The 139,427-nt window shown below is 48.4% G+C and overlaps 4 protein-coding genes across 5 annotated transcripts; 2 read left to right on the top strand and 2 right to left on the bottom strand.

Moving 5' to 3' along the window:
* Window positions 1-18,208: 18,208 nt before the first annotated feature.
* Window positions 18,209-25,255, bottom strand: CCNG2 (cyclin G2). The gene is made up of 7 exons (XM_040554739.1): window positions 24,835-25,255; window positions 23,803-23,940; window positions 22,451-22,701; window positions 22,210-22,288; window positions 22,032-22,130; window positions 20,840-21,045; window positions 18,209-20,360 (listed from the first exon to the last, which is right to left on the bottom strand). The coding sequence occupies exons 1-7, from the start codon at window positions 24,943-24,945 to the stop codon at window positions 20,222-20,224; spliced, it is 1,023 nt and encodes a 340-aa protein (XP_040410673.1). The 5' UTR covers window positions 24,946-25,255; the 3' UTR covers window positions 18,209-20,221.
* Window positions 25,256-40,608: 15,353 nt separating this feature from the next.
* CCNI (cyclin I) lies at window positions 40,609-66,986 on the top strand. 2 transcript variants are annotated; one of them, XM_040554732.1, is made up of 7 exons: window positions 40,611-40,978; window positions 51,258-51,414; window positions 59,563-59,697; window positions 63,446-63,520; window positions 63,700-63,840; window positions 64,690-64,920; window positions 65,299-66,986. In XM_040554732.1, the coding sequence occupies exons 2-7, from the start codon at window positions 51,301-51,303 to the stop codon at window positions 65,755-65,757; spliced, it is 1,155 nt and encodes a 384-aa protein (XP_040410666.1). In that variant the 5' UTR covers window positions 40,611-40,978; window positions 51,258-51,300; the 3' UTR covers window positions 65,758-66,986. The 2 variants fall into 2 exon arrangements, with proteins under 2 accessions (XP_040410667.1, XP_040410666.1); XM_040554733.1 differs by lacking the exon at window positions 59,563-59,697 and having other exon boundaries at window positions 40,609-40,978.
* Window positions 66,987-71,263: 4,277 nt separating this feature from the next.
* Window positions 71,264-129,533, bottom strand: SEPTIN11 (septin 11). Its single transcript, XM_040554731.1, is given in 11 exon segments — window positions 71,264-72,573; window positions 84,831-84,963; window positions 84,966-85,017; window positions 86,048-86,180; window positions 90,701-90,869; window positions 92,598-92,694; window positions 94,444-94,605; window positions 96,781-96,967; window positions 99,364-99,559; window positions 103,149-103,263; window positions 129,415-129,533. Coding segments are annotated over 11 exon segments (1,287 nt in total). The 5' UTR covers window positions 129,442-129,533; the 3' UTR covers window positions 71,264-72,557.
* Window positions 129,534-130,978: 1,445 nt separating this feature from the next.
* Window positions 130,979-136,981, top strand: SOWAHB (sosondowah ankyrin repeat domain family member B). The gene is made up of 2 exons (XM_040554737.1): window positions 130,979-135,360; window positions 135,632-136,981. The coding sequence occupies exons 1-2, from the start codon at window positions 134,654-134,656 to the stop codon at window positions 136,845-136,847; spliced, it is 1,923 nt and encodes a 640-aa protein (XP_040410671.1). The 5' UTR covers window positions 130,979-134,653; the 3' UTR covers window positions 136,848-136,981.
* Window positions 136,982-139,427: the final 2,446 nt, after the last annotated feature.

The raw sequence follows: 139,427 nt of genomic DNA, 5'->3' as shown, positions 1-139,427 counted from the left end.
AGAGGGCAGCAGAAAGATGATGTGGTTGGGTGATAACGCTGTAATTTGGAGCTTTCAAATCACGTCTGTGTTTTATATAGTAATATGACAGTAAACTAAAAAAAACAACAAACCACCTGAGTCTTCTACTTAGAGTATAAGCCACTCTTCTTTCTCTTAGAGGCTTGTTTTTCCCTGAGACAGGTGCAAAAATCTTGCAAAGATCTCGTTCAGAAGACCGAAGCCAAAAATGAGGAGTTGAACTCAGAGCCCAGGGACAATTTCCAGGATCTGTTCACAAAGTCCTGCAGAGGGAACGACATCACCCTGCTGCAATGCCAGTGGAAAAGGAGATGGCTTTAAAACTGTTTTTTGTTCAATATTTCCAAAGTTTTCAAGTTCCTATGACAGCTTCAAGGCATTTTGCTGGATCGTGGCAGGAATCTCTTGAAAGAGAAGTCCACAAAATGGTGGGGAAGGCATCAAGTTAGCCAGGAGAGAATCATCCACCTATGCGAAGTACTATGGAGACTCCAAAGCTTCAAAACCTTTCTGAAGTTTATGACTTTGACACGGTCCTGCTGGGGAAGACTGAGAGAAGTGAAGGCAACCTTCCCTGGAACAGCATGGCAGAGAGGAGTAGGAAAAATGAGGAGCTGGGACAAAACGAGGAGCTCACCCCCAGGCTGCGGGGAAGCCGCAGTTGTAACCTTGTCCCTTGGCTGGGCAGTGCTGGCCAAGGGCATCCCTGGCCCTGCTCCTGGAAACTTTACTATGGGGAGAAAAACAGCCAGAGCCTGCATGGCACAACCTGTCCAGAATGGTTCAGTAGCAGGCAAAGGTGCACTGGGCATCCAGCGAGCACAGTGGACACACCACTTATTATGGTTTTCTCTCTGTGTCGTTGGCGCACCTTTTCCTGTAACAGCCTTCCCCGTTTTTCAGAAACTTCTCCCGGGGTGTCTTTTCCAGTTACAGGACCTGCAGACAAGACAGATTAACTGCTCAGCGTGTGATCACTTGTGCCAAGTAGCATCAGGGGCATCTCCTCTGCGGAGGCAGACTCAAGTGCCAGCTTGACCCTGCATGCCAAAACCAAGCCCCACGGTGATTTCAGGCCCTGGAGTCGTGTGGCAGTCACTGCCCGTGGGGCTGTGAAGATAAACCGAGCACAGCCAGCAGCTCCTGCTCAGACACGTCCTCTTGATTCATACCTAGATGCGGATTTTCATAGCAAAGCCCAGCTCTTGCTCAGTCGCCGCTGGGTTTCCCCCGGCAGGCCGGGCAGTTTGGTGAATCCCCGCACACATTTGCCTAGCTGCCGGTCCCCAAGCTGCTGGAAGTTTCTGCTTTGGGTAGGAAAAGTGAAATAGATGTGGACGTGGCAAGAAAGGAGAATTTGACAGAGATACTGTAATCCCAGGGTGTTTAAACTGTCTTGGTAGTAGTCATGGTGGTTTTAATGCATGACTAACATGTACATTGACAAACATTGTGGAAGAAAAGCTTGCAGTCATTGCTGATCGCTAATATTTGTGCATGCTGAGTGGTAATTCTGAAAAGGCAGAAGGAGGGTGAGGATCTAGCCCACAACTGTACTTAAACCAACCACATCCTGGCTGCCAGTAATTCAGAAAAGCGACCCTGGCACCTCGAGCAGTGCGTTTATCTGTGCCATCACCAACTGAAACACGTCAGAAATATCCTAGCAGCTTCTGCATTTTCTGCAGCAGCTGCACCTTTGATTCAAATCAAAGCCTCGCCTGCATTTTTGGGTTTTGTTATTTATTACTTTTTTTTTTTTTAATCCACTGGATCCTCTAGAAATCCTTCCTATGGCACCTACACAGACGTGGTGCAAACACCTCGCTAAGGACATGAGTGTGGCAGAAGAGCAGCGCTCTGCTCGGTGGCTTTGCTGTGCTTCTGCAGCCATCAAACAGCTTAACACACACAATTTAGTGGCAGAGACAGAGACGGCCTCAGGCTGGTTCTCCAAGGTCAAAGATTTCCTTGAAGGCACTGAAAAATAGATGGTGTGAAATGAGAGGGGAGGCAGGTGAGGCATTTATGGCAAGGAGAAGAAAGCTCTCTTTTTGGCAGAGGGAGGCTGGAGACTTTACGTGCTGTAAAAGACGAGGGAGGAGAACCTGTCACAGCACTTCCACATGCATGATCCAGGGGCAGAGCAAGGATTTGGTCTGTAGTAACGGGGTAACTTTGGAGATGACGAGAAAGCGACCTGAACTAAGAAAACCAGGAGGAATATTAAAAAAAAAAAGAAAAAATTGCCATGTGCAACAGAAACCCAACCCTGATGTAAATGAAGTGGGGACACCGGCCATCCTGCCCCTCGGAGAGGATCCGTGCACTGCACTAGAGAGCAGGTAAGGGTCCCTAAGAGGCTGTGTTGAAGACGTCTGCGGTGAGCGAAGCAACACCGGGGCTGGAGCCTCTCGGCCGCACTGAAACCCGCTGCACTCATGGGGAGTGAAAGTGCACTTCCAGCACACCCCTTCCATCCCAGCACCCCTCGCGCGAGACAGCAAAACTATTTCAAAGAAGAAAAGAAAGTACCCCTAAGAAAACCCCAACGGCAGTGAATTGCCACCACTGCGGTTTGTGGTCTGTCACCTGCTTCAGAGATAGATGTAAAGATACGTGAGGGAGAGTCGCGCACACACCTGTTTCGGTGCCACTCGTGCCTTTCAATTCCCATTTATCGTGTTTAGAAAACTCACGGGCATTTCCACCCTAACTGGGAGCAAAGCCTAAAGCAGAAAAATCAGGAGCTCGAATCTACCCAAAATAACACTGACCAAACGGCACAGCCCAGGGGAAGGGAACAACTGACCTCCTCCAAAGAACTGGGTGAATCTGACCCTCTGCAAGCCAGCCCCAAAGGCTGGCAGAGCTTTATTTATACCCAGATGCAAAACAGTCGGCGCTTACCGAGGCAAGCTCCAGGTACAGAAATTAAATTTCAACATGAGAGCACCAGAATTAGAGAAATTCTAACAAAATCAGCCCAAAGCTAGGTCATTCAACCACATACCAAGCTGACGCTTGCTGTCCTAGAATGAAGGTACATGGATGTGCTAATGATGTGCCGTGGGAACAAGATCTCGTTTTCTGCTCTGTTCTCCTGAAAGCCAGAGGTGTAATCACACCTGCCAGCAGGTGAAAAACCTATTTAAAATTACAGGTATCTTTCAAAGCAGGGCTTAACTATTTGGTCTGCTTGAGGACTAAAGGAAAGGGGCGCAGACAGAAGAGGGAGGTTTAAAAGGGAAAAGAGAAGGAGGAAAGTTCGGAACGAGAACAAAAACTCAACTGGGATGAGAGAAATTGAGAAAAACCTTTAAGGAATGGGGCACTCAGGGCAGACAAACACCATGAGTCACCTTCCAGCCTTTCTCCTTTATAATCAGAGTTGTGAGGCCCTCCTGCTCAGGAGAGCCGGCCATGGTGCTGACATTCGTGCATCCCACATCAGTCCCTGGCCAGAGGAGCTGCGTGGAGCAGTGACCTTGCTTTTTGGTCCTTTTTGCCGAAGGGAAAGCACAGGACGGGTTCAGCAGTGCACCAGAGCACGCCACCCAGCCAGAGTGCAGGGGCAGTCTCTCTGGGACTGTCCGTCCACCCCGGGGATGCAAATAGCACCGGGCAAGCGCAGGAGAAAACCCCCAGACTGCGTGCTAATTTACACTTGTAGTCAGAAAAGGATGCAGGAGAAATACGCAGCACCCCCGCGCTTCAGTGCCCAAAGCCCTATGCCTGTCTGTTTCAAACATGAATTAACCTGAAATTAACCCAACGTTGAGCAGAGGAGAAGTGCCATTCCTCAAAGGCACCCTGGGAAAGCACGGCAGGCTGCGTTGCACGAAGTGGGAGCAGACCCCGAGGGCTCTACCAGCGAGCCCCGGTGGCTGCAGCCATGCCGAGGGGCTGAGCACCCTCCGTGCACATTTGCATGCGGCGGGCGCGGAGGAACCGGTCTAGACGCCGCAGGTGCAGGGCGCACCGTTAGTGGTTTGCATGGGGGCGCCGGGCTGACCCCGACACCGGAGCGAGTCAATGATGAGTTGAAACGAAGTCAGAGAGCGACAGGGAGGGAGCCAATGAAGTGCCAGCCCGCGTGTTATAAGCGAGGCTTGCCTGTTGGCACACTGCTTGTGTCACGGAGCTGGTAGCTTCCCTGGGATGGAAAAAGGTGCTGAACGCGGGTGAGGATGCTCCAACACCCGAGGAGGCTGACATGGTGCACCAGGGAAGCAGCTGAAAACTCAGAGCGGCAGGGTTACGTTGCTCGCTTGTCCTGTTTCAGGGGGACTTTTGGGGACTGCTGAGTTGTGGAGGGAGAAAAGGAAGCCTGACAAATGCCGTGAAGGCCACAAATACAACAAAGCTGGTGGCATGCAGAGCCCTGAAGGACTGAGGACTCCATACCTGAGGGAGCAGCCTCCTGAAGGCACATTTTAATTGTCCAAGGTGCATTGCACCTCATTTCTGTAACTTATTTAGGCAAGTGGTAAAAGTTTTACCACCGTCCTCCCAAGGAGGGCTGCAGCATGGTCTCCTCCCCTCCTTCTTACAGTCTGATGTCTTGATTAACGCAGCTAGAGGCTGGCAGGTTTGGGTCAAGGGATTCCCCCCCAAATATTCACGGTTTCCATTTTAGTCGAGTCAGTAGTTAAGCCATCTCCATATCATTTGGCTTGCAGAATAACTCATGACTTATTTCTCGAATAGCTGACATTTTCTAGAGGTTAGCTTCAAGACGTATGGAGGAGCACTAAGAGGCACCTCTCACAAAGAGGAGCACCACTTGCTTTCTAGCCTGATAAAAGCCTCTTCGGCGACAACAAAATGCCTGCCCCCGGCATCTAGTGGCACATCTCCGCTTCACATTTGTGTCTGTGACTCATTTCCCCACAAATGTCAGCCGTTTCTTTCCAGACTATCCGGGGCTGATTGCCACAGCACATATGACATTTGTTTCTTCTGTTTTCCACCTGTTCAAAGCAGCGTTTACACATCTTGTGCTTGCAGTAGCTTGACATTTCCAGTCCGACCAAGCAACGTTGCTTTTATCCATCCTGCCTGTAAAGTTCACAAAGCACACAGCTGGTTTAGCCCACACCTCACATCAGGGCTCACCCGATGAGTTCCAGTCTGATCGAGTCACCCAAAGGTGAAAAAAACTAACTGAAAGCTTTGCCAGTCCCTTTTGCCCCAGGAACCACTTCTCCAAGAGGGATTTGCTTTGACAGCCCAGGATGAAAAACCTAAAGGACGGGAAACCAGCAAGGCAGGACAAAGGACAAAAGGACATGAGGGGCTGTGGGGGGTGGGAGGCTACCCAGTTTTGGGAAGGAGGAGGAAATGCTGCAGAGGTGGGGTTGTGCACGGCGAGCAGGGACAGCTCAGTTGCATCCAGGTACAGGGACGACCAAGTGCCCACCCTGTCCTGGCAGCAGCATCCACCCTCCCCTCCTGGGGGCCAGGCAGGCTTCCCACATTGCACCATACCCAGCTACACAGAGGGGATGTTTTTGGCTGGGGTCTCATCCCCAGGGGAACTCAAACACACCTGAGCATGCCGCATTTCACACCGGGACCAGAAACAAATTGAACCACCAGGCTCGAGATTATACCCAGAGCCATTATTTTCACTAAGGTCCACTTAGTGTCTCAGGATCTTTCCTTACCTTCTCTTTGCCAGGTGTCTTCCTACCTCTTCTCTCAGGGGAAGATCTTTCCCCACCTTTCACCTGCAAACCCCCACTGAAGTACTTTAAAAAAAAACAAACTAGCCAGTGAGAGCGACTGTTCTCTGGCAGCGAGTACAAATGGCAAGGAGGGGAAATCCAAGTCTCCACAGAGAAGGAACCACACTGCTGCTATACAAATGTCTTTTGGGGAGACAAGCAGCCCCCCCAGCCCTGGAAAGCCCCTTCTCAACACTTTCTTGCTGGACCCAGCACCCCTGAATCAGCACTTCAGGCACCGTGAGCCGACACGGCCACCTCGAGCTGCTCTCAGCAGAGAAGGAGAAATTTGAGGCCAACTTCTGCAAGGGACTTAAAGCCTCCCCAGCTGAGAGAAACGATACCGAAAGGGTCATCTCACAGCTAAAATAACCCAACGTCGCTTCGGGTTGGTGGGGTGAAGGCTGCCCGAGGTCCCAAGCAGTGCCTCCCGAGGCAGGAAGGTCAGCGAGTCGTCGCCTGCTGCCCAGCTGGCTGCAGGGCAGGAATGGGGAGGCAGATGAGAGGGCAGCGCTCACGCAGAGAGGAAAGGCTTAGGGAGATACTGGAAAGTGAAAACAAGAAGCATGAAACCATGAAAACGGCTTTGATCTTTCCTCAGCTTTTATCTCAGTCATTGCGTGCTAAACACACCCTGAAAACTGATGCGGCCTGAAAAGTCTCATCTGTGGCAGGGCACGGCCTTGGGCTGGATCCAGGACATCCCTGAAGCTATCTGCACGTCTCCTCTTCCTCTCATATCCCACCTGCTTGTGGCTCGGGTGGCTGCCTGTCACGGGCAAGGCACAGAGCATCTCCTGGCTCGAGGTTTTGCCGCACCAGAAAGGTTTTCCAGCCTGAGCCCACAGCTGTCTGGCCCCGTTAGCCAAGCAAGTGGAAAACAGATGAAAAGCGGTTTTTATCCAACCAGACTGCTTTTTTCATGCATGTGTAGCAAGGAGGCAAGCTCCCTGCTTGATCTCAGCCTTCAGAAGAGAGGGATTTCAGTTTTTCTCTTGTTATTTTTGGACACGCAAACTTAAATCACAGCCACAGTGAACTCCTTACTTTGTCTCCAGCATCACCCAAAAAGTCCAGCTCTGACAAGTGCTAAATTTAATGTTGCCAGGTTCTTGGCATAGCTTTTTATTCCTGACTTAGTCTGGTCCGGTCCTGTGATCTGACCTGGCCCAGACTTGGTGAGCTTCATGGTTTATTTTCACTGGAAGGCAACTGAGCTCATGCTCTTGAGGGAAGCAGGAATGCTGAGGATATTTGGTCAAAAAAAACACATTTGTTGATCCAAACTGAAACACTAGTGTCCCTGGGGTGTGGTAGAAGGCACTGGGGTCATTACTAAGCTAGGCAATAGCTGTATCGTTGGTGTACCTATGCTATGCTGTTTGCCACCGGCTTGCCGTAGCGCTCAGCTATCTCTCTGTACAATTGCCACATTAATCCCACATTTGCATGTGGTTGTATTTTTAGAACAGGAAGGAAGGTACATTGCTATTAGAGAGCACAAGAAGCCCACAAAGGACAGGATTAGCTTCCCAGGAGAGGCACAAGGACCTGTTGTGAAATGCCTGGTAGCAAAACCAAGCCCACTCTGGCTGCTTGGAGGAAAATTACCCAGCCTGTGCTAAGGGGCCCACACCGCCAGCTGTGTCAGTGCAGATAGGCAGCTGTATGGGCTGCTTGAAGAGGAGCAGTACACGAGGCATGCTCTGGGCTTTTTGAGGTTCATTCCCACCTTAGAAACATTTGCAAGTAAAAAGGAACCCAGTATCTTGTCATGTGGTTTTGCCTTGAACCTCTGCAAGACATAATCCATGGTAGAAATGTTTGAGTCAGTACAGGCACCTGTGTGATAGATATTGTGCCTTGCTCAGTGCTGGGCAGCCTTAGGCCATGAAAGGCCAGGGACACTGGTAATGAGTGCTGTTATATCATAGAGTCACGCGTAAATGCAGATGGTATCCCAAAACCAAGATGCTGATGGAGCTGGTACAAAGTGAAAAGCTTATCTGGAGGCTGAGCGATAGAAAGGAGAAAGAGGTGCAGTGTCTGCTGAGTACTGGAGACGAGACTTGGAGTTCTTTACATCATTATAGACCTGCTGCCTGCTTGAAGATTTAACAGGGCACTGAGATGTGTCATGTTTCTCCAATCTGATAAACTTAACCCTACAAAATTGTCACCAAAGGCGCGCTCATAAAGATCTGGAGCCAAAGGCAAGTGCTGAAAGCGAAGTCATTTGGAAACTCTTCTGCCTACAGTGGTACTTGCCCGGGTGATTTCCCAGGGCCCCAAAGGGAGAAAGACATCTCCAAATACCTTCATTAAAGGTGTGACCCTGCTGTTTAGTCACTTGAACCAATCCTTTTTTTGTCCAAAGCAAAAAAAGTCAAGCACTTCAGAGGCTGAGCTGGGTGCAGGGAGGGAGCAGAGATGCGAGTAGCAAGCGAGCGTGCACACCCTGACACCTCCTGGTGCCTTCGGGCATAATGAGATACTCAGCATGAGCATTGCAGAGAGCTTCCCAACTGGGAAATATCCTTTCTTGAAGCAGAAATACTAAATAACTACAATTACCGTGATAAAATATTAATAACTAAACATTAAAACTCACTCGTTTCCTAACTGAGGCAACATCGGTGTTTCCGACAGTCTGACATAATTGATATCTGAGGGAAACTTACTTTCATCTGTCTCAATAAATATTTTACCACCTTCTCCTGTTAAACACACTCTACAGGACATCCACAAGATAAACTCCTGCCCTTGCCTGCACCTGGATTTGTCAGAAAACAACCTTTTCTTTCCTTTTATGTGCTAAAGAAAGATGGAGATGCACACATGGCTTGGAAGAAAAATAGAAATAATATCCTACAGAAAACCTGGATTCTTTGACAATTCAACTATTTTGATGTAAACCCTAAAAAAAAAAAAAGTTATTTTCCTTGTTCAAACAACAATATAAAGAGAAAACTTCCGAGGGTCTGTAACATCTGTGCTTCAAATGAAGTAAGTTTCACAGATGAGGGGTACCGTGGCGTGACCCAAGCTGAGCTGAAAGAACAAATCTTTCTGATTATTTCTCTAACACAAGAGGACACAAGTCTGAAAATCTGCATATATTAAGGTATCACAGAGCATAGAAAATATGTGAAAATATCTACCAGCATTTGGCACAATGCAAATATTCTACCCCAAGAGAGAGAAACAGTGTAATCTTTTGAGCTACACAGATTGTTATTCATGCAAATTGTGATGTTACAACAGCAACTCTTGTTTTAGTTGGAAAAACCCAAAGGTGGTGAGCAGGGGACATGGTGGCTTGTGAGAAAGCATGCTTAGGTACTTAGCCATCTAATTTAGCTGGATAAGGAAAAATGTAATGTTTTCCTGTTGTTAAACATTGCCACCTGTATCGCTGGCACACAAATTATTCGTACTGGAGCAAACAATTTGTGAATAGCATATGCCAACACTAATGTGCCTGTACCAGCAGCCCTGTTAGATTGCAGCGATGATTCACTGAAACCAAGTTTGAAGAGAACTGCAGTCATATCCACACCACTTGACACAGCCAGGTAGAAGACTCCTAGAGATACTAATGAAATTCCAACATGGAATGAAACCCCTACAGCACCACATTCTTTGAAAACTTTTTTCAGCTGCGCAGCTCTGCCCGGCCTCACAGGGCAGACAGAGCGGGGGCCTGCGGGGCGGCAGGCCCGGGCGCAGCAGCAGGCGGAACATGGCAGCTCCCGGTGTGCACGGCCGGGCGCCCAAACCGGAGAAACGCAGCAGCCGGCAGCGGGGAGGGCGGGCAGGTGCCCGGAGCTGACAGCGGGGCAGGCAGCGGCGCTGGCGGCAATCATACGGCACCAACAATTGACCAGTCATCACATTTTCTAACAGTGACTGAGTAAATGGTGCGTGTAACCCATATGTAGTCAGTCTTTCTTAATTCTTTAATTAGGTCCCAGTGGAAGGCATTATATTCATTTGGACTGTTGGGTCGCACCTGCACTGGGAAAGCCATTCCTACCAGGTCCCCGTCCTTCAGCGCTTCCCAGTGCACCAGCTCCCATCGTTCCCGTGGGTCGAAAGCTCGGGCCCGCAGGGAGGCGTTATTGGGGGTAGGCAAGGCGGGAGCCGAGGGGGTCAGCGGGGAGGGGCTCTGTGGCAGCGGTCCGCGGCCCTCTTCCTTGTCGTCCCTCAGGTCTATCAAATTACACCGCTCTGGTGACCTTGCAGGCTCTGATCTCGGTTCGGCTGCTGTTATTGCCTGGCCAGCAGCGTTCTGTACTTCCTTTTCTGCCTGCCATGATCTTAAAGTCTCAGTCACCAGCTGCCACGTAGTCATCACCTCAGCAGCGTTAGTATCCCCACTGGACGCTGCTTCCCATATTTTTTCCCCCGCTTGGTCCCAAGTTTTTACATCAAATACTGTGGAAGCCATTGAGGGGAACCCTTGTTTTCACAAAAATTTCAATAATAGCTTTATCTTAAACGGATCATTTTTTACTCCCCTGTCTATTAGGAGTTGCATTAGTAGTTTCACTATAGCCTCTTCCTCTGCCGAAAGGCTAGCTCCCATGATCAATGCCCAGCCGCTCACCTGTCCTTCAGGTGATATCCCAGGGTTGAAGCTGCAGTCCAACTGCGAGCTTGATTCATTCGGCTGGGTTCCCAGATCAGGTTCATAGACTCTATCATAGAATCATAGAATATATCATAGAATCTATTATAGAATGATAGTATCTGTCATAGAATCTATCATAGAATCATATTATTTATCATAGAATCATAGAATTTATAACAGAACCTATCATAGAATCCATGAATCAATCACAGATTCATAGAATTTATCAGAGAATTAATCACAGAATCATAGAAACTATCATAGAATCCATCACATAATGAGAGAATCTATTATACAATCATAGAATCGATCATATAATCTATCATAGAACCATAGAAAACATCACAAAACATATCACAGAATCTATCATAGAACCTATCACATATTCTATCATAGAATCTATCATAGATCCTATGATTCTATGATAGATTCTATCATATATTCTATCATAGAATCTGTCATAGACACTATCATGGAATCTATCATAGAATCATGGAAACTATAATAGAATGATAGAATCTATCATTGTACCTATTATGAAATCATATTATTTATCATAGAGTCATAGAATTTATCATATAGTCTATCATAGAATCCATCATAGAATCATAGAATTTATCATAGAATCTAGCATAGAATCATAGAACCTATCATAGAATAAATCATAGAATGAATCATACAATCAAAGAATCTATCATAGAATCAATGAACCTATCATAGTATCTATCATAGAAATTATCATAGAATCTGTCAAAGACTCTGTCAAAGAATCTATCCTAGAATCTATTATAGAATGATAATATCTGTCATAGAATCTATCATAGAATCATATTATTTAACATAGAATCATAGAATTTGTAACAGAATCTATCATAGAATCTATCATAGAATCATAGAATCCATCACAGAGTAATAGAATCTATAACAGAATATATCATGGAACCATAGAATACGTCAGAGAATCCATCATAGAATCTATCATAGAACCTATTATACAATGATAGTATCTGTCATAGAATCTATCATAGAATCATATTATTTAACATAGAATCATAGAATTTATAATAGAATCTATCATAGAATCATAGAATCCATCATAGAATAATAGAATCTATCATAGAATCTACCACAGATTCATAGAACACATCAGAGAATCCATCATAGAATCTATCACAGAACCATAGAATCTACCATAGAATCTATCATAGATTCATAGAATACATCAGAGAATCCATCATAGGATCTATCATAGAACCATAGAACTTATCATAGAATCTATCACAGATTCTATCAGAGATTCTATCAGAGATCCTATGATTCTATGATAGATTCTATCATATATTCTATCACAGAATCTGTAATGGAATCCATCATAGAATCTATCATAGAATACATCATAGAATGAATCATACAATCAATCTTAGAATCTATCATTGAATCAATGAATCTATCATAGAATCTATTATAGAATGATAGTATCTGTCATAGAATCTACCACAGAATCATAATACTTACCATAGAATCATAGAATCTATCACAGAATCTATCATAGATTCTACCCTAGAATCATAGAATCTATAACAGAATTATAGAATGATAGTATCTGTCATAGAATCTATCATAGAATCATAATACTTATCATAGAATCATAGAGTTTATAATAGAATCTATCAAAGAATCTATCACAGAATCATAGAATCTATCACAGAATCCACCAGAGAATCATAGAATATGTCAGAGACTCTATCAGAGAATCCATCATAGAATACATCATAGGATCTGTCATAAAATCTAACACAGAATCTATCACGGAATCTATTATAGAATCATAGAATACATCATAGAATCCATCATAGAATCTGTCATAAAATCTAACATAGAATCTATCATAGAATCTGTCATAGAATCTATTATAGAATTATAGAATCTGTCATACAAGCTATCATAGAATCAGAGTATCATGGTATCATAGAATCCATCACAAAATCCATCACAGAATCCATCACAGAATGATAGTATCTGTCATAGAATCTATCATAGAATCATATTATTTAACATAGAATCATAGAATGTATAATAGAATCTACCATGGAATCATAGAATCTATCATAGAAAAATAGAATCTATCATAGAATCTGCCACAGAATGATAGAACACATCAGAGAATCCATCACAGAATCTATCATAGAACCGTAGAATCTATCATGGAATCTATCATAGAATCCATCAAAGAATCATAGAATCCATCACAGAATTTAGCACAGAATCCATCACAGAATCATAGAATCTATCAAAGAATACATCATAGAATGAATCATACAATCAATCTTAGAATCTATCATCGTATCTATCATAGAATCTATCACAGAACCTATCATCAAATCATAGTCCAGCATAGAATCCGTCACAGAATCAAAGTATTTATCATAGTATCATAGAATTTATAACAGAATCTATCATAGAATCATAGAATATATCATAGAATCTATCGTAGAATACATCATAGAATCCATCATAGAATCTGTCATAAAATCTAACAGAATCTATCATAGAATTTATCATAGAATCTATTATAGAATGATAGAATCTGTCATAGAAGCTATCACAGAATCAAAGTGTTTATCATAGTATCATAGAATTTAAAACAGAATCTATCATAGTATCTATCACAGAATCATATTATTTATGTTACAGTCATAGAACTTACCATAGAATCTATCATAGAATCACAGAATTTATCATATAACCTATCATAAAATCAATCAGAGAATGGTAGAATGCACCATAGACCTTATTATAGAAACTATCATGGAATTATCATGGAATCTATCACGGAATCTATCATGGAATCATATAATCTATCACAGAATCTATCATGAAATCTAACATAGAATGTATCATAGAATCTATCATTGAGTCATATTATTTAACATAGAATGATAGTATCTGTCATCAAATCTATCATAGAATCATATTTATCATAGAATGATAGTATCTGTCATAGAATCTATCATAGAATCATATTATTTAACATAGAATCATAGAATGTATAATAGAATCTATCATGGAATCATAGAATCCATCATAGAAGAATAGAATCTATCATAAAATCTGCCATAGAATCATAGAACACATCAGAGAATCCATCATAGAATCTATCATAGAACCATAGAATCTATCATAGAACCTATTATAGATTCTATGACAGATACTATCATTCTATCATAGAATCATATTTATCATTGAATCATAGAATCCATCAGAGAATCATAGAATCTATCATAGAATCTATCAGAGAATAAATCATAGAATGAATCATAGAATCAATCTTAGAATCTATCATTGAATCAATGAATCTATGATAGTATCTATCATAGAATCTATCACAGAATATGTCAAAGAATCTGTCAAAAAATCTATCATAGGATCAGAGTTGTCCTGGTTTCAGTTAGGACAGAGTTAATTTTCCTCCTAGTAGCTGGCAGGGTGCTATGTTTTGGATTAGAATGAGAAGAGCGCTGATAACATGCTGATGTTTTAATTGTTGTAGAGCAGTGCTTACACCAAGCCAAGGACTTTTCAGCCTCTCTCTGTCCTGCTAGCGAGCAGGCTAGGGATGCAGCAGAAGCTGGGAGGGGACAGACCCAGGACAGCTGACCCAAACTGGCCAAAGGGGTATTCCATACCATCTGACGTCATGCTGAACAATATATAGGGGTGGCTAGCCAGGGTGGAGTGGTGGCCGGCTGCTCGGGGATAGGCTGGGCATCGGTCAACGGGTGGTGAGCAATTGCATTGTGCATCACTTATTTCGTACACATTATTACTATTAATACTATTATTATTATTATTATTGTTGTTATTCTTTTCCCTGTCTTAATAAACTGTCTTTATCTCAACTCACAGACTTCACTTTCCCGTTTCTCTCCTCCATCCCGGAGAGGGAGGGGGGAGGGTGAGCGAACGGCTGTGTGGTGTTTGACTGCCAGCCGGGCTAAACCACAACAAGAGTCTATCATAGAATCCATCATAGAATCCATCATACAATCATAGAATCTGTCATAAAATCTATCAGAGAATCAAAGAATTTATCACAGAATCTATTATAGAATGATAGAAACTGTCATAGAAGCTATCATAGAATCATACTATTTATCATAGTATCATAGAATTTATAATATAATCTATCTCAGAATCCATCATCACAGAATCCATCATCACAGAATCCATCATAGAACCATAGAACATATCATAGAATCTATCATAGAAACTATGATTCTATCTATGGTTCTACCATATATTAGAAACTATGGTTCTATCATATATTCTATCATAGAATCTGTCATGGACTCTATCATAGAATTACAGAATCTATCATGGAATCTACCATAGAATCATAGAATCTATAATAGAAAGATAGAATTTATCACAGTATCTATCATAAAATCGTATTATTTATCACAGACTCATAGAAGTTATCATAGAATCTATCAAAGAATCATAGAATTTGTCATAGAATCTATCATAAAGTCCATCATAGAATCATAAAATCCACGATAGAATCTATCACAGAATATGTCACAGAATCTATCATAGAATCATATTATTTATCATAGAATCATATTATTTATCATAGAATCTATCACAGAATCATAGAATCCATCATAGAACCCATCATAGAATCATAGCATCTATCACAGAACCTATTACAGAATGATAGTATCTGTCATAGAATCTATCATAGAATTATATTATTTATCATAGAATCATACAATTTATAATAGAATCTATCAAAGAATCACAGAATGTCATAGAATCATAGAATCTATCATAAAACCTAACATAGAATGTATCATAGATTCTATCATAAATCATAGAGTCATAAGAATCATAGAGTCTATCACAGAATCATAGAGTCTATGAATCATAGAGTCTATCATGGAATCTATCATAGAATCATAGAATCTATCATAGAATCATAGACTCTATCATAGAATCTGTCATAGAATCTATCATAGAATCATTGAATCTATAAAAATCATAAAATCTATCATAGAATCATAGGCTCTATCATAGAATCTGTCATAGAATCATTGAATCTATAAAAATCATAAAATCTATCATAGAATCATAGACTCTATCACTGAATCTATCATAGAATCACAGAATCTATCATAGAATCATAGAATCTATCATAGTATCTATCATAGAACCACAGAATCTATCATAGGATCTCTCATAGGATCTGTCATGGAATCATAGAATCTGTCATAGGATCTGAGAGGTTCATAGGATCTGTCAAATGATCTGTCATAGAATCTCTCAAGGAATCATAGAATTTATCATAGAATCATAGAATCTGTCATAGTATCTATCACAGAATCATACTATTTATCATAGAATCAAAGAATTTATCACAGAATCCATCACAGAATCAATCTAAGACTCTATCATAGAATCACAGAATTTATCATAGTATCTATCATAGAACATATCACAGAATCTGTCAAAGAATCATAGAGTCTATCACAGAATCTATCATGGAATCATAGAATCTATCACAGAATCTATCACGGAATCATAGAATCCATCATCGAACCCATCATAGAACCCAACACAGAATCCATCATACAATCCATCATAGAATCTATCATAGAATCATAGAACTTATCATACAATCTATGATAGAATTATTGAACCTACCAGGGAACCTACCAGGGAACCTATCCTAGAATCATAAAATCTATCATAGAATCCATCGTAGAATCATAAAATCTATCTTAGAATCATGGAATCCATCATAGAATCTATCACAGAACCACGGAATCCATCATAGAATCCGTCAGAGAATCCATCATAGAATCTATCATAGAATCACAGAATGCATCACAGAATGATAAAATTTATCATAGTATCTATCATAGAATCGTAGAACCTACCGTAGAACTATAGAATCTATTGTTAAAACATAGAATCCATCGTAGAATCATAGAATCCGTCATACAATCCGTCATAGAATCCTAGAATCTATCAGAGAATCATAGAGTCTATCATAGAGTCTCTCATGGAATCTATCACGGAATCTATCATGGAATCATAGAATCTATCACAGAATCATAGAATCTATCAAAGAATCATAGACTATCATCGAATCTATCATAATCACAGAATCTATCACAGATTCATATTATCTATCACAGAATCTATTACAGAACCACAGAATCTATTACAGAACCACAATCTATCACAGAATCTATCGTAGAATCATAGAATCTATCATAGAATCACAGAATCTATCATAGGATCTCTCATAGGATCTGTCATGGAATCATAGAATCTGTCATAGGATCTCTCATAGGATCTGTCAAATGATCTGTCATAGAATCTGTCATAGAATCCTAGAATCTATCGTAGTGTTTATCATAGAATCACAGAATCTATCATAGAATCTATCATGGAATCACGGAATCTGTCATAGGATCTGTCATGAATCATAGGAACTGTCATGGAATCTGTCATAGAATCAGAGAATCTATCATAGATTCTATGACAAATTCTATGATTCTATCATAGAATCATACAATCTGTCATACAATCATAGAATCTACCACAGAATCTACCAAAGAATCATGGAATCTATCATGGAGTCTCATAGTCTATCTTGGGATCTATCACAGAATCATGGACTCTATCACAGCATCATGGAATCTATCCCAGGATCTGTCAGGGATATCCCGGGATCTATCCCAGCATCATGGAATCAATCTATCCCAGGATCCATCCCGGCATCTATCAGGGATATCTCTGCATCCATCCCAGAATCTAGAGGATCAAAGAGAATCTTCTCTCTGATCTTGCCCAGTACAGAGATGAGTCTGACTGGCCTGTAGTTCTAGCTTTTTTTCCTTTTTTGAAAGGGGGGTTATATTTCCCCATTTCCAGTCACTGGGAACTTCACTGGAGCTCATCTTCTCAGATATGATACATAGTGGCTTAACAATTTTATCTGCCAGTTCCCTCAGTACTTTCAGATACATTTCATCAGGTCCCATGGACTTGTCCACCTTTAGGTTCCTTAGATGGTCTTGCACCTGATCCTCTCCTACACTTGGCAGTTCTTAATTCTCCCAGTCCCCCTTTGCCTTTGTGACTTGGTCAGTGAATCTTCTCTCACTTTTCCTTGTTCATCCTGAGTGACTTTCAATGTCTTTCTTCCCATGCTATGAAAGCCCATTGAGGGCCTACAGTGAAGAGCCAGACTGACATTTAGGGCCTCTTATCCATTATTTTGAAACAGAGAGACCAGAAATATTTCCTAAGATGGGCATGTTGACAGGAAGAGGAAACTGATTCAAGTTTGTTTTTTTTTTAAATGACTTATTGTAGATCTTTCTGATTGCAATGATAGATACATCCAGAGACCAAGTTTCACCCAGAAGACTGCAAACAGCAGCAAGCGCAGACCCAGCAAAACCCATGACACTTGGTGCGTGACCATCCCTAACTTTACCACTAGTGGGAGCTCTCCTTTGCCAGATGTGCAAACACCATCAGCAAAACTCATCCCAGCACACAGCAGACAGAGCCCAGCTGCACCTGGGTGATAAGCAGAGGATGGCTCTCACCAGTTTTCGAAACCGAGAGCAGCAAAGCTGAGAAGAGATTCACATCCAGCACCAAGCCACACACAAAAGGCTTTTTTTGCCAGCAGCTTACCAAAACTTCCGGAGGACCCAGGAAGCAGCTGGGATACCACACAAGCTAGATAGCAGAAGAAAGCAAGCCAAATGCTTCAAGTACAACCAACCGTGACTCACACCAGTTAGCAAATACAGCAATTGGTTTATTTTTGTTCTCAACTGAAACAGGATGCAGTAGGTTCATTACTTGCAACCAAGGTACTCTATTTCCAAAGTGAGCTTCCAGGTGCTGACTTGCAGTAAGAAGTCTTCTAGTGTACAGGGTTCGTATCATACAGAGTACACAATAAATTAATATCTACATGCAACATACCTACAAAAGTTACAAGGTAAAAAAATACAGTATTTTCTGCTCATTTTTTTGTTTTAAATTTTTTTCTGTACATTTTTAATTTACATTTTTATTTACATTTTTTGTAAACTTTTTGTATTTTTATAAAACTGCAATCATGTAACAGTTATGAACTTACAGCACTGCTCATATTCTAAAACGACTCTTCCACCTACAAAACGGTCTCTAGCTTCTTTGCTCCTTCATTCCTACTTTGGCACCACCACGCTTCACACCGTTAATCTGAGTTAATTCTGCTTGCTACCTGCCATACTCTCAGTACAGGGGAGTACAAGCATACTTCAGTTCATGTGCTTCGTTACAAAGTTCAGGAAAAACCATTACATTAACTACTTCATCAACATCACATTTACCTGATATTACTGCATAATATCGTTTCCTGCACTAACTGCTTTACATAAGCATGCAAACAAGTCTGATTATGACTCAATCAATAACATGAATATACTGAAATCAACTACAAGGGTTAAATATTCAAAGGAATGTAGACTTCAAGATTTACCGTGTCAATAAGCCTAGGCTAACAATATGGACTTACATGTTAACACTAAGATTTTAAACACACTGAAGCATACATCATGAGCTTCAGTGTAAGCTCATCTGTATTAAAGAAAAATATGAAAGTAAGCCCTGTCACACTTTATGCTACCACTTTTAGTAAAAGCTCGTATTGACTAGAAATCTCTTACCATGCATACTCCTAATTTGAAACAGGGATTCCTCAAGTGTATGAAAATGAAAAACTAAGCTTCAAATAAAAACTGCTTGAAAAACTGCCGAAAAGGAGCCCAGCACATGAAGTGTTAAAGCAGTTTCAGTATTAAGAAGGCCCATTTCACAGTAAATCATCACTTCAGCATGGTACTGTGTGCATATCATGCCACTTAACCCACTCAGCCAATTTGATCTCATCACAAAACGCTGCAGAGCAGAGGGGCTCTCACAGGAGGACTCTGTGCCAAGCCCTGCCCAGAGCAGCACCAACACTGAAAGAAGCTGCTCAGGGTTTTGTCACACTGAAGCCTGAGAACCTCTTAGGACAAAGATCGTGCAGCCCCTCTTAGTCCATTCCCATGCTCGACTGTCCCCCATGGAGCCCAAGTCTTCCATTACGTTAATGGAAAACCTCCCATTTCAACTTATGTGACATGGCTCATTCTTACTCCATGAATTTCAGTCAAGGCCATGAAATAATCATCTCAGCAACCTTCTCTCACATACTGAAAGGCTGCTGTTCAACCCTACTCCCCCTCAAAGCCCTCTGTGCCAAGCTGAGTAACCCCATTTCCCCCAGCCTTTCCTCACAGGCCCCGTACCCCAGACCCCCTGACCATCTTGGCAGCTACGTGTCAGACTTGAACAAGCTGGCCCAAAACTGGGCATTGTTCCAGGCAAGAACAAATGTCAAGTAAAGGGAAGAAAACCAAACCTATTTCCCTCAACCCTCAGCCTGTTCAGGCAGCCCAGTATGCTGTCAGCCTGCCGTGCTGTAAGGGAACACCGCTGCTTATGTTTAGCTGCTAAGCATCAGGGCCACCAGGTACAGGACTGCATTTATCTGCATCGACACCAAAACCATACATCAACTTTTGGCTGAACTGGGACCTGAATGGGAGTTGTTTTTTTTCCTTAAAAGTTAGAAAAGCAAAAACAAGGCAGGCATTCAAAGCATTGTTGTACCACAGCAACTCTTGCCTTAACACAGACGGCTTACAGAATACCACCTCCTCTTATTATTGCCGAGACTATGGTGCATTAAAAAATCTTAACCTACTACAATCAAGACTTAACGCGAAGACTGAGAGTTAAGAGTTTGCCATTTTGTTTTAGTTTTGAGTTTGAAGAAGAAGGTGCCTTCCAGATCACTGGGAGGAGAACTGCTAAGGCTTTCTTCTCCGCTGCTCATATCTTCACAGGAGTCTTCACTGGAAGGAAGAGTAGGAAAAATTTTAAACATAGCACAACCCTGTGAAAGAGGTAAAGTATTCCTCAATCCTGTGTTTTCATGCAAACTGCTCTGCTCCTAGCTAACATTTCAGAACTGAACACTCCTCATCACTAGGGCTTAAGTCATAACAAGGTACAGCTTCCTTTTTCCTAATGCCAAAAAAGTCCTACCAATCAAGACACCAGTGCTCCACATTTCTAGTGTAAATGATTTTGTAAGCCTCCTTTACCATCTACAAGGAACACATCCCACCCCCCAAAGCATGCCTTGTGCTTCTTGAACATCACAAGGACGGTTCCAGTTTTTCTTCTGCTAAGACGTATTTTTTAAGTCCACTAATCTTTTCAAAGGTAACATTTTCTCAAAGGTTACTGAATACGCCTCATTATTCAGTGTTACCATTAATATTTCCAGAAAATGAGGACCTCCCCCAAGGTAGCTGCCATTTTTACCAACCTTTCGCTTTCATTGAAACAGCCACCCTCTGGTATTGTTGGCAACTCAGGAACGCTATAGTAACTGTTCTGTAAATTCTGGGCTGTCCGTCTTGAAACGATCCAAACTAGCTTTTTATGATCAGGCTTGCAACATTCAGGAGAAGAATAATCTGCCAGGCATTTCGAGACCAGTTCCCTCCAGTAAAGGAGCTCACTATCACTTATCTGGAAAGTGAAAGAACAACTTTATTATATTAGCAGGCAGAAAAGATAACTCCTCCCTCCACTTTACCTTAAGGGAAGTGACTTAATGAAACAGTCAAGAGAAATGATATTCCTAACTGTCACACCTTCGTCAAAGTTCTGCTGCTTTTGAAGGTGAACACCTATACACCCCCTAGAGACACCCGTCTGAGTTTGAGGAACAGTTGCCTGTCAGTGGCTGTTAACATTTTCATTGTTTCCACAGGAAAAATGAGACAGAGCATTTTTGAGAGCTTTACTTGTGTGAACACAGCACAGCAAGACTGACAGAAGACAGTGTACGAGGGTCCTACTTTGAGACGTCCTGCTGCCCTTGTGATAATACTATCTTTTAAAGATAATGTCATACTTCAAGAACTACTTCCACTCCTCAAGAAACTGGATTAGTTCAGGTTGACTACAACAGTGCTAAGTCTGTTTTAGACTATCGCTTGCTACAACACGCAGCTAGAAGCTATAAATTTTATGAGAGCTATTTAGACAAAAAGAATAACTTGCCCTGCAGACAGTTTAGTCATACTAACAGACAGTAGAAGTCTCTAAAGCATGCAGCTAGAACTGTACAAGTTACATCAGCTGCTTGTTAAAACATGTATCTTGTAGGTATTAGATCAGCAATTCTCCTCATTTTATACATTTAACCCACTTTTTAAGCTATAATCCTTTTGTATGTCGGGTAGGTGCCAAGACGTGCCACTGAGAAGTGACTACTCGACCTCATTCTGTACTAAGGAGTGGTTATTTATATTTGGCATTCTATCAGTGGAGCAGTATAAGAAGAATTTCAGACATGCTTAAAGGCCTGTTTCATGGCTCGTCTCAGCTGACGCCAAGCACTACCTGTGCAGACTGTCTGCTGACAGCAGGTGTCCCTTACATGTAACGCTGCACATCATTAGCTGCACCAGCCCCAGCAACTGCAAAAATAACCTACCAAAAATACGTACCTTTGAATGCTTTTGAACACGCAGAAGTATCTCAAACAGCTCAACAGATTTCAAAGTCTGAACTTCAAGAGTGAGAAGGCACAAGGCCAAGACAGATGGCTAGAAGGACAAAAAACACTGCTCAGCATACACGAATCAAAGCCTACTCAGAAGTCAACGAAAAGCTACTTCGACTTACTTTTGCTTTAGAGAAGACTAGACGACAGTTGCAAGCTTTTAGTTGTGCTTCCAATTTGTCGAGATTCAATACTTCTTTCCTGTAAGACACCCAAGAGAAGCAGCATTCATGTCAACAAGCATTAACACGTCAGGAAGTAAGACAAAAGAAGCAGCCTCCTCTCTAGCCAACCCCATAATCATTTTAAGGTGCAGCTGAAGAAAAAAGAGGCCTATGCAAACAGCATCAACATGCAACTCACCTTTCTGAGGTATGACAGAGTACAATAGTATGGTACAAGTGCAAGAAAGTTAAGGCAGTAGTAGCTTTAAATTCAAAGTGCAACTTTTCTGAAATTATCTTTTCCATCCGTTTCAGGTCGGACACAGTGCATTTACATTGGCTGATCCGGATAATCTCATGAGCAGATGGGATATTGCATTCTTCTTCAACTACTCGGGCAGCCAGTTGGAAACAACAAACTCCAATGCAGGATAAATGCTTCGGTTTCACCTAAAAGAGGAAACACCATGAATACTTCCCGCCTGTATACGCAGTGCTTACCAAACAGGGAAAAAACAGCTCACCCAGCCTGAGTGACCAGTTTTGAAATATTTACAGTTCAACAGAAAGACTGAACTTATCTCAATTAGACCTGACATCAGTCCACTCATACACCTGACATCAGTCCACTCATACACCTGATGCAATCATGACTAGTTTCATCACTTAAGTTTCACCAAAACGCAGAGCCAATACAGCAGTATCAACCTGTCACTGCCAAGTTGAAGGACACCAAAGTTCAACGGCCGAGCACCCTCTATTGAAGCTGTTCCACACCACTACGCTATGAAAACATGACAAAGCAAGAGCTGCACTACCTCCCTTCTCCAAGTGGCAGTGCTCACTTACTCTTTTAAAGCCCAACCAAATCCGGCCCAAGCTTGTTCTAGGCAGTCCTACCCCTCAACAAGTTGTCCCTATCTCTGCTGTTCTCTGCCATATACCAGGAAAATGTTTTGTGCAACCCTGAGTCAGGCTGGAGAACTGATCCAACTCTAGACGTTAATATTTCTGCCAGCTCAACAATGTGGAACTGATTTAGGTTCCAACTGTCTGCCACAAAGCAGCACAAACACAAAAGAAAAACACCCAGAAAATGATCTTTTGGCATTAGTTCCAGCTCAAAACTAAGCTTCTATCACAGTACTTGCATTTAAGTACTACCACAGTACCTAGAAGTAGTTTTCAAACTTTTTTTTTTATTTAGTTATTTATTAAATCATACTTGGTCTTTTGCATCTGCCTGGTAAAGGCTACAGACTTACTGTAAATAAAATAAACCATGCTGCTACTTGCCTTTAAAGGTAAGAAGAGGCCATAAAGTAGTAAATGTATCACCACAATATAAGCTAATATTTCATGCAAGAACTGTACTCTACTTCCAAGCTTGCCTATGAGCACTTTAGCAACATCGCTAACCTAAGAACAGTAAATAGCCCATTATCTCCTAGATCACAACCTTCCCCCCCATTTGTCTGGAAAGAAAGTTCACAGGAAACCTGTATATTCCCAGCTGACACTACAGCAGGTCCCCTTTCCCCCCAAATATACCTTCATAAGAGCCAGGAATCTGTCCAAAATGTTAACAGTCAAAACAAATGTTTCAGTTGAAAAACCAAAAAAGTTGGTCAGACTCCAGAGATCTTCCACCTTGGCATTCCTTTGTCTCGGGCACAGAGTATTTTCATTCTGTGGCAAGAAAAGCAGAGTCAGAATAACAGTAGACTGTCAACACTCCCAAGGCAATCTTACTTAGACTAAAGGGAAACAATTCTTTGTTTTCCTCTCCTTAAATACTTCCCATTGCTGTCTTTTAACCTAGGAAGTTTTCAGTCACACACTTGAGACTCAAAAGACACTCACCAGTGCAATACCCAGATTTTTAAGTGCACACTTACCATATGACAATTCTCACCAAGTGTACACACACAGAGACTCCTAACCTTAGGGAAACAGATGACAAAACCCAGCTTATCCTCTGTTCTGCCTGACTACAAATAACTACGCAAGTACAAGTTCTGCTTTCAAAACAAGCAAGTGGACTAATTTCAGAGATTTTTCCCATCAAATATTAAGGCAACAACAAAACTCACAAGAATCTAACAGAACATAAGCTTTCCCCGAACTCTGTCAGAAACTCGGGTCATTAACATGGAAGTTTTCATGCTCAGGTTTGTTTTTTTTTTTTTGCTGATAAATACTCCGTGTCTTGTGGTTCATTTTTCCTAGGCTTCGCTAACGAGAAAGTACCCGTTAGCCCTTTGTTAAGTTGCCTACTTACATCCCAGCCTTCCTGAGGTGGGAAGGAGAGCCACAGGCTCTCTAGGTGCTGCGTGACCCAAGGTGTGAGCAGTAACTATCACACCCCCATACACCGCGTTCGCCCTGCTCGTCTCCCTTTGACAGCACAACGCCTTCAAACAGCGGCAGCTTGAGGACGGCGTCAGAACAAAAGCCCGGAGTCCCTCGGGGAGAAAAGACTCAACTCTCCCCAGCCGAATCCTCCCAGCTCCGAGGTTCCCCCCTGCCCTGCGGGGACAGCCTCCCTCCCCCCCGGACGCCTCCCCCCGAGCCTCTCCTCACCTCGGCCGCGCTCTCGATGAGGCTGAGCCCCTTCTCGCGGGGCTGGAAGCGCCCCTCCTGCTCCAGCTGCAGGTTCAGCTGCTTGAACAGCCGCAGCGCCTCGCTGCTCATCTTCGCTCCCCACCCCCGGAGCCGGGGGGCGCCTCAGGGAGGGAAGGAGGCAGGGGAGGAGCCGGCCGCTGCCAGCTCTCACCTCAGGCGCTGCCGAGGGGGCGCCGGGCCCCCCCCCCCCGCTCGCTTCCCCCGGCGGCGGGCAGCCCGGTTCCCCTCAGCGCTCGGACGCGGGGCGGCTCCCCCGCGGGCCCCGCATCCAGGCAGGGCCGCCCGAGCCCCGCAGCGAGTCACTGCGATGCCCGCGGCACCGCCGCCATCCTGAACCGACCCCCACCGGCTCCGCCGCCGCCCCCACAGTAAAATGGAAGCGGCGCGGCCCCGCCCCCCCCCCGGTTTTGTTCCGAACGCGGAGTGATCCCTGCTAGGTCCGGCCGGCGGGCGTAAAGTAGTCCGCGCGCAGCCGCGCACCCTAGCGGAGCGCTGACAGGCTTCGGCGCTCAGGACCCACCGCAGCCATGGGGATAAGACCCCGCCTAGCGGGCAGCGGGACAGAACCGCGCTCCTTCTAACGAGCTGCTAAGCTCCGGCGGAGGGACACACTGAAGTCGCATCACTCCTTTAAAGGGCCCCGGGACCTTTGTGGCGCCTCGCCCGTTTCAAAAAGTCCGCCCAAAGCCTCCCGCGCCCTGATTGGCCCGCGCTCCCCGGCCGCTGATTGGCCGGCAGCGCTGCTCCCCCCTCCCCTCGCCCCGCCCCGCTCGTTGTGTTGTTTACCGGCCGCGATTGGCCGCCGGGCAAGGGCGGGTCTCTGCCGATTGGCCGGACGAGTTCTGCCTCTGCCCCGCCCACAGCCGCGGGCCTTAGCAACGGCCACAAGGGGGAGGGTGCGCGCGCGGGCGGCGGGGGCGCGCGCGGCCGTGGTAGCCAACGGTCGTGGTCGCCAACGGGCGTTCCCGGTCAGCGGGCCCACGGAGCACGCCGAGCCGCCGTAAAACCTATACCCCGGTGTCATAAAGCATAGGGCTCGAGTACCTCAGCTCCTCCGAGACCCACGTCGCCCTCACACTGTGTCTCACAGGTTCCGGGCCCCTGTCAGGCTTCAAAACGCCCCTGCGGTGCTTTGTGTCAAGGGCCGGGTCTCTTTACCAGCTTTATTTATCGTTGTGTGGCTCAGATTTAAGATGCACTCTTCCAAGCCTCTCATAATCGTGGTGCGTTTACATTTAGGGAGAGGACAGCCAATGCATCAACGGTTGGCAATGGCTGGTGGCTACCTATACCCAGCAGTCACAGGGTGCATCAAAGGGCATCCCTGCAGCTTACCAGGGTCGTAACAACAAAATGAAACAGGATTTCACAAAATAAATCATTGCCTGGGGGATTTGTGGAACAGTTTCAGCGCATTCCATGCTCTGACAGTCTATTTTTCTGTGGACAAACGCACAGGAACAAATGTCGTCGGACAAAACCAACGAAACCACGATGACTCGCGATGTGTACACACTGGAGACAGAAATCTGTGGTGGCAACTTGAGCAGATTAGCATTCAGTTTGATCCAGGGAGGTTCCACAGTTTCAACAAACAGAAAATGTTTATTAAATGTCGCTGTCTGGAAAAATAAGCCGCCTTCTCTACAAAACAGTCAGTAATGTTGCTATGCCAATCTCTATTTCTAGGCACAGTTACTGTCTGCTATGCCAGTGATGACGGCCAACAATTTCTTCAAGTATATTTTGATGATGAGCACTCTTGGACTCCCACAAACATGCACAATGTCTCCTTGAGATATTCCTGATGGGACGGCGCTCCTGTGGTACCATTGAGAGAGGGAGTTAGGAGAATCTTATCAAGCAGAGATAGAGCGCTGACAGCATTAAACTAGGATGCTACTTGGTGTCTTTGCTAACTGTTGTGCATTGTGCAAATTAACTAAAGCAAGAAGCCTTGGGCCCCTTACCAAGGTCAGTCTCTTAATAAGAGAGTGAGCCTATCTTCAGAAACTGGCAGAAACTGGTCCTGCGGATGGGCAAGAGCCAAGGAGCAACTGAGTCTGCGCAAAGACAAGAGGTCAACTAGCGGTGACGAGGAAGAGTCATCAACCTTCATCCCCACGACCCCCGACGACCACCACCAAGAGACACTGCGCAAGCGCAGATGGGAGGAGCTTATGGAAATGACTTCTTGGAACTATTTTTAATATGAAGTGGGGATAGGTCACGCATATGTATAGGCGCATTGTGAGACTTCATGCATGTGTAACTCTTTGCTGTATATAACCACGGCAAGTTGCTGCATCAGGTGCGCACGACTTTGGTGGCACTACCCCCTGTGCTGCCCAGCGCTGAATAAACATACCTACTTTACAGTCTTACTGATTGTGGAGTCCGTTTTCCGCAAGTCACCATCAGATATCTCTGAGCAGCCCGAGATATAGCACCCCTCCGAGGGTGCTATAGAATGAATTGGCACGGCAGCTAACGACTTCTGACTGAAGCCAAGGGATAAAAGTAGTTTTAGGATCTGCAATAGCTGCAGTTCTGCTCCAGTTTGAACAACAATGCTTACTGTTAGCAGAGCTGGCTTCAAACTGCCTGCTTGCAGCGACGCCATGTATGTGGTGTGTGCAGGCTGAGGCTCTGAGCTGCAGCCTGACACCAAATCCCCTTGGCAGTTGTCTCTTCTTTCCCCCACATTCTGCAGTGTGTCTTGCCCCCGCTGAGATGCAGCATGGATGTTCTCCCTCTGACCGCTGAACTACACCGCACAGCAGAACGTATGTTCCAGTTTACCTAAATGCCAAAAAAGGTTCGTTTGCTAAACACATGGCATGACAACTAAAAATACTAATTTGGCCATCTACTTGCATTCTCTTTACTAATTTAAACTTAATAGAGCACTCTGCAAAATGATCATTCGTATCTCCTGTAATTGGAGGGGGGGAAATCTGTAATATGCTCAGCTGTGCTTTTGTGCAGCTTGGCATCAGATGGGTGCATTTTCTGTACTAGGAGATGAGGATACTTGCCTCTCTTTCTTTCTCCAAAATCAACTGAGCTGTTGCAAAAAGCTGAGCTGGCCTGAAAAACAACAACAACAACAACAAAACGCAAAGAAAACAGAAGGATCCTTAGTTTAAGCAATGTATTCATCAGCATCTTATTTGGGATTATTAACAGGGAAACTTAGTCTGCTCCCTGTGCTGTCTGGACCTAGCACTACAGTCAAGTGTTGCAGGCAAAGGAGGAGTCACGGTAAGGTCTAGAAATATAATCTGTATTTTTTTTTTCCTGTGCAAGGAACAACTAATTTTCTTTCAATGCGCCATTTAATTGTGATTAAGGGAAGGGGGGGGCGGGTAGATAAATGTTTCCAGTATCATGAGAAAACACAATTTATCCATTCTGTGACATGCTGTGCTTTACAGAATAGCAGTTCCTTCCTGACATTCTTCGGGAACCTAAAGATACAGTAAACGAAAAGTTTCAAACTCTTCAGCTACAGACGCTATAGCACTCATTAGGTAGAAACAGTGATGCTAGCCTTGGATGGAGGATTCTTGATTTAGGCTGCACTGGAAGGCTGGTGTGAAATCAACAGAAAAAGGAATTAAACCTGGAGTAAAAACCATCCGAAATCTTTAGGGATCCTAATAAAAGTGAGGATTTATACCAAAGCCTTAACCTAAAAGTTTTGCATTCCGTAAGACAAATTTTAAATTAAACAAGGAAATGTTTATTGTTTGTTTGTTGTGATGTGAGACTTTTCAATGCCATCAAATGGCATTAGTAATACCTTACAAAGGTAATATTTTATCTAGTCTTGCTAAACCATCTTCCAGTACAGCTTGGCAAAATGTGCCCTGGCAGGTCTGCACAGCAATTCATCGAGAATAGTTATGGATGGCTAACAGCTGTGTGAGGGCTAGCAGATGATATCAGAGATGTTAATTGGGCCTTGTGGCATGAGCACTTCCAAACTGAAATAGGATTACAAACCTTCATGATTAAGGGACAGGCGGTAATTAACACTCTAGACACATGCGCTCAGAGCTCAGCAATTGGTCACCCAGGTAAGAACAATAAGGGTCACTTGGAACAATAGTTTTATTTGAACCACTTAAACAAAGAGCTTCACATGCTTTACAGCCACTAATTAATCTAACTGCCCTATTGCAAGCCCATTATACTGGTATGGAGGTTAGTGGCAACAGGAAAGCAGCAGAAGTGCTAAAAACTGGGAGGCAGAAGGCACTGGAGTCACGACTACTTCTCTCTCTAAGACCAAACTGCTGCTATATGATCATTAGGGATTTAGCCTAATTCAAGGGAAAAAAAAACATGTGTCCACTTTGGCCAACACCCATTTTTTTCTGCAATGATGCAGGAGACAACAGCTCATGCTGAACTAGCATTTTATTCAAGGATGATTCAAGCTCTTTTAAGAATATGGGTAAAGTATCAAACATCAGGAGAGCCTGCATCAAATGAGATTAGCCCTAGAATCTTCCCCCCCTTAAGAGGCATCATATATATATAAAAAAAAAAACAACTCCATTTTAATTAAATGGGGTGATTTGACATTTGTGTGACTCTTGTTTAACTGAGGGGAGGAAAAGTAGGTGGTGTTTTAAGCAAATAAAATACCCTCGGTGTGTACATTTTTATACGTAAAGGCTTTGTGTGTGTGCGCATGTGCCCAAAATATTTTTCCGACTCTTGTTTGTAGAAACACTGGGACCAGTCCCTGGTGATAAAAGCTTTCAAAACTGAACCCTTTTCATAGGCTTCTCCTCACTAGGCCTGTTGTAAAGGAACAAGTCTGGGAGATAAAATGATGCATAAGTCTCCTGGAATTTAAAATTTGCCCACCTGACAGCCCCTACGGGAGAGTGCCACTCGATCCTCCAGTAGCCATAGGAGTCAATGTCCCCACCGGTACAGCTCCTGCCTTCCGTACAGAGGTGTGTAATTTCACACGTCACCTTCTGCTAATGGAAGTCGGTCAGGTTCAGAATTCACAAATAAATGAATTTATTCGGATTTATTATGTGCTTCCTAAATGAAAGAAGGGGAGCAAGGCTTGACGACCAAGGATGAATGCAAATATGAGGTTGGTGCTGAGGAAAAGGTTCTCTGGCAACATGAACTCATCTGGAGACGAGCAATGACAGTGCATGTATGCCTGAGTGACCCCACCCTGAGTTCAAAATAGCTGTTGAAATTAGGAAGGGAGGGTGCAGAAAAAAGAAACCCAGCTTGTTTGCTCACGAGAAGGGAGCTATACTTAGCAGAAAATATTTTGAGCAGACAAGAACCAAACACAAACCAATGGAGACATAATAAGTTTAGGACAGACTGTTAAGTTTTTAGAGTTTGGGATTTTGTTTTGCTGCTACAACATATGGCAGGACAGTGCAGAAATAACATCTAACAATATTAATGGCTGGATGAGAAGAATTTCCACAAGAGGAGGAAGCTTACCACCAAGGGAAACGCAAGTTAGTCTACACAAGAACATTTATAATAGCATAGCTATGTTGTTTACGTGCAATCGCTTTGTTTTCCAAAGGTCAGGTTTACCTATTTTTTTGATGTGTGTCCTGAAACGCTTTTCCTGCACATCCAGAGCGTAAACCTGGAGGCGCCGCTTGTTTGTTTGGACCTTTCCTAAGCTGCAAGGCCTGCCACGCGTGACTGACTGCAGGGCACCTTCAGCAAAGCAGCTTGCATTTCTGGTACAGGCCAAAGGCAAAGAACCCTGGTTGTGCGCAGGACTGGTTGTATGTACCCTAGGACTCCAACTTTCTGTATGTAGACAGAAAGCATTTATCATTTGTTTATATATTACAGACATTCGCGCACACGTAAAATTATGGATGCATTTAAGGTGGTATACAGCTGCCATGTGCTGATACTGCATACTTTGTTTTCTGAAAAAAAGCTACCGTACTTACACCATATATAAGTACTCCCATACCAGCACAGCTGCACTGAAGTTCTGGGACAAGAGGAAGTGCTCCAGTGTAACTTAAATCACAAAACCTCCCAATACAAACAATGCCTGAGTAATATGCAGTGCTACAGCTCACAACCAAGGCACTACAGCTCACAAGCAAGGCGGCGGTGGCAGACCTTTAGAGATAATGAAATGTTAATGTGAAACACTGAAGGTGACTACTTTGGACCTCCATTTTCACTCCATTTTTTCCCTGACTTCCAAGACAGGGTTACTGGAAGAGAGAGATTGAAAAGCCCATGAGAAAACAGGTCTTTGCTAGAAAATGTTTGTATTCCCTGTACGGTAGCTGGCATAACCCTTGCAAAACACAGCGAAAACCTGAATTGCTTGTAACTGGTGCCTAGTGCTAAAATCTTGATTCGTGAAGAAAACCCAAGCCCTCATTGATGATTTTCACTGATGCAAAAGGATTTTGTTTCAGCAACAACATCACGGATAGATAGGCCCTTATGTATTCTTTCATGGCTCTGAGCATGCCAGTGTGTGGTATGCTGGTAACCACAGAAATCTATCATCCCCAATGCTGACAGAGCGCTAGGAAATGGCTGGAGAGACAGCGAAGCTAGTCATCGAGCCTGATTCTCTCTGCCTGTGCTTTCGTGAAGACATCTCTCTATGCAGGGTTGAAAAGCTCTGTAATGGTGTTAAGGAGCTAACTGCCAACCTCACAAGCACAGTGTCCAACGCAACCTACTTCTGCAATGTTATCAAAACTCATTTCCTGGGCCTTGAAAACAGCTCTGACACAAGAAGGGAAGGTGGAACTGCACCCACACACGAGTACAAACCCTCACGTAAAGGTGCAAAGAGGAAGGCACTCGTCGATGACTTCACCCACTGTCATGAAGGCAGTATTTGCAGTTTTGCTGCTCCCAGGTTGTTGTTGCCCCACCTTGTTCAAATTCTACTCTCTGTGCAGCAACAGAAAGGAAGGAACCAGGAGAGACTCCAAAACTGTGATGTATTTCATCGCTTACCCAGTTAGTAAAATTATTATTCATGATTCCTGTGCTGGGGGGGTTAGGCAAGCTTTTCATTAGGCCCCTTGCAATTCCTTTGTGAGTTGGCTCAGTCTCAGTGATTTCCATTACTGCCATTGTCAGAAATCTATATTGCATCTACAGGTCTATTAAAATATTGCTTCCTGTCTTTTTTAGATAATAATATCAAAAGCATACATCAATTTCCTGCAGGAAAACATTGCAGGGAGCATTTGTAACGGCAACTGAAGATGCAGACCTGAATCTGATCCCGCTGACATTGCTGTGCAGCGAGGGTAATCTTTTAGGAGCAAACAATTACACCAAATGCCTGAGCAACGTGCTTCAGTGCTTTTATGGCAATAATTTGCCTTCAGTGCTAGTTAAATTGGCTGAAAGGAAGCTGTATGTTTCAATAACCTTGTGCTTGTCTAAGCATGACCAGGTAACTAGCAGTTTGCTTAAAGGTCTCTTTTAATAACAATTTGTAACTGGAAGGTGCGTTTCATTCACTGTATATTTTTGTCACTTATTTCAAGTGGGTTCTTTTATTTAATCGACAAGATAATTCTAGGCAATGTTGTACTTACGGCTTTTTAAAGTTTTTTTTTTTTTTCTTTTAGAAAGGTAGTTGTGCATAATTTCAGAAGGCATTTTCAAAATCATATGGATTCTGCTTAAAAGGAATTTAAATGAGTCATTAAAAGTTAAGCCAAGAAAAAAAAAAAAGAGCAGTCACCTTGCCGACTGTACAACTGGGCAGCTGTTGAGTAAAATGACTTGCTAGGAGGCATTCAGTTTGAGGACTAGGAACGGATGTTTTAAATTTATTTACATATTTAGCATGTTGCAAATCCATTTTTTATAATTTGGATTAAAGATGAGATGAAAGACCCTTTGCACAAAGCGTCCACAAAGCACTAGGAAGGTATTTCCATCTTGATGTCTATTTTTTAATGATGCAATGCAGGTATCATGAGAGAAAATAGGTAAAACAGCGAAGTGTACACGTTCTGTACCACGGAGCTCACACAAGGCTACTGGGAGATGACACGGTGAGTCACGTATTGCAACTGACACCTCATCGGCTCTTTGCAGGAGCCCTGGCTCAGTAACAGTGACAAATTTCTGGCTACTGGATATCTCGTCTGGTTTCTCATCGTCCCACACTCTGCTGTGTTTCTGAAGGCATTCCCCATTTCTCACACACTTGCTTTTCAAAGATCATCCGGTCTGAGTTCTTGAATACAATAGGCCATTAGAATTCACTTAAGCACATCTTCTAATGACCCAGGCTTAATTTGAAGGCCTAAAGAGATGAAAAAATCCCTCAATTAACTAATGTGCTCTAAACAAAATACTTCTCATAGTCTTTCCAGAGGGTTTCTTAAATATACCTTATTGTATGTCTTTGGCTAGAACTGAATTCTTCGGGGCGATGTCTTTTATGCTTTGCATAGGGACAAACATTAACCGTGAACAACACATCATGTCAACCTGGATATTCTCCCCTGCATCAGACTATGCAAACACAGACTGTCAGAGATTATCAAAGTTGGAAGCTTTTTTCAAGGCTAAACGTAAAAAATGTCACGCCTCAAGGCTAGTGGATTGGTTATTCTTACTCAGGTAACTAGCACCTGGAGTTCTGGAGGTGTCACAGAGTCTGCTGATCTTGCTCTCTACTGCCTGTGCCAGCAATGAAACACTGGATTTTTTTGCCCCTCTATTTCCAAACCACTACTGCCTTTATTCATTTCATGTTCATTGGTACAGAATGTCCTTCTCGTATCTCCCAACAATAATTTATACTTTGTTCCACAAGATCAATTGCTCTGTGCCAGTGTGAACAGAGATGTACAAATGCACAGTACCACAGATGTTTTCCAAGTAACAGCTGCAGGAACATTTCCAGCATAGCTCCGTCTTAAGCTACTATATCCAGGCACATTTCACTAACATACTCTTGATACTTGCCAGAAGAAATAAGTCAGATGTACAGTCAGGACATAACTCAGAAATACAGTCGGAAATAATTCAGAATGTACTTTCTCAGACGTACAGTCAGTAGGTAGCTTTGCCGGCCTGGAAATATCTGGGTTTAGCTCAAGAGTTCAAACTGCATAAGCTTGTATTTAGGATCACATACCACATGGTTCCCTAAATACCTACAGGGTGTGCAGAAAATCCTCCAACACCTTGCCTAATCTGTGTCTGCACTCCTGCTGTCACTGCAGTCTGTGGCAAAGCTCCCATCTCCTTCAATGGAAGAAAAGACAGGGCCCAGCAGCAAGGATTCGGGAGCTAGGACAGGAAATGCAGACTGCTGTTTCTAGCAGAGTCGCCAGGTGATTATGTCACTGTTGTAAAATCTGTAAAACCTTCTATCCAAACAAGCATCAGTGAATATACACGATCCTGACCCAATCAGAGGAGCGCAAGTCACTGTGTTACTGGGGAGCAAATTGTCCATTTAAAAAAGTATGTATGCAAGTGTCACAGAAATACTAAAGATCTTGCAAGATGGTTGACAATATAAACTCCTGCAATGCTGACGTGAACTCTCCAGGACATAAAATATCCAATTATAGATGATGATGTCTACAGTGAAGTATAACCACAGCCATGGTAAATAACATGAACAGAGTTTAAGTAGTCACACGGAAAAGGAAGGAAAATTGTATGTTCTGGAAGGGAAAATGTAAGAAAACCCGTATTACATGAGCCAGAGAGAATGATTTGTTAGGGTATTGTTACTCACATTTCTCCATTTCCAAAGACCATGATGAAGTTGCTTTAACCAACAGTTTGGAGTGAGTATGCTCAAGAGTACACAGCTGTTGTCGCAGCATCTGGAAGGTGTAACAATGCCCTGACACACGTAATGTTCTCTGCTTTATAAGAAAGTTTTGGTTTTCTTTGCCTTTGCATGAACCTGAGAATTTCTTTGAATGTAGCAGGGAGACAGCCCAAGACTTACAAGGCACATGAAACCAGGTCCAATTACGGAAAAATTAATAGATTCAGCTGTTGCTCTTAGGAATGAGTTTTTTTTTAATAGGAATCAGGAAAATGGGGGGTAAAAAAAAAAATACGGAGAACCACGATGGTAAAGGTTTCTGCCACAGTCATCTTTCAGAATGAAAAATATCAGGGAAATATGACAGGACTGCTTTTTGAGAGGATATTAGAAAACCGTTCTGTCTTCATTAATGGCAGTTATGTTATGAACTTCAGCAGCCATATTATGTATGAGAAAGCATTTTAGCCATTTTCAACTTCAGTCCAGCCTGACTGCAACAGTAGCTGGAGACTGAGTGCTTCTCTAACAGGTATGCTGTCAAATTTAAATTATGGCTAAGATTGCCCAGTGATGAGTTGATTTACACTGAGGTCTGTTCCCGTGCATTTAAACATTATCTGCATTACACACAATTTGGAAAACTATTCAACCTGATTTAACTTTGAAATTAGTCCTGCTCTGAGCAGGAGTTTGGCCTAGAAAACCTCGAGAGATCCCTCCCACCCTCAGCTATTCTTTGATTTTCTGACTATTTATTGCAGTTAACACCTTTGTGTTTATAATGCCCCTTTACTTATTGATCTTTGACTGTGAAAGTAGACTTTTTCTGCTTCTCCTGTATTGCCTCCAGCACTGTTACAAAAGGCTGTAAGAAGTTATATTGTAGTTTGGAAAGGAATTCAAGAAAATACATCTCTTCAAATCAAATGATGTAAGAATTAATCTTAACATCAGATGACGTTTATTTGAAAAGGCTTTTTCCAAAATTGGGCAATGTTTTATCATGTAGAAGCGTAGGTCAAAAAGGTTTGGATGCAGACAGTTAAGCTGAGAATTATTTTTTTCCATACAGTAATTTGGATTCAGGCATGTTGATCATATACACAAAACAAAATTAAGCAGAAATGTACATGAAATATTACTATCAGCTGGCTGTTCCACTATACCATTCATGCTGCCAATACTAAAAGAGTAAAATTGGAAGTACTGTAAAGAAAGACACATTCCTGTCTGCCATTGGCATTCTCACATGTTGCAACAAGCATTTCTGACTCGTCATCTATTTTCTAGGAAGAATGATTGATTTACAGGTGCAGTCCCTAGGGTGACAGACACAGTCTGAAGGCTGTACGATTGCAGACTGAGGTAAATGGAATAGTTGAGAACATTTTCCAAATAGCAAAACAAACCGCAGAAAATAATCTGTTCTGAGTGAGAAAATTGCCTAATATGGGGCTGTGTATTTAGTAAAACTAGCTCTGGTAAGAAGGTTAATTTAGTTCTTGCATTGCTCCCCTCCAAGTACATCACTGAATGAAAGAAGTACTTAATTTGCTAAACGTAAGCACTTATTTCACTGATCTGAATGAAAGCAAAAGTGTCCCTTGGTGTTTCAGAAGTTCTGTGGTGGAAACAGATAGCAAGAGATCCAATCCTTTTCAGCTCAAATCACAGGGTTTGTTTTTGTAGTAAAAAAATGTATATTCCTGCTGTTAGGAAGAAGTTATGTGAGACTGCAGGAAAACAGTGTGGTAACAGCTACGCAGTCCTGAGAGGCCAAAGAGATGTTACACTTCAGTCATCACTCCTGTGATTCAGCTTATAATGATTTCTACTGTCAACAGACTTTTAAGCAAGCGAGCCTCGGTCCTCCAGACTTGCAATCAAAACCAAGTGGCTACATACCTGAGAGTCTGCCTCTCCCTGCATGATAAGGGTGATAGCTTCTGATAAGGGAAAGCACTAAAACTGACAATTGGTCTAAAAGAGGCAAAACAGATTGCACAACTGCAGTTTGTTGACTGCATGTGCTACACATAGCCGTGGCTCTTCTTTCTGGAATCTTTGTTTAAAAATGTCTTAGGTACCTGAGACACTTACTGCACAAGACATTTTTTCTTAAACTTTTTTTTTTCCCTAAAGCTGGAAAGGCTTTGGACAAAACTCGTGGTGCTTTTTTTCTCATCTCTTTTAGAAAAAGTAAGCAGACTGCATTAGAAAGGGGGCTTGCTTGCTGCTAGTGTCTCTTAGTGGCCAGATGCTTCTCCCTGTTCCATGCCAGGTCAACAATTTAGCTTCAGTTTCGTGCGTGGAACAGCTTAATTCTTCTTGTGAAACTGGAGCCAGGGTTTGTCCAGCTGCAGTGGAAATCTACATTTTAAGCTGAAAGAAATGGATGAGCCCACATCTAGTGTCATTTTTCCCTTGCCACATATTTCAGGAATATAACATTTTAATTTTTTTTTTTCAAAGGGCAATTCATTATTGCCTGTAAGAACAAGCATAGCTGGTGTAGTAATAAGACAGAGCATAAGAATTGTGCATGCTGCATACTAGAATTTGTATGTACTGACTTCCATACTACTTACTTGGAAAATTAGCATTCCATTGATTGACTTAATGCAGAGAAAGGATCACATTTACAAAAATAACTATTTTTTTTGGATAGTTCAGTTTTCACAGAGGTCAAAATCAGTTCAGTCAGTGTTTGAACCCATTTTATTCCTCTTTGAGAACTCCTATGTGCTCATTATTTTTGTTTGATGACCACTTACTCCCAGGGAGCTGGGCAAAGTCTATCAGCTAATTTCACCATAAATCTTTTTTTAGGTTTCCCCTCATTTCCTTGTATTGCTTTTCCCATTGTTCCACAATATGTTTTGAAAACTGGGCCTCCAGACAAAGAAAACAGTGTAACTGTCTTTGCAGCTTTTGAAAATCGCTTCCTGGGAGAATGTTCTGTTCCAGGCATTGAAAAGAGGAGTTTCCCCCAAGAAGAGAAGTCTTTCCGAGCCCCAAGTAAGCCTCGATGTGATATTTCTACAGCGCTATCAGCATACATATCTCCTGATTGCTTTGATGAGCACTCAAATGCCTCTGCATGGGTTTCCTCCACCAAACAGCCCAAGCTCAGCCTGCCTGCTCCAGGCTCTTCCTCTTTCGTGAGGAACGTGACGTTAGATGACAGCTCTACTGCTCACCAAATTTTATGGCTGAGATCGGTTTGGAAAAGAACAATACAACTTAGTGCATTTTTCTTTAAGCGTTTGTGGGCTTTGTTCTTCAAAACAACATCAATACTGCCTTCTCTAGGCTGATAAAAACTTTTCTTTTTCAAAGACCTCGAGTTTGTGATAAATACAGAAAAGCTGTAGTTATTTAACAGCTGGAGTCAAAGCACAAACAGAGGAATTACGAGACTCATTATGCCACGTTACACTGAACTCATCCAGTTAAATCAAAAGAGTAATTATTGTTAAAAGTTTGCATTTCTCTAGCCCCTCGGGATATTCAAATGCTTCACAAATACTTTAATTTTACCTTACAACCAACCCAGCATGAAGGTAAATTTTCTGAAATTGTTGTCTGCAAACATATTTGAGCTCATCAAACTTGCTTGCCCATGTTGGACTTTGTGTGCACATAGGTTGGGTGGATATGAAAATTAGTATTAACCTTTGCATCTGTGGATTTAACTGACTGGTCAAAAGTCACACGGTAAATAGCAGTTGGGTCTCCAAAGCAGTGCGCAGAGCCAAACCACAAGACCATCTGTTTTGCCTTCTGAGGGGTGTTTATAGAGCGCAGATAGAAGTGTCTGCTGCAAAGATGTATGGCCTTCCCCTTTCCACACAGTGGGATTTGTGAATCTAGCAGTGCCCTCCTCTTCCTCTCCATTCAGTGGTGGAAAAACAGGTATTTCATACGCAAACAGGTGCTACAGGAGATGCCTTATGCGTGTGATATTCTTGTTCCGCTAGCGTGGATCTCCCACTGGTCTCGTATTTACTGGTTTGTCACCTCCCTAGAGTCCAGTCTGTGCTCCAGCAGCAGCCACCTGCGCAACAATTCATGCATGCGGCCACGCTGCCTTGGCGCCAGGCCGTGAGCCAGAGTGCTGTGAGCCCCCTGCATACCCAGACAGCGAGTCCAGTCCATGGTACGTGCTGCCTGTGCCAATGCCGTAGTCCCATCAATCTCCTTAAAACAGACACGTCTCATCTCCCCCAGAGGGATAAAAATGCCTTCTCCCCACCACCAAACTGCACTCCTTTGGCTGACATGGTGTTTGGGGTCTTTATGCTGTTCCAAGGCAACCAGATTTCTGCACTACACATCAAGTCCCTGCATGCTGAACACCTGCTTGTAAAGGCCTTCTTCCAGGTGTGCCTCGTTGCATTCACCAGGTTACCTTTTTTCTAAGCTTAATATTGCTTCTTCTACTTTCTTTCTGGGCCACAGGCCCAAACACATAAAGTTCTTGCTGGTTGTCTCCGTCTCTTTCTCAGCGCTCTCTCTCTAAATCCCTCGGCCTTGGCAGCCACTTTCTCATGGCAGCCTGCCCACCCTAGCCCTCAGCTGCTCTGGGCACGTGCTGTGTCTTTCTTTTCGGAGGGTGTGCAGCAGTGCTGCTACTTTGACGCCGGGGTGGCTGTGTCCTGGCTTCGGGCACCTCGTAGAGAAGCTGAAAATGTTTTTGGGAGCCCTCACCTGTGACTGGCCACCCCGCTAGGACAACCTGCTCTGAGGTCCGTCCAGTGCCAGGTGGCTCACTGCTCAGGCTCCGGGGTTTCTTCCACAAGAAGTCCCGATCTCGTAGCTGGCTGCTTTACTGCGCTGCTTCCAGCTCGGCTGGGCGCTGCTTCAGCAGGCCCTTCCTACTGCGACTGAGGACAAAGGACTGTAATCACACATATCCAGCTGAGGGCATATCCAGCGCGAGAGGAATAAAAGGCGCCCTGTTGCGCTATGCGAGCATGAGAGGTTTCTGCCAAAACATCGATCCCACAGTCTGCTGGGCTGGGGATGTGCCGCACTGCCTCGGGCTCTCTGCGCTGGCACGCAAAATGTTCTGGAAGGGGCCCTGGAAGAAGTCCCCTGAGCAAATATTCACAATGCGCACAAATTCCTGGAGCTGTGGGAGGGGAACAATTTTGGGACAGTGCCGGGCAGACCTCCGGCGAGAATCTCCCAGCTGGGAGCATCAGCTCAGTTATCTTCCCTCGGTCACGGCCAGAAACTGCCCACAGACCGGGAGATTTTGGAAAGCCCTAGCAGCTTTACAGGTTCCTGAAATGCAGACAGCAAGGCCCTGAAGAATCAGAGCAAAACCGGGACACAGCTAGGTAAAATTCCAGTGGCTCTTGCTATTTCTGCACTTTCTTATCCCATTACAAAGGGGAAAAGGCAGAACAACGGAGGGGAGCAGGGCGCAGCGGGCTTGGATTCGGCAAGCGAACTGCCTTATGCAAAGGCAGGAAAATAGCTTTCCTCAGTTACCAGGCTTAAAAAAAGCCTGACACACATCTTTACCAAACCGATTCAGGATTAATTTGTCAGGAAATAAATAGGAAAGACGCTCAGTGGTCTCTCTCCACATGATTTATGTCACTATCTGCGGAGGAAATCCTTTGTGTGCCATCTGACCGGCTCCTAGCTGCAGACACTGGAGGAGCGTACAGAAAATGAGTTGCCTTTGCTCCAACTTCTCGCTGTTCTCTCTCAATCTCAACCTCTAGCGGCACGGCCGGGTTTTACCGTTCACCTTCACATCGCCAGGGTTTTGTGCCAGGTACCAGCCGCGGCCGTGGCCGCTGCTCCTCGCGCCCCCCGGGGAGCGTTTTACCGGCGGCGGGACTCGAACCCGCGGCTCCCGCCACCGCCTCCAGTCAGCGCGGCGGCCCCGCCCGGGGGGCGGGCAGAGCCTGGGGGGAGCCGCTGCGCCGCCCCTTCCCCTTCTCCCCGCCTGGCTGCGGGCTGCCTCTCGCTCCCCTTCCCCTCCTTCCCTTCCCCCCCCGTTTTATTTTATTTTTATTTTATTTTTTTTCGACCCCCGCGCGGCGGCGGCGGCGGCCCGCCTCTCCCTTCGCAGCCCGTCGCCGCCGCCCCGCCATGGCGACATGAACCCGCCGGCCGCCGCCGCCGCCTCTCTCCTCTTCCTCTCGGCCCCGGCCATGGGGCCAGCCCGGAGCTGAAGAAGCCGCGGAGGAGCCCCCGGCGCCGCCGCCGCCCCGCCATGGGCTGCTGATGGCCGGGCCCCGCCGGGCACCCCGCCGCCGCGCAGGGGAGGTGAGGCCGGGCGGGAGCGGGGGGCGGCGGGCGGGCTCCCCTCGCGTCCCCCTCAGGCCCCGGGGTGCCCCTGAGGCAGCGCCCCCCGGCCCCAGCCTTTGTGCGCGTCGTGCCGGGCTGCGCCGGCCTGCTGCTGCCCCTGGGGGCAGGCAGGAGGCTCCATCTGAACGCGTAGCGCCGTGTTTACACGGGGCCGGGCAGCCGGAGCGGTGCGGGACTCGCTGCCAGCCCCCCCCCCCCGCCTCGCAGGGGGCGGGGGGCTGTGCCCACCTCTCCCCCCGCCCACGGGCTCTGCCAGCTGGGCAGCGGTTCGGCTCCAGAAGCGAGCCGCTCCGTCTCCTCATCCCGAGGGCTCGCTGTCAGAGCCCTGCAGATGACCCAGGTTTGCTCTGACAGTAGCTTGGCCGCCTGGCGGGGCTGGGGGTGGCTCGCCCCCATCCCCAGGGCGTGGGGCTGCACGGACCCTGGTGTTGGATGTGGGAAGCCGATCTTCTGGCCTCGCCCCAGCAGGAGGTGAACGTCCACATGTATCTATACTTCAGCTTACCCTGCATCCCTACTCAGAGCTCGCGTATAGTTTGGTATTCAGCAGAACCCATCTCAGACGCTCCTTTCACCATGGCCCTCCTGCCTTCTTCCTGTTCTGTATGTTCTGGCGCAGTCCGGAGCTTTGTTTGCTTATTGGTTGTCCTTATTTAAAGTTTCTCCAAGGTGGCTTCTGTCCCAGCGTTGTTGCACGACTGACAGATGTTGCTCTGTCTTTGCACAAAAGGTGCTGCTCTGAGGATGCCTGCTGGGGCCGGGCTTTCCCTCTGTCCCACGGGGCTGCAGCCGGCCCCCATGGATGCTCCCGAAGCTCTGCATTAGGGAAGCAGCTGTAGCTCACCCGTCCCTAATCCTGCACCCCAGAGGCCGTGGCACGGCTTTGTATGAGGAAACAGGCAAGCCAGGGCTTGGGACCTAGGTTTTTTGGGGCAGCGCGGCACCCACAGCTACGTGGCTGCCATCTTACATTAACGCTGCGGTGCAGTCAACGTTTTTCCTTCCAAAATGTGTCATCTCCCTGCTTTCAGATTATTTATCACAACAATCCAGACAGACCTACTGGTTTAAATACACATCAGTCCAAATGTGAGGCCACTTGATGCCTTTGCATATCATTGCCCTGGGATAAACTTTTCAAGTCCATAGCTGGACCCAGGCGTTTGCAGCTTGTAGCATCACCCCTGTAATTTCAGTCTCTCACGTTTTCCCCTCTCACCTGCTCCCCAGCTTACCTTGCACAGGCAAAGGAGCGAGAACACGCGCAGCATTGGTGTGGTGCTTCTTTCAGCACACGTCCCCCCCACAGGGGCCACACAAAGGGTGCTTTCATTTGCACATCCACAGCAGCACCCTGTTAAAAAGCAGTAGCTAAACATGACCTCACACTGAACTGGATTTTCAGGAGCACCTGTATTTGCAGGTTTAATCTTCGTGTTTTTCATGTGGTGCTTTTTAGGAAGTGAGATTTGGTGCAGCTGTCACACAGGTATAAATTATATCTTTAACCTGGGTGACCGAGGAGGTGCACAGCCTGCCGTTTGTTTCGCACTGCTCTGTAGCCTTCCGGAGAAGAGTTCGGTACAGGCTGAGCAGGACCAGTGGCTTCACCAAAACTAGTCAGAGCGTTCTCGCTGCCGAATGACAACCCTTAGGACTTGGTTGCTTGAGCAAGGAGCAAGTTCTGGTTAGAAATCGCGCGTCTCCAGACAGAGTGAAACCCAACCATGGGACCCAAAGGTCCTCTCGTGACCAGGGACAAACTGCAGCACTCCCCTTAGCTCCCAGGGCTTCCAGTGGGGCCGAGAATGCCACACACCCAGCTGCTGTCACCTGCTCCTACAAAGCAGCAGGAAACCCATCAAGGAGGTGGATTTCAAGGGGGGTTCTGGTTCACTGACAATAGAGAATAGTTTCTTTCAGAATTCAGGACAATAAGAGCTGTTTTCGAAGGCCAAAAAAGCAAGATGAAGTCACTCAGATGTGAGGAAAATATCGGGTGTCTCCCTTTTGAGTACAAGGCAGATGCAGTCTCAAATTTTCCCTTCCCGCGTGTTTGCTAACTGCAAACATTACCAATGCCGTTTTGGTAGCCATAAAGGGGATTTGCACTCGGTATGCAATAAACTCCCCTACAAGCTCCCTGACGAATAACATGTTACTGCAGATACTCTGTTTTGCTCAGCAGCCCAGACATCAAACGCGCTCTGTGCCGGGATGATGGGAGGTGCTGCACGACCCATTTGCCAGAGGCTGTGCCTTTTGGTGCGCTGTTGCCATACACAGATCCTGGTCGTTTGCAGGGGTAGCTCTTGGCTTCACTGGTCTCTTGGCTTGATCCCCCAAATCTTCAACGCTTACCTTCCCACTGTAATTTTGACTGTAAACCTTGGGGTTTAACTGCCCGTGACGGCTGCCAAGCAGCTGAAAAGCCGGCTTCCTTTAAGGACACAACTGCCGTAACAACATTGCCATCAAGCGCAGCGCAGCCTCCCTTCAGCGAAGAGCCACAAACGTGCCTGTACGTGTGATAGCAGCGAAGGGGGACTCTGCACAACGTGCTCTGCAGGGGCTGGACATGCTGTTTTCTTCATGGATACCCAGGATTTCTTCTCTGAGCTTGTTTTGGGCCGAGGATTCTTGGTTTTAGGTCCAGAATCAGGGATACTGAGGCTATTAAACTCATGCTGGTTGGGCGGGAGAGACAAGCCTGTGCCATCCTATTTTGTGGACAACTGGAATTAGGTCCTTTTCTATATTGTCTCAACAAGAAGCTAATTAGACAGCAAGCTTATGCTCCTGGAGGATAATTAAGCTTTATAACTGTGGGTTCTCTTTGGTTTATGAGAAAGAGGAGACAGTACCCTCAGAGCTTAAGAATGCTGCTCCGCAGCTACTGTGCTGTACCTCATAATTGATCTATTGTTTCTACAGCAGATAATTTCTCATTTCCTCATAATTACCTCTTTTTAGTGCCTCGCACTGTATCCTGGTATTAGCTGTAATCACTGATAATTTACCCTGAAGCCAATCAGAGTCTGCAGAGCAAAATATTGGCCTTGGTGAGCACTTATGCTTTCAGATAACATTTTCTTTTGTTGTTGTCGAGAGGGGAATCGAGCCATTGTAGTTGCATGTTTTTTTGGATGTGGGTGTTGAACTGGGTAAGAACTTGTTTGGTTTTGTTGCTGTTCATTTGTGTTAATGACTGCTTCCAAAAGACAAAGCGCTATCACCGAGTCCTGTTCCAGCCTTTTTGCCCACGGAGGCATTGTATTTATTTGGTTTCGGGGGATTATATTGTGCAAAATGTGGTGCGTGATGCCTTGCATCCTGAAAGCCTGTCGGCCCTTGTCTGCAGAGAGTTAGCTTGTATAAGCAGGAAAGCCTCTGGCCCTGTTTTCTGAAGTTGCCACTCGCTCTTAGACTTTGTGAGCTTGATTTTCCTCGGAGTGACTTCCTCCAGCTCGCTGTGATTTAGAAGAGGTTACGCTGGCGGTGGGAGAAGCGGATCGTGCTCTGCATGTGTTGCCTTTCCTTTGAGGAGGCTAGCAGCGAGACATTACATAATGCCAGGTTTGGTTTCCCCCCCCCCGTTTTTTTTTTTTTTTTTTTAAAGCTTCCTGCTCTGCTTTCAGCATTTGCAGAGGCTGTGTGCGCCTGCAGAACTGATGAGCCGCTCCGGGCACACAGCTGCGTCCTCACCACTGCTGAGCCTGAAGCCTACAAAACCCAGGCTGGCTGGGGTGGGCAGGGATCTCTGGAGGCCCAGCTCCATCTTTTCTGAGAGGAAGGATGCTCCAGTCCCTTCATCACGGTGGTGGCCCTTGGCTGGAGACCCCCCAGTAGCTCTGGCCTTGGGGGTCCCAAATCTGGGGCCTCACCTGGGGTATACCACTCATTACCACAGTGCCACAGATCAGCTGCTGGGCCCAGCTGGTGGCTGGTTTTTAGGCCACCTCACTGCTCTTCCAGCTGCTCCCTCCAGGGTCTTATCCCTTGGGACTCTGCAGAGCAGATCTTTGAGAGGCCAAAGTCTGCTCTCCTGAAATCCCAGGTTGTGAGCTTGCTTCTTCCCCTTCTCCCTGCCCTTAGGATCCTGAGCTCCACCGTCTCACAGTCACTGCAGCCAAGGCTGTCTGGGAACTTCACATCCCCAGTGAGCCTCTCCTTGCTGGGGGACATGAGGTCCAGCAGAGCTCCTCTCCTTGCTGCTTCTCCTGTCACTTGGCCAGGAGGTTGTCAGTGCACTCCAGCGACCTCCTGGATTGCTTATTCCCTGCTGTGTCACCTCTCCAGCAGATGTTGGGGTGGTTGAAGTCCCCTCACCTTCCCATCCTGGCCTTCCCAAAGGAACCTGGGTCACTCCGCTGCAGCACTCCAGCCACCCCCACAGGATCACAGCCCCGCAGCAGGACCCGCATCTCCAGCTCCTCACCTTTATCTACCATGCTCTATGCGTGGACTACAGGCACCTCCAAGAGGCACCACAGCTTGTTGGTTTCCCAGAAAGGGTCTGGGGCATTTCTCCATAAGAGTACCTTGTAGGAACCTCCTCATTCACATGCCGGTGCTGGAGGTGACTCCACTTCAGGCCCATTTTATTGAAATGCCATCAGAAAGTCACCTGTTACGGTCACTCACCTTTTTTCCTGGTGGTCTTGTACAGCCCAGATCCTGCGCTTGACGGCACGCCTGGTTCCCCCACAACCCTGAGGGTGGTGAGCCTGTTTTGTACTTGGGAGCCCTTAGGTGGCTGCCAGCAGGAAATCCTGCATCTCCCTTCTGTCCTTGTGCCTGTCCCAAGCTCGGGCTGCTTCGGAGCCTCGGTCCTCACAGGGGCTGCTGCTCCCACACCTGCCGGGGAACGGCCATACCTGAGCCCCTCCCGTGGTACAGGGTTAGCACCCCCTTCTTCACGCTCACCCTACAAAGTGGCTGTGCTCTGCAAGCTGCCCTCTTATATAGGCTTCTCCCAAGCACTGGCTAAGGGGTGCTTGACCCTCCCTAATCAGGGGCAGCTCGTTACGCTCGTTAGAGCTTCCTCTGACCGGCAGCCTTGTGGCTTCTCTCACCTCCTTCCCCAGCAGCAGCAGCCACCTCTGCCTTCCTTACGGGGTCCCTGGGCATTCCCCGATGAGCGGGGGCCTTGTCCCCGCGAGGCCCCACAGTTGGGTGTCATTTGGTGTGGTCACGTCCCTGGCCTGGCAGCGCGTCTCTCCGAGGATGGAGATCTGCGTGCCAGGCAATAGCGGGGCCGTTTCCTACCAAAACGTTCGCCTGAGCCCCGCGGCTGACTTCAATAAGCACTGTGAGGAGTTTATGTCTTCAAGAGGCATCTTGCATGCCTATCAGCAGCCAGATGATGAGCCCGCAGTGCTAAAGGAGTATAAAATGTAAGCGTTTCTTTTGCAGGCATTCATAAAATGGCATAGAGGGGGTTTGGTTCGCTAGGGTTTTGTTTTTGCTTAATTTAATCCATGCAGGCAAAGAGCCTCCATCAGTTAATAACTTCTCCTTTGATTTTTAGGTTCAAATAAACCAAAATCTCAAAGCAGAACTCATTAAAGTATATTGAGTTTCATCTCCTCTTTGCATCAAACACATACGTTATGCAGCTGGAGCTGCTCTCCTAGGGCTGGATCCCGCGTTCACCTTTTATCCGCAGTTGGCTTGGGATGTTGCCACACGGTGCCTCAGAAGGGGAAGGAGCTTGATTGAAGCAGCCTGTTTGCATCACCCGGCGCGCTGTGGCACAGCACAGTTTAAGCCATCGGCTACCAAAGGCCTTTCTGGGCACGTGCTGCTCGGACTCTTGGCCGAGACAAAAAGGAGCTGCAAACTTCGTCCTGCGTTTTCAGCAGGCACCATTGGAGAAGGGGTAGGGCAGGAGGGATCTGGAAACATGCCTGCCTCTCAGGGGAAAGAATGGGGACATTGTCTGCGAGTTCAGGCAGGGGTTCATCTCCTGCCTTGCTTTCGGAAGTCCCTACCACGGGAAATGTCATTTCAGCGTCCCTTAAATAGGGAAACGCTTGTATCAATCTCGAATCCTCGAGATGTTTGGAGAAGTTCTTAAATTTGGAAAGCCAGCACTAAAATGAGGTCACATTTGTTTACACTCCATGGAAAAATCTGGTTGGAGGAAAAGGAGTGGCGAGTGTGTGATGAACATGAGCTTGCCTGAAAGATGCTGCCAAAATATCTTACAGACTTCCCTTTGTAGCAGGTTGTGGGAGTTAGCTCTGGGTGAGTCACGCAGACAAATGGCAAGGGCCCTCTTCATTTCTAGCCCGAATAAAATTGCCTCTTTCGGAATGTAGGTCTGTCGGCTGCTTACACACAAGCCGACGCGCCGCTTGGTAAAGGTGCGCTATCGTATGCTTACCTGTGGGATGCCTGCGTTCGAGATCCCTACATTTCTCTGGGGGAAATGAATTTTAATTTTAATTCATTCCACAGAAGTCAGCTCATCACTGCCCATCCACTTGCTTATTGAGATGGTGAAACTTGAAACTGCATCCCCAAACATTTTTCCCCCGGTCACTTAACTTGGAAACGCTCACATATATTGTCTCACATCTCCGTCCAGCTATTTCCACTAACCAGGCTACAGCACGCCTTACTTTCCACAAGTCAAACAGCCGAACGTTGCTCTTAACCCCTGCCTGTCCTCCGCAGCTGTCCCTTGTTGTGCTTTGTCGAGTTGAAAGGCCAGAAAGCCGGGCATTGATTTCCAGCAGTGAGGCATTCACGGGAGCGTTGTCCTCTTAGGGTTGTTACCCGCAATGAAAAAGATGTAAAAACTGTAAAGGACGTGTATGCCTGCTGATTTTTCCCTCTCAGACCTAGGCATCGCTGTAGATATCTCCTCCTGCCTGGAGCAAATTGTGAGGAAGGAGTTAAGCCGAGAGAAAGCCCCAGATGCTAAAATTAACATCCATCCCACCCCCCGCCCACAGCTTTGAAATTTCTAATCACAACTCGCAGGGAGATGGTTCCTTCTAGCAGTGCACACTACGTTTCGATCGCTGGGAATCACAGATGGCCGGCCGGAGCTCGGAGGGGCTCAGTCTCCTTCCCCTCCTCCTTCTGCTTCACCGTCCTCCCCCACCCCGAAAAGTCTTGTTTTCGGGTCATCTGTAAGATCGTGTTATTGCTCGCTGCAGCCGAAGCAGATTTGGCTGCTGGCTGCTGAAAATACTGACGAGGTCTGCAGAAGCGCCCGTGGTGGTTGAGCTCTGTTGCAATAACCCCTCCTGCCCAGAATGCCCACCTGGCTTTATATGCGAAATAAAGGCAACAGCTCTTAGGCTGTCTCTCATCCTAGAAATCTTGTCCTTTATTATTATTCTCTGTTTCCGAAATGATCTATGACAAAAAACCACTGCAAAACAAAAGAGGTTTTCGTAATTGCCCTGAACGATTTTGGCGATCCCATTCACAGTGCATGGCTGTTACATTGGCACAGCAGAGCTGCGGCGAGGCAGGGACGATGAGGAGCCGAACGCAGAGCTCGCTCTGCCAGGATAATTCAGGGTAATTCGTTCCTCCGCTGCACCTTTTGTCTGCAAGAGCCGCCTTCTGTTGGCAGTGCAAGCGATCACAAAGCCTACAGATCAGCTGCGTTGCCTCCTGCACAAGCACACCCCCCCCCAGCCCCAGACCAAAAAGCGGCTGGGTGGCCGGCTGCCCCAGTTCCAGCGAACACCAAACTGCTTCTGAAAACTGCAGCCTCCAGTGCTCGGCAGCGCGTGCGGCTCAGGGAAGCTGAAAGCACTCTTCAAGGAACGTCAGCTCGGAGCTTGGATCGAGCAGGGACATCTTCGCGAGATGGGTTACGTCTTATGGCCCCGGTCGGCGTGTGTTTAATGGACAAGCTGGTGACTTTAATGCCTCTCGCAGTGAAAACCTCATGCCAGAGATTTGACTCTCGAATTTCAGAGCAAGATGCAGCCTGCAGCATGCGGCTTTGCTCACAGGAGACATCAAACCGAAGCCGATGCATTCACTTGGCTCCCTTCCCTCTTCCTAACTTTCCAACTGTTCTTTAAGACATGTGAGTGGAGCCACTTGACCTTCCACTAAAGATTAAGAAACTGAGAGCTCTTTGAACAGTGGCTTCAAAACTCCCGAAGTGACCACAGAAACAAAACCACCCTGGAGCTTGAGTTTTATTTTAAATCAGGGAAACGGAGGCAGAAAGCGGGGGCGAGTTAGTCTGTGGCGGCCTCATCTGACTGTCACAGCTTCTCCTTCTCCTGCAGCTGTGGGGCTCTGGAGCAGGTAGTTGCAGAACTGCATACACGTAGGGCACGCTGTAATTTTTTTTATTTTAATGGTGTGCATTTATCTGATTAAGAGCTATGTAAATTTAGATGCAAACAAGCTTCAGCCCTCGGGGTGCTTGGCGACTTGCCTGGTGTGCTCTCGGTGCTGGAAAAGTCTGCGCACCACTCTCGCTCCAAGGAAAACTTTCAAGCGCGTCATTCTTCTTCTTTTTTTCCTTATAAAGGTTATTGTGCCTCAGCCCTCGCTGGTTTACCTCCCTGCTGCAGAAAGGAAAGGTTATTTTCTCCTCTTTTCCCATTGCCGTCACTGCTTGTGACGCTGACCGGCCACTGCAGCCCAGGGAGAGCCTTGGGAGGGATCGGGGTAGCAAAGGGACATTTTCTGGAAAGGTCTCTGGAGCCAGCCCCGTGGCCCAAACTGGGAAAAAAGACAGGAGCAAGACCAGGATGGGCCCAGAGGACTGGGAAACCCATTTCTGTCATAATTACGGTGGGACCAGCCGTCTGTCACAGCAGAAGAAGGCACCTGAGAATGCTGGCTTTGGCCTGCAATTTTTCTTGCGAACCTTGAGGAGGGGTTACTTAGTCCGCAGGGATAATTAACTCACCATTTTGGGGCCGGTGGGGGCGGTTTTGAGACACTGCAGAGCATTTCCAGCTGGTCAGGAGTCCTGATCCAAGGCGTTCCCTCCAGCCAAAAATTCGTGTATGGCCCCATTCACCTCGGGCCCTTACACTGAGGGGCGAGGAAGCTTCTCAGGGCTGGGCCGAGCTAGTGCTGCCTCGCCCGTCCTCAAGGAGAAGCATTTTTTTTGTAAAAGCCAAGTAAAGAGGGGTTTCTGTTCGGTACCAAAGGCCTCAGAGTTTTTGCCACTTAAAATCTACATGGCTGTGAGTGGGACTCGAGTGCTGCTCTGTGTCTCGTGCAGGTTCCATGTGAATGTTGACTTCACCTTTGTGAAGTAACAGAAGTGGTAGTTCTGCACGTCCCTTAAACCTGCGATGACACCGGACCTTCTTTTGTTCAGAGCTGCTGTTGTCATCTACAGCAAGTCAAGTCCTTTTGTTTTCACGGCGAACTTTGCTCATTTTCTCTTTTTCAGCGCATTGCCTTATTTCCTGTAAATGCGGCGTGAGCTGTTGTATTAACAGGCTGCTCTTTATGAAATACCCTGGTTAGGATTTGGCCAATATTCACCTGTTGCAGATTTCATAAGAGCTCACAAAAGGAATTGAAAGTTTAAATAACTTTCCCATGGATTTACCCTTCAGGGCAGAATCGTTTTGCCTTAGTGATCTAATACTGTCAAGAAATGTGCAGACAGAGTAATGGCAGGAAATATTAGCACAACTTGAATAACCTTTTCGATCGGATCAGCTTCTCTCTCTTTAAAAGTACAAGGTGGAATCTTAGAAAAAACCTTCTCTGTGTTTTGTTTTTAATTTCAAAGTTAGAGGTTCTTGGTGCATTGTTAATGCCCAGGCAGGCCGATGGGGGGCCAGGAGAGCCCCTTTAGGGGCTCTTCTGTGAGAAACTACAAACCGTACTGCAGAGAGGGAAAACATTGCTCTTTTGGTCGCGCTTCGGCTCGTAAATCATTCAAATTCCCAAACAAACGTCGCTCTGTTTTGCACAGGACTTGCCATGGCTGAGGAAAGTAACGAGACTCCAGGGCCAGGATGTCGGACAAACGTGTGAACGTCAGTCACAGCTTCCTGGGCCAACTGGTTTTAACTTAAGGGGGCTGGGGCCAGGGCAGCCAACTCACTGACATCCCCTTTGGGTTTCCCTGGGAGGGTTTGCCAAGTGCTTGGCTGGTCGCTGTCTGCGTTACAGACGAGCCTCTTCCAGTCCCTGCAGCTTCAGTCACTTTTGCGTTTTCTTTTGCTCTTTTTACCAGGTGGGCACGGCTCCGCATCTCACCAGGCTGTCTTTGGTTTTGCAGGTAGCTGTATCCAGCTGGGTGGCAGGTGGATCCAAGGGTTACCATGAAGTTTTCAGGACCCCTGGAGAGCCAGAGGTTGTCTCTCCTTCTGGAGACGGCAATCTCTAGGGAAGCTCAAATGTGGAAAGCACATGTGCCGAAAATTCAGCCCAATCAGGTAACGTCTCTTCTTCACACCCTTCATCTCGGTAAAGGCATGGATGAGAGTGTCCTCCGGTGTATTTTTGGGGAACAACTCGGGCTGTTGCATGAGGGGTCACCTTCTGCCTGAGACTGGAAAATTCGCCTCTGAAACAAGCGGGTGCTTTTCCCTGCGAGGGACAGACCTGCAGTCGGGGCGCAGGACACGCGGCCTGTGAAAGCACGTACATGTACTGGTGTAATTAAACTCATTTCACAAAGTGCCTGGATTAATTAACACACATTTCTAGGGGGCACCAGCTCTGCAATGGTTCAGAGAAGCGGCTTCATTCTCTTGGACTGAGTTCACTACTAGCAGTGCTGAAGTGCTGGTTGCTTTCCACATGAAGCGACGTCTTGTCCCACGAACCATTACTGCTTGCCTAGCTCGGGCATCCTCCTGCAGCAGCACATCCGCGGGGAAGGCCTGGCTTTGCCACCTTGTCTTTCTCTGCTGCGAATCAACCTAGGTGTGCGGGGCAGGCTGTAGCTGTAGTGACTCGGGCCGGATGAGGGTCTGACTCAGCATGGCACTGCCTGCTTCAGGAAGAGCCCTGGTCTGTGGTTCAGCCTCCTGCCCAAATTTTGGGGCAGGGCCAGCTAAGAGGTTGGGCCAGGTTACCCACTGCTTTATCCAGCTTGAATTGCGTTTGTGCTCCTTGCAGAGCCGGCATCTGTCTGGCGCGTGCGCTCAAAAACGCCTGTGAGCTCCATGAGGTTTGTTTAAAACAGACTGTGAAATGAGAGGACAGTTGATGAGAAATGAGAGTTAGCCTCAGTGTTTCTGCAGCGCTGCTGCTGGTGTGGACAGAAATAACCCCGCTGATCCAGGGTTGCTCGTATTGATTCACACGAAATGTTCGCACGAACAAGTACGTCAGCCAGCGCTTGTCAAAGCTAATCAGTCCCGTGGTCGGTTTTCCTCCCTGGCAAACAAGACACTGCTGCAGTTCTGTAGGAACAAATACGTTTTTAAAGGCTCAGCGTTAGTTTTGTTAGTCCACAGTTAGGTTTCCAAACACGTGACCTGGTTGTCAGGGGTGTTGAGGACACTATTTGTGGCTGTCTTCAGGCCCCATACGATGTAGGACCCTGGTTTATGGTAAACCAGCGACTATCACGGAGGGAGATAAGATTATAGTACAACAAGACAGCTAGGGACGCACAGAGCGTAACCGAAGCAGATTCTTGGGCGAAGATCTCACAGGGACGAAACCATCCTGCCCTGGTGATGTTGGTGCTGGTGGGTGGCCCAGAAGGCACGGCCGGCATCAGGCAGCCATCGCGGGGCCATACTATCACCCCCTGAGATGAGGTCCCGGCCCACGGCACGCTGAGGCCTTCGTGTCCCTGCAGCTGAGTTTCCCCTCGTGCAATTTCACACGATTCCCACCTCCAAAACTGTTGTCGTTGCACTGCCTACATTTCAGTTCAGGTGTCAAGGTAACAGCTAGAATGCCCCAGTATTAAGTGTCTTCTAGCAGTAAATAATCATTAAATTGCAATGAAATTTCTGGGTGCACGTGTATAAAATACAGGGAGGTCAGCTTTAAGGGAGAACATAAACACAGCTGTCAGCTCTGGGGAAATCCTGGCTTGCCACGCCAGTCGTTGAGAACCCTGCATCTGTAGTCGCGTAAAATGCTTCTTTCTGTTCCTCCAGTTCCTGACACCCGGCTTTCCAAGTTGTCACGTGTTCCTTCCCTTGTGCAGTACGCATTTTGGCAACGCTGCAATCACTGAAGCTCAGTGTGAATTACCTGTTTTCCGTAGTAGCTGGAAGAAGGTCACATTCCCTAACATCTATTTCTCTTCTGAGGACTTCTGCAGTAGCCTAAACCCTCACTTGTATGAAGCTGCTGTTTATCTCCCATGACAGTCAGGAGATCCGCGTCCCTGCGCGTATCAGATCTGGCAGCCTGAAGCACGTGTAACTTTCCATTCCTTGCTGCAAAGGTAGACTGACTACGGGCTGAGTTTTAACGGAGTCATCTGGTTTGCAAATGAGAAAACGTGAGCGCCTGTGCAAATAAACCAGAGATCAGATTGGAGGTACGCCACAAGTACTTTTTCAGGAGGAAACTTTCTGTTTTGACTCTTGGGGAGACATTTTTTGTTTCTAGTGTTTAAAAACAAAAATTCAGTTTCTAAATATGTGCTAGAGTTGAGATCTTTGAAAGGAAGAAAGAAACCCTTGGGTACAGAAACAGGAAGACACTTTACACTTTTAGTACAGGATGCAGAATCCGTTGCGGACTTCTGTCTTGATAGTGCACATGATTTCTTTTTTCTAGATTTCAGTTTTTGTCTGAAAGCTCCCATTCCCTAATGGTATGTGTATTTCTTTTAGCTTTCCTCTTTTAGATGTATGCTGCTGGCTTCAACTATTTGCAGTATATCAAAGCCAGGTGTCACAGGGGCTTTTCAGCCTCAAAAAGCAGGTGGGCTGAGTTTGGAACCCTCCCAGTGCTTCTGAATCTATTTGGTTGTTTTTTTTTTTTCCTTTTTTTTCTTTTTTCTTTTTCTTTTGGGTTATACAATATGCAGATGACATTCAGAAGTTTTCATGTGATTAAAGCTTGAGAAATCAAGCAGTTAAAACTGGTCAAAGGTTGATTTCTGCATGTTACCAAGTAACTTTGCAGCAGAGAGGTGTGTAAGCCAAGATCTTTATTTTTATTTAGAAGTACACTTTTATCATTTCTCCTTTGCTGCTTGTTCCGTTTCTTTCTTGTTTGTCCTCTTGTTTGTCCCCTGTACACCCTGAGGAACCAGGAGACCTCAGTTTACTCAGTTTTTCCGCTGCCTCACCACGTGCCCTTGGGTAGGTCTTTTAACTTTCTTTCTGGTGCCCGTTTGCCCTGCGGGTGAATCGCAGACTGACTGACCCACCAGTTTGAGGAAACAACGCGAGCTGACCGCGGTCAGCTCTCCTGGTACGCTGCGCAGTAACCGCTCCGCCCGGAGTTCGCGTTAGCGTGCAGATGAGGGAGGCTGCGCTGCCTGAGCTCCTTGCTGCCCCACTGGGCCCTACGCACACTCTGCAGGTCACCACTTCTGAAGCCGGTCAGGAGGAGAGCACCTGAAATTCCCAGCTGGTATGAGCGGGAAGCGACCCAGCGGGCCTGGCTGGGGGTCACTGGTGTCAAACGGGCGCTCCCGAGACCCAAATAGGTACCGATTTGGCTGCGATGTTTGCTGCTGCCCTTTTCTGAAGCCTCCCAGTCCTGATAAAGGTCACCTACTTGCTCCCAGATGGGCCTACAGCAGGAACAGGCAGAAACAAGTAGGGGAAAGAGCAAAACATCTCTGTCTGGGACAGCAGACAGTAAAGAAAAAAAATTATCAGGTAAGGTGTTTTTCTTAGATTAAGCAGCAATAAAATTGAGTCATGTTTGAGTTCAGAGAGAATATTTTTTTAGACTGCATTTTCCAGAAGTCCTGAGGTTTTCTCACAGCTGATTTGTGCTGTGCAAGCACAGTGGAGCCCGAGTCATGACCTCTGGCCCTCCTGTCTCATACTGCAAGCGTGCGGCAGGCCCTGCCACAAGGAGGCTGGGGTGTCGGTCAGTGGGGAGCAGATCAGCTCTGGGTGCTTCTCGCCATGGCCAAGGCCTCACCAACATCTGATGGTCCTGTTGGGGTCCTCAGCTTTCACGTTTTGAGGTGGTGCAGGCAGGGCTCGGTGCATGCCGCAGTCCATCCCTTGCTCCGGCTGACCTCCTGGGGCCGGAGGTGTTTGCAGGTGGAGGAGCGGAAGGAGCTGCGGAAACCTCGTCATTATTTTATGGCGGTGCCAAGCAGGGGGAAGCTGGTTGGAGCCGGAGGAAGGGAGCACAGTTAAAGAGCAGAGCTGAATCCTGCTGCAGGAGCATTCAGCCTGCCACGTTATACGGCACTGTCGGTCCCCAGCACAGGGCAGGTGAAGAGAGAGCCGTGAGCAAACGGCTGTAATCATGTGGGGCAGTTTGAAAGCATTATTTTAAGGCAATGCAGCAGCAGCACCGCGCCTCTTCACTCTCAGCACAACCCCGTCGGGCACTTGGCACACAAGAGTCCTGCCTGTGCGCCACGGGGTTGTCCCTGCAGAGCAAACCGGTGCTGAAATCCCCCATGTGCCGTGCAGCTGCCTGCTGGCTTCCTGCTGGGGTCGAGCCAAGCGGCGCCTCTGCAAATAGCTGCAGAGATATTTGGCCAGAGGAGAGCTCTTGGGCACCTGCACGGTCTCGGGCTGCTCTGGGAGAGGGGCTTGTCCTGAGGCCTGGGCCCCCGCCGTTTAATTTTCCCTAATTAAAACATTTGCGTTAGGTCGTCGTGCTCTTCCACCCTGGAGATACGATCTACAACACAGACTTGTGGTGGCAAGACAAAGAGATGACCAGAGGCAGAGAGTGGCAGAAGATGTCTGTCGGAAAGCACCTCAAAACAAAGAGGAACTTTTGCTTTCCAGCCCAGAGGGACTTTTTTTTACTTTCAACCACAGCCCTGTCTCATTTTTGCTTTTAATTTTGTATAACTAAAGGAACAGTGACCTCACAGCTTAATTAATTTTACACTGCTGTATTTCTTACTCGTGATGCTAGGATGACAGACGTACACCTTTGGGTTAATGACTGATCCATCTGTCTAGGAAACTCAGTGGGAACAGTTCTCATTCCCTTGCCTGTCTCTTAAATCGGGCCGTAATGAACCGGGGAATGGTGCTGATGGGAGGCTGAGCTTCACCACAACTTTCTGCGGGAAGGAATTCCACCCCCTCACCTTTAGCACGTAGATACCGGAGCAGAGAAAGGTCCCGCTGGCTGGGCGTTACAGCACAACAGAGCTCAGAGCTCAGCTCTTTTCCTTTGCTCCCCCTGACAGCTTTTAAGAAGCCAGATTTGGCTTTGAAGCCTTCCCTCTGTCGCGTGCACCTGGATGGGTTCACCCTGCAGTTGTTCCGTTCAAGGACCGTGGTGCTCCGAGTGGGGCTGTTTGTTGTTTGGTTGAACTTCGTGTCTTGCTTAGAGACGCTCTGTTATTCAGTGGCTTAGGCTAAACACCTTTTTTTTTTTTCACAAGGAAAGGACAGTTGCTACCAGGGGCTGGGTGTACATTGCTGTTCTTTCCGTTGTGGCCTCACCACTTAAAGCTAACACCCGAGTCCAAAATCTTGCCTTCTGGCCTCTCAGGGCCCACGAAGAGCGAGGAGACACAAGGATGGCTCCTGGGAGGACTGAAGACTGGGCAGCAGCACAGCAAGATGATCTGAGGCCTCCTGCCCCGCTTCACAGATGCTGTTTTTAGGAGAAGGCACAACCTTTCGCCTTGGCAGGCAGAAGGAAGGCAGGGCTGAGCCAGGACGTACACGGGCTGGAGCTGCTGAAGCCGATGCCTGGTTCTGCCAGCGGAGAGGGGAAGTGGATGGACCCCCCCCCCCCCAGGTGCTGGGGCGAGGGGCACGGCTCTGCCGCCCCAGCCAGGAGCAGAAGAGATGGCATTTTCACCCCGCTGCAGCAAATTCATAGCAAGAGGGGAGTAAGTTGTATAGTGTGTATGTAGCACATAGGTGTGTATATATATAGTGTGTAGTATAGGATATAGCTGTCTAGCAAGTAGGGGAGACAGGCCAGCGTCCTGTTGCTGCAGCAGTGGCGGTGCACCGCTCCCCTCACTGACAAAGGGCCCAAGCCCGCCCTTGCTGGCTTCACCGGTGAAGCTGCTGGGCCAGGGCTGTGATTTAGGAGTCACAGGGAGGTTTTTAAATCATGTTTATTTTGTTCGCTGGGATGGTTTCGGTTTGGCTTGTCACCGATAGACACACAGAGCTTACCTCCTGGATTCACCCAGCTACTGCATTTCCAAAATAATCCTTTAAGCTGCTAGAAACCTTTGAAGTCTGCAATACTGTCCAAACCTGGCTGGGGCTCTACGCCCTTTTGTATGGCTTTGTCGCCTTCCTTTTAAAAATAGGTGCAATGAATAGAGCGGTGGGGAAGTTCATCACAGCCACCACTCCTCGCTTTCCTGACAGTGTCTCAGGTTCACCTGTGCAGGCCTCGCTTTGCTACGTGCTAACTGTGTGCTACACGGACAGCCAGCGTTTCACACACCGGTGTGCCTGTTTTCTCCCCAGAGACATTCTAGGTCCCGATCCCACTGCCCAAAATCAGGTGTTATTAGCAGAGCATTTAATAAACTCCTTACTGCTGTGCAGTGCATTCATTATAGCCCCGGTGTGCTTCCAGCTAGCGTTTCTGGACTGAGCACAAGGCAGCAGGAGTTTTGCCCCTGGCGGGGCTCGGATTCCGCCCGTGAGCTGCACTCACGCTTTTAGACTCGTTATTGCTTGGAGTCGAGGACTCCGTTCTTCTCCCCTGACAAGTGCCGGGTGCTTTTTTAAAAAAGCCGCAGTAAGCCAGGTGGGTCCGGAGGTCCCAGCTGAGACCAGGGGGGCGTTCGGAGCAGGGCACAGTCCTGCTGACGCCGTCGCACAGTCGGGGCTTCAGAAGAGAAAACGAGGCAGGACTTTGTTCACCTCAGGAGCACCTGAGGGAGCACTGAAGGCGTGTTGTGCAGGCAGAGGTAGTATCTCTGAATATGACCAGCCGGTACAGCTGGAAGAAACGGCTTTTGATTACGCAACCCTGTGTCTTTAGCCCAGATCACTGCCACAGTAGCAGCGTTACCACTTCAATTTTTCCAAGGGAACTGTTGTGACCGCCTGTTGGTGGGACCTGTGCCTGTGCCCAGCAGTAACACGGCCACAGCCCGGAATTCAGCTCCAGGGCTTGAGCCCGGCCGCCCTCACCCCTTCTGTCCCATGCGGTGGTGGAGGGGAGCTCGGCACCAGTGGGAAATAAAGCACAGCGTAAGGATGGCGTGCTGCAAGCAGTAAGGTGTTAGCAAGGTGTGAAGCTGGCGTCCTTTTGGAGCTCCAGCTCTGCCTCCAGCGCTCTGCTTTCACAGTTCTCTGGGCTCCGAGGGAGTAGCTTCAGCAGAGCTGTGCGAGGCATATGGTAGGGAGCTTGGTGAAGGATGGGGCCTGAAGTACTTCCTCTGCGTCAGTGCTGGGTGTTTCAGCTTCTAAAACTGTGCTGCTTTCCAACCCCCCTGCTATTGCTGGGCAGACAGCGACAGCCCGGCCCAGCAGCGATTTCTGTCTGTGCAAGCCCTTCACTTTCTTTTCCACAGTAACCTGGCGTTTCACTCGGCTTCGTTCTTTTAAGCCATCTCGGCAGCAGCCAAACCGCTGCAGAGAGCATAAGGACCCTGTCGTAGCACTGGAAATTGGTTTGGCTTCGCTTCTTGCTTCTGGACACATCCTGGCTAATCACCCCCAATAATCCCAGCTGGAGCAAGACCAGGCGTGTGCTCGGCTGAACTGAAAGGCTCTGCAGAAGCTGTAGATATTTCAGAGCACAAGCCGGAGAGGTCTGATGTCAGTGACTAGTCTGTCTGTGGCTGGAATTCAGCTGTTGTCCAAAAAGATCAATGACTGTGACTTAGGCCAAAAAAGGAAAAAAAAACACAAACCCAACCGTTTTTAGTTGGAATTGTACCTGCTTTGCCCCAGCCCTCAGTTACCTGGACCGCTAACGGTCTTTTGTGAACTCTGTTTAGAATTTTTCTATTTTTTAACAGTTTCTGAGCTAAAAATATCCCCACGATATGAAGGAAAACAAACATTTCCTCTCGAAAACACCAACTCATTTCCCTCCCATCTTCTGTCTGTCAGGAGCTGGGCACCTGCCCGGCTGCCATGGCATGTCTGCTTTTTTTCGAGCTGGGCTTGTGTGTGTATCTGAGTGGTTCTAAGGAGGTTTAAAAAAAAGAAATGTCCTAGAGCTGAGCTGCACAATACCCTCGGTACTTGAGAACCTACAAGATGCCCTTACTCTTTTCCCCAGAGTAACATTTCTGAGCCATGGCTGAGGTTGCTGTGAGGAAAGTTGTCAGGGCAGATTTCTCAGGGTGGGGGTAACAGTGAGAACAAAGCAGCAATTCAGGCTGCTTCAGGGCACCACCTTTCCAAGAGGCACTTTTGTTTCTGTGCTGAATAATGCCTGCAGAAGTACAGTGTTTGGTATTCTCTGCCTCGCTCAGCCTGTGTTTAAGAATAGTTTGTTTTTTTTTTCTCCAACAGGATGTAGCCATTTCTCCAAAGCAGAGGGATGAGGTCATTCAGTGGCTGGCCAAGCTCAAATACCAGTTCCACCTTTATCCAGAAACACTCGCCCTGGCCATCAGCCTTTTGGACAGGTTTTTAGCTGTGGTAAAGGTAAATATTTGCAGAGACATAAACTGAAATAGATTCCTAATACCCACTCAGCTATTTCTGTGTGCAGTCCCAGTGGCATGGCTGTATGGAAATGCTCGCTTCCCCACTCTGCTCTCACAACCTTTTTTTCTCACACACGTACAGGACGCTGCCTGCACTACTCTGGGCACCAAATTTTGGGTTATGAAACTGACAGCACACGCTGCCACAAGGCACTTCTGGAGGCTGATTGACAAGCACACGCAGTTCTTGGGGAACTGACCCAGTGCTTTTACCTGCCAAGGCCCTCTTCCCTTTCTCCTCTGTTCTGCCCATTTCCTTCATGTAACGCACCTCATCATTTAAGCGTATCTTAACCTAAGAGAAAAGACACGCCCTTCCCCTTCAACTACATGCTCACTTTTAACCTGGTTTGAAGGTTGAATTTGCTCTCCCACAGTACCCATCTCCTAAATTACAGCTAGCGATGGCTTATTCAGAGAGTCTGAGCAGAGGTTATGCCTTAAAAGACAAGAGAAGAGTCTCTGCCTTACACTAAACTGACTCATGCAGCTAAAGGAAATGCCCATGAGCCCGCAGTCAGAAACATAGGCCCAGTGCCCCCTCCTACAGATAAGTCAGGGAAAGTCCCTGCTCCCATCTCTCAGTTTCTCTGGCGTTTCAACTGTATTTAGTCTCATGTGGATCACCTCAAACTGCTGCGAGCACTGGCTAGCAGTGAACTAGCTGGAGGGCACGTAGAAATGAGGACAGGTTTGGGCCTGGCAAGCGTGCTAGTGCAGGAAACTGAAGAGGTGGGGGAAGATGCAGCCAGAGGTGAGTGCTTTTTGGGAGAGCTGATGTTCGACACTGAAGTGCTCTACAGCCAGCCCGACAGACTGAGAACTGAAGCTCACACGGGCAGAGGTGAAGGAGACAGGGAGGAAACAAGCGTGGGTGCCAGCCGTGGGAGTGAGGCTGTCCGACCGCTGTACTGAGCGGAGAACGGGCATGGCTGCTTGGTTTAAGATTGGGATGTCACGGAAACTGTTAAAAAAAGGTTAAAAATTAGCATTCGGGATACCTGCAACTGGGGTCTGTTGCTCTTCTGCCTGCCAGCCAGTCGTGCTCTAAGCCTGCCATGGTGACAAATAGGAAGCGCTGAGGTTGGGGGTGTGTTTTGCACCCATGCAAACGACTGAACAAACTATGGGCCAACCCAAAACCCCTGGCCTTGAGCTGTGAAGTCAGACTTTGGGTAGCCTTATCTCTTCCCATATTTGCTCAGTTACAGCCTGCACTTGGCAAATCTGCAGCCTCATCTGCACGTGTCTAATCTCATTACTAACACTACCAGGTAAGTAATGCAGCTTAGGAAATCTAAGCTGAAAAACACATTTGCAGCCTGTGTACTTAATTTCAACGTGACTTGTTTCAGTATAACGCAAATGACATCATCCCTTAACCTACTCTTTAAATACTATTAAATATTGATAATGTTTAAGTTACAAGTCATGGAAGTATTTATTTTCAAGATCTTAAATTGGCTGATTTACTGAAATACTGAGGTGGGAAAAAGATACTTTAAATCCCCCAACAGTTAATGCCTGTGAGTACAGTTTTTCTTTCAGTTATTTGCAGCAGCCAAAGAGTGTACAAAGAGTATGAGCAAATGAGTAAGAGTTCACTGCATGCTTCAGGCAGTGAGCAGGAATGTGGAAAGGTGTTCTGTCAGGGTTTTTTCAGCTCGTTCTGTGTTCCTTCTGGGTGAGCATTATTCAAACAGCTCAGGGCTTTACACTCCCTGCCCGTTTTCTTCTCCCATAAAGTCATCATTCCACTGATGTAGCTCAACTCTTTTTTTCTTTTTTTTTAAATCCAGGCACTACCATGCAGGATTTTATTATTAAGACAACTTGTCCCTTCCCGTCACTGTGAACATGCTTTGAAATTGCCCCATGGCTCTTACCATCCCACTCTGGGGGCCCAGCGGCATTCACTGTAGATGACTGCACAGCACCAGTTAACCCTCAGCTGGCGGTGGTTGCAGCTGTGCGCAGCAGCACTCGCCCCTTGGTGAGGAGCAAAGGAGGCAGATAGAGGCTCCTGTAGGAGACCAGGATGGGAGACAGGAGCTTAATGTGCTTTGGGAAAAGACACAGTTATTCTAGAAAGGGCACACTTGGGAAAAAGAGGGTCCATATTTACTGTTAATGGGAAGAATAAACTTGCCTGATGGTAGGAACCTGCTCTAGACATCTGCTTCTTTTTCCCCTGAACACTGACCTGGAGCCCTTTATTGCTGTAGATTTTTTATGCTCACTTGGTAATTTCCTTCTAACCTGTCTGTGTAGTGAGGAACAAGTTTCAGTCTTGCCCTGAGGGAATTTATTCTCTTCGCTTTCAGTGATTCCTGAACATACATGCAGACACGTGCACATGCACCACCCCCCAAAAGTGGATTCCCTGCAAATATTTAAGTTCAAGTTCAAATGGTGGTAGGAAGCCACAGCTCCAGGCACAGCAAGGTCCCTTTAAGTAGCCGTGGCTAAATATTATTAAACATCTTTAATTTGGAAACAAGCCCGTGTCTTTCCCTTGTGGCTTCCTTGAAACAACCTTCTGGATTTCATGACAGTAATGTGCAGGATCTCCTAAACTACCAGGTATCTCTGTTCTGTCTACTACAATGTACCCAGCAAGAACTAATCGTGGCAACAGTTTAGGTTACATTTTTACATTCAGTGCAGAATTTTCACTTACCTTTGCTTTTGGAATCCCATAAGGTATACAGAAGTGCACCAGTTGCCAGCAGGCTGTAGGAGGTGGGGGCATGGCTCTGCAGCTGTCTGCCCCCTCAGCTGTAACAGCGTTTAGAAGCAGCACCTCTCCTTTCCTAGCCCCCAGCCACTAAGAACAGGGGTATTCTTATACTGATGTTGGAAGTGGAGCCCTTTGTCAGAGGAGCCCACGGACAGATTGCTGCTGAGCAAAACCTCCAGCGGTTACGCTGTATTCTGAGCACTTACTTACTCTGGTCCATCACAGGGACTACACAAATACCTACAAGCCCATGCACGCCGCTGGTTTTCTTTTTATTCTCCTACATCAAAGCCCATACATTTTTTTTTTAAATGCGTATTAAAAAATCACTTTTTCCCCTTAAAATCCAACTTACCTTGCCTAATGCGACTCACTGTAAAAGGGACCAGCTCTCCCTTAATAATTCGTGGGTCATGGTTTTGAGAACTGCAGTAAGAAATAGCATTAGTGGTATTTTATTTTATTTTTTTAAATGGGTGCTTTAACTTCTATAGACAAAGACAGCATTTTAAAATTCTTTTTAATTTTTTTTTTGTTCCTTTTGGTTCCTTTTGTGTCTGACCCCCAGCAGCACTAAATGCTCTGCTGATAGGTGGGATGGCCATGGTTTTATGCCAGATGATAATCTGTCCCTTCTGCTTTTCTCCTTCCCGTTTCTACTCCAATGCCTAAAAATGAGCTCTTTCCACTCCACTGCTGCACCTCAGTGGGTGCCAATTCTGATCACGGGGCTGGCAGATCTCTGTCCTGCCTGACGTCACGGAGCATGGCTTTGTGCTCGGCACGGCTTGCCACCGCCGTGGTGCAGCTGGAGGTCAGCCTGCTGATCTAAAACACGGTGCACAGGCAGCTGGGACCCTGCTTCTTAGGATGTCCATGCAGATAGGGCGTGCATCATTTCTGTGTCACACTCACAGGGTGACTTTTCTGCTCTTCTGTGTTGTAGGCCCGTCCAAAGTATTTGAACTGTATTGCAATCAGCTGCTTCTTCCTTGCTGCAAAGACCATTGAGGAAGATGAGGTAACTTTTTTTGGGTTGTTCTTAGTACCTTAACATTGTCTGAATATATGCTCTTCGAGTCCTGTCTTTGCTTGCATGTGGCAGCTGACGCTTGCCAGGGCAGGAATGAAGCATTTTCTGTGATTTTTTTTATAATAATAATGGGTTCTCTCTTTTCTTCTTTGTGTTGGCTTTTGCAGAGGATTCCAGTACTGAAGGTGTTGGCTCGGGATAGCTTCTGTGGTTGTTCTCCAGCTGAAATTCGCAGAATGGAGAAGATTATCCTGGATAAACTGAACTGGGATCTTCACATGGCAACGCCACTGGATTTCCTTCACATTGTAAATAAGGGGCTGTTTGCACTCTCTCTGGTGTCTATGGGTGTAAATATTGTATCAAGAGAGTATAAGTTGTATCAAGAATGTATAAAAAAACCTTACCTGTAGGGTAGTGAGGACCTCAGGATGTGGTTGCAATTCCTCCATATAAGTAGTTTCTGAAGTAAAAATAAAAGCCTTGCCAGAAAATTTCAGAGGAGACTTGTGCCACTTCAGGGGCAGTTTTTGAAATGCAGGCCTGCCATCCAGAAATCTGACCCTGCCTTGAGGCATGTCAAGCCGCACACTATGACTCACTGCTCCTGAAAACCTTGCCCCTAAATCTTTACTGCCGGTGGTTTTGCTCAAAGCTAAGTGCAAGGTGGCAGGGAGAGAGAAAGGAACCAAGCAGAATGCCCGGCTGCTGGGCAGTGGGTGTGCTCGGTGCTTGCTGCAGAGAGACATGGCCAGAGAATGAAATTCTTGGATGAAAGATAAAAGGAAGGAAAGTGTCCTGAGGTTCTTTGTTGATTTTCATCCTCTTGGCTTACTTGAGGAGGATTTTTGTCTGGGACAGCTGAACTGCCAAACCTGTGTTGTCGAGAAGGGTGGAGGGGGATGGCCTTTTGCAGAGACCCCAGACAGACGATGTGCAGGATGGCAGGCCCTGCCAGAAAGGCTGCACCAAGCTGTTGGTGGGTTCAGCACCCTGCTGCTCTTTCCATGATCTGAAAATTGCCTCGAGGGTTAATCTGCAGGATCCCCACGCATCAGAGATGCGTCAGTTGCCATTCTGGAGGTCTGACCTGACCTCGCGGGGGGGGCTGCCTGTCGGTGACCCCACTGGCCTCATGTGTTTGTTTTCCCTCTCAGTTCCATGCAGTTGCGGTGTCCAGCAGGCCTCAGCTTCTGACCATCCTCCGCAAGCTGAGCCCCTCTCAGCACGTGGCGGTGCTCACCAAGCAGCTGCTGCACTGCATGGCCTGTTACCAGCTGCTGCAGTTCAAGGGCTCCATGCTGGCGCTGGCCATCGTCAGCCTGGAGCTGGAGAAGCTGCTCCCTGACTGGCTGGCTCTCATCATCGAGCTGCTCCAGAAGGCACAGGTGAGGGGTGCTGGCACCCGGCGTCGCAGCAGGGAGGGACCGGGTGCCCCAGAGGCTGCATCTCGCTCAGTGCTCCAGGGACACGGCCAGCCGGGGCTGGGATCCGTAGCTGCTGATCCCAGCCTGCAGTAACGCGCCTGTGAGGACGGTTGTGCTCCTGGATGGGGGGGGCTGGTGCTGGGGCAGTTCTGCAAAAAGTTTGGCTCGACTGTGGCCAGTAGGTGACAAAGGCAGGAGCCGCGTGTCCTGATGCACGTGGTCTCTCCCTGCACCGGGGAAAAAACATCCCGGGGAGAAAGTCCTAGGTCCTGACGCACCGCCAGTCCTCTCCACGGCAGCGGTCCTGCAATGCCAACGTTTTTGCTTGTCTCATTCCAGATGGATAGCTCACAGCTGATCCACTGCCGGGAGCTCGTGGCACATCACCTTTCCACTCTGCAGTCTTCTCTGCTGCCCAATTCTGTATATGTCTACAGTCCCCTCCAGCACACCCTGGTGACCTGTAACAGAGGAGTGTTCAAATGCCAGCCCTCCTCTGTCCCAGGGCCAGGTTTCTCCAAGGACAACGGCAGGCCAGAAGTGCCAGTCACAGCTACAGCCGCGCTCTACCAGCGTCTGCCAGCTCCCAGTGGTTGCAAGCAAGCCTCTGCCAAGCGCAAAGTGGAAGAGATGGAAGTGGATGACTTCTACGACGGTATCAAGCGTCTCTACAACGAAGACACTGCTCCAGAGGTAGTGGCTCTTGAAAACATGGGCTCTGTTTGTAGCGCTGATGTCTCGAGGCAGGAGGGCAACGTTTCCCCTTGTCCACCTTTACAGCCAGTGTCTGTTATGTAGCTGTGAGCGCACACCACCCGCTGCGCCATAGCTACTACTCTAGAAACCATGCAGAACCTGGCGTAGTGTTCTCAGTGGGGGGAGAAGGGGCCATACCTTGTCAGGCTGAACTGAAGGGAGCCAAAAAACAGAAAAAAATATCCCAGCCCTTTTTTTGATTTTTTTTTTCTTGTGCGGCTAATTATAGTTCCACTATTTAAGCACTTAAAAACACAAAAAAGTATAAAAAATTTAAAAAGACCCAAAAACTGAACAAAAAAAGTAGCAAAAAATTGTTTCCTTCTAGTGTTGTCAGCTCCACTGTTTTTCTGCTCCTGTGTATTGTAACCCATTCTCCACGTCCAAGAGCTCACATGAGTTGTGCAGAGTTGTCCCAGGTTTCCCAGCCAATTAACACCTCTCTGATCTGATTTCCATCCGCTCCTTGCTCTTCTTTCTGCTTGCTTCTCTTTTAATTCTTTGCAAGTCTTGTGCATGATGTTCTGTACTATCATGACAGGTTTCTTTTTTTCTTTCTAAAGAAAAAGGCCTTTTTTGTTTTGTTAGGACTTTGGTGTTTAAATGTGATAATATTTAAAAACTGGATTTAAATGAAAGGTTAGGAAAAACACAAAAACAATGCTTGCAAACTGTTCCACACTTAATAACCACAGGAGTGTGAACGTACTCTAGAAGAACACTAGGGCAGCCAGCCACCGAGCTCTGTACCTTGCAGTTAAGCAGTAACTGTTTCCAAACGCAGAAAGCAGTTAACAGATTTTGTATCACTTCAACAAAAACGGTATTTTTTCTTGTTTGCACCAGGAAATGTTGCACTCAGTGTGGATATTCACCGACACTTGACTCTCTAAATCAAGTGTAAACCTTAAATTCTGCCGAAAAAATTCTGTTTGTTTTCCCATGTGTTTATAAGCTTAGCATGTGCCCAGCACTGTGTGGTGAAGTGCTGGGGCAGCCTGAGGTTTGAAAGGTGTGTAATTATCAGTCACAAAAAAAAAAAAGAACAAAAAAAAAAAACCCCGAGACCCTAACCCTGAGTTTTGTGTTCATGTAACTTCTAACCAAGAGTAAAACCTTTAAAAGCTTGTCTCTTTTACATGTTACACCTCTGTTTCTCAGAATGACCTGTCCCAATTGTAAGCTCTCTCCACAGCCCTGAGGAAGGTATCGTATTGGAGCCATTGTACTGATGAAAGCCTTCTGGTAGCAATAAAGAAAGTTGTCCTGGATTCCGAGCCTCGTTTCATGCTTTTTACCCGGGTCCAGGATCAGTTTTACCTGGAGGCTGCAGGGGAGCAGCTCCATGCCAGAGCCATCCTCTCTGTTGTGCTTGGGTCCGCTGTGAGAAGCATGCCTCGGGTTTCAGCTCTCCTCCTGGCCACGTTCTGGAAACCGCCTCCCAAGTCTGCGTTTCTGAACAGGGTGTGTGTCCCTGTCCTCCCTTCAAGGCCTTCCTATCATGCCCGTGGTGGTCCGGTCACTGACCTTTTCCCCTCCTCACAAGTTTTCTCCAGCTAGGCTGCTGGGCAGCCTGTGGGCTCCATCTGCACACCCCTAGCGAAATCCCCCACCGCTGCAGGATTTCAGCGATAACTGGGGCTCGTTACGTCAAACTCACTTCAGTGCACATCTTTTTCCTGTTAAATTACCCAGCCTAACAGCTCTAAATAAAACCAGCCCCAATTTCTAGCAGTAGATAGAACATCAGCACAGGACAGATAGAGCAGGCAATTTACACGCTGTTTGACAGCCAAGCCCAGCACCTGCAGTTTCCACGCAGAATGGTGTCCGCGTGCTGGTGCTTGCTGCCCGTGAGCAGCAGTTGTGATCCAGCGCATCCTGAAGGAGCAGTTGCTCAGAGCTCTGAGGTCTGCGTGGTACAAAACTGTGGAGAGTTTTGCAGGACTGCTGCTTGTTTTAGCTGGCTTCCAGCTGTACCACACATATCGGGGGGAAGAAGAGACGGGGACAGCAGTGCCACAGCATTGTCATCCAGCAATATGCCTCAGCTTACGCTGCCTTCCCCCTCTGCAGACATTCCTCCCCTCCCAGTTTGAACCATGCACTTCTCCCTCCTCCCCAAGAGCTCTTATGCTCCTGGCTCACAAACACAGCACTCTCCCAACCCCAGTGTCTTAACGGACTGCAGAGGGAGACACCTTTTCTTTATTGGCACCATGCATGAATTCACGCTGTCTTCTGCTCGGAGACATGCAACTCCACTAACACAGCGCAAGGTCAGAGAGAGGAAACCTGCCCCGGTCGGGCAGACCTACCTGCACAGGGTCCTGCTGGCAGGAGCGTCCTGTCGCCTTTTGCTCTTCCAGATGCAAAAGAATCAAAGCAGCCTCTGCAACTGCACCCCTCAAACTCTTCTGCGTACACACTGGTGTTCAACACACTTCAAACCAACAGCAGAGTGCAGACACTCAGGAAGTCAGTTGTGCCAGGGGTACCCCGACACATCCAGCTTTCTGACCGCACCATCAGGATGCACACCAGCGCAGCCACACAGAGGATTAACTTCCAAAACCACACATGATCCCTGTGCAGGTGCCCGGCTCCGCTGTGAGTGACAGCCACGCTTCAGGCACCAGCTCACCTCACGCCCGGGGAGTCGTGCTCTGGGGACTGGCCAGCCTGGCTTCCCTGCGGTGTTCAGCTTTGCAGGGCTCCTGCTGCTGCTCAGCCTCCCTCTGTGCCACAGTGCTGCAGGCAGGCTGGGGCTGGTGAGGAGCCCGGGGCATGCAGGCCCACATTGCTGGCTGCACTGGTGCAGAGATGCATGGCATTTGGTGGCGAAAAAGGTGATGCTCAATGACACAAGCTTGCTTTGAAAATGGGGCAAGTCCCAGCAAGATCAGCTTCCCCAAGCAGCAAGATCCAGCTGATCTGGAAATAACCCGGACTGCCAGACAAAGCCACTTCCCACATTTCCTCCCCACCAAAACCCCCAGGAGATGAAGTTCGATGTGGCCCGTGCCTGTGCCATCGTCTCGCTCCCACAGCAACGGGCTGGCGGGTGTGCTGGCCCCACTGCCACAGCACAGGACTGTCCTGGAGCCCTGCCCGGGCTCCCTGCTACCCACAGGAGAAAGCCACCTGATGCTGGTGAGTCCTGGTGTGGTTGCCTCGCAAGCTTCAGGCACCCCAGTCCATCACGCCATGGATGCTGCCGAGGATGCTGAGCACAGAGTCTGCCTGCTCTGGCAGGGGCCTGCAGGAGCCCAGCAGAGTACATGGCTCAGGTGAACAGGCAGCATGAAGGGAAAGAGCAGTTTCAAACCACTGCCCAATCCCCCTCAAAACCCCTGGGATAAAGCCATTGCTATCCCAAAACCGCACGTCAGCACCCAGCAGTGCCCCCAGATCCCAGGTAGCTGCTCTGAGCACACAGCAGCCACATATTCATCCCCCTGTCTCAGCAGAGCTCTGCCACTTGTTTGTAATGGCACCTGTACAATAATCCCAGCTCGCCCTTACATGCAGTGCAACACTTCATCCTTCCTCTATGCCCAAGAGGTGCTTGCCTGGGAGACGTGCTAACAATAACCTCCTGGCAATTTCCTCCACTATCTCAGTGCTGCCTTAGAGAAGCACTGATCCACCTCCTCCACCCTGCGCAGCCTGGGACCATTCATGAAGTGTCTCTGTCTCTTAAGTGAGACCTGCAGGTACCAAACATGGGGGAAATCCTCATTGCTCAAGTAGCTGGTGGGCTGACAACCCAGACCCCTCCTGTAGGCACGCCGTGACCCAGCCCATGGCAGCACGACACCACAAAACCCCCCTCTGTGCCATGAAGCACGTCCAACCTGGAAGCTGTTCACAGCTCTGGGTTTGGGGAGTTCCTTAAAACCCATTTTTATTCTCCAGCAGCGACAGAAGGGTTAAGCTCATAAGCATGATTTTAAAGTTGGGCACCCACTTGCTCTTGTGGGTGAAGAGCTTTCCAGCTCTGCTGGGGACGTTCTGTGGCACTGAGTGACAAATAACAGCTCTGGGCTGTCCAACAACACATTCCACACTGCCATCCCCTCCCCATGCTGACACCTCCTCCCCTAACAGCTGGGCATGCGGGAGGAAGCGAGCCAAGCAGCACGTTGTCACCCCCACAGTGTCACCCCCCCAGCTCTGCTCCAGTCCCTTGTCCACACGCGTCTCAGTGCAAACTCTGCCTGCAGTGCCCCTACATGCCTTCTGCTGTTCGCTCCCCTCCTTCTGCCCCAGTATCCACCACAACCAGACTGGGGATGTCAGAAATTTCATCCTGCTTCATTCCCCTAAAATTCCTTATAGATCTGTTCCTTATGTATTCACCTATTTATTTATTGTTTAAACTCCTGTTGATGCTATCTGCCTCCTTCACCCAAGGCAACAAATTCTGGAAATCTACTCCCTGCTCTGCGAGAAAATTACTCAATGTTTTGAGCAGATTCCCTCCTCCTTGACCGAGCGTCCCCCCGGTTCTAGTCCCACTGGTTTGGTTACCAGCAGGTAGGAACTGCTGCCAGCACAATTGTGTGGACTTCGTAATGCAAACTTGGAAAAATTTAGGCTGGAAGGGACCTCTAGAGGACATCTGCTGCAACCTCCAGCTCACAGCGGGACAGACCCTCTCTCATCTCAGCTTTACCCTCCCCAAACTGAGGCTTCCTAGCCTTTGTGGTCTCACCTGGCCGGCTGCTGCTCCATCCCATTTATCATTACAGTGCCCTTCTCTACCTCCACTATGTCCTTCTGGAGACACAAAGGCCAGAGCTGCATGCAGGACTCAAGGCACCAGCACAGCGAGACTCTAGGAGCTGTAAAATAAAGGCAGTTCATACAAGTGGTAGTTATTTGCTTCGTGCCTGTTTCTCTAATCATATAAAGCTTTTGCATATTTTTATCTGGAGTTTAGAAGTCAACAAACAAAAGGGTTTTGTCCCTCTTCAAACCTTCCTGATGCTGCAGCACTACCAGTGAGTCACTTTGCCCTGAGCAAGGACCTTCCTCCTGTCACACACAGGCTTTCAGAAGGTCACAGGGCACAGCTACATGGGTGAGGTGATGGGGTTAGCAACACTGGATATCCTCTCCTTTGAACTTACCCCAAAACCTGCCACCTTGTTTTTTCTTTTTACTGGTTTGCAGTAAACGATGCCCAGCCACTCACGACCGAGCCCGGGTCCCAAGCTGCCGTCATCTGCACAACGCGGGTGAGCAGACACAGGGCAGGGCTCAAAACACAGCTCCGTGCCCTGCTAGACCATGAGCTATATAGTAAGTGACTGACTACATTTCAGGAGAAAGGCTGTAACACAGCATTGTGGTTTCACGAGCTAGACTCCTACCACAAGATAAACCCAGACCACAAATCTTAGGTAAGAAAAAAGTCCAGGGACTGACAGAAAATTAAGGAGGGGATTCCTTCCTCGAAGCAGGGACACTGAGGAGGGCATCCCTTCAGATTAGGCAGCAGTCTGCAATTCCATTTGTAGAACAAGTAAATTGTTACAGCATACACGCCAGGCCAATATTTAATAATCTTTCCCATTGTATCTATAAAGTCACCTGATTGCAGATGTTTCCAGGACAAACAGTTTTTCTATCACGTTAGAAAAACTACCACCCACGTGGAGGGAGCCTCAGGAGATCTAACCCTTACCACTGAGCAGCGCTGAAAAACATTATGCTTCTGGACAAAAAGTAGCTGAGTTCAGTGAACACCCCTGGCACCTTGCGCTTCACGCACAAACTGCAAGAGGCAAAACTTAGACAACTTAATAGTACGTTTTCCTTGGCAGATTAAAGGAGGTTAACTCTTTGATAAAGGTTTGCAGGTGAGGAAAATAAATCGCCAGTATTTGGTCAGAAGAAAAGCGCACAACCCCACGTGAAGAACATCCGAAGGGGCAGGCTACCTCCTTCCGTCCATCTCAGACCAGCTAGAGCTCACCACACACCAAGCTTGTAAGCTTTGTTTTTACATTTGAACAATGCTTTGGCACTCTTCAAGCCTTTTGAGTGTATTCACTTCCAAAGTAAACGAGTACCCCACATTCAGGGTAGGAAAAAAAATCATCACTAATTAGACTTTGTAAAAATGTAAAGAAGTCAATCTAAGCACAAGTCAGTGCAGCTCAACTGCACAAGAAAAGTCACCTACTCTGCTCATACAGAGGCAGATCAACTAGAAAATAATAAAGCCTCGACCGTCCAGAACAGGTCCTTCAGTGCAGCAGGATGCAACAGCAGCCATCTCCGCTTCACGCAGCTTCATGCTAAAAACAAGCAGTCACCCAGGTCTAAGGACGCATTTTCATCACATGTCAGAGCAGCACGGGACGTACTTGTGATGAAGTTGTGGCGTCCGAAGCAGCCAGACTCAAGCTTCAGAGGCAGAAATGAAGCCCTCTGGCTATGCACACTCACCATCATCCAGTCTGTCAGTCTCTTCGTCATCAGTAGCATGTGCACGTTATGGCAAAAGGGAAGAAAACAGGGAGGGGAAAAAATCCCAGAGCAGTATCTCATGTTACAGCCAAGCTCTCTCCTCCAGCCGTTACCTCTGTCATTTTTGGTAGCCTCAATTCTGCTGGCAATGCGCCGGGAGCAGACCGAGCCCGCACAGAGACACACAGCACAGTGCACCCTCAGACGCACAGGTGGAAAACAAAAAGGGAAGGAGAGGAGGGCGGACGTGATGGAAGAATGAGATGGCTCTCCTCCCGGTGAGGGCCCACGTAGCCACAGGCTCTTCCAGTGCCCTACTGTCCGCTGGGAGAGAGGGTGTGGGGGCTTTGGCAAGATGACGGTTACATAAAGAAGAAGCTACAGGAAGAGAAAAAAAAGAAAAGAAAAGAAACAGAGGTTCAGAATTGAAATGAAAAACAGAAAGTGAGAGACAGACAGAGAGAAAAAAAAAGGAGGAACAACATTTTAGAGCAAGTAAGCCATGAATGAAAAGAGTGCACTGGGGATGCGTCATACAAACCAGCTACACGGGAGCAGCGGGGGCCCACACCTCTCCAAGGCACCGCACCTGATTCAGGGAACACGCGAAGGCTCGTGACAGCCACACAAAGCGACTGACAAAAAACACCAGCACAAGTCTACAGAGACAGCCTGACGGCACAAAACAATCTGTTGGGGAACCTCAAATTTCCTCATCCCTCCCATCATACTTAGGAAACGGCAGCAGCAAACCAAAGTCACAAAGGCAACTCAAAGACCAAAGCATTTGGGTAAAAAATATATTTCCTCTCCCCACTTCAAGTGTTGGCACTATTTGTGTATGTAGCCTAAAGAATATACAACAAATAACTGAGCTTATGCTATGAGGTTATTATTCAATTTGTAATTCAAAAAAAAAAAAAAAGAAATACTTTAACATCAAATAAAGTGACAATATCTAACAGATGCATACATATAATTTGCATTAACACTGTATGTAGGTTACACAATTATTTAGTTACAAACATGGGTTACTTTCAAATAGCAAGGTAATAAAGTTCTACATCTATAGTTTAAGGCAATCAGGATATTAAAAATGTATACAAATACAATATTTCTACCGCTGTTCACAGCTTTATTTTCTGTTAATTAAAAAACCCTTCATATTTGTATAGTCCCATGCTGATACACGCTGATGAGAGTGTCATGGATATCGTGTACTGCAAATGCAACCAGGGTCCTTGGAGAAGAGACAGAAACACACGCTTCTAACACCTTAGAAGGGCAAATGGTAACTGGAGTCAAATGGACACATCTGATATGATCACACACAAAAAGACATTTCCATTCTCACTCGGATGTTTTAGGAGAAGCAGAATTAGAACTACCTGGAGAAAAACTGGTGATGTTAAATAAGGGCATGCTTAAAGAGACACAGAGATATAAATCTCCTTGGCACGACTTCGAGCTGCCAGAAGCACACACAGCGAGGGTGCAACACGCATTGCAGGTTTCGGGCTGCAGAGGAGCTGGGGGCAGGTGCCATTTGCTGCTTTCCCCACTCCTCAGCGGCACCACAGGCTGCAGCGCAGCAAGGAGATGCAGTCAGTGACCCTGAGCTTGAAGGGCGCCTTCCTGCCTTCCCAGAGAGCTACTGGGTGATGTCCACCTTCTCAGTGGACTGCCGGACACGTGCATGCCCACCTCTACAGAGCAGTTGTGGCCCCTCTCAACAACCTGGATTTTGTTCCTTTTTCTCTTCTGGGGTTTGTCCCATGCCTAGGGAACATCATCGTCCCAGAAACACACATGCCTGTGTGCTTTCCTGCTAGTTTGTTTTACTCTCAGGTTTGAAATCCACCTTATTAGGGACATGCAGCATCATCAGCTAGTTATCATCGTTGTCTAATGGCACATTAAAGCTTGCAATGCTTCATGAGCAATGCAACCATGCAGCCGTCTAGCCCCAGTTTCACCAGCCAATTTGCAAGATTGAGGCGTGCAGGGAAGCTATGCAGGGTAACTTTAGACATTCAACAGCAAATGGATGTCATGTTCCTATGGCTATTTTTTTTTTCCAAAATCTCAGCAAAAACAGGTTATTACAGGAAGTTTTAAAATAGTTTTAACAATGCCACTTGTACATAAGTGGACTTAAAAGAAGTCCTCAGCAAAACACACCTGGTTTACTCACGTTAGTAGTGAGCAGAAAGGGTGAGTCTCTTACTACTGTACTTACGTGCAAAGGTGAAAGCACATCCAAATAGATTTGAGAGTATCATTTACTCCATGCAGAACCAGGGACTACTGTGAAAAAAGGCATAAGTAAAGGAAAGAAGTGCAGCAATAACCAGCTAAACATGGCCCAGGGTTTTGAGGAGAAAAAAGTCATTATTAACTCCTCCTTTGGAGAAGAAAACAAAACAATACCTTTCACTTTTGCAAGTTTATGGTTATTCCCAGTTTCTCCAAAACAGCTTGCTTTTTGCTGGAGGAAGAAACCCAATCAAAAATACATTAATGCACTTGGCCATGGCTTTCTGTCAGAAAAGAAAAACGGCTAGCCTCGGCTGATCTCCCCTGCCAAACATCCCTTGGAAAGGCTGTTAAATGAAGCAGGACAAATACACGTTAAAATTAAGTTTTTTACTTGGCACAAAATGCTGGTAATTAAAAAGAGGACATGCACAGACACAGCTGAAGCAAAACATATTGCCACAAGCATTCAGGCTTGAGACAGGAGCATATGATGGGATCGTAAAAAATCCATGCCAGCAAACAGATTTCTTCCTTGATAACTCAAGGTTTTAAAGTTAGGTTTGACAGAAGCCACAAGAACCATAGTTTTATTTTGCTAAATGACCTTCTAGAAAACCTACTTAACCTGACGGAAGCACATCGTGGTTGATAAGACCAGGAGGTATGATTGGAAGAAAAAAAAATAAAAAGACAACTACTTTATTTCCATCTTGCTCATCTCTGATTTTTGCCGTCTATCCAAGACACTGTATTTAGATATCCTCTTCCCAAAGCCATGTTTAGGCAGTGAGGGTTAAAAAGCAGAAAGACCCAAAAGCCAACCCCAAATGCATTTCCCCACCCAAAACTCAAGAAAAGTGATAATTCTGACTTTTTTTTTTTTTTTTTTAAAAACATTCAGAGAGGCAAGAAATTTCATCGCAGAAACAAGCAAAGAACTGCAGTGTGTGAGACTTAAGTGGAGAGAGCTATTTTTAGGAGTGCTTTAAAGAAAGAAACAGGAGACTACCTAGCTAGGAGCAGTGGAAATGCTGGCAGTACATCAGCAGAAGAGAAAGAAATCCAGCAGTCATAGGGTAAGCATGGCTCGCCACTTCTTGGGTAGGAAGGGAAAGACTCTGTCCGAAAAGCAATGGCATAGAAAATAAAACATTAAACAGACCGACTTCCACACCGTGCTGGCCAAAGAGCGAAGCCTGGCTTACGTTAGATATCTCATTTGCACTTTTCAAGGGATATGTGAAAGGGACACTGTCCCCACGGTGGGAAGGGTGCACAAGGAGTGTGTCCGGGCACCCTCTCTCCCTGCTTGGCTGCTTTGTCCACTCCTGTGAGAAGCCCAAGGCACTTTTAGGTTTAACAAACCTCTGGCCTCTCCTCAACATGAATCCGTGTCTGGAAAAAGCACTTCTCCCAGATTTTAACCTGTTGTGCAAAGCTCCCTGGGGTTTGAGGTGTTATCTTTCTGATGCTTTTCAGGCAACGGGGCAGTCATCCTAGGCATGCAGCACATTTTCTGCCCTGGTTGCTCCAGGGATGGAGATCCTAATTCGAACCTTTCATGTTAACCAGCGTTTGGCCAGTAAAATGGGATTCCCTTGACTTGAAAACCTGGATGTTGTAAATATGCGGGTCTGTATTTACATGTGTGCAGGAATGCTCCTGAAGGCAGCAAGAGGATGTTGAAGGGTACACGCCTTCCTCTGCCTGGGCATTTGATTCCCTAAGCACTGCTAAGTCTTGCCAAGATCATGCACACTGGAAACCTGGCACTATTTTAAGTGAGGTTTCAGAGGTTATGGTCAGGGAAGTAATGCATGGAAAGTAGGAATGAGAAATGGTCCCTGCTCCAGGCACCTGCAGCGCTGTTCGGTTCCCACCGCAGCATTCAGCGAGCAGACACTACACTGACCTGGAAGGGTGGCTGTAAAAATATGCCAGCACGTGACAACAAACCCAGGCCAACAATTATTATCTGGTCAGACAACAAAAACAGTAGCTAATCAAAAAAATAAATCATGCAAATGTAATGACATGCAAGGTCAGTTAAACTTTTGTTATCTACACACACATACCCCCCTCCCTCCCCAACAGCGGGACAAGTTTTGCTCTAACACACTCGCTCCTGAAGCGATATGGGTCGGACTAAACTTCAGGGTTTAGCCACAGCAGGAACCCAGCTGTAACCCTCAGACAGCAATAAATCCCTGAGGCTGGTTTCTGTGGACCAGGGACCCCTTCAGCACAGGGCTACGGCAGCCGGCCCTCCGAGAGCTGGGTAGGCACAACGACACTCACCCGGAGCTGCTGACCTCCAGCCCTGACTCTCAGTTCAGATCTGGTGCCAAAAAAGATTTATCGCTGCTGGTTTTGCCCAGGAAAATACATGGTATCGTTTTGCTTCCACCCCCACCCGCCTGGAATTTCCAGAGGCGCACAGTCCTGTACCCAACCCTTCTTCCTTCTTGTTCCCCCTATGTTACTAGATGAGTTAATAGTTATTCATGTTAAAAAACAAAAACAAAAAACAGATGGCAGAGACACATTACTGCAAAAGCAGGTGAATGCAGGAACATCCTTGGCTTGACAGGCTTTATGTGAAGCTTGCACTGCAAGTTAAAAAAAAAAAAAGAGGACAAAAAAAAAGTTAGCAATAACAGAACCCAAAATGGAAAAAAAAAAAAAAATCAAGGAAAGCTGGGAGAGCCAACACCAGCAACCTGCTATGGTGGGTGGGCATGCAGATGAATTACAGAACTAAAAAGAAATTGAACCTCCCGACTAAGCTCTACTCTAGCCTATGTGACAAGCAAAAGCTCAAAAAAAATCTAAGGGGGAAGAAGTATGGAACAACCAACCATGCAAGCACGCAGTTGGAGCCTTAATGCTTTGTTTTTTTTTCAGAAGTAGTATTGCAGGGAGACATGACTGCAGATGTCCAGTTCTCATCACGTGAACATGGTCTCTGTTGCAGAAAGCTGTGCCTGGACTTTTCTGAAATGCAGATAGCTCAAAGATGAGCACCATGAGGTCTCCCTGCACTTCAGCAAACATGGGTTTTCAAGCCCAAGTCAGATCCTTCAGACATCATGAAAACCTTCTTTTAACAGGGTGTTGGGCCAGACCCTGACATACATGTTACAGCTGTGTGATAGATCAGGGATCGCTCTGGGACTAAGCATGGCCCATGACAGCCAACATTGGACTGGAAATTATTATATTCGAATGAAGCCAGAAAATAGTTTTTCCATCTGGTTTCCAGAAGAAAGAAACAGAGCCCAAACAGATGGTCCTGGCTCCTAGGCGGGCCGAGGATGAGCGAGTAACCCAACGACACATGTTGAGGCATGCACGTGGTGATCTACCAAACAACAGGCAAGAGGCCATTTGCTGCTCCTATTTTCAAAAGGTTTTGCCAGGAACCAACTCCAGATTGTTCGGGTTTGAAGCATGGTCCCATCCCGAAATTATGGCAGCATGCTCAGAGTCAGGAGAGGACTTGTGTACATGTCTATACTACGGTCATGTGAGGGTCTGAGGTACACAGACGTGCTGCCCTGAAAACAGCACACTTCTCTGTCATCAGGCCATATCGCCAACAATTTAAGATGAAAAAAGCATAAAAGTACAGAAATCTGAGAAATGGAGTAGAAAAAAATAAGGTAGAAGACAGCTTGTTCCTGCAGAGATAGCCTGGAAGTCAACAGGGCCAAGTTCTCCCTCATGGGATCGGGCCAGCAGCAGATTTGGCCCTGAGCCTTCTCTCCAGCTTGTACAGCACGGTGGAAAGTCTCTGTTGTCCAAGCTGGAGAAATCAGATCCCACCTTGGGAAAGCAGCGCTCCCATGAAATACTTCCTAAGGGAGGTGACAGGCACTGTGCATTGCAAGGATTTCCCCTGGCATCTGCCCGAGCACCACCACAGTGCACGTCAGCACTAAGAAAGGCTGAAAGCCTTGCCTACCCAAACACCAGCTCGGCACTGGAGCACAAGGAGAAATTTAAAGCTGTGGGGAGGAAGGGGATAAAAGCAGAAGATTGGCAAGGAGGCTGGGCTGAGGTTGGATGATTGGCAAGGAAGTCCCTGAAAGACTTCAGGGAATTTTTAGAGATCTATCAGCAAAAGAGTGGGGGAAGGCATGCTGGCATGGGTTTTGTGAGCTTGGAATAGCAGTGCTGCATCTATCCTCTTATTTAAGGGTGAAAAAGATCTGTTAAGCCCTATAGCCAGTGATGATCAGATACAATAAGGATATGGTCACTTACAAAATACCAGGGATCCTGATGGGCAGGATATTACTGCACCTACATTCTATCAGTGGTCATGTGCAGCAGTTTTAATATCATAAGCAGAACCTGCCAAATTACTATCAGCCCTCAGAAATTGGTGTACAATGGTATTAGTTTAGTGCAGCAGATAGGGATGGCTCGTGGCAATTATGGGATCCAACCCAGGCAGGGTAGCAGTAACAAAAAGTACCAGAAGGCAGCTTTTGAGAGGGGCAGGGGTGCCTGCTTCACTGAAACCTTAGATTATCAGCTGCACTCCTGACTGCTGGTATAACGTAGGCACCCTAGCAACTTCCTTGAGGGAAACTGGGGCTGTAACTTCAGGACTGTCTGTGCAGGTGGTGAATAAAGGAAAGGAGGCAAAACCGAAAGGAATTGCATCACAGGTGATGAGGAAACAAACGTGGGATGGTCTTGTGCAAGCTGGTGTCCCACCATCAGAAATAAATAGGATGACAACATCAGAAATGCTTCACTGATGGCAAAAGTTAGTGTAAAAAAAAAAAAAGCCTCCCCTGCACTCTGGACTCCTCTGCCACCTCAAAGCAAAGCACTACCTGTGAAATGCCAAAATAGCAGAAATGAAGGTTTGGCAGGTCCCCCAGAACTGCTGCCACGGCAGCCTCTTATGGTGAAGGGGACTGGCGTCCCTGTGTTCCTTTAACTACAAAGTGTGGGTCTGGAGGGGTTTTACATGTGGCAATACTGGGCAATACTGGAGCTGAAGTTCCTGTATTACACAGTAATACTAACAATTAAGAAGCCACATCACAGATCTGCATACTGGGGTGAAATCCCACCCCGTCCTTCTGACCTGCTGCTAATTTAACAACTGGATAATACCCATTTGCAACAAGGCTGTCAGTTGCCCCAATTAAAGAATGTATTTTGGGTATTGATGGGGAGGGTGGGAGAGGGAACTACTCAAACCATTCAGGGGCACTTCAACAAGTGGAAATCATTAAAGAAACCATGCCTGATATTCCTACATGGCCTGTTTGAAAAATCAGATGGCACTTGGGGAGTGTCTGTAGATTATAGAGAACTGAATAAAGCCACCCCTCTACTTGCAGTTACAAATCCAGATGTGGTTACTATCATAGAAAAAAAAAAGCAAAAATTCACAACCCTGCAAGGTGGTGATCGATTCTGCTAATGCTTTCTTTTCAACAGCCATTGCTTCAAACAGCCAAGACCAGTTTGCCTTTATCTGGCAACAAAACCAATATACTTTCTAAATACTGCCTCGGGGATATAAACACAGACCCACCATTTGCCACTAAAGGACAGTAGCTGACGTAGCACTATGGTTGGTACCAACACTGTTTACCATTATATTAATGATCTATTGATTGTGGCAGTCACAATGAGAAGTCAAAACAGCTGCTGAATCCCTGAAAGAGCACTTACAGGACCAAGGCTGGGCAATGAATCCAAAGAGAATAGAGGACCCTAGAACTACGGTGCAATTTTGGGGAACAGTTTGGCATGGACAGATTAGAGAACTACCAAACAAGGTATAGCAAACAGTTCGGCAATTTCCTGTACCAACCACAGTAAAACAACTGCAGACTTCTCTGGGACTTCTACAGCATCAGAGAATTTTTATTCTATGTCTTGCGGTATTAATGCGCCCTCTGCAGCAATTGACTAGGAAGAGAGTTGTTTGTCCTATGATCCTATTACAACACCTCAAGTACGAATTGTTTACACTGACAAATTGTCCAAATCTTGTGTCCAAAGAAGGGCAACAAAGCTGACAAAGGGTCTAGAGAACAAGTCTTATGAGGAGTGGCCGGGGGAGCTGGGATTGTTTAGCTTGGAGAAAAGGCAGCTCAGGGGAGACCTCGCTGTTTTGTACAATTACCTTAAAGGAGGTTGTAACATGGTGGGGATTTGTCTCTTCTCCCAAGTGCCAAGTGATAAGACAAGGGGAAATGGCCTCAAGTTGCACCAGGAGAGGTTTAGGTTGGATATTAGGAGAAATTTCTTTACTGAAAGGGTTGTGCGGCATTGGAACAGGCTGCACAGGGAAGTGGTTGAGTCACCATCCCTGGAGGTCTTCAAGAAACGTGTAGATGTGGTGTTTGGTAGCATGGTTTAGTGGTGGTCTTTAATACTAGGTTAAATATTGAACTAGATGATCTTAGAGTTCTTTTTCAAGCTGAATGACTATGACTGTTCAGCAGGACTGCAACCTGTTAGTCTACACATAAAGACTCATATAATAAACCCTGAGAATGCAGTACGGTTCAGTACTCCAACTTCTCCCCTTTTTCTACACCCTCTGTTTACATCAGATTCTTGAGTTCTTATATTTCAGGTACCTACGACAAATACCTGTGCCTTATCTAGGGTAGACAGCAATGAAACAATGTCATTGGTGTTGCAAAAAAACCATTGAACTGAAGTTCAATCTGAAAAAGTACAAGCCATAGCTCTTCAATCTGTGTGGGCGGTTACATCATCTAAAGCCACCAAGGCTAGAGGAATATTGGCTGAAGAATCTGGAGCAACTGTAAATGCATTACTGGAAGGAGATGACACCCCTGTTTTCCTTTCTTATCATGGTTTGGCTCAAAATGCTTTATCGACTTGTACTACAAGCACCTACCCTGGATATATTTCCCCAAGATCAATAGGTAAATATTTGGATTTGGTTGGCCTTTACTGTAACCAATTTCTCATTGTTATTCTTACCAAGTAGAGAATATAGAGTGCCTGGCATCTGCCCCCACACAAGGTTTAAAATGGACAAGTCAACTGCCTTAAAATTGGAAGTACCTGCTGTATGCCAAGGAACCTCACAGCATCGATTGGTGATGTACTAGCTCCTTCTTCAACATCATTACAGCTGTCACAAGGCTGAAGGCATGTGCTGCTTCAACATAGCCAGCTAGTGTGCAAGATGACATTGAACAGCTCCAGGACTTAATGCATCCAGAGAAACCATCTATTGGCGATGCCTGGCTAGCTGAGTGGTTTAAGTCTCTGACAGGATGTGTGGTGCATCTCACTGAGAACGTTATATGTTTATATGTTAATTCATTTTCCTTTATGTTATTACATGCCTCTGTATGTTACCCTGCCCCACACTGCCAGCCCCTTCTTGAGCAAAGAGGGTGGAATGCGGTAGGAAAAGCGTTAAAAGTAGAAGACTGTTGAGAAGGACTGTAAATAGGTTCAAGTGACCTTGCAGCTGGGAGTACGTAAAGCCTGGAGAGCAGTAGCATAGGAAAACACTTATCACAACTGTTGCTGTTTATCCTCTACGTGTTTGACAAGTAGCACATCTATGCGTAGCTAACATGGGTGTTTGGTAGACTTGGAGGTGCCCTACAGGACATGCTTGAGCTCCCTGCGTTGGTATGGAGAAAATCAAAGCACACTGAAGATGACAGCAGGGTGGTAAACCCACACCTGCGTGGACTCCCAATAAGCAGGTGTAAACAGCAGGTCAGCAGTCCTCTAGCATGGACCGAGCTCATCAGTGCCTGCGTCCCCACCTGCGTGCCCCTGCCCGGCTGTTGCTCTGGGGATCCCCTGTCTGGCCAGGTAAAGAAAATAAATGCACTCCGAGCTTCTGCCCTGGGCCTGAAGTTGTTCCTGCTGCCTGAGCTGACACGCACAAAAGCCTTAGAAAAACCAGGATGTGCTACAAGGCAGAAACATCAGCATTTCCCTTTAAAGCTTCCGTTAGCAATTCAGACACTACAGAACCATTGAAGCAGTTGCTGCACCTGGTGTGGAGTGACACTGAAAGGGCACACTGCTCACAGACGTGCATGTTCCTCATGACTGGACTTCCGTAAATGTATCAGCAAAGCAGAAACTGCGTTGTTTGTCACAGCTGCTAGAAACGTCAATGAATCACACCCACAACATTGTGCTTGTACCAACCAACTTCACAGAAGCAAACAGTAGCTAACCCTGGCTACCAGAAGTTACAAAACTTCCCCAACCATTTCATACTACTCTTGTATCTCAGAGGTGGAAATAATTGATTGCAGAGTTCTTAAAAGATATTTAACTACCGACTCTGTTTCAGATAAGAAAATGGGTCTTGAAATTTTTCTATTGTGTTTAGAAAATGGGCCATCACGTCTGAATTCTCAGGTGAGAGAAGACGGCGTTTCAACCTATCCGATTCACAGGCACCGTCGTGGAATGGCGTGTCAGCATGCTGGGACAACAGCTGCCAGACACTTATTTCTACAGTTCGGCATACCACTGGTCGGTCTGTAATGATTTCGTTAACCAAGCAGAGCATGCAGCACACAATCACTCTACATATCTCAGTGGGTGCCGAAGGCCAAGTTCTCAGTCCGCATAGAGCAGCACGGCTCCATAGGAGCTACTTCAATTTACATCAGCTGAGGAACTAGCCCCAGGCCCACCCCTCCCGCCACAGAGGAAGGCAGGGGCAGAAGCAATGAATGATGGTCACCGACCCAGTAGTAGAGACAGGGGATGTACAGTAAGCATCTGCATAACTTCCCCAACTATAAGAATATATTGGTTTATATGCAATGCAGCAGAGCCTCACAGGCCCACCCCGTGAGACAGCGCTCAGGCCTGGCTGAAGTCCTCAGGTTAGCAAGGGAGACAGAAGTGTCTCTATCACATTCCTGCCAGCATTTTGGTTCTTTCAATGGTTACAGCTTAGTGTTACTCGAGAAGGTTACTCTGCCAGAGTTGACTTAAACACACTTGGTATTGGCTCTTAAGAGAAGCGTGGAACTGTCATTTTTGTGTGTGGATTGAAGAAAGAAGCATTTCCCAATGAGACTGGCTGTATTAGCATCTTTACAGCTTTCCTGATTGCAGTTATCAACTAGTGCCGTTATCACAAATAACCCAGAAAAGACTTGCACAAGTATCTCCTTATTGGGTATGGAAAAAGTGGATGGAATTTACAACAGGAGGCTTCAAAACAGCCTCTGTACAGTAACCTGTTTTGCTTCGCTATACAAACAAGCTGTGCAGTCTACTTCACCTCTGCAATGTTTATCTGGCTTCACTATACATACCACATCCAAGTAGATGTTGTATTCTGCTTTTTAAAGGATGGTGAAGTAGCCAGTATCATGTAATAAATATGAGACTTTTGCACTAATAAGCAAACTAAACATAACCATCTCCAAGTACAGGCTGCAAGAAAGAGATTACACCAATTTGGATCAATCAAGAGGTTTTCAGCAAAGCTCTGCGGGGACTTAACTCTGAGCCCAAATCAATGGCAATGTTCCTCCAGTTTCAGCGGAAGCAGAGTTAGGTCCACGCTGAGCACATCTGAAAATCCTGCCTCCCAGTGCTGACCACGGGAAGGACTGTCCACAGATAAGCTCGGTTTCTACTGAAGTTGCAGAAATCTCAAATATTGGAGGGTAGAGGATTATACTCCTAGTATACAAATATAAAATAGTAGAAAACAGTGCTATTGTCTTTACTGAAAGGTATGGGGGGGTTCTTAGCTTATAACGTCAACTCGATACAAGTACAAATGCCATTTACCTGCAATTACGGTACCATAGTAGTTGCTTGTTTTTTTAAAAAACAAAGAAAACTTCTCATCTTTAAAGCAAGCTTCCAAGTATTCACTTTTGGCACTAAGATTTCCATGTCAAAATAACATGGCGGTTTTGGTTTCTGATCTACTTCTACTTACAACTATAACCTTAAAGAATGGGAACTGGGGACTACTGTTGGGTGAGAGGAGGAATGGGTTAAGACCCATTTTAAATTTTGGCTCAGGCAGATAAATCTGCATTCGGAACAACCCAGAGCTATTCCAGAAGATGCTGGACAGATCACGGGTCAAACCTCCACCATCTGATTGCTCTCCCATACCAGTCAGACTTCAGTCAGACTTCGACAAAATTTGAAGGTACTCTTCTGGAAAAAAAATTAAGATCATGTCCCTGGCCCACCCTTTAGAAAAAAATATTTTATTTGATCAGGCTGATAAAAGCCCAGTTTCCAGTCTGGTAATGGGGAAAAGCAAATACAGACATGCAGCAAGAAAGAAAAAACAACCCCCCAAACTGTAATAAGCCCTACAAAGGATGTGGGTGACATCCGCTTACTTTTTCTTGTCCTTGTCTTTCTTGGTTTGTTGAGAACCTGCCTGCTGAGCCTGTGACTGTAATAGCTGAGCTGCTGCCTTCTTCTTTTGGAAGTTGTTCAGCTCTTCCTCAAGCTCCTTCTTTTTGTCTTCCACTTTTTCTTCTCTTCTTGGTGAGTCCTCTTTAGATGGTCAAACTTTTCATGGAGCTGGCAGGGCAGAGAAAATAAGAATTATAGAGGGGAAGGGAAGAACGTTTTACCCCAACAACAGGAAACAATGCCTGAAGTGGTCCCACTAGCACTGGGGCCTCACTGAGTTGATAAGTCACTGACCTGTCCCCCAAGAAAAATCTGCCCTCGTGAAAAAATGCAATGGACACACACACAGAGTAAGGATTTAAGTTGCCATAGGAATACAACAGGTCTCTCTCTGTTTCCAAGCCCCACGTTCCATCCCTCATTGCCTTGTTCCTAGTGGACTCTCTCATGCTCATACAATGCAAAAAAAACCACAGCCAGTCAAGCTGATGCTCTTTACTGGGGCACTCCTCTGTCCCTCCATGAGGCCCGAGAAACAGCTGCCTCCCCCGGCAAGATGTCTGTGTTTTCCCTGGCCCACAGCATCAGCTCATACACACTGAGCAAATCACAGTAGAGCAGCTCCCAGAGAGCTCTGTCACATCCCTCCAGGACTGTGCTGAGCTGGACTTACTGCCCTCTGGGGAGTCTTCACCTACATGCTGAAAGTCTCTAGACAGGAGTGACTGCTAGTGGGCAGCACTGGTTGCAGCACAACTGGAGATCTGCAAATCAATGTTACTTCAAGAAGCAAACATTCTCTCCTGTGTGTGGGAATGAAGAGATGAGGGAGCAGTGAGAACTATGACGCAGCAAGGCTGGCATTTCTGTGGAGCCACAACAGCCACAGCAGTTGTTTCTATCACTGCAGCACCTCCCACAGGCTTCAAGGTATATATCCTCCTTCAGATGCTCAAAACCAGGGAACACTGCTGCCCCATTTTATGGGCACAGTGCTTGTGTGATGAGGTCACACCACAAGCCCATGGCAGGACTGGGAACCAAGTCCATATCTGCTCCCTCAAACTGTTTATGCCTGGCAAGCCCTTTTTCGTTCAGGCTTGATGTTGGAATCTAGGTGCCCGCATCCTCAGGGCTCTCTTGGAAAAATCCCAGCTCAAACTCTCATACACAACCCTCTCAGTTATGATATACTCACATCTTTCTCAGCTTCTTTCAATTCTGCTTCCTTTTCCTTCACTCTCATGACAAACATCTGCCTCATTTCATCCTCCTTCTTCTGGAGTTCACCCAGGAACTCGTTCCTCTTTGCTTCGTAAGTCTCTTGGAGACTGTCAAAACACAGAAAAAAAACAAAGAGTCAGAGCTATGTTTCAAGCAGAGTCATGAGTTTCCAGCCTTTGGTGATCTTACCGCATCGTCCCTTCACAAAACGTCACCAGAGGTCCCCGACTTGCAAAAAAGGCATGAACCCCTCCACAGAAACCTGTCCTATCGTGTTAGATGGCAGCAACAGGGGTGGCAGCGGGGGTACAAACCGGCAAGCAAAAATGAGCACGCCATTAAGGATGCTGTAAATCACTCAGCAGGCAGGATGCCTGTCCTCCAAAATATACAGCCACTGCATAAGCAACCTCTAATGCTAGCACAGCTTGTTACCTGCTTGATTCACACCTTCTTGCTTCTCACGCTGTTTGTCCTGAATCTCTTCATTTGAAGTGCAAGGTTTGTCGAGCAGAGACAGGCATATCAGAGAGCAAAATCTGGTTGTATGTAGTTCATTAAGCATGATGTTGACACAAAGCAAAATTAACTTTCACATTCACTGCTAATGGATTCAGACCAGGAGCTTTATTAAGATAAAGCCACCTTGGGAGACTTCTCTTTCTCCTTTAGCTCTCAAGGGAGACAGTCTTTGCAAATGACTGGCAGCATTCCTGCTCCAAATAACCACACCACTGGATTCTTTCATTCCTTTATTCCCCCTTCTACTTCTTCACATTCCTTTATTTCCCCAGTACTGAGATATCACAGCAAATATTTGGGACACAAACACATTGTCCATGCACCTCTGAGATTTTCAGGGCCTCGTAGGAACTCTGGATGCCAAATTCCTTTTTGTTTTATTCCTTACATGGATTTGGGTATTTCAGCCTTTACGATAGTGTGGGAATGATAACTACTTCCCCAAGAAGCTTTTCTGAAACTGCATTTTTCAAATGAAAACTCCACTGCTATCAGAGAGATGCGCTGCACGCATGCACCTAAGGAACGCGTTAAACACTGGGCCAGTGGGACATTTCAATCCCATTAAAACCAAGGGTTTGTCTTTCCTAGTCTGTGGCTATATTTTTTTTTCTTTGAACTGGGGAACAAAACTGGACACACAGACTCAAGCCTTGGACTAACGCTGCTAATTCATGGGCACTTGGATTTCCTCTTAAGATACTCCACCAAGGAGCCGCCTGAGCTGCTCTTACATTAAACAGCACCCATCACTGTGAAGTAACCTCACGATTCCAGCTGACCACAGCAGCTTCCTAAACAACGAACCAAAAAGACTCACTGTACAAATCGCAGAAATCTTTTCATGTGAGAACAGAGCGAGAGGCATCTTTGGATTCTGAACTCAATTAAGAACCGCTCCAGTCACAGCAGATAGAGATTGGGCCACTCGAATCAAAGCCTCCCTAAAATTCAGTCTTGGACTTAATCCTCTGACTGCGGACATTAAAACCCCCATTTATAAACCCTTCTGAAGTGACTGGCTGGAGCCTAGGAAAACTCTCTGTGCGGATTAGTCTTTGCTGCTCAGTGCCCAGAAATGCAATCTGCAGTTATTGACATCCTGTCCTAGGGAGCAGCAGAGCCTTGCGGACTGAAAGGGAAAGCTCCGCATGCTGTGAGTTGTATCCTGCACTGCAAACCTTTCCTTGCACAGCTCACTTCCAACACTGCAATGCCAGGCAAGCAGAAAAAGGCTTGCAGGAGCCAGGGCAGAGGCTTGCTGTTAAATTTTCCCAGGTTCAATTCTAATCCCAGCTTCAATCAAATATTTGCCAGAACCCAAAGCCAGAAAGCCTAAATCTCTACCGAAGTGACTCTGACTTCCAGAGAAGCTAAGTTCACAGAGAAACTGGCCCGGCAACTCCAGGCTGCATATGAAAAAACACTTCCAGCCCCAGGGAATAACAGTCCAAACCAACTGGGATCCCTACAGCTTCTCACAGACACAGATGACAAGGGAATTTGCTTTTTAAGTACACAAACATATGAACCTGGGTTACAAGAGCATCTGCATTCCCCAACACACATAACCTCACACACACTGAAGGATGTTCTTGTAAATAATTGTCTTTAAAAAAATATTTTGAGAAAATTGACCAGAACAGAGAAACCAGCCCACAATGGGCGCGGGTCAGCAGAGGGGGCTCTGTGCAGTGGAGGACCCCATTTCACACAGCAAAAACCTATGGTTCTGCTCGCCAGGGCTCCCTCTTCCCCTCCTGCAGCCAGGACAAGCTGTGCAGGGTCTCTGCCAGCAAGGTCGGTCTCGCTGCCACCACCAGCTTCCTTTCTGCACACCTCATGCAAATGCCCACACAGCACCAACAGTTTGCTGGGGTCTTTTGCCCAGCTCGCCCCGAGATTTATGAAGGGCTCCCTGGTGCAAACTGGCTGAAGAGCAGTGGTCTCCCAGTACCAGCAGGAAAAGCACGGCTTTGGTTGCTGGTCTCAAGAAGAACAGAGAGAACCAAACCTCCTTTTCCCCTCATTTCAGACATACGTCAGCCTCAAACAGCTTGGGTTCATGGGTTCTGTTTGTTTATGGGAGAGAGGGAGGGAGGAGGCAGCCAGAGCGAACTGTTCTGAACTAGCACGTACCAGATGGAGAAATTCTGTACATTTTCATTTCCTTTCTACTTATAGCTTGGTCAAAAGAGGCCTCGTGCACAGGAAGCAATGGAAATTCCTCAGATTCCTGGAAGGGAAGGGCTGAGCCCATCTTAAGCCATTGCTCTCCAGAAAGGAAATCCAATAAAGCTTCACACTTGGGCTCAGTAACAGAACTCAGCACAGTTTCTCCACTGCAAAAGAAATGCAGCTGCATAGCCTCAGCAAGTCACAAATCAAATCCTGAACTGAAGCAAATTCTGTGTTGTGGCACAGGCCTCGCTCTGCTCTCTGTGGACTGCTGTTTTCCAGAAACAGAAGCACGAGGCCCCCTGCTCAGCCTTCTGCTCTGGAGCCCACCTGGTTTTTGCCCATTGAACATCCGAGATGAATTGCATCTGTGGTGATCTGCACAAGCCAGCTGCATGTCTACCATCTCAAGACTGGCATGTCAATTCCTGACATGCACGTGTGCTACAGAGATAAACCAGTGTCAATGCAAAGATACTTGAGTAATCCTGATTCCTTTCCCCTGGGGCAGAGAGGAGCGTGGGATGCTGCTAAGGCAGGGGGGGCAATTACTGGGGAAAAGGTGGGGAGGAACAGGAAACGGAGGAAGAAAACAAACGTTCACGCCCAAATTCCCACACAGCTGATGTTCCTGGCTAATGACTTGGGCTTTGGACCAATAAAGCTGTCAGAGGCGGTATAAACTTTGTAGTTAGAAGTAAGCCAAACCTCAAGCATCAGACCATAGCACTGTCTTCACACGGCACCTTGCACCAGCTGTGGAAAACCCTAGGAGAGTCAACAAGAACATTTATCTCAGGATCTCCCCTTGGTGACCAACCTCCACACATGAATCGGCTTCATCTCAGCACTGACACAGCTGCACTGGATGCACTTTTTAAAAACCCAGCTGTTGTACCTGGCAGAGTGAGCTGGCAGCAAAACAGTTGAGTCTACATTGGAGGAAAGGGGGCACTAACACATCACCTTATGATTGCAAAACCTGCCTTGTTCCAGGGGCAGAAAGCATCAGAAGTTCCTAGGGAATTTGCTTTCCAAAAATCAGCTTTCCAACTCCAACATGAGCTTTATTCCTGATGACTTGGCATTTTTAAGCTGGAGTGTTAACTGATGTTAACTGTTCCCCGTCAGGCATGCCTACAAGACCTGATTGCAGACCAACACACCAGCTCTTAACCATGTTTTACAAAAACATGCCCCCTTCCATGATGCTGAGAACACAAAGAAACCTGGAGACAGTAGCAATCCTCCTGGCAGGCTCTGCATCACAGCAGCCTCTCTGCCCAGTGGAGCAGTGGACAGTAAATTCAGTTTGCAAAGACCAGTGAGAAACTGCTTTCCACTGGAGGACTGTTTAGAAATCACTCCTTTGGACACCTTTTAGTACCAGCTGATGGAGAACAGTTAGGAGATAGACTGACAGGCCTTGCAAGTGACAGCCAGCAGCTTACATTTGATGTGACTGAGTACTGGGAGCTCAAAGGGTGCAAAGAAAATTGATAAATATTAAGTAACAGGATGCGGGAAGGTCGGTGGACATGTACTTCTTCCTAAATTCCCAGGTTACAGGTTTTTCTGAAATGGGGCATATCCTGCTCTCAAAAAACATTGCCTTCAAGCACCCTGGTGATATCTTCCAGGCTCTAGAAAGCATGTACAGCCCTCCTACATGGTTGCAGACATTTTCAAAGCATTAAGGCAAGAATTGGCTTTGTCAACCAGCCAAACTTCTCCTGTGTTTTCCCTGTACAAAGCATAAGTCCTGGGGGCAGGATTGCATTGCACAAAGTCTTACTCCCCAGCCACGCTTCAGATCTCAGCCGCTTTAAGTGACCATGGCTATTCCCTCCATGGTCCATGCAAATGCTGGCATCCTGAAGACCTCACAGCTCTCTGGCTGTTCAAGGCCTAAGTTATCTTTTCCTACCTGAAAGGCTTGCTGTCTGGATCCGTGTCCTTGAATCCCATTTCTTCTAGCTTGCAGCGCCTGTACAGCTCGTAGTGTCGGGTGTGTGTCTGCTCTCTCAAGTCCTCCATATTCACTCGGATCAGCATCTCCCGCAGCTTCACAAAGTCACAGTGATTTTCATTTTCGACTGCAAACAAGACAAACCATCCACAAAAAGAACAAAGAAGGGTCCCCCATTTCCCTGGACCCAGGCCCCAATTTAGCAAGCCTGAGAGGTTTTCAAGCTCACAAGTACAGCTCCAAGACAGGCTGCACCAAAACATCTTGCTGAACTGGGGGTGAAAGCACCCCACGCCAAACACAGGCGTCAGTTCAAGGCCTTTCAGTGGAGTTGCAAGATTCCTGTGCTTCCCATCTGTCACAGAGCTGCTGCCTCTGTACAGCCCTGCACCAGCAAGGTGATGACGACCCATTTGGACACAGGATTGCACTTCCCACTCCAATCCATTCTAAATGTAAGCCACCAACAGGGGCCCAGGCAGGCAGCAGAAACTCTGCTTGTGGCCATGGTGAAAACAAAGGATATGAGAAGACCCTGGCAGAGATGCTGTAATCATGCTTTCATAACTATTTCTATGCAGAACATGGCTCCGTGTGCCCTGGCCAGCTCCTGGGAGAGCAAGCTGTTCAGCCTAGACGAGTCTGCGGCCAGAAGGCTGCACACAGTTTGGGTACGCTTAAAAATAAGGGGTGGAAATTCTCTTTTTAGGATACAACCGCAAGCAGCAGGCAGCTCTGCTGCTAGCAGATAGCTCTGCAGCATGCCCCTGGGGACCCAGCAGAGCACTCCAGCTGCTCCCCCTCAGATCAGAGCAGCTGTCCCAGAGGAAAGACAATTCAGGGCCAGATCTTCAAAGTCCCTCTAGTACCCAACTACATCTCTTAGACTATCTGGTCTTAGTTCCTGGGAACAGCAAGAACCCAGCAGGCTACATGTCAAGTACAAGACTTAGCAAACATTAACTTCTTTCCTAACTACCAGTTATCTCCAGTATTACCCCATGGCGTACACAGCTAAAGACAGAAAGTCTGAAACTGCTTCAGGGTCAGATTGTATTACTGAGATAAACTGGGTGAGTTTTGCAGAATTGTCCTGTGGATGCTCCCCTGCAGCTTGCTGGGATGTTCTCCAGTTGAATAGTGCAGCTGAAACCACAAACAGACCACCACGGTCTCAAAGCTTTACTTCCCATTGCTGGTTGGGAAGGCAAGGACCAGCCTGTTCTTTGGGAGCTTTGGTAATGTTTTTTGTATTTTTAGACATTTGGTATGTTTGCCTGGGCTGCAAACATAGCCCAAGCCAAACTTTGCTCTCCAAAGGTGCTTTTGGTTGACTTTATGAGGGGATTGCATACTCGAGCCACAGGTCCACGTTTTAGGATGCCGGGAAAAGACACACCAAGCAGTCAGTGTTGAATTAGTTCTGCTCCCGCTTCAAGCTGGCAGGGCAGAGCACCTGCTCCCCTCCCCGGAAAAGTCCCCCAGCTACATGTTAGTATGCTGGCTTGCGTGTCAAGTCCAAACCACTTGGCTGCCCCAGCCTTCCCCATTGTTCACACTTTATTGCTGGCAGAAAAGCACATGGAACAGAGAAAGGTTATTATTTTTTAATTAGAGATTCAACAGCTCCTAGTGAGGTTACCCTGATCTTTCCCAAAGCAAGTGGCCACGCTGAACCCCACCCACCCCCTCCAAAACTAGCGTTAGGTTGCAAAGCCCTGTTTTCACAGAGAAGACAGAGTGGCAATCTTGCTTTCTCAAGACAGATTTTGATAAGGGGCATTCAGAGATCACTGCACCTTTCATTAGAAAGAGAGAAGATGACAAGGACTCATTCGTGATTTCAGTAACATACCCTGCACAACGCCCCAGGGGTACTGCCTGGCTTTGGCCATCTTATTGCCAATCTTCACTTCTTCAGTGCTGCCAACTACAGCGAATGGAAGGTGGACCTACAGAGGAAAGGGACAATGAGGTTAGGGATTTCCTTTCTTGCCTTGCCAGGGACTGTTTCTGAAGAGAGCTGTTTATGTGGCAGCTGTGCTGGATTTAAGTTGCTTAAGTGCCTTTCCAATTCAGCTGGTGTTTTAGAAAGACCAGCAGGACAGCCTGGATTAAAAACCTTCACAAAGTCCAAAATTCTGCAGTCCTAAAAATAAAAGAGATGCACATATTTTACATGTAACTACAATGCACGACTACGTTCAGCACAGAAAAAGGCTTACAAACTTGAACTCTGAGGAAAAATAACTGTCAAACAGTAAAAAAAAAAAAAAAAAAAAAAAAAAGGAAAATAAAATACATGCTCCCAAGCAAGGTAGGCTAAAAAACTCAGGGAGTTTCTGCTGCTAGAAATAACTGCTAATGTTTCCTCTTAAAAAGGGCAAAACTGTGTGCAAGGGGAAGAGCCGAGTCAACCCAGCCCAGGGCAGACGTGTCTGAGTCACCGAGCTCTGCTATGTCCCGGTCTCCCTGTGGGTGTGGCGGCAACAGTTTGGGATCTGCTCCCAGAACCGCGGCTGCTGCCAGGAGGGAGCTCGCCTCTCCCGCCAGCTCACCCCCCTGGCTGTCCCCTGCCCAAACGGCACCCGACAGGGCTGAGCTCAAGCTCTGGGAGCGCACGCCTTGGTCACCAGGTCGTGGTCGCAGGCTGGGCAGGAGGGAAGAAGCCAAGCTGCAGAGAGGACGTGATTAAAACTGGCAAAGTTTCCCAGCAGCCAGGCTGCACCAGAGGAGGGCAGGGCATGCACCGCACATGCAACGCCCTGGCAGGAGCACATCCCTTCCCTGTGCCAGCTTCTCCCTGCTGAGAGCACAACACAGACAGAGAAAAGCAGGAGGCGATACAGAGGTTTGGAGAGGGTCTGATATCCAGCTGGGTATGAAAGTTTCCTGTCTACAAGCAGCTGTGCAGGGAAACTCCCACAAGTCTTCAAGTTGCAAGGAAATGGCTTGCAATGCCTCTGCTCCCTGTAAAATGCAGATAACTCAATCTTCTGCTCATTTTACATGAACTTTCTTTGGGACCAGCACATCCTCTTGGGCTACATGACCCCCTAAAGCCACCCAAGGGCCCTGAGGGCACTGCAGTGATGCGGGTCACTTCCAGAAACTGTGGGCTCACACTCTTCCCCTTGCACTGCAAGTCAGGCCCATGGTGAATTGTTGTTACCCAGGGTAAACTCTTGCTCTACCACAGCCTTATTTGCCCCTCATTTCCTGTAGCTATTGCTAGAGGAAGGGGAAGGAGGTGAAAGCCAGAGCCCATGCTGCTGATGGCCGCTGGCCCTCCTGAGAGCTGGAACACACCGACAGCACCCCCGCTCTGGCCGGAAAGCAAAACAAAGACAAAAGTGATTCACCCCCACGAAGCAATAAGTGGTCGTTTGGGACAGGAAACCCAAACCCCAGCCCCCTGCCTGACCTGCCTCCCATCCTCTTCCTTTCCTGAGATGGGAATACTGCAAGAGGGGAAGGATATGAAAAATGCCCAGAGGAGAATTGTTTGTCAGACAATGAAGTGTATCAGGCCAGGCAGCCCACGTCTTACAGGTATCTCCAGCTCCAAAAGCCTTCCGGCCAGCCTGATCTCAGTGCTCAGACTGGAGTTTTAAAGCCAAAAGAAACATGGCACAATGTGCCCTGCCCTCAGGGATAGGCCCACAGAAACCAAGGCAAACAAAACTCAAAGGAAAACATACGCTCATTGTGGCATTTATCTCGGCCACTGTCTCTTCATCCGTCGGGAACTGGTAGATCTGGACGCCGTTGCTGACCAGCTCGCTCATGATTTTACTCTTGAACTTGTGCAACTCGTTTTTTGCGATGGTGTCAGCCTTGGCAATGATGGGGATGATGTTCACCTGCAAGACAAGGACAGCACCCCATGTATAGGGCCATGTTGTGTCACTGGGACAGCACATGGCACGTCCAGAAGCACCGCCAGCCACCACCCAGCCAGCGGAAGGCCTTCCCTGCGGCTGCTGCTGGCAGCACCCCTGCCACAGACAGGATATTCAGGCAGCAGCAATGATGGCCTTAAAAAGAAGTCGAATGCAATTTGGCACCATGCTATTTCCTGTCGTATTCCCCTCCTTGTCCGAATCCGCTGGACAGGAAATGCTGTCACAAACCATTACGAGCTGTTCCAAAAAAAGGAAACTACTATCTAGGCATTGCTCTGAGCTGCAGCGGGCTGGAGGGCTGCAGGCAACACGCTCAGACAATAGCCTCCTGCGGGCGTTTGCTCGGGTGCTGTTATCAGGGACATCCAGGTTTGTCCTTACACGGCTCGTAGATGACCAAAGAGAACAGCATGATGTGGTTAACATAAAAATTAAAGATGGGTTTCTGGTACTCTTCTGTACACACACAGTTCACAGTGCTGGTAGCAGGATGGCAAAGAGCGGCAGCATCTAGAAGCAGGAGCGATATAGCATGGTACTCTCAGTGTAGCTGAACGGATCCATGCTCAGCGAATACCTGCTTTGCTGGGAGAAGGTGAGGACGTGTTAGGAGGAGGAAACCTTTCCTTTCCTTCTCACTCCAGACAGACAATTTCTTCCTTTGATCTTGCAGGATTTACTTTACCCTCGCTCTCCTCCCTTGCAATGGTGGGCAATACTGCTAGTGTGGAAGACGTTAATATTAACCTATACAAAGGGATTTTATCTAGAGTACTTGAAAATCCCCTTACGCTACATCACTTAATTCTGTTTGGAGGATGTCCTGGAGTTATTAAATCATAGAATCATAGAATATCCCGAGTTGGAAGGGACCCATAAGGATCATCGAGTACAACTCCTGGCTCCACACAGGTCTACCAAAAAATTCAGACCATATGGCTAAGTGCACAGTCCAAACGCTTCTTAAAATCCCCTTCTGCCAAAAGACAGAAGACAAATGCCAATTAGCTCATGTTGGGTTAATCTCCATAACCCTGTTTTAAGTTGACTAGAGCAGGGATCCTTCTCCATCACTGCATAAAGCCCAATCGATAGGCTGCTCTAGGAAGTACAGAACCATTGCCATTTATCTTCTGCAGAATCAGGATCCAGTGAGCCACAGGTGCAAAGTGAACAGACTTAAATTGCTCAGTCATGGTGCAAAGAAGCACAGGCACCTCATTTGAAATACTCGTTCATTTTACATTTGTACATCGGTTATTTTTCCTGGAAGAAGAGAGGTCAAAACTTCTTAGGTTATCTAGTAAGAAATCAGGCTTTAAACCGCAAGTTTGGTTCCTGGTTTTGCTAACAAAGAACAGGAGGCTAACACGTTTATTCAGATCCTTGTCGTTTATCAGATCGTGGTTACAGTAACACTACAACTGCCTAGAAGATCAAATCACTGTTTGTGTCTAGAGCATGCAGACACAGCATTCGGATCTGTTTTTCATTGATTGGTAATGTGTCCTTAAGTGCTTCAGATGTACTTCTCCCCATCTCACACACACTTCCACAAGGTTTTGTACTGAAACCTAATTAATCATTGGACCAAGTGAAATAGAGATGGCAACCATATTTTATAAGTGCTAAACTAGCAGAGTTCAACTTAAACCTCTCATTTTTATTTATGGATTGAAAGAGGAAAACATCCTTTTTTTTCCTTCCAGCAGCCACCTGGTCTTTCAGTTGTGAACAAATTTGCCACTTGTAAACTTGGCCGAGTTAAACCACAGCAAAGCAGCAAGAACAGTGGGCTCCTACAGCATCTTAGCGCATAGTTTCATGCTCTCAGACTTAGTTTTACAGCATAGCTGTGGAGCAAAGCAGCCCAGTTTCCTAACCAGAGATGGGACTGGAAGAGGGTAAGAGCCCACACTCTTATTAAGTCTCTGCAATGTATGAACCAGTGAATTATGAGCTATCCCAGCAGCCAGCCCAAGGTAATAAAATTTTCACACCACATCTCTGCAATCCCCACTGCTGAAAACAGCTGGTGTTTCTCTGTGCAGGTTTAGCCAGGTCTGTGGCATGGTCATAAACCCATAAAAAACAGCAGTGCCAAGCAATGGTTATAACAAGGGCAGCAAGTACCTTACTGTCAAGCTTCTTCATGGTGACCAAGTCCAGAGACTTCAGTGAGTGTCCAGTTGGTGCAATGAAATACAGGCAGGCGTGAATTCTGGTGTCGTGGTAATTGAACAGGGATCGCTTGATCTTCAGCTCTTCTTGCAAGTAGGCTTCAAACTGTGCATCGATGTATTCTACTATGGGCTTGTAGCTGATGAGAGAGAAGACACAGCACTGAGCAAACCAGGGCGTTCACTGCTGGGACCACACAGGTCACTGACCAGGAAGCTTCACAGGTGCTCTGCACATTAAGGGGACAAGTGTTGCTCACAGGACCCTCCCTGCCCAAGTTACAGTCCCTTCTGACCAGGTTTGTGTTTCTGCTTGAGGCACAGAGAGGTTATTATGGATTTATTAGCAAGGAAGAGTGGCAGAAACCCTGGAATTTAGGTGCATGGAAACCACGCAAGGCTGCTATCCAGAAGAGAAATGTATTTTGCAGTCTCTCCCATTAAAGCCTGAACGGCTGCTCTGCCAATGTCATTGAGAATCATCAGAAACAAGAAAATTTAACTATGAAGTCACCACCTACCCTAGCTTGTCCAAAAGCTTATCTGTGATCTAAAAAGAGGAAAGGGAGATTTGCATAAGGGAAAAAAGGGAACCTTTCAGGAATTGAAACTCGTGAGCAATGCTCAAGAATCACTGCATGTTTAAGACTGTTTGGGCAGGATCGTCTTGATGGAGAAAATTCGGTCATAATTTAACATGCCCTGATTTAATTTATTGTCCTGCTGGAAAGGAAACTTTTCCATTTGCCCCTTCGTACACCTCAGGACCTCCAACACATGGAAGCCTTCTAAGGAGGGCACTGAGACCAGGACAATATTCCTACTGCCTCAAGTACTGAATTCACAGCAGCGTTCATGCTTGCTGAAAAGCAGCTGTGAGGAAGAAAGAGGCAACCAGGTGTTTTCAGGTTCTCCAGAAACAACTTTCTGACAGGCAGCCAACAAGGTTTTGGTCCCTTTGCTCCAGATGCCAGTGCAGCTGTTCGAGCAGTTGCTGAAAAGCCTGGATAAGGTAAAAGACCCTTGCTCAATTAACCAAGCAAGAACTACGGCAGAAGACAGCCAGTGCTGCACAATGACCACTGACACCAGAGACCCACAAGACACTACTGAGCACTGTTTGTTAATTTGCGGGCACAAAATGTTCACAAAATCTCACTAGGCAGGTTTGCAACATCACCTTACATGGGACAGATCACGTTGAGAAAGACCTGTAGCAAAACAGAGTGGAAAAGGACGGGTCGGACTTGAGCCAGGAGCACAGAGAAACCCCAACTGCTGTGGTATTGTGTAGGGACACAGCAAAATGAAAGCTGTCCCTAAAAGCTGCCCTGCTGCCCTGTAACTACCCCTCTCCCCAGTGGCCTGAGAGGGAAGCTGTAGGGGCTTCACTACCAATACTGCTGGCTCCTGTCTGCCGAATGAAGCAAATGCAAAGCGACCCGGCAGTAACAAACTGCAGAGCATCCCCACTCTGAGCACCTGCTCCTCTTCTGAGCAGCTTTTGTTCTCGCCTGAGAGCATATGGCAGTGTCAGACGCGCAGAGCTTCCTCCAGCACACATGCCTGTCTCTCTGCACTGGCTAGGAGCAGGAGCAGCAAAACAGAGGCAACAGTTGCACCTTATTGTCAGGTCAGGAACAGAGGAAGCATTCCAGAAACAAAGCATTGTAAAAATAATAATTTCTAAAAACTGAAGAAGTTTTCATTGTGGAACGGGAAACAGTACTTGTTCCATCAAGTACCTGTTCAATTCCTGTTCTGCTAACAGGAGTCTTGGTGGAAGCTTCCATTTTAAGCTTGCATTGCCAAAGAGCTGATGTCACCTACCTACCAAGCACCCTAACAGCTTTTGCTCAGTGCACATGGTGCCAGACAGCATGCCCTCAATTTGTTAGGTGCAGGGAAGAGGGCTGTAAACAACCCTCCAGAGGGAGCTGGGATTACTGTAGTGAGGGAGTATATGGCTCTAAGACGTAGGAAATGCATTAATTAGCTTATTAGCCATGATCACAGAACGACTGGTTTTCACACAACAGAAAAGCCCATATGGATGCACACAAGGGACTGTGTAGGCTGCCCAGAATACAGGCTGTCCAGAGTATTTACTTCATGCGCACAACATGAAAATCAGCACCTAGGCACAAGGTTAAAGTAAAACCCACCCAGACTTTGAGCACTGTGGGATGGTGCGAGCACGAGCTACCATCTGAGTCCCAGCCCCCTAAGAAATGGCAATGCACTTGCAATTTGAGCACACATTTTCAAATGTTTGTGTTTCAATTCAAGCAGATACTTAAACTAAGCTGCACAGAGACAAGGAGAGCAGAAATGCAGTATCAGTTTTGGAGCCTTCTAGGTGATTTGTTTGTTCTTCACTTCACTTTCTTGCCACTCCTACCTGTCTTGCAGGGCCAGCAATGCAGGATCAGGAAACGTCCCCAGAACAGCAGGGGACCTACCCTGGTCCCCACAGAGGACCGAGCCCTTCTGACCTCAGAGCACCTCAGCACAAGGATACAAGAAATAAATTTACCTGTCATCTTTGTTAATTTGATCACCAAATCCAACCGTGTCAACAATAGTCAGCTTCAGACGGACATTACTCTCCTGGAGCTCATAACTCCTGGCTTTCAATCTCACGCCAGGCTCGTTGTGTGTCGCAGGCTCACTTTCAAACTTCGTGTTGAACAGAGTGTCCATCAACGTTGACTTGCCGATGCCAGTTTCACCTGGGCACACAAAGGCAGGGTCAGTACAATGCCACCCCTTGTCCCCAGCTCAGTCTCAGGCACATTCACCAGGTTAAGGAATTATTCCGCTTTGGTAGCGGTGGAATTAGGCTACACACCCACAGTTAAGCAAAGTAATCCCTGCAGGAACACATCTTTTGAGAAGGTCCCCATTTTAGCAATCCCCCGGGGACCGAACTAGGGACTTGGCAGACATCAGGAGGTGACAGTAGCTCTGGCTTCTGCTGGGCTCTCACCCATTTCCTGTGCAGGTCACACCACACACCCTGCAGACGTCCCCAGTCAAAGCACCACACACCGGGGCTGTGAATCCAGAATGAACCCCTGCCAGGCAAAAACTGCTGCTCCGACAGACACAGAGATAAACCAAATGCCTTCAGAGCTAAAAGCCATCACCTGCAGGTGAAGAGCCTGGCTGCTGTGCTGGGAACAGCAAGGGAATTAAATAAAAAGACGTAACAGTTTTAAGAACAGTTACTCAGACATTTACTGAGTGAGGCCCCCTGTGTGGAGAAGGGAAGGGACCCCGTCGGCGATGCACCAGCAAGTGCCTGCTGCTGCCAGAAGCTGGTTACTCGACTTGCTACGCTGGCAGTGCAGGAAAGACAAATGATCATGCCTTTCCCAAGGAGCTATTTGCTTCCAGCAGTGCTCAGCTGTTACCCGTGGTTTTTACGTTAGTATGACCTGACCGGTGCTGCAGGCTCCTTCCTGCTTGGTGGCATGAAGAACCCCAACCCCCCGCCCCGTCTTGCAAGGGACATCTGTATTGAGGACAGCACGAAGCACTTCTACTCAAGAAATACTTAATTCTATTTTAGCAGTGTTGGCCAAGTCCTAGCTCTGACACAACTTTCTTCACAGAATCAAACTGTAAATTCTCTTAACCCTAAGTTTGATTCCCAAGGGGAGATCTGGCTCTCCACGCTTTTACGTTTCTGTTGTTTTTTTTTTTTTAATCCCAAACTCAATTTTTCTTTTTTCAAGGGAATTACAGAAAAGCCCATAGGGAAACTCAGGCAATGAAAACTTGAGACAAGTACATAAAAAGTTAAAAAAAAAAAAAAAAAGAAATAGCACACTACATAAATACCAACTTTTTAAACTATAACAGGTCAGCTAATCCCCTGATGCAATTAGTAACATTGATGAAAGCATTAGCCTAAATCCCATTTTGAAGTCAGAAGTGTCTGCTGAGCATTACCCTCTCCAGCTGCTGTGAGCAGGAGGGGGCTGAGGGGACATCCTGAGGTCACTCCAGCCCGAGAGAGGCCAGGATTTGGGACAGGGCTCTGCACTGCAGCACGCAGCTCTGGCATTTGCAGGTCAGGCTTGCGAGGGGATCCTACCCCAGCCTCTCTAGTGAGTTATGCTGCCATTCATCACCTCTGACACATGATGATTAGCCAAGATTTCAGAAGAATTTCCTCTCTGCATATTATTTCATGGCAGAAATGCCAAGCTGCATCTCTTCTGGTGAACTGTAAACCACATTTGCTGTGGCACTACAGTTAGCATTGAGGCAAACCACTCGCTTGTGAACAGGACCTCCCCTCCAGAAAATCTTAAATTCAACTGATTGATTAGTCAGTGCAAAAACTAAGGTGGGAGAAGGGACCCTGCACCTGGGATGGTCTCCAAGCAGTTCTCTGGGTTGTATGCAGCTTTCCTAGGATGAAAATCTCTCTCTCAAAATGTGCAACCCCCCCACTTAGAAGACCTCAGCAGTATTTGCATCCACAGAAATGAACTCTGCTATTCAGCAACTTTGCAATACTCGATAGTTCACTTTGCTGGCTTTGACTTTGACCACTTCTGTGCTAGGCTCAGGAAGGTAAGGGATTCTTTACAGACCAATAAAACAAAATCAGCTGCACGCATGCCTGTCACAGCTTTCCTGACCTGGGAAGCCACAGGATATAAAGCAAACTTCAAAAGAACAAACAAATGAAAGAAGAGAGGGGGAAGACAGCACCTATGCACAAGATGTTAGCTCCAAATCCAGGCCCACATAAAGCACAAGCCACTTGGAAAGATCAGCCCTAAGCTGATGGCACAGGCTGTTAAACTCGGCAGCCACACATTTCAGCGAGCTCCTGATGCAAATGCAACACTGCTGCATGCTGTGCCAGATGGACTTCGCAGCATTTCAGCCATTCACCCTACAATTAAAAGCTTCGCATTACCATGGCAAAGTTAATTGTGTCCTTTCTCAAAACACAATTTCTAAAGTTTCTTTTTTAAGGGGGGAGGTTTCTCCTCTTTGGAGAACTGCAGCAATTTGTATGAAATCTTAATTTGGGGCTAAAAATGGTTGATCAGCACATTTTATAAGAGAAAGGAGTCGGAGCAAATTGCTATGTTAATGGAGACATATCAAGTCACACTAAGAGAGGAATATTTACTGCCAGAGAAAAAGGCAATTAATTTATGCCATTTTGATCAAAGAGCTGCCTGCTAATCGGGATGTTCCCTGCTGAATTTTAAATGGTTTCATGCTGCTAGAAGCATCACGTGGTGGCTGATAGCCTGAGCGTGCACAAGTATACTACTCTCTTATCTCGTTCTTCAACATGCAAGGCTACAGAGAAGAGTCAAGTTTGTTCCGCAGATTTTTTCAGATGGCTTATCCAACACTGCAGACAAAGTCTCAGCTTGCCACAGAAAAATCAGAGGGCTGTATTTTTTTCCTAGCTAATTAACGTAACTTGTTAGAAGGGACAATATTGCCTTCTTAAGGGCTTAAGTGAACAATGCATGAACAGATGTTGTTTGTGGACTGCTCTGTCAGATTAGTAGTAAAAGCCAGCTTTTTTGTCTATTTTGTCTCATCACAGGGGACACCTTGAAGGTGTCCACCACCAGGTCAATGCTGTTTTGGCACACAGCTCCCTAGGGCTGAGCGATGGACTTCTATCTGCACAGAGTGCAGAGACAGCCAGTACCTTTCTATATCCACAAGAATCAGGTACCTTCCCATATTTCACCTCTGAAAAATTGAGGTAAAATAAGACAATAGTTCAGGCTATAAAACCAACTTGCAGCACCCCGATTAAATGCAGCAGAGAACAGGTGACAGGCTTTGTTCTCAAGTACATCATTCGGCGACTAAAAATGGCATCGTTTCCAACTGGAAAAACTAAGAATATAACAAGACAGGCAGACAAAGCCTGGAAGGGAAGGAATGCAATTTATTGAGAAACAGCCTCTGCACCTAACCCCAGGAGAGACAGATTTAAGTTAACATTCTTTTAAAAATTCATTTAGTTCCCAGATCAACTTATTTTCCTTATGGCAGCCTTTGGGAAAAGCAAGATTGCAGAATCATCAAAAGGGCAGACTAACACCTAGAAACTCCGATATTTTAAGTCAAGGGACAGGAGGGGGAAAGGGAAAGAAGAGTAGATTTTACGCTGGAGTAGCTCTGCAAAGGAACAGTAACTTTCATGCTGCTATGGTCAAAAAATGCTGAGGTCTTACCCCTTGGACAAGGGAGAAGGGGCTAGTTTAGGGATGCGCGTGCACCCCTTGGCGTGAGACAGCTGCCCAGCAGTGCAGGACGACTTACCCACGCAGAGGATGTTGAAGCAGAAGCCCTGTGACGTTGACTTGTTGACCAGCTGATCGGGGAGGCTATCAAAGCCCACGTGGCCGGAGAGGGACAGGTTCCTAAGGTCATCGCTCTGTAAAGCCAAGAAGAAAGGCAAGTAATGGGGACACTGAGCAGCACATTGCACCCAACACCCGTCAGGGTGACACGGGAGTTTGTCAACACACGTGTGCTGCAACGCTTCAGTATGGCCACGACGGGACATAGCTGACACTGCAACAACACCTCTGAGGCCAGCTACATCTCTTCCCAGCTTTCACAGGCCTTGGCCAGAAGGGGAAAAAAGCACACACGACGCTCTGTGGATGCCTTGGTTTACAAATAGCCTCGTCTGACACGAGGTGGGAAAGCAGGGCACCGTTCCCAGTGCTTCCCACACAATTTATGAAGCCGTGCCACTGCTCAGCGCCTCCAGCAGCACGACACCAGGCCAGGCACCCCAGGAACCCCAGCTGCAAGGTGCCCCCAGGACCCAACGGGGACCTGACTGCTCATGCCAAAGAGCCAGGGCTCTTTCATGGGCGGTAAGGTGGTGGCAGAGGAAGGAGATGTGGAGCAGCTCCAAGATTATATTTAGGACTTCTCCACAACAGTTGTACAGTAATTCACAGACGGGCTTGGAAAAAGCAGCCAGCTGGGTTATCTCTTTCCCCAGCAAATCGCAGTTATGCCAACATCCCCAGCACAAACAGACTCCGCAGCCCTGGAGCAGCTCTGCTGTTATTTCAGACCATCTTTCTCCACACGTTTGTCCCTAACTTAAGGCCTTAACTTAACTCCCTAACTTAAGACCTTTCTCCACTCCCAAACACTTCCAGCAGTCACTCCACCTAAGCTCTGCTGCTCAGCTAAATTCCAGCCTCAGCCTGGCTTAAAGGCGCTGGCAGCACCAGCTCCTTTTCCCCCAAATCAGCGTGCTTTAGAGCAGACAAAGACACCCTCTGGTTGCTAAAATAAGAATCAAAAGCAGAGGATGACTTGCCGCTTTCTGCACGATGGCTGAGCGTCCCCGCTTCCCTCCTCAAAACACGCAGACCGGCCACTGGTTGCAGTTACAACAGGGCTGGGAGCTGCTGAAAATAACACTCGGACTAAAAAAAGAGAAATTCTTTAAGACAACGCATAGAACAAAAAAAATCTTAGGTCTGGGCTGTTGCCATATTGAAGATGGATGGAGCAGGGGCACAGGGCTCCTGTTTGCCATGCACCTGCACTGGACGCCTGAGCCCTCCCTTCTTTGGCACCTGGACCAGGCTCGTCTGAAGGTTTATGGCCAATGTCCTGAGTGTTCACCTCCATCCCTCCCTGCACTGGAAGCTATTCAGCAGCATGGAACCACAGGAGCTTAAAATGATTAAGAGATGCCACCCCCTTGCTATGGCTGGAAAAAAACAGCACAAAACCACCCTCCCTCACCTCATTTACCCACAGCAGTGATTTTCTGGGAAAAGCCCCAGACAATGGAAGGACACCCAGGGATTTAGCACGCTGTGAATGGGTTAAATTGAATATTTGTAACATAAGTATTTTTAAAACACCAGTGGGCTTGGGTTTATGGTTAAGTGAAGGGAGTCGGAGCAGATCCCAGAAAGCAATAGGTGCCCATGACTCACACGCTTCACAGAAAGCGGTGGGTGTTAAACACCCCTCAGTGCGGCACCAGTATCTCCTTCTCCGATATATTTTGGGAAAGCAAGTACTGAAGTACTGCCTCATCATCAGTTACTCAGCAGGAACAGGAGTTAGACTCATCTCCTGCATCTGTGTCAGTTATTTTTTTGCTCCACGTTTTTATTATTGTTTGTTCCCCATCCCCCTTTCTTTTTCTGCAAGTGGCAAACATCAACAGTGGGGAAACCAAAAGCCAGTATCTGCACGCTTTTCAATGCCAGGTATTTTTCCCAAGCCGTGCCACGTAACGCAAGGCAGGAGTAGTCTGATATCTGCCTGGAACAGCAAAACCCCAGGAAAAGCTCAGGAGCCCAAGGCATGGGCAGAGATGAAACGCAAGCCCACGTCACCATCTCCCCGCAGTGGTCTCCAGTCCGCAGCACATCTCACTCAGTAGCGAGGATATAGAAAATACCTCAATTTCTGCTGGGGTGTTGCAGATCTGCGTTTTGAACAAGACAGAAGGACCACAAGGCGCTGGCGTTTATAAATATCCTGCTCCAAACACAAACAGAAGCACGGCAGCCAGCTCCAGCACACGCACTTCCAGCACTTTTGGGGGAAGGCTGAGCAAAAGCCTGCCCCTTTCTTGCCGCCCTCCCCGCAGCAGGGCTTTGCCAGCAGGCTGGAAGCTGCAGGACAACCCCGCGGGGCTCTGGCAAAATCACAGCGGTCAAGTTCTGTCTTTCACCTTGACGCCACAATTAGCAGAGAGGGACCCTGAAACTTCCTTTGCAATGAACAGCGTGGAGCTGCCCGCGTGGCCAAAACCGCTCTGCAGTCACCGTTTTTCCTTTCGCCACTACCAATGAGCCTGGAGGCACTGGGCTGTGCTAACGAAGCTGAACCGCCCGGCAGGCCCCAGCCCTGCAGCTGCCTGGGGCGGCTGGAAGTGAAAGCAGTGAAAGCCAGGGCGGCACACGAGCCCAGGCCGTAGCACCACGGAAAGGAAACTGCTGGAGAGCCAGTGTGACTGCTCGGCATATAGTTAGCAGGACGGGAGAGTGATTCACATGGTCAGTCTGGCAAGGCAGAAGTGTTTTAAAACACCAGGGACGGTAAGTCAGATGGTCACGCTGCTCTGGCTGCGAGCTGCTGCGACAGGCTGCCAAGAGGAGGGTCAGCAGGCTGGGTTTTGGCCCCAAGCAAGGCATCCCGATGCGAACGGGGTGCCTCTTGTTGATGGGCAGTCCGAGGTCGCCCAAGGCAAAGGATCTTTCAGGATCTTTTCCACACAGATGGGCCCAGAGCCCCCACGTGCACCCAGCATGCCCAGGCACAGTGCTCGAAGCCCCAAGTTACTCCTCCTGCCGCAGGAAGGCGGCAGTGGCATCTCCCCAGGGGGAAGGCATGCCAGCACCCCACCCGCCCACCTCTTCCCGAGGGACTTCCTCACTTCCCTTTGGAGATAAGGGATCAGCATGCCTTTGAGTTCAGCCCAACACCTCTCTTTCCTCCATGCTGCACCTAAACATACTCGTGGGTTAAACCAACTCATCAGCTGCCCCTCTGCCAGTAACACTGCCCTAGGAGATGCCTCACGAACACCCAGACACGTTGCTGAACCAAGAAGCATGGGCCTCTTGCAAGCACACCAAGAGGATAGCTTCGATGGCTGGGCACCTCCCCCTGCTTGCAGCTTCAAGAGCTGTGGAGGAGATCAGCCTGGGGAAAACGGCAGCTCTCCAGGCCTCCACAGAGGGCAGCCAGTTTGCACTAGAGACACTGCTGCGCTCAGGTATCTGGCTATTCTCAGAGGGTGGATATTCTCGGATGTCACAGACTTTAAGGCTTTCCAAGAGCAGGCTTTATTTTTAAATTCTTTCTTAGGACATGGTCATGCCTCTTCTACTGAAGAGGTAGATATACATAGGGCAAACCTTCCCTCCTTCACACACCATCGACAGGACCAGCAAGCAACTTTAAACCTCTGGAAGCAATTTTAAACCTGCAGAAGCCATCAAGTTACGTGAATAGACAAAGGCTTGTTTAGTGGGAAAGACACCGAGCACTCAGCCCTGCACCTAACAAGCAGCACACCAAGCAGTTGGCGTTTCTTGGAGCAGCAATGGTCTTTAAGATGTTACAAAGAGACCAATTGTCAGAACCCCATCTCCCAACACTCTTAATTTAAAGGAAAAATAAGAGTTCCTTGCAAAAAGACATGAAAGAGTTTACAGTCTCAGAGCCCCGCTAGCTGTACTTCAGATCTGGTTTTCTTCACACTTGGCTGCTGGTGGTAACGTTTTTATAGGTCAGGCAGCGCTATAAGGGATGCTCTGCGGCAACCAGGGGGCCTGCCTGGATGTAATTCAGCAGAGCTTTATAAAACAATTTGGCTGACGAGGCACGTGCAAGGAGAGAATCAGCTCATTCCTTCTAAGCCACAGTGGCTTGGCAGAGCTAGCAGGAATAAAGGGAAACAAACTTATTTTTCCCCTCACTGGAGACAGCAGCAGCAGCACGTCTGTGCGAGGGGGGGAGGTGGGTACAGGGGTGGGCTGCACGGTTAGCAGCGTGCCACTTACGCAGATGCGGTACAAAGCGAAACCATGCCCTCATATTTCAGAAGGTGTCTAGTAAGCGATCTGAGAATCGCCAAAATCCCTTCCCTCCTGGGTAGGAAGGAGCATCTCCCACAGGCCGGCAGAGCAATGGGCCAGGAGGATCGCTGCATTTATTGCCCCGCTCTCCTCACCCAGCAGCTGTCCCCTCAGCCCAAGCAGCCTCCTGCCTGAGCCCCTTCTGCTTCAAGGCCGCCGGCAAAATGCTCCCCTTCAGCCCCTCCTGTCCCACTGCTCCTGGCAGCTGGGGGTCACTTTCACACGGCCTCTGAAGAGTTAAAGAAAACAAAAACGAGCCTCAAATTCAAGAGGGGAAAAATGCTGGTATGCAAAATATTGAGCTAGACCACAAATATGAAGCAAGTGTTTAGTTATTTGAGACCACACGACTTTGGGGGAACCTTTAAGAAATTCTGAAAGCTTTTATTGTTGTCAGCAGCTCAGGCCAGCTACATTTTTGCCTGATTACTAGGCGCACGTTCCCGTGTTTCTCAAGTAGTCTCAGATGCTGCATCCAGAGCCAGGGACCTCAGAGATACTTTAATCTGCTCAGACAACAGGGTGGCTCAGGAGACAGCAGCGAGCACGGAAGCAAAGAGCAGTCAGGACGAGACAGATCTATTGTTCCCTCTCCCCGCGTTAACGCTGAGCGCCAGCGGGGCACTAAGTATTCCCAGTGATGGTTGAACCTCTAATTCTTGGGCGAGGGAACTCAAGTATAATAAAATAGGGGAAAACAAAAGGAAAGAACCACCCCCTCCCTGCCACAGCTAGTGCATTCATACCACGAGCAAACAGCCCGTAGCAATCACTCAGTTAATCAGGAGAGGAAGGACTTGTGCTGTTTCAGGCTAGGATAACCATCAGTGTCACCAGCAGAGGAGGGGGAGTTCCTGTCTCCGTGCTTTGGCTGCTGGCTGGCTGCAGACTCGGGCAGACACATCTGCAAGCTACTGAAGTCTGGGAGGTCTTTTTTTTTTGCACAGGGGAACGCAGACCCTTTGGAAGACACAGCCTTGTTCTGCAGATTACTAGGTCGAGTAAGCCATGCAGATCCGTGGGAGAGGTAGGCAGGCTGGGCGGCTAACACCTCCCACCATCCTGCCGGGTGACTCACCGCTGCAGCTCCCTGCTGACTGCCCCGAGGGCCAGACCTCAGAAAAACCATCCTCTTCTTCCTAGATAAGAGCTGGCACAGGCTGTAGCTGCTTAGCAGCTTCTTAACATAGCGTGCTTAAGTCCCCTGCCCCAGCCCTCCAGCAATGTCCAAAATTACAGCAAGGATCCAGGTCTTTCGACTGCCAGTAAAAAGAAATACTGTCAACAAAATGTTGTGCCACAGTTGGCTCCCTCTCTTGGTCACAGGGAACACAGAAAGGCTCTCCCCGTGTGGGCTGGTTTTCCTTTTAGTCCTGGAGAATCAGGACAAAAGGTCGCTCTGGGAGCGGGGAGGAAGGCAGGAAGCAGCACCCCGAGCAGGGCAGGGGAGGTGTGGGTCTCATGCTGACCCCTCACATGAGATTGCTGCCCATGGGACAAAGCTACGGGCTCCCCAGAGGAGATGCCCTCAGGCTGGCTGATGCTGGACAAGCCGACATTAGCACAGGCAAGAACTAGGGAGGAAAAGAAAGAACCCCCTTGCCAAGGCTGGCTTGCAATCCCCTGCTCAAGGAGACCCCAGTTTCCTTCTTAGCCCAAACTCCCTAAATACTCCCTGGCAAACTCCCTGGCTGCTGGAAGGAAATCCACACGGGCAAACCACCTGCCCCCAGCATGGACACAGCTCCCTGAGGCCCAGCACCAAACAACCCAGGGGCTGGGGCCTCGCAGCCCCCGCCACGCGGCAGGGAACTGCATCCTGTGGCCAGTGGCGCTGCCGCTGCTCCCGCGCCTCCGAGCGCGCCGGCGGGGAGCTGCTTACATTGGCAGGCTGCAGCAGCGCAGCAGGAGGATGGAGAAAAAGGATACAGTCGCATTCTTCTGGGAAGAGGGAAGTCAGCAAAATCTGACAATTCCGAAGTGGCTGCAGAGAGTGGGAACGAACATTTATCTTCCAGGCAAAACGCTTGGCTAAAGGTCAGCGCAAGCTCGCAGCAGTAACGGCTGCACTTCTGCCAAGAACTGACATAAAAGACATTTTCCTCCATAGGTTTCCAAAAGCCACGAACCTTTCTATTTGGAGTAAAAGTGACTAATGCCTCTAACGGCCCCTGATGTCACAAATTGCTAACCAGGAAAAAAAAGCTGGACTTTGGGGATGATAAGGACCATATGTGCATTCCAGCAAGACTTGTAAACTCACTGAGGGGAGAAAAAAGGGCTGAGGAAGGAAGGGAAGGAGGAAGGGAGGGGGAAGAAAGACAATGTGACAAACAAGAATGAAGACCATCCAAAGGCAGAGCCCAACGAGAACCAGATGCTCCTTGCTCCTCTGGCCAATCTCTCCCAACAGCAGGACAGCACACAACCGCCTTTTTGATTGCTTACATGAAGTAAAATGCCAGCTGTTACCAGCACCAGGCTCCCCAGGCTGAAACGCCCCACGATTTATTGCAATTTCCCCGCCTTTTGTCTTCCCAGATGCCACGTGGAGAAAGGCAAGTAAACCCCTTTTGGCATCCCCAGCCACCTCCCAGTGCCAGGCACAGATGAAGTCGCAGCATCCTTCTCGCCAGCTCCCAGCAAAGCGTTTCTGAGGGGGGCTGCAGCCCAGCAGCCCTCCAGCTGCTACAAGGTGTGTGAGCAGCACTAGGCTGCTCCATACTGGCACCAGAAAAGGCTGAGCTTTTGTTAGACCTGAGAACATTTAGGCTTAGGAATTAAAACCGACTCGGAGCAGCCGGGCAGAAGCTAAGTGCAGATGGCAAGAAGGCATGGCACTACATGGACATCAGAGACTTCGGGTTTTTTTAGTTCTTTTCACACCCCCTGGCTACAGAATCCTGCAGCATCACAGATGTAGCTCTGCAAGACAGCAGAGAGAAAAAAAAAACAACAGCCATTTCCTTCTGTGTTCCACTGTCACGCACTTAAAATAGCCCTGAAACAGCTGCTGTTAAATAAGTGGATTTAGACTTGACTAAAAGCCTTTAGCTGGAGGCACCGCGCAATATGGGACTCGACACAGGAAAGCCTGATGCGTGAACCCAGCGAGACTCGCGCTAACGCGGGGCCTGCTCGCAGGGAGCTCTCTGGGACACCGACCTTGGGCACGGCAGGGCAGAGCTAACAAACCTGGGCGCGCAGCACTCGATCCCATCGCCAGGTTTTCCTCAAGCCTTCCCCAGGCTTCCACCAGCACCAGCCCAGCTCGTGGCGGGAACACAACCAGGGCGAAATACAGAGCTTTTTAGAAAGGAGAGCAGCCCACAGGGCTTTCTTACAGAGCTGTAACAAGGCAGCACTGTTCCTATACCTGAATCAAATTAAGATCCGCTCCAAACACAAAAAGCAGCAGTTCTTCTCACGAGGTGGTGCAGGCACAGGCGAGCGGGGCTGCTTTAGCCATTCCTTAACCTCATGTTTTCTTTCCTGAAAAAACGCAGCCACACATCAAGGGCACATTTTGTCAGCTCCCATTCAGCACGCTCCAGAACTAAAAGGTGCCCCATATCGTGCTCGGGATAATTAATTAGCTCTGGGACCTATTAGCAGGATCGGCATTAATACCATGCCCTGCCGGCTTGCTTGGAGGCAGGGGGGGTGTCACAGCACTGCACTGCCCTGCAGACACCAAAAAGTTGTGCTACAGTTCTCTGCACAGACCCAATTTCCAAGTGAGCCCTGCAGAGCTGGGTATATAAAGGCGTACAGCTTCAGAATATTTATTTACTAGTGGTCTTGAGCCTAGGCTAAAGAGTTCTAACTTAGCACTGTAATTCTCCTCAAGTGAGGGGAGAACAACAATACAACATACATACGTGCTGCATGCTTTGTTCATCACGCAGGTACCACAGTGGTGAGCACCGATGGTCTTGGCTTCAAAGAAATAATCATTCAGCTGCATGAATTCACACAAGTGCACTGACAACTTGTCTTGGGCTTGGACGTAAATGAAGCAGGCAAACTCTTTACAAAATCCCTACCAGGACTTCTAGGGTCAGGGCAAATGCTAGACAGAGGCTGGGATTCCTCGGTGAAACTTCACTGGCCCAACACTACCAAAATCCAGCATCGTCTGGATTGAAAGAGAAGAAATTAAACACTTCAGCTTCAGACAAGGCCAGCTTTTGACACTCACAGGCGATGGGTGTACTTGTACGTGGTTCTAACCAAGGAATGAAGATGACAATAACAAAGCAGCAAAACCAGATTTGAACCTGTTCATTCAAATCTACAGGAAGGTGATTTTGGGGTGTGAAGCCACAGCCCTTGCACCTGCTTTAGAAGAGGAAAACAAGAATGTGTAGCCCCTTAGGGCAAATCAAGCTATTTTAGGGCACCACGCAAGTCTTTCGCCATTAATAACAGGTTAGCAATCAAGGAATATGGGAGGCTACAAATATTGCTGTTTACCTTAGCATGCACTTTTCTTTTTTCACCAGAAGCGAGAGTGAAATTAAGTTGAACCAAATCTGCGTGCAGAGAAAAAGGTCAAGGCTTACTGAATTATTTAGCTGACAGTTTTGAAACATTAGTCTTCAAGCTCTCAGCTGACTCAACAGCAACGTTCCCCACTTGCCTTCAGTGGGTCTTTGCTTTCCTGTCTTTAGCAGGGAAAGCCTACACAAAGCTTTTTATAAATAGGCCATAGCTTCAAGGAGCGGTTCCCCATTTTGGCTGAAGTACTTCCTTCCCTCCACTTCATTAATTCTGAATTTTTGTGGTTGCCTTGAAAGACTGTATTTTGTCTTTCCAAAAGCATTAATTGCACAGAGTTCTTCCCCAGGAAAGCAGATCCCATCCAGGCCTGCAGCACAGCCATAACACTGGTATCGTTCGGAGGAGATAGGACGCGAGGACACATCACAGGCTTCTTATCCCCCTGGTGTCTGGCTGCGCTGACAGACTGCTGTGGAGACCTCACATTTCTGGGCTCGATGGGAAGCACAAGACAAAACATTTTTCTCGCATGCGGACTGCAGACAGGAATGTTCCCACAGCCGTCTCCACATTCATCACTCGCTAAGGGGCAGGATCACAAAGGCGCTGGACGACCACTGCAATCCTGGTGATACTCCAAGTCGTAAAGAATCCCCAGACAGGACACCGGCAGTTGCCCAACACACACTTGAACTGTTTGAGCCCCATAAATGCATTGTAAGAGAGAAGGCTAAACAAACATTCACAGCACCAGAAGAAAGGATTAACTCGCTAGTCACAAGGAATCCAAACACGAGCTTTACAGCCCCAGTTTTGGGGCTGTGGCTGAGAAGGTTTTTGTTCCGGAGATCGACACCAACTCCCATCCACGTGGAGAGCCCTGCTCTGCCCCACCTCTATTTTCTGCAATGCATTTTACGCTGAACTCCCCTGCCAGCTCCCAATAAATGGGGAAAAAAAATCTCTTTGCATTCTAGCTGATCACAGATGCTGAACACAGCGTGAAAGATGCTACAGAACTGCATGTCCCCACCACAGCACAGGCCACCAAAGCCTCTTACCCAGCACAGCCAAACTCTCAACTGAAGCTGAATGTTTCTGCCCTCTGTAACGCACCCTCAGCCTTCACTGCAAACAGATCAGCAATGAACGCTGGCTCCTGTGACAAAGTATGGCCCACATGCTCCTTTTTTGCCTGGGCCAGAGGAGCCAGCTACAAAACCACGGAGATGCTCCAGCAAATGAATGTCTCCATGAGAGAAGAGACTTGAAATCACATCTCCCACAGGAGTCAGCCCAGGGAGCCCCTGCTAGCACTGAAACAGAGAAACATCACGTTTCTCTCCATCCCTCCCTAACCCTCACATCAGCTCCCCAGGACTGCAGACAGCAAAACCTGGGCACCGTCGATTTCATCTGCAAATTAGCTCAGGAGGAGCCCGTGTCAGCAAGCCTGTGAAGACAGCCCAAATTAAAGCGGCTACCTACCATCTGGAACAAGTCAGCTGCAATGAGGCTGTGCAGACGCTGCAGCCGAGGCAGAGAAACGTCGTGCTGCCACTGCACAGGAATTCGAGGGGATCCCCACAGTGCCACAGACCCACGTCAGTGAGAGGCTCCTGCAGCCCTGGCCAGTCCCACATTGTGGGTCGCAGGCTGCTGGTTGTCCACAGACAGGGGTAAAAAGGAGCAGGTCGCTGGCGAGGCTGATCCCCTCTACAGGAGCTAGAGAAGCAGAGGCTTGTTTTGTGTCCCCCCCATAGAAACCTCTCACCCCTTTCACAGAATACTGACAGCAATCTCCTCCCTCCTCTACGCCCTCTGAGTGCCCTCACCTCACCTCCAAAGGAGGCTCAGGCAGATGCCATCATCCCAAAGGGAGATTGGGGTTTTCCCCATGGGAGAAGAGCCTGGGAACGCAGCCCAGCAAGGAGGGATCCTCCCCCAGTTATAGCAACGACACCAACGTTAGGCTCGTCAGACAAGTTTCTTCTGCAGGGACCTATTTTCCAAACACCTCTACTAGTGCCACTGGAATTCCTGGGGAATAAAATAAATAGTGTCAGCAGTGCAGGTGGGAATACATTGTAAAGGCAACGAGGCCACACCACAGCTCCCGAGCCGTTCAAGCACAGTTTCATCCCCAGTACTGGTTGCAGGGAGTTTGTGGCACATCCCTGGCACAGCTCTGGTCCCTCACCTCCAGGACCCCTGGACACCCCCTTCACAAGGGCACGCAGCATTTGCACAGCTCCGACCTGTATGTGAGCTTGCCGTGCCAGCTGTCCCACCAGGCCAAGCTCGGGGTACATCAGCAGCTTCAGTTTCTGTAGTCACCTCACCTGTCCTTGCTCTTTTAAACAACCTGTGATGATTTCCTTAAATATTTAATAACTTAATGCAGCTTACTTAGCAGCAAGGTGCTCCTTAGCAGGAAAAGCCATGTTTTAGGGCAGCCGCAGAACTTCTGAAAGCTACAATTGCATAACCTTGAGTAAAAGCAACAACCTCGCCTTTTAAGACACGTCTAGGAGGTAAAAGCTGCAAAGGAGAAAGGACCTGGGAAAGCAGATAAGTCCAAGGTGCTCAGGATAAACAGCCGCACAATTTGCCTTCATTTTCCTGTGCCTTTACCAGCAGTCAGACAGGAACAGCTATTGAGGCAACCAAAACAACGAAGCCTACCTGAGTTGGGAGGAAATTCAGGCCTTACCTTGTCAGCAAAATGCACGAGCACAGACAAACCTGTCATTTTAAACTGCCGTGGCCATGCACCCACCTGCTTGAGTGCTAAAAACAGGCCTGGCAATAGTTATGAGATGGCTTGGTACCATGAACTGGTACCTTGTACCAAGTACCCTGGTTTGGTACCATGAACTGATAGCTATATGACTTGTGGCCTTTGAGCTAAAACTCGTATAACTTTTATCCTTCTTCTTGCATCTACACCCTTTCCCCCTTCCTTGCCAGAGCCCAAAACTTGCTACCAGGCTTCCCCTCAAGACGCTACATTTGTGAGCACAGGCTCAGAACACAGCTCACGGCCATCCTCCACTCCAGGCTCCAGCATATTCCTGCTGTCTCCAAGCAAGCACACACACGGCCTTGGACATCTGAAAACTGTCAGCAAGCTCCTGCTTAAAAAAAATCCATGTAACAGCACACCTCAGAAGCATTCTCAATGGCATTCTGCAGTGGTGGTGCCAAACTACCAAACCATTGCTCTCTTCCACAGTTGTGCTCAGTCCCTCACCCACCAGCCGCGCAGTATTTGGAGAGAAGATGATCGGTCTCTGTGGGAGCGACAACTCGAAGCCTGTGCATAGAGGTGTATGCACCCATCCGGGCTCTCAAGCACTGGCTAGAGCAAGCAGCGTTGTAGCCTTGCACAGTTCAGGGGCAGCGCTGAGAATGGCATTTCCCTAGTCCCCTTGGAAGTGGAGAGAAAGCGACACTGCCTTTGCTGTGGGATTGTGCTCAAAACAAACAACAGTCTGTACAAAAACGCAAGCAAACGGAATAAGTTTTCCACAGAAACCCGTGCAGGCTCTCCAGCTACCACCCATTTTACACCACGCACTGTACTGCAGAGATCCCTAAGGCCTGTAATGAAGGCAGATGTCAGCTAACATAAAAGGCCATCATGGATGATAATTCACTAAGAAAGAACAGCAGCACGCGAGCGTGCAGCACGCGCTTCGCAATCTGTCGTGCGACCCAGGCACCCAGACTGGAGGAAGCCTTTGCTTGGCAATACAGCGCTGGCAAATATCAATTCCCCATTATCTAGAATTTCAAGCAGATTTATTAGTTTAATCTTAATAACACAAATAAAGCCAGATGCAGAACTGGCAGAAGTCGCTACACGTGAAAAATCTGCACGTGCCCCCCTGTTGAATGTCTCTCAAAGCACAAGCCTGCAGTCACCCTTTTCCTCCTTCCCCATCATCTCGCAATTGAGCACGCCCAGGCTGGGCATGCAAGGGGAACAAGGCTGGCAGAGGTGCCATTTCAGACACTGGTTTCTCTCCTTGAAAGGAGAGAACCTGCTCGCAAAGCGGATGAAAGGACAACAACTAGTGTCAGCTAAAGGATTCGGGGGGGTTGGCATATGAAAGGAGAGAGCTCGCACAAATCTCAAGCTCAGCAGCGCTGCTGAACATCTTCAGCAAGTTTTTCAGAAGCGCATCTGGATTTCATGGGAGGAAGCTCATTCTTTCAGAGATGAGACTGATCCCACGTTGAACTTCCCACCAACACCAGCCATGCTGCGGCAGTCCTTGAAAGGGAAAAAGCCACACGAAATTCCTGGGGGAGGGAAGGGGAAAGTCTCTTCAAGACTGTCCAACGTGAAACGAAAAATAAATAAGTAAAACCTCAAGGTCCCACATTTCCCCTCATGCAAGTTGCTTCAGATGCTACCAACCCCTGAATCTTCAGCCAACTGTATGTTTTCTTAAGCTCATTTTTTTCTTTTCCTCTTTTAGGCCAACAATTTTAATTTTTGCTGTAGAAAAAGCCACATATATCCCAAGACACCAAATCAGCACCCCAGAACAGGAGAGCCCAGTGGGAACAGTATATAAAGCACAAGGAAATAAGTGAGAGAACAGTATTTCTTTTAACCGTTAAGTTTTATGAACGCTAGGTATTATTTTGAGCTACCTGTAAAAAAAATGAGAAAGAAAAAGCTCCTAAAAAAAAAAATAACAGTATTTCTATAAATAAACTCCCATTAGTGGCTAGATTGCAGACACTAATTAAATGTCCGGTAACCATTAAATCCTATTCTCATTTATAAACAATTCTGAGACCTTGATCTAACGCTAACTAGCAACTTGAAAGGGCCTGACGCTCCAACAGCAAAGTTTATTACATCAGGAAAAAAGAAAAAGAAGCAATCCCTTAAACCACAGAAAACATATTGGACGCTAAGCTGAAGGGGGGAAAAAAAAGAAAAGGAAAACAAAAACCAACACAAAGGTTTTCCAGGACTAAGAGCCCACGGTCAGTGTGTCTGCTCTCAGAAGACAGCCGCAGCCTTCAAGGGCAGGAAAGGAAAAGGCAGTGTCTTGGGGACTTGTTCTCGAGTTCCCCCTCACATTGGAGCAGGGAATCAGCCCCAGCACCAGTCCAACATCACCCACGGAGCGAGGCGACAGAAGACACCGCAGTCGCCTAACGGCACAGAAGGGCAAACTGATTTATAAACCTCGGGGGGAGACAGGCAGCCCTGTATCACCACCTCCATACAGACAAATTAATTCATGTAACAAATGAATTACCCCTCTGGTGCCTGTACCTAACTCGGCAACAGGATCATTATTATGCCCTATAACCTGATGGACTAGGTCAGAGATTTGGAGCCACTTTCCAGGTGCTCAGAGGAAGGGGTGGCGATGGCCTTGGGCAGCATAAATCAGCAGGCACAGCTCTCGTTGGGTAGCTCTCCGCACTCTGGAAGTCCGCTGGAAGTCCCCTTAAAATCACTTACGTAATGCTGCATACAGTTCTAAGCCTTTGATCAAATTACGGGGACTTCCATCTCTAAAGAGGAAATGTACTTTCCAGCTCATTGGATATTTTCCCATACCTCTTGCCATCAGTCAGGTGGGTTTTTTCCCCTCCCACACGACAGCTCCAGAAAGAGCCTTGCTACAGGGATCTGTTCTAAAGCTCTGTCCCAGCATGTTCCCTAGCAGAGCTGTGTTCACAGCCTTGCTGATCGAGCGAGATCACAAATCAAAGCCCCAGAGCATCTGAGCGTTATGGGCGTTGCATCCTGCCCCCAGGAAGCAGCGACGCTCGCAGCAGGAGAGGCAGCGAGCAGCCACACACAGGAGCGACGCTCGGCCTGGAAGCCAGCAGGGGAGGAAGCTCATGTGCCAGGTGGAGGCATAAGCTCCAGCGAGCACTCCAAGGCTGCTGAAAGCACCAGCCAGCCAGCTCTGTGCAGCCCCTGGGAGGAGCAGTGCTCTCCGTTGAGCACGCCAGCTGTGGACCTGGCTTATTTTGCCAAAGCTCTGGGGGTAGCTACGAAGACAGCTCTGCACCCCCTAAACTCTGCTGGCCATTGGCACTTCATCGCGCTTCCCAGCAACACAGCTCTGCTGGGAAAAGGACCCCGGTAAACCTGTTTTGCCTATCAGCGCTGTTCAGAAGGACAAGACGACCCCGTGCATTAGGACCAACGCTTATTTAAAAGATGACATTTTGTGGGAACACGGGGTCTTTAACCAGAGGACAGTGCCCTCGCGTTGGGGCTGGTCACTGACCCTTGTGTGAGCGCACAGACGTCCCCGCTGCTCCAGCAGCCAGCTCACGGCACCGCAGAGCTCCCGCAGCCCCCAGGGTTGGGCAGGGGCTGGCCTGGGCTGGGCATTTCCTCCAGGTGACAGCTCCAGACCCAGCTGCAGAACTGCTGAGTGCCTGCCCCCAGGGAATCTCCCAGGGAATTCAGAGGAGTTTCTGCTTGGTAGGTTCCCACGGCCAAGCGCTCCAACACCCAAGGACAAGGCTGACACAGAGGAGTTTCAACCCTCCCACTCGGAGGCCACCACCCCTCCATCCAGTAGCTCTGGCAGCGCACCACAGAGCAGTCCCATGCTCTGACACCACAGAAAATGCCCCTGCAGGAGGCAGCCACTCCAGCTGCTTGGGTGTCTGTTGCGTGGCCACGTCTGGATCAGGCAACGCAGACTGCAGCAAGTCGCCTTGTAGCCTTCGCTAATTATTGCCTATGAGACGACGATTTTCAGAGCTGCACAAAGCTGTGCAAAGAACCAGAGCGTCCAGCAAAGGGGCTCCTATCATCTCTGCTGCTCCCTGGGAGCGAGGATGCGCTTTGTTATTAAAACCAATATGAGGGGAAACCACCAGACTTCAATGGTGCGTTCAGCCCTGCCACGGAGCAAACAACCCACAATTAGTGGGAGGCAGGCGCTGACCCTGCCCTACGCCTTGCCCAAGGCTTCCCAGCCACATACCAGGGCTCCCAAAGGCCTTTGTGAGCTGGACCTTTGGCCACCTGGCTCCGGCTCTGCCTGTGGTGTCGCGACAGTTTAATTAAAAGCAGGAGGCTCGAGAGCTGGAAACAGGCAGGCGAGCGCTGCTGGTTCACATCTGGCTCTCGAGCACGGTGCCGAGGCAAGGCTTCGGTTCCTTCAGCCACAGGAAAGGCGCCCAGCACCTCGCTCCGAGCCAGAGAGCAGCTCTGAGGTGGTACCAGGACACCCCGGAGCTGTGCTGTGAAGGAACCTGGCATTCGCTCAGACAGCCCGAGTACTTGAAGCGGAGGGATTGCCTTCCCAAGCGGCAGAGGGATTGCAAGGACTGCTTGGGAAAAGCCTGTAGCTCAAGATCTCTCCCTGTGCTGCTTCCCACATCTTGTTTGATGCATGAGGAACACTCCCAGTTAGTACGCTCCTGCTTACTGCTCTCCTGGCAGAGCACCCAGCCTACAGCCCAGCACTGCTGCACAGAAGGGACAGTCTTTAGGAGCTAAGTGCAATGCTTCCACGCGTTACCCCAAGCTAACCCAATGCTATTTCTCCTGCAGCACTCTCACTGCTCACAAGACCACTGGCAGAGTGTTTCGAGGCCCTGGCATTCACCCATGTGCTCGCTGGAATCGTGTTCTCCCAAATTCATAAATTATTCCACGCACAGGCTGCTGCAACTTCCATTAGCTGTCAGTGGAGCCCTGCTAAAAGGTTAAACTAGAGCCTGCGCCCACCTCTGCAGATGAATTAACATTGGCCACCATGTTCTCCTCCCACTGTCCACCCCAGTTGTGTTTGTGCTTCAAAAGAAGGCAGGAGTGGTCAGATCCACACTTGTAATCTCTGCCCTCCTGTCAGGACTTGTGCTGTAACAACCAAGGCCTGCTCGTAACGGACCAGTGTTAGAATATGTACTTATAACGCTTTTTCCTTGATATACCCCAAAAGAGAAGAAGTTGTGTCCAGCTGCTCACTCCTTCCCCAGACAGTCAGGCTAAACACGTATCTGCTAGAATTCAAAGTCTCACAACCTTACAGAAACAGGCAATACATATTCCACTCCACCTCTTTGAAATACATTGCTCAAGGACAGCTTTTCAAGGGAAGAACAGGATATTTTGTAAGGCTGTTGCTCAGAATGACAGCAATAATAAGCAAGAGGATTTGCCATTACCATGCATCTCCTGCAGTTACTTTATGCTGCAGCTTTGTATTCCCACGTAACTCAAATATATCTCAAGACTTTATTTTCCTCTCGAAGGTGGGGGGGAGCACAGGTCCCACGCAGGTCACAGGCTGCCCATTCTAGATCCCAATGTTCAGGATGGATCTCCATTCCCTTTTCTTCCCCTAAATGACGGGGACACACAGCAGGGCACGTCAGGTATCCCTGTTTGGCTGCGAACTGCTCAGCTCGGCCAGCTAACTCTGCCAGCACATACCACGTAACAGCTGAGCACGAGCCGTGAGGAGCAGCGACAGACGAGCCGGGGTGCTGCAGAGCGAGCAGCCTCCACCACCCTGGGCTTCGTCTCGCTGCAGCAGCCAGGATTTAGAGAGCTGACAGAGCAGGTAAATCCAGTCACAACCCCACGGAGCCGAAGCTCAGGATTTGGGAAGACAAACATACCCAAAGGCAAATTGAGCCTGCTCCCAGCAAGCGTTTCCTGCGGAAGACTCGGCAGGAGCAGTTCACACGAAGGAGCTCCCTGCTCTGACACGCTCGACAACTCCAAGTGCCCGAGAGCTGCCTGTCCCAAAACGGGGGCACAATTCCCACGTGCAGCCATGCCAAGCTTTGCATGGGTTGGTTGCTTATGCCCCAGACTAGAGCAGCTGGGGTCTGACAAGTAAATAATAGCCCTGGGGGTTTGGCAGGACTTCAGAGAGGCAGACTAACACCCGGCTCTTTCTCCTGTCGTCTCAGGACTGTCCAGGAGAAAGAGCTGGGTTTGTACTTGTAGCTCCTGGGCTCCCACCCTGTTTGGGCATGCCATGCAAGCCTGGCCCTGTGGCAGGCCCCAGGAGAGGCAGCACATGCAGGAGAGGCAGCACATGCAGGAGAGCACCCTTCCATGGGTGGGCGCGCGATGCTCACGCCTCCTTGGGCCGCCCAGTGCCCCCCAGAGGTGCAAAACAGAGCAGAAGGCTTGAGAGCAGGCTTCCAGTCGTCCTACTCACACAAAAGCCAGAAGGACAGCAGCCATCCTCCCTCCTACCTGCCCAGCACCACTGAACCCAGGACTCTGGGCCACGGCCCTCCTGTACAATGCACAGAAACAAAAACACACAGGTCCCCTGCCTTGATTCAATGCTCACCTAATTTCAGCACATAAGAAAAACATCATTTACCACAGGTAGCCTGGGATGGGACAGCACCTGCACTCTTCTCTGGGACTTGTTACCATGTGTTTTACACAGGGACCAGCCACCTACTTCACTCCACAAACACCGGCCGTTTTTTAGCCAGCATGGACTTGGTGCTTCCCTTCATCGCACGTAAGCTCTACGACAGCTAGCATGCCTGGATTCATACTCCCAGCTTTCTGGCTCGTTTCACTGCAAGAAGTCATCAGGTTGCTTGGTTAGGCTATAAAAAAAATACTGCTTTCCTTAGGTCACATCAAAACCAAGTAAGCACATCCCATGGAAAAACTGCTCTTCCGAGCTCCGTTCCTGGCGAGGCCGAGACCCGGGGGGGAAGTGTGGCTGCGTTAAATAACAGGCAGTAGTCACGCACCAGGCTACAGTTTCAAATAATGTTTTTGTTTAAGCAACAAAACCAAAACACCTCCAGCTTTGATGCTTAAATGGTTCTAGCCTGCAACACAGAAACTCACCGTGTCTTAGGAATGCTCTATGTGAAAACTGCCCTCTGCTGCATTTACATAAACCCATAAAAACAAGGTCAGTGGAGTTACTCATATTGCTCACTTTTAATCCCCTCTTCCTTATTGAAATTAGTTGTTAAATCTCCCCGAAAACATAACTTGCATATTACCTCATTTGAATAGTTGTTTTCTTGAAAGCGTTTTTAATTAAAAGCATTTAGTCTGGTAATGCCTCTGTGCCACAAGATCTCACTAGATTTGGTGCTAGGTTTATGAAGCAGCTGTGCTATTAATCCATTCATTATAGCTATGCACCTTAAAAAAAAAACGAGGAAGGGAATTATCATCTGCCTTACACATGGAGAAAACAAGGGCACAGCAAATTGAAGTCCTTTGCCCAAGACCGCCCAGCAAATCAGGGGCCAAAGCACTTGCAGCGTGCCAGCCACACAAGCCCTAATCCCCAGTGCCTCTTGTAATTAAGGATCTAATGATGAATAGCTGCATAACTCCAAATGCAGAACAGCAAGGGTGATTTCCAGCAGGGTGAATATTCAACTACCTGGAAACACAAAACCCAAGGCCCCCTTACACTACTACTTTCTGGCAATTACATATCAGAACCCAAGCTAAGTTATTCCTTCTTTGTCCCAGCAACCACCAGCCGGGCATCCCAGAAGGCAGCACACTTCAACAAGTTTGGTTTCAACTCCCAGTCCTGCTCCTTTGCGATTCAGAGCATCAGGAAGGGTTTACAGCTGCCCTACTGAAGAGCTGAGACTTACAGGCAGGTTTTCCCCAAGTGTAATGCAGCTCCCAGATCCAGCACCACTTGCCACCTCCACTGGACACCAGGGACTTGTGCTGCACTCGCCGAACCTCCCCGTGCCACAAAACTGAGCCAGCCCTCAACATTTATAAGTCCTACAAGGAAAACAGCAGCATTCAGCAAGAGCTCACGCAAAGCCACAAAGGAGAGCTGCATCCAGACCTTGACTTGGGATTCATTTTGTTACTTCTGAAACGGGTCCAGCCCACTGGATACACATCTTCCATCTGCAGGAGCAGTACCCTGACCCTTCTCGTGCCTGGTCTCATCGGGGACCCCTCGCACAGAAGCCTTGACTCCCATCAGGGGAGCACCTTCTGAAAAGCAGGCTGACAACTCTGAAGTCCTGATGACTAATCAACCTCTGAGGGCAGATTTGAGGGGGCAGCAGGAGAGAGAACCACAAATTAGGTCAAATGCTCCTGGAAAATGCCAATTACTTTATATATAGCAGATTGCACTCGCATGTCATTTAATCTCAGCTTGCTGTTGTCAGATATTAGCTGAAATTCTGTGCTTTGCTTCAGCTGCCATATTAGAGCACCACGTATTCAATATTAATGAGAGAGATGAAATAGAATGAGACTAGGTTGGCATTTTCCAAGATAAAAGAGACTTTGTGACAGGAAAGCATTCCTTTAAAAGCAATCGGGATTTTTCTTGGCTTGGATACTGCATAAAATATACAGGAAGTGAAAAACCATTTTCAAAAGTAATTAAAAATCTTAATCTCTGATTCTATAAACTAACACAAGAGTATTCATTGACTCATTGTTTCTTATGTTAAAAATAAGAACAGCAAGTAGACTTACTTTGCCACAGCCAGGGATAACTTTGCCACTTTAGAGATAAGTTGCTGACAAGGGATTTGAGAAGTGACTTGGTTTTTAAGAGTCTACATCCTTGTGTTTGCACAACGGAAAAAAAAAAAGTTCAGAGCTCAAATCTCTGAGACTGACCAGGAAAGAAGAGACACAGTGAGACCTACCACTGCTTAACCTGGATGTGAAATAATTTTGAGGGAGAAGAAGGAAGAAACAAATGAATGCGGTGGGTAGGAGGTGTGACTTACTACCAGAACAAGCCACCAGAGGATCTGGCAAAATCCCTGCTCCTCTTGGGGGCTTGACGCAGATTTGAAGATGGTGCACACTCAGTCCCAGACAGCTGTGTTAAGCCTTGATCACTGCTGGTTTTTACAGCTAGCAACATACCTGCTCACAGCATGGCAACCTCATCTTTTAGCCATAGAGGCTGCAATGAGAATTGTTTCCAGTGACTTAATTCAGCAATTTCTGAAAAAAAAAAATCAGTCTCGACAACATCTCAAGTTATGAGCAAAACAAACCCAGAAGAGACCACTGAAATCTCATCAGTCATGCTGTTTCTAAGTACACTCATTGCACAGACATACAAGAGATTTACTTCTACTGATTAACACAAGAGGAGACAATGATGAACAGAGAAACCTTCAGTCAGATGTAGAAGTACGAAAAGGACGAGTAGCTATATTGATACGCAACCTCCTGATTTGTAATTCTGTGCATTTGCTACACAGCTCGGGAGGATCCGGGGTGATGCACATCATTAAGGACACGTGCCAAGAACCAGCGTCAATGATAACCAGACACTTTCACCTTTCCAGATTGCAGATTCCTTATTTCCAAGCCAAGCCGTTGCCTGCTGGATTTTGTCCTGGAAAAATCAAGCCAGGACTGTCACCCTGGCATTCTCCACTCATCTGAAAGCTGCCAGAAGCTCCCAGGCTGACTCAGATTGGAGGAGATGGGTTTTCACAGGGGTTAAAGGAGACGATTTGCACGCCTTGAAACGCAAAGATTTGGCTGCGGCTACAGACGGGACCCTCTAGATGAAAGCACAGAAGCAGGCTTACAGTTTGACCTCTGGGGCAGCCTGGGCTCTTGCACTTCACTGCAAATCACTCGCTGTGCTTCCTCGTGGGAGAGGGAAATGCAGCTTGCACCGTCACTGGGCAAGCCAAGCGAGCCCTCCACCAAACCCAGCCCTCTCCCACCACCTCAATCTGTGCTTACAGGGAGAAACAGAGGCTGCCACCAACTTCATTCAAGCCATGCTAACGTGCTCAGGTAAAGCATTTGGCACGCCCGTTGCATTTAACACACGGCTGGCAAACAGATTCTGTTGAGTTCCTCGCGCACAAAGGGCGACCCGATCAGTGCTGCACCCCGTTCACCCCGGCACAGCGCCCACAGACTGCAGGACACCGCCAGATCCGAGACGGCCCCGAAGAGGCAAGTTCTGCAACTCATTTACAAAGATGCCCCTCAGGATTACAAGCACTGTTTCTCCCCTTCCACTGCCATCACGCCAGAGAGGTTACTACAGTTTCTCGATGAAATCGATGAGATGCATGCAGATCTCCAGAAACAATTCTCTTTACAGCTACCGCTGTTCATAGCTATCAGTCCGCAGGAGCCGCTGGCAAAACCAAAACCTTCCTAAAACGAGCCTTTTTCGGTTAGCTTGTGCCAAGTATTCATGACCAGATCTGCTAAGAAATAACCTGCAATTAGGGCATTTCAACAAGCCATACCCCATTTGAAAATAAAACTCAAATGCAGAAACAGTAGCAGAAGATTCACTTTAAAATAAAAAGATCTAAAGCAACTATAAGCTGACATTGAAGTACAAAAAAACCAGGTGATGGCTTCTGTTACGTGGGGCAATACTAAGGAACACAAAAAGCCTAAGCCTGCGAGAAAAGATTCCCTCCTCCAGATTTTCAGCAACTTCAGAAGCACTCAGTGCAAGCTCAGGTCCTAAGGCTATCTATCCAGCCACTTTTCAAGAGATGAGAACAGCGCGTTGTTCCATCAGTCCTGTGCTATCTCTGGGGCTCCTTATCAACTGCAGAACTCAGAAATAATTGTGCTACTCTAGAAGTGGCAGTGATAGCCTTTGGACTATGGGGTTCGTGCCAGCAGTGGGTATAACTTCTTTCAGAGAAGCAGGGAGTGCAGACACAGGGAGAAGCTTGCAGAAGGGCTGGGCACTGCTGATAGGAAACCACAGGGAGCTTCTCCTCGCCGTGGCTCTTCCTCCACTCACATGAGGCCAAGTGGGCCTTGCCTGCTCTTGTGTTAAGTCACACCAGCCTGACCTGTGGATGCAGACGACAACTCCTGGCCCACCCACCTCTGTACCGGGCCCCAGAGCACAGATGAAGGTGCCCAGACATAACCAAGCAGCCAAGGGACAGCGTCTCTTACGGCTTCCTGCTGAGCGCAACACACAGCAGCGCTCAAACTAGCACTTACTGGGAAAAAGGAGGAACATTTGGAGCAATAGTTGGTTACCGCTGTTCTTCACTAAGACAGCAAGACCCCAGCTTCATTTTCGTTTTTTGCCTCTGATCTGGAGCACTCTCCAGCAGTATTAACGCTGACCGCTAACAGCACCGTGGCGTTTGTCTGAACCATTATCACGCATCACTTATTACAGCAGGCTGGAGAGCTGCTCACAGAGCTGGAAACGAACGGAGCTGGATAGCGTACCTAAAAAAAGCTCGAGGAACTGCTGTGTTTTTGGTTTGTTTGTTTTTAAATCACCTGGTTGGGCCAACTGTTCTGAGCTCAAACTGCTTCACTGCCTTTTCCTACAAGAGCTGCTGCAGCTTACAGGGCCTGAAGCCTAGAGCCAACAGCGAGGTCAGACAAGGCAGAAGCACTCACAAAGCCAGCAGAAGACCCCCTTGTCCTTTGCATCTCTCCTACAAGGCGAGCCACAAGCTGCTTAATCATTGTTTCAGGGCCTTACTCAAGCACTAAAATTGATTCCCCGTGATCCCATCTACCCAAGACAAGGATTTTCTCAGGATCTCCATCAGGCCCTGCCTCCAGGTCAGCTCAAGTCATGCTGGAAGAGCTGGAGGCTCCGAGCTCATGGTGGGCTGGACACAGCCTGCCCAAAATCTGAGGCTGTGTTAAGAACAAGGCAAGGAGGAGCCAGGTTCCCACCATTGTTAACATCAACAGGAGCAACGCGAATTGTCTGAAAGCATTTCCTACTGCAGACCAGGCACCGAGGTGAATAAAGGAAACGAAGGGTTCATGAACTAAAATATCACCACGTGTGTGCCACACAGCCCTGCTTCCCTGGCACAGGCAACTGAGCCAGGCCAGCCCCCAAAAAGCCATGCTTCGCAGCGGGCAAGGAAGCCTTCTGTGCTAACAAGCACAGAAACACCCTCAGAGACATACCCCCTTTCGAAGGGCTCATCTCAGCATCAAAAACAAGCGGTCCTGGTGGCTCTGCTCCACCCACCAACACTGGCACCCACCAACACCGCTCTTCCACTCCCTCCCCTCCATGGAAACTGGCAGTCTCTCGTTATGAAGTATTTTTAAAACAGATTGAAGAATACACTGTGCTGGTCTTGTCTCTCAGATAACATATTTTGAGGCCCCCGTGTAAGAGTCAGCATTCCAGCTTCAATTTCCATCAATTTCTGTTTGACTGGCGGGGGGAGGAGGCACAGTATTTGTGTGTGCGCTAGTGTTGCCTTTAACTAGGCCAAGCCGTGATCCTGTAGCCATTTAGGATAAACAAATAAAGAGAAGGGTAGGGAAGCCAGAGCCCCCTTCCACGCTCTGACCTCCTGAGGCACCACCCAGCTCCGGTCAAGATGCTGGGGATTAGCCCAGCGGGAGGTGGGATCCCCGTCCAGGGCACCGCAAGCTTCCAGGCTGCAAGTGACTTATCTCAGAGCGAGCCCAGATACCATCCGCATGCTTCCACCCAGACGCATGTTTAAGCATATGCATGGCTTTCATCAGCTGAGAGGTCCCATGGCAGCTCCCAGCACCAGTGCTGCGAAAGCTTTGCTTATGCATGCCTTTGCATTTACATGCTGAGATCAGCCTCCATTAAGTAAAATGAAATTACAGGCAGTGCATTACACATGTGCCTTCACATCTGTGGGATCGGGGCCTTAAAATGAAAGCCACCCATCCTACCAAAACACGCCCTGCTCAGCTACAATTAAACACAGACACTTCAGAGCAGCTCGCTGAAGTTCGTTTTTTTTATGCATGCTTTTACAATTAGCATAATGTTGTATCCTGCCAGGACGTAAAAGGTTGTGACTCAGGAATGTTATCTTGGTTTTTAGAAATCAAACTCACTCATTTCTAGTTTCATTCCTTCCCTTAATTCTACCCCCCTCGCTCCTTCCAATGACACACGCCACTCAGCACCCTTACAAAATCTGGTGATTAGGCTGAGAGAAGCACTCACCGCTTTTGCCTCGCTCTCCCATGTAATTAACTGTTTCTTCAGGTTCCCTGCCACCTCCCCAACTCCGCAGCAGCAGCAAAGAGGCAGCAGAGAGGATTAGATAAGGTAAAGGAGATGATCCGCTCAGCACCTACCAAATGCCAGCCCACTGTCCTTTATTTTGCCGTCATCCCAGGGTAAAACAACTCTTTGAGAAGTACCCATCCGGTGCCTGGTCTGCCCACCGGCTGCTCACCAGGAAGCTGAGCCCCCTCACCCTTCCCTCTCCTACACACATGCTTCCCACCCCGAGGGATGCTTTATTCTGCAGCCGGCCCCACCGGGCCGGACTCAACAGCACATGGTCTGAATTTAGCTGAACCACTACACAAGTCTCTGCAGATGCTGCTCTGGGATTGCGAGGGGACTGCCATTCACCAAAACCAGGAGAGGCTCAGTTTAATGCAACGAAGGAAGAAAAGCAGCGCACGCACGAACAAACAGCAACCACATCTTACAATAAACCACTCCCAAGCCCATTCACACGCTGAGGTCGCTACTCCACACAAAGCAAAACGGCTCCGCTTCGCAGTACCCTTCAGCCTGCCCTGAACACCAGCCGAAGCAGTGATTTCAAGGCATCTTTTTCCACCGAAACAGAAACTGCAGCGTCCAAGCGCATTTTAGACCTTACAATCAAGCAATCATTTCAGAAGCAGCTTTATAAACAGCTGGGATAATTTATAGGTATTCTGCTCACAAACATCAGCTCTCGTTTTGCTTCGCAGCCTAACTTCCCCACCTACAGCCTCACCATTACCACCACCTTCACACATTCCCGTGCCGCATCAGAGGAGCCATACAGCCCGGCAGCTCCATAAGCACATCATAAACCCTACAAGAAACCGTCTCGTCCCGGTCCCACCTTGAAGGCAGACCATTTGCTCGCTGCCAGGAGGAGCCACGTTCAAGTCCCCGGCTCGCGGGCAACGTCTGCTTTGCTCCCAAGCACCGCAAAAGTTACAGGCAAGTCGGTCAAGTCTGTCTCCCTCCCCCGGCCGCCGAGGCACAGGAGCGCGCTCGCTCCGGAGCTCCATCCACGCTTCTGCACGCCGGATGCGGGACACAGACTTTCCCCCGCCCGCACCGGCATCTGTTGGTTTTTGCGTGTGTATGGGGGGGGGGGGGGGGTCTTCTATTTTTTTCCCCCCTCTCTGCAAAGGGGAAACCCTTTGTCCCTCTCGGCAGGGATGTAAAATAGCGAGCCTCCCCTCCCGGCCGCGCCGGAGGACGCGAGCCACGCGTGTCCCCGCAGGCTCCCACGCCGGGGGGGCCCCGAGCCCCCTCTCCCCCTTCCCGGGGAGCCCCCGAGCGCAGCCCCGGCGGGAGCAGCCCCGGACCCGCCAGCGAGGAGCCGCGGCCCCGAAAAGTTCGGCGCCGAGCGCGGGGCAGGGGCGCAAGCGGGGAGGGGGGACCCCGCGGCGAGCCCGCCCGGCCCCCGCCCGCCCCGCAACCCCATCCCGCACCCACCGCCGGTCTGCCCACGGCCACGGCCATCGCTGCGCTCCCCGGCCCTCCTCCCGGCTGCCTGCTAGGGCTGCAACATGGCCACCCGGCGGGGAGGGCCCATGCGCAATGCGAAGGGGCCGGGCGGCGAGGCGGGCCCCCCCCGGCCCTCCCCCGGGGCCGCCCCGGCCGGCCGCAGCCCCCGGCCGGCCGCTGCCACCCCCCGAGGGGCCGCTGCCACCCCCGGGTGGGGGACCCCGGCCCCTTCGCCCCGTTCCCCCCCCCCGCCCCCAGCGCGGCGGGGAGGTGCTGGAGGCAGAGCCCCCCCTGCTCCGGGGACCCCTGCGAGGAGGTGGCCGAGCCTGGGAGCGGCCAGGTCCTCCCGCTGCCCTTTGGGGCTGGAGGACGGGAACGTTTATGGAGGTGAGGCTGTTTGCTAGCAGGAGCCCCCAACACCGTAAAGACCCGGAGGGCGAAGCCAGGCACCCCACGCCTCTTGTTTCTCCTTGATCTCACCACAACACACCTCTACTGGGTTTTTCAACACCCCGCGTACACCAGTAACGGGCTCTCGTTCTGCAGGAAGGGATTTCTGAGCACGAAGCGAAGCACAGCCGTCCCTCTGCTGCTCCTGTGGGCACAGCACTTAGCATCCTCAGCCCACGTCGCCGCGTGGTGCCCTCCTACCTGCACAAGCAGGGCTGAACGCAACGCCTATGTTCGTAGGCCTTACACCAAACCAGCAACAAAGAGCGGGCCCTGGGTCAGGTCCTAGGGTGTTCTGCAAAGGCATAAAACCCCGAAAGGCAGAGGCCTGATTCTCTGCACGCGTAAAGGGCGTTACAGCTCTACCCGCTTGAGGGAGCATCCGAAGAGCAGAGGCAAAAAGACAAAAGGGTAAAAGCTAAAAGCAGCTTCTGCGAGTAAATCAGCAGTCAGTAAACAGGCCTTAATGGCATGCTTGGTATTCATGCACCCTCTAACCTAAAGGTTTTACCTTGTCACTCCAAAAGTCATCCTTGGACTGCTACAAAGAAGCACAAGGCTGTTTGCAGAGGCTATGAACTCCAAGAGTTTCCATTCCTCAGCTCTCCTGACCATGTTTTGAAGGATGTAGGGAAGTGATTGTCCCCCTGTACTCGGCTCTGGTGAGGCCGCACCTCGAGTACAGTGTTCAGTTTTGGGCCCCTCGCTACAAGAAGGACATGGACGTGCTCGAGCGAGTCCAGAGAAGGGCAACGAGGCTGGTGAGAGGTCTGGAGAACAAGTCTTATGAGGATCGGCTGAGGGAGCTGGGATTGTTCAGCCGGGAGAAGAGGAGGCTCAGGGGCGACCTCATCGCTCTCTACAGTTACCTTAAAGGAGGCTGTAGAGAGGTGGGGGTTGCTCTGTTCTCCCACGTGCCTGGTGACAGGACAAGGGGGAATGGGCTCAAGTTGCGCCAGGGGAGGTTTAGGTTGGATATTAGGAAGAACTTCTTTACTGAAAGGGTTGTTAGGCATTGGAACGGGCTGCCCAGGGAAGCGGTTGAGTCACCATCCCTGGAGGTCTTTAAGAGACGTTTAGATGTGGAGCTTAGTGATATGGTTTAGTGGAGGACTGGTTAGTGTTAGAGGTTGGACTAGGTGATCTCAGAGGTCTCTTCCAACCTAGATGATTCTGTGGTATTTGTGCGTGGTCCTGCTGCCTCAAACTGCCCAGCAAAGGAAGGGGATGCAGCACCACCCCTCAGCTCCTCTCCCTCCCTCCTTCCCAGCAGGGGTTTGAGGATCTGCACCTGGGCACAGGTGTGCAGCCTTCGTTAGCAAACCTGCTGCACAAAAAGCTAGTGGGCTTTCTCGCAGTAACATGGGCTTGGGGAGCAGAGCTGAACAACATTTACACAGCTCATATCCTACGGAGGCTGCTCTATTCATCTCATCGTCTTGCTCTTGTAGCAAGTTCCTCCTCCTGCATGCAGGGCTCCAGGAGAGGTGCTGAGCACACCTGTGCTGGGACCAGTGCAGCCTCTAGTGGAAACCTGGTGGTGATTTCCAAAGAGCTGCCCTCATTGCACCTGTGAGTGAGGCGGACGGCTTCCCCTCCTGTGAGTCAGCGGCTTGCACGATACTCCTCCATCAGCACAACGCAACTAATGCAAAGATCTCCGCGTTGTGACTCACCACCGAGGCCGGGAGAGCTGTGGCCGAGTTTTCTCCCTGACACCCGTGTGTACAGACCTTCCTGAGCATGGCTGTTCCTGCTGAAGGAGTAGGAACTAAACCCCATCAAGTCAAGGAAGTGTGCTGCAATCTCTCTAGATCTCAGCTAGCGTAGTTCCTCACATTCCTAGTGTTCAGTGGGAAGAAGCAGACCCCTCGCTCCTACAAGTTTCGTGGCTGCTGCTGACAAACACGTCCCTGTGCAAAGGGAAACGCCAGCCTTTCATTCTAGAGACCCTGTGGGAACTGATTGAATTTTTCCAAAGCTCTTTTGCATCATTTTGCTGCAGCAGCATGTCATTGCTTTACCGACCTTTTATGTCAGCTGTGGGGCAATTTGTCAGATTACAGGGGATGAGAAAATACACAAGCAGACGCAGAACTCAGGTTAACTTTCCTCCTGTTTAAAATCAACCGCAGGTACATAGCTCCCTAACACCATCTTGTACAGCAGCAGGAGGCTACAAGACGGAGTGGTGAGCTTATAATTTTGAAATACTGCTTGAGCCTGCTCCCACTTTGTGATTAGCACTACTCACAACTTACTCAAATGTCACCTGAAGAGACCTGTTGTGTCCAGAGCCCCCAAAGAGGGCAAGAATGGGGTAAATTCAGTCTTTCTGAAGACTCTTAACCACAACCAAAAGTGACCAATTTACAGATGGCACAAAATGTCACAGGATAAGGGAGACAACAGTCTCTTTAAACCTCTCAGTGTGAAGCAGACAAAGAAGAGACTGCAGGTAGCAGAGCAGCACATCTTCTTGCTGGCATGCAGCATTACACCCCCTTAATCCCCAAATGGGATTTGCAGCCAAGGCTGTAAGGGGAGAGATGTGCCCCAGCCTCTGAATTAACACAAGCTACTCATTCAACACTTTTTTGTGGGTGCCTCCCAAGGGTATCCGAGCTACCCGGGAAGCGCGGCACTCCCAGCCAGTAGGACTGTCAGGCGAGATGCGTTAGCGTAACCCACGTCACTCGAACAAGCTCAGCGAGGTTTTTCCATCCACACAGCATTCAGCGTCAGCCTCAGTCCCGCAGATACTCCAGCAGTCGCTTTGTGCTGCCTGAGCGTGTTCCTCTGCCTTCAAGAACACGGCTTGCAGGGCGAGAGCTGGCGTTTCTCAGGAGAAAAGCCTTCCAGTTCGCAGCCAGTGCCGGGCTTATGGTAAGTGAGGTAATACTTCCCAGTGGTGCTTAAGTGGAAATGCAATATCAGGGAAAGCTGTAAAATGCCTCCTGCTTACATCTGAGTTCATTAAACCCAAACAACATTTTCATAGTAATGCTGTCATTTGCCACTGTTATTTACTTGGATTTTTTATCTTCACAATCTCTCCTCCTCTCTTGTTTGTGATCACAATTATATCATTATGCTCCACGCACCGCATCTCAACCACTTCCGCTGAGGGTGTGCTGCCGTCAAACACAGAGTTGTGAATGCAATTTAGAGCTCATGAGGAGAAGAAAGGTGTTTGTGCCTTCAAAAGCTGTACCAAAGGCATGTGCAGGATGTTAAAATACTAACTTTTCAGACATCACACCCCCCTTCTCCCAGCACCTGCACCCTCCTCAGATGAACGCTTCCGATGGGATGTAACCGCACTCTCCTGCTCCACACCACAGTAAAAACCCCAAGCAAGATGTGGTCTAGCATAAAAGTGCCGCTCTTGTTGCTGCTGCCACCTAAGCAACCCACAGCTTGGCAGGCTGCAAAACTCTCCTGATACACTGCTGAAACTGTAACTTCTGCCCTGGAAACTTAGAAGTTTCTTTTGGGGCTGCCCCCACCATTCCAGAGGTTACATTCTAGCAGTCCTGCAGCTCCACAGTGCAATTTATCATGCAAACCAGCATGGTAATGTACTGTGGCAGAAACTAATCGTCCAGAATCAGCAATTCAGAAGCGCAGACCTGTGCAGCTTACTTTCTGGAGAGCAAAACCACCGCACACATCCGCTCTCGCAACCTCAAATGTTATCCTAAGGTTTTGCATTACCAAAGCACAACTCGCAAGCCCACGCACAACATCTGCTGCAATCTCTGCCTCGGGTTTGCAAAGGTTGTGTGCGCGCTTCTGGGTTCGCAGTGGCTGTCCAGAGGACAGGCAGCTAAAAATATTTCTGGTCACCTGAGAGCCTGCCGTAGAGATGACTTCTGGAGCGTGACTGAGGGCCTGATCCAGACTTCTTTAAAGCCAGAGAGTCTGTACTGAGCTCAGTCTCTCTGTGCCTCTACTCCCTGACTGCAAGACAGAAAATAAATAAATAAATAAATAAATAAATAAATAAAACACAGAAAAAAACTCTCACACACTTTCCTCCCAAACTCCTTGGGACAGGGCTGTCACTTGTCTGGTGCGTACGGGGCACGTTGCCCACCGGGGCACTGACCTTATCCGTGCTTCTCAGCTGTGATGTACACACGAGCGGTAATAGTATTAGAGACACACAACCAACATCAGAAGCCCAGGCTCTAGTGAAGCCCTGTCCGACCTCCCTCAGCCCCACAGTGAACACGGAGGTGATACGAGACGCAACCTGACTCGAGGCACTCGTGGGGCTTGTGTGCAGCTGTCATACGGGGGCGCGATGCCCGGCAGGTGTGACAACAGCCACCCTGACCATCGCTGCATCCCGTTCGTCCCCGTTCATTGCCAGCTCTCACGAGCCACAGAGTCCCCCAACAGACGCAAGGTCCTCTGGCGGTGGCCGGGCCCAGCCCCGCTCAGGAGGGCTCACAGGGAGCTCTGAGGACGGCAGAGGATGGAGACCGCCACCAGCTCACCACCAAGACGGTTTTCCCCGTGCCTCGGTGGCACGGCCGGCTCAGTGTCTCGCTAAAACGACCCGTCTCCCCGGCGCACGCCAGCAAATCGGGGTGGCGTGTCCTCGGCGCACCGCCGAGCCTGCTCCTGCCCCTCGCCTCCTCTTCCTCGCCACCCCGGGCGAGGGCGAGCGGGGGCGGAGAGGCCCGGCGGGGCGGGAGGCGGGTTCCCCGGCCGGCCGCGGCTGCGGCAGCGCCCCGCCGTGCGGCGCCGAGCCCCGGGAGCTCGGAGGATGGCTCGGGAGCTGAGCCAGGAGGCCGTGCTGGACTTCTTGTGGGGGGCCGGCGGCCGAGCCCCCAACGCGGCGCTGCTCCGCCACTTCCAGGCTTTCCTCCGCGACCCGGCGCTGACGGACGAGCAGCGGGGGGAGCGCCGGGAGCGCTTCAAGCGCCTCGTCAACTCCGTGGCCACCGTGCACGCCGCCGCCCCCGGCGCCTCCAAGGACATCGTCCTCCGCCGCAGGTACCGCGACCTCCTCGACGAGGAGCTGCCGCCGCCGCAGGAGCACCGGCCGGAGGAAGAGGAGGAAGAGGAGGAGGAGGAGGAGGAGGAGAAGCAACCCCCGCCGCCCCCATGCGAGCCCGGCCCGTCGGGGAAGGCGGCGGAGAAGGGGCTGCGGGGCGGGGGGCAGCGCCCCCCGGCAGCCGTGGTGGGGGGCTGCGCCTCCCGGGGCCGCGGGGGGCTGTGCTGCGAGTGCCGCCGGGCGCTCCGCGATGCCGCCGCCCGGCCGCCCCCCTACCGGAGCCGGCCGCTGGCTTTGGGGCCGGGGGCGCCGCTCTTCGTGTCCCCGCCGCCCTACCGGCCCCCGCAGCCGGCCCCCGCCCCGGCCCTTCCCGGGGGGCTGCCGCCCCCTGGGGCAGCCCCCGCGGGGTCCCTGCCACCACCGGACCCCAGGGGGCCGCCCCCGGCTCGGTCCCTGCCGCTGCCCCCGGGCCCCAGGCTGTCCCCGTCTCAGTCCCCACCGCTGCCCGCTGCCCGCCTGCCCCTACCCAAGGCCCCGCCACCCTCGGCAGGCTCAGGGCTACGACCCCCCCCCCGCGCCATCCCAGCCCCTGCCGCTGCCCCCGGGCCCCAGGCTGCCCCCGTCCCAGTCCCCACCGCTGCCCGCTGCCCGCCTGCCCCTACCCAAGGCCCCGCCACCCTCAGCAGGCTCAGGGGTACAACCCCCCGCCGGGCCATCCCAGTCCCTGCTGCTCTCACCGAGCCCCAGGATGCCACCCCCCAGCAGGCCACCCCAACCCCGGACCCCGCAGCCACCCCGCCGGGAGCCACCCCTGTCACAGGCCCCGCTGTGTCGGTCAGCTCCGGGGACGCTGCCCCTGTCCCAGTCCCAGTCCCTGCAGACGCTCACTGCTGAGCACTCCCCGTCCCAGACCCCACTGCTTTCATCGTGCCCGGATGCGTTACCCTCCACCCGGCTGCCCCCGTCCCAGTCCAGGTCCCTGCAGCACCTCCCCACCAGCCCGTCCCCGTCCCCACTTCGGCCAGAGGGGCCCAAGGCGCTGGCCCCCGATGGACAAGCACGGTCCCGAGCCCCGCTGCTGCACACCCCCGGACTGCCCTCACCCCTCACCCCGCCACCGCCAGCCAGCCCCACGGTGCTGCCCCCCTGCTCCCAATCCCCCCCAGTGACCCCCACAGGGCCACCCCCGTCCCAGGCCCTGCTGCCGGCCCCAGGACCGCAAGCCCCGGAGAGCAGCCCCGCAGCCCCGCTGCCTGTCTTCAGGAGCATCAGGTGCCAGCTTGCGTTGCTGGAGGTGCAGGGCGTCCCCCCATCGCCGCTGGACGACAGGGGGGGGCTGCCCCGCACCCTGCCCTCCAAGAGCTCCCCCGTGCATGCCCCGAACCGGGGGCTGGCGGTGCCACTGGGGCGGCGGGAGCACGCCTGGCTCGTGGCGGTGTCGGCGGGGCGCTGGGCCCAGGTGCGGGGGCTTTTCCTGGAGGAGCCGGAGCTGGCCCTGCAGCGGGACTTCGTGTCGGGCTTCACGGTGCTGCACTGGCTGGCCAAGCACGGTGACGGGCCGGGCCTGCAGGAGCTGGCGGAAGCGGCGCGCCGGGCCGGGCTGTCCCTGGACGTGGACGTGCGGTCGGGCTGCGGGTACACTCCGCTGCACCTGGCCGCCATACACGGCCACCAGCTCGTCATCAAGGTGCTGGTGCTGCAGCTGGGGTGCCAGGTGCAGGTGAGGGATGGCAGCGGGCGCCGGCCCTGGGAGTACCTGGGCAGCAACACCTCTGGCGAGATCTGGCAGCTCCTGCAGGCGCCCCGGGGCACGATTATGTTCCCCACGCAGCCCCTGGCCCGCAGCGTGTCCTCCGTCAGCAAGGCCTCGCTGCCCGCTGGCAGGGCGACGCTGGCCGCCTGCCTCAAGCCGCAGCGCAGCCGCGGGGCAGCGTCCCACCGAACGGGCAGCGAGAGTGACTGAGAAACAGCTCCCCAGCACCCCTGCCACTGGAGACACACTGAGGGGAAGGCAGGTGGGCACAAAGAGCTGCAAAGCAGGCTGGACCTCTTGAAGAATGTACTCTTAAATTATTGCAATGAAACGTTATCCGAGTCTCTCTGCTCTCCCTCCAATTTCTTGCTTTTCTACGAGTGAGAGGATGTGACTCCTCGCCTGGAAACGCGTCTGAACATGGGGAGGCAACCTACGGGGCAGGCACCAGCTGCTGGGTGCACCAACAACCGCCAGCTTTTGTGGGACTGTGGGTTTGGGGTCTCAAGCTCTGCTGTGATGCTCACAGCTTCCCAACCAGGTCAGAGTGTTCCAGGGACAGCTCGCTGTTAGTCCTGGGGCTTGCAAAACGCTTGCTTACACCACCGAAATTCTGGGGAGTAGCTCTGGCTCCCTTTCTAATCCCGGCAGATTAAGGATGAGCCCCACCATTAAAAATGCGGTTGGTCTAGGTCCGGCCTTCCAGCAAGAGCCCTCGGAGAGCGACTGTGGCAGAGGGCGGCAGCCAGAGAGCCGCGAGGGGAGGAGGGTGTTAACACACCCGCCCCGTTCCTCAGCCCTTCTCGCCCACCAGTCCCCGCAGAAAGGAATGCAGGGCAGCACCGCGGCCCCGCTCCTCCCCACAACTGCCCCAGGCTGCCCGGCAGCGCCGATACTGCCCCTTCTTTCTGTGTGCTGTTCCTCACCCCGCAGGACAGGGAAGTGGCACCCGTGTTGTGGCTCCAGAGGCCCATTCCCACACCTCAGGGACACAGAGAATCACCGCAGGGGTCCGGGTTGGACAGACAAGGAGCTGTGCCACGGTGCGGGCCCCAGGCTCGTGGGGGGAAGGCAGCGTTGCAATTAGAGCTGTGTTTCTCCAGAGACCCCAGTCCTAAATTGCCTCAGAGTTGTTTCGGGGTTGAATGGGGGTCCAGATGCAAGGAAATGACATCCAGCATGGTCATTCTTGAGGGCTTTCAAACCACAAATGGGCTTTAGGAATCCCACTGGATTAAGAGAATTACCTGCAGGAGGTGGGACTGCTGATGTATTTGAGGTATGTGCCTAAATGTCTGCAGTTTCAGGGAGGAACAGGACCCAGGGCGGCAGAACCTGACCGTTGCATAACATGCGTGCTGGGGAATGCCTCGAGTCCGCGTTCGAGCCATAATTGAGGTCTCCACTCTGCTTGGGCTTTATTTGAGGGAGGAACTCTTTCCTTGCAGAAGGGACGCTCATCTGTCTGTCTCTGTGGCCACAAAAGGTGGTGGCCTTTTTCCAGCCCAGTTTTCTCCTTTTTGCAAGGGAAAGAGCGAACTCAGCAAACCAAGGCAGCATCCTGTGAACAATCACTCCTTGCTCTGAGAAGAGTTCAATGCTAACTTGAACTCGTAAGAAATTCAGCTCTGACATGACCGCTGAGCCATTGGCACGGGCACCTTGAGGGCTCCCCAGGACTCCCGCTGCAGCAGGAGTCCTCGGTGTCTCCCTTCCTCTTACTTCCAGCTGGGGACTGGAGCCTGGATTAACGCAAATGTGCAAAGCAGCTGTTGCTTGTTGAAGTCTGTTCCACCACATTCAGAGCTGTTGCCACAATTCACATCACACACCAGGCTCCCTTTGGAAAGTGCTCTCTAAAGGCTTCCGTGAGCCCCAGCTAGAAGCCCTGAAAAGCAACCTGCTGATGGGGGATACCAGGAATGCCACCAGAGGCTTGGCATACAGAGAGCTTCAGGGAAGAAATACGAAAAGAAAGGCATTTGTGAAGAGACTAGAACTAGCTGAGGGGACAGGACACATACATTGTGCAAACAGAAACAAGGCTCCTTCCCTGGAGTGGCCATTACCCCTCCCCTGTCTGGTGGAGAGCATCCTTCTGCGCACAGACACCCAAAGCTTCTGAAGCAGATGGTTTTGCCCCCTAATATCTCTGGCATTACTAAGACAAAGACTGAGAAGGACAATGTTACCTTGGGATTCTCGTTTTACAGTCTTTCCATGACCTTTCTCCATGACGCAAATCTAAGTAACGCTTTTTTTTTTTTTCCTGCACGCTGTTGCAGACCTTGTCTGTCATTCTTTTAAGAGCAACTTTATCTCCCTAGCAGTATTTCAGTTCAGCAGCCCAACAAAAACCTGGGAAGGCATTTTGCGAACGCTGTTTACTCACCTGTAGGGATGACACAGGCAAGCTGCATTCCCCAGTTTTTACATTATAAGGCAACCCATAGGAAGCCTGGAACTGCAGAAACCTTTCCCAGTGCACATTCACTCTTTTTCATCCTAGAATTACTAAGTTCTTAGACCGCTGACATTGGTAATATTGCACACTACACGGTTTTGTAAAGTAGTCAGTCGCTGCTTGTGGGAATTACCATCTGTTTACCCCTCAAAAAGCCTCACCCTCCAGGTTTGCTTTCACAGAAAGGGTGAAATTGATCTCCAGCCTGTTATGGTCGGCAGGCAGCGTGATGCAGGCATCCTAGGCTCAGTCCCCCAGGAATAACCCACCCATGGACACACATACGTGCAGCCTGAGCATCTCTGCTTCAGAGTGCTCCTGACCTC

This window comes from Cygnus olor, chromosome 4, assembly GCF_009769625.2.
Source record: "Cygnus olor isolate bCygOlo1 chromosome 4, bCygOlo1.pri.v2, whole genome shotgun sequence".
Classification (NCBI taxonomy): Eukaryota; Metazoa; Chordata; class Aves; order Anseriformes; family Anatidae; genus Cygnus; species Cygnus olor.
The sequence above is the reverse complement of the archived record's forward strand: the minus strand, read 5'-3'. Positions and strand labels throughout refer to the sequence as shown.

What these genes read in the sequence shown, in the direction of transcription:
- CCNG2 (XM_040554739.1), bottom strand. Translation starts at nt 24,945, where the DNA reads ATGAGCAGCGAGGCGCTGCGGCTGTTCAAGCAGCTGAACCTGCAGCTG. An exon ending in GATTCCTGGCTCTTATGAAG is followed by an intron (nt 22,702 to 23,802) that starts GTATATTTGGGG and finishes TTCCTCTTTTAG; the next exon opens with GTGAAACCGAAGCATTTATC. An exon ending in TAGTCTTCTCTAAAGCAAAA is followed by an intron (nt 22,131 to 22,209) that starts GTAAGTCGAAGT and finishes TTGTCCTTCTAG; the next exon opens with CCATCTGTCTTGGCCTTGTG.
- CCNI (XM_040554732.1), top strand. Translation starts at nt 51,301, where the DNA reads ATGAAGTTTTCAGGACCCCTGGAGAGCCAGAGGTTGTCTCTCCTTCTG. An exon ending in GGTTTTTAGCTGTGGTAAAG is followed by an intron (nt 59,698 to 63,445) that starts GTAAATATTTGC and finishes TCTGTGTTGTAG; the next exon opens with GCCCGTCCAAAGTATTTGAA. An exon ending in CACTGGATTTCCTTCACATT is followed by an intron (nt 63,841 to 64,689) that starts GTAAATAAGGGG and finishes TTTCCCTCTCAG; the next exon opens with TTCCATGCAGTTGCGGTGTC.
- SOWAHB (XM_040554737.1), top strand. Translation starts at nt 134,654, where the DNA reads ATGGCTCGGGAGCTGAGCCAGGAGGCCGTGCTGGACTTCTTGTGGGGG. An exon ending in CCGCTGCCCCCGGGCCCCAG is followed by an intron (nt 135,361 to 135,631) that starts GCTGTCCCCGTC and finishes ACCGAGCCCCAG; the next exon opens with GATGCCACCCCCCAGCAGGC.